This window comes from Macaca nemestrina, chromosome 5 (assembly GCF_043159975.1).
Source record: "Macaca nemestrina isolate mMacNem1 chromosome 5, mMacNem.hap1, whole genome shotgun sequence".
In the NCBI taxonomy this organism is placed as follows: Eukaryota; Metazoa; Chordata; class Mammalia; order Primates; family Cercopithecidae; genus Macaca; species Macaca nemestrina.
The window spans coordinates 4,123,604-4,265,775 of record NC_092129.1 but is presented as its reverse complement, the minus strand read 5'-3'; the positions used below and the strand labels follow the sequence as shown (position 1 = coordinate 4,265,775).

Below are 142,172 nucleotides of genomic sequence, written 5' to 3'. Positions count from 1 at the left end.
GCTGTAAGAGCTTGTGTTCTCTGGGCCACACTGCTAAGATCAATAACATGTGTGGACACAGTGCAGGGCCTGTGGGGTTTTTCACTTACTCCCCACCACTGACAGCCTGAGTTCCAAGTCTGAAGACTGTGTGTCACCCTCCCTGAGTCTGAAGAGCCTTGCGCCGGGTTCACAGGCTCCTGGAGACACTGAAGTCTTACCTGGTCTCCAAGCCACTCCCTGAAGGAGCAGAGTGAGCTCGAGCCCCATTGCCCGTTAGCAAATCGAAGTGGGAAACAAAGACAGCTGCTGGGGGACTTGGGCAAACGCCCTGTTTCTGTCCAGTGTAGTGAGGGTGATCACGCACAGTGGCGACTTTCTTTGCCTTAATCAGTCAGTGGAGCCATCGCTGACGTTCTTGCCTTTTCTTTCTTGCAGGACGTTGACAAAGGAACGCACGCTGACACTCCCACATCAACACTGGCTGCTTCCCAGCGTTCTACGGGAGAGCTACCGGCTTCTAGGCAGCGCTGCATGTGCTCTGTGGGGGAGTCCTGGCCACTTCTGGAGGTTCCAAGGTCAAAGAAAGGCATTCCGGATGCAACGGATTTGATCTTGGAAAGCTGCTTTGAAGATAGGGTAGTTATTCTCTATTGTTCACTTTAAGGCAAACAATGTATACATTTTTCTGTATCAGGCTCCTCTGTGAAGTTAGTGAAACGATAGCTTAGTTTGCTCCCATCTCCTGGTCTGCCCTGCTGGTTTGTGATTGAGCGTCACTGAATTGCCATCAGAAGTCCAGTCCCGACTGCGTGTGTGAGGCTGGGGAGGGAGGTGAGAGGTGGCCTCTCGGACACACTCTGTTGTGATCTCTGATTCAGGAGACACTCTCTTTGTTGATGCTCCCTAAGGACTAAAGAGAGACTCCAGCATCACCCTTTCTCCCGGTGCCCTGTCCATAACTAAGCATCCAGGAATGACCTCTGCAGGCATTTTCTCTTCTCATCCTCACAGCAATCCTGTGAAGGAGACGTTTTCCCCATTCTATAGGAGAGGACTGAGATTCAGAAAACTCAAGTCAGAGAACGCGTAAGCTTGGACTCCATTGCCTGACCCGCGTCGGGATGTAGGCTGCTGCTAGAGCTGTGTGGCTTTGGGTACCTGGCCTGGGTGCTATGTGTTCACCAAACACACTTCCCTTCCACCCTGGGTACAAGGTGAGCTCCAATCCCAGCATCTCCTGTAGGGCTCAGCAATGGAAATGAGCAGAGGGGCCCTTTGTTCCATGCAGGCTGGATCCAGAACCTTCTGAGGACTTGAAGCCCTTGGAGGTGGACAGGATGGGGAGACACAGAGACAGTCTGGGAATGAGCTCGTGGGAAGTGGCTTATCCACCAGGAACTGTGGTGCTGAACTTTTTCTAAGTGAAAGTTAACTTCTCTTGGATTAAACCCCTGAAGATTGGGCTTTAACACCTGTTGTGTTAGCTGTACTCACACAAACCAGGGCTCCTTACTCAGCCCTCGGGAGCCTTGGCATTCTCATCTCTAAAGCAGGAGGAGTTGTGATACTTGCCTTGAGGCATTTGAGCAAAGTTAAATGACCTGAATTATTTGGGTGCTTCTTGACCAATATCTGACTTTGGGAGGTGCTGGATGAATTTTTATTTTTCTACTTTAAGTCAGCCTTTCTACCTTGTTTGTCACTCTTCTCAGCTGCCTTTCTCTGAGTCTTCTTCATCACTCTGTTCATTTGTGTGAGATAGAGATCATTACAACTGCCCTAATATTTCAGTGCAAGAAGCGCCGAGACCTGACATTGCTCTACCCCGCCTCCTGCCATGATCATTCTTTTGTAGCAATATTCCTCTAGCTTCATTTTGTGTAGAGTCACAACACCAGGGTGGCTGAGCCTGTTGATCGAACCTCCACCTGATGACAGACATGCCTGAGTCCCACAATCACAAGGAGGATGAAGCCTTTCCCTGGCTGGACTCAGATCGCAGTCGCTCTCTAAGAGCTCATCATTCTACGCCTCTGCCAGTGCACGTTCAGTCAGAGACAAGCTGTGGCATTGGCTCCCGGAAGCACAGGAGGACTCCTCCCAGGGGTGGGTGGCTGGAGTGGCTGCACACAGCCTTTGCTTCCAAGACAAAGCATCTCCACAGGTCCAGGCCTCTCTGGTGGCCCTCAGAGCAGGACCGTCCAACAAGGTGATAGCAGAAGGGAAGAAACACAGAGGTCTGTCTCAGAGATGAGAGCAACCCCGAAGCTGGGTGCCCCGTTTCAAGGGAGAAACGCGGGGTTTCGCATCAGGAACCTGTTGAGGAAGTTCTCATCAGGCCCCGCAACACACCCAGGACCAAACCCCATCGTTGATGACTAAAAAGTGTGTGTTGGGGCTGGGCACAGTGGTTCATGCCTGTCGATCCAGCACTTTGGGAGGCCAAGGAGTGAGGCTCACTCTAGCTCAGGAATTGGAGACCAGCCTAGGCAGCATAGTCAGGACCTATTTCTACAAAATAGTAGTAGTAGTAATAATAATAATAATAATAATAATAATAATAATAAAGCTGCATGGCCCAAAGAGTCATGTCCAGCTCTGGATAAACTTGTCTAGTTAGTTCAGGTTTCATGGCGGGGCGGAGAGGACCCCGACCATCCAACACTCATTGCTGTCTCCCCAGTTGGCTGTGGCCTGAAACTGCCGGGATTCAGTCAACACTGTTGCTGTGTTGCATCAGCCATTCAGGGGGTGGTACCCATAGGAGGGCCTCAGCTGGGACAAGAGTCCACTTCTGTCTAATCAGCGTAACTTTGAAAACAACCCTGTTGTGCAGGGACAGAGAAAACAAACTTTAAATGTGAATTTGCATCAACTGAACACTTACAAGTGTGACACTTTTACCTGCTGGGACCAGGACGAGGCAGCTGCAGGGGCCCCGGTATATGACAGAGGAATGTGTTGGCGGCTGTGGCAAGGCTGAGAGGTGAGCAGGCTGAGAAAACCCAGCAAGGTGAGCGTGGCTGGAGGCCGGGGGAATAGGCAGGCTGTGCAGGGCTTACGTGGGTGAGTGAGGCGCCCGTTCTGGCCGAAACATTATGGCTCAGTGCTGAGGGAACCATGGTGAGCAACAGCCAGAGACCCAGTCTTGGATCAGGAGCTATAGTGGATACAGTTGAGGGAGTTTTTTGTAGCGCCTCACTGTTCTGATAAGAAGAAAACATGTACAAGCTACAAACTGCAAATTGAGAAATTTTGGTGATTTTGCAAATGAGAGAAATGCTCCTATGTTTGCACTTGAAATTGGCATTGCACAAAATAAGTTGACTAATAATTTTTAATTTTCCTTCTTAGAATGACAATGCGGCAAATAAAGGAACCCCATGAAAAGAGGGGAAAGAGACTGCAGAGGGAAGGAAAAAGCGTTGTATTTCAGTACCATAATGGCACTTTTTCCTGCTTTTTGTATAGGAGGCCCTGCATTTGTGTTTTGTCCTGGGCCCCTAAATTCTGCAGCTGGCCCTGGTTGAAAGCTGAGAAGTCAGAACAAAGGACACCTGCCCAGAGGCTGTACGAGGGGGTGGGCGGCGGTGGCGCTCACATGGTCTGGAGCCCCCACCCCACCGTGTTTATATCTGGCATCTCTGTTCTGGAGCAGAGCACCCATGCATCTCTGTTCATGTCTGGCTGTGGCATCTATTGACCATGGGCTCTCCAAGTCACCTAATCATTTTGCATCTCTCTTTTTTCATGTCTAAGACAGGGATAATGACAGCACATACCTGTTAGTGGCTGTTGTGAAGCTCTGTGTCAAGTTCTTAAGACAGAGCTTGTCACAAGTCAGCCAGGCGTCATAATCACCGATGCCATCTCTTAACAAACTGGCCCGAACTATGAGCAGAGGGTGCAATGCCAAGGGCTGTGGGGTGCCCAGAGGTGAACAAGAGGAGTCTGTTGTCAGGGAGCTTTCAGTGGGATAAGGGAGAAGGGCCCCATCATGAAGGACACAGGGGGTCGGGGGTAGGGGGGCCTTCCGGTGTGGGGGATGTGGACAAACCTTCTGAGGAGAAAGGGTTGTGAGTTGAGTTGCGTCCCCTAGAAAGGTATGTTGAAAAGCCCTAACCTGGTGCCTGTGAACGAGCCCTTGCTTGCAGAACTGATCGAGTTGATCTGGGGTCATTCTGGAGCAGGGTGAGCCTCGAGTTCCATGTGACCAATGTCCTCATAGGAAGAGAGGGGAGCACGGGGAGAAGGTGGCCATGTGAAGATGAAGGCAGAGGTTGGGGTGACGCATCTACAAACAAGGGTTTCCCCGAACACCAGAGCTAAGAGCAAGGCATGGGCGCCTCCCTGCCGTGGAGCCTGTGGAGGGAGCGTGGCCCTGCTGACACCATGAGTGCAGACTCCTGGCCTCCAGGACTGGGAGACAAGAAGTTCCTGTTGTGGTGACCTCAGGAAATGAACACAAAGGGTTATTTGAGCTCAGTTGTTGAGCAAGATACAGGTGTTGCAGGGATGGGCTGCCACGTCGGCAGCAGCCTGGATGGGAAGGATTGTGCCAGGCGTGGGTTCCCACAATGAGTTCCCCCGGCCGGCAGCGTCGCCACACCCGGGAATCATTAGGTGACAAATGAGGGAATTGCAATTCTGGGCAGAGCTCAGCTGTGCAGGTTTTAGGATGTTCTTCAGGTGCTTCTGCTGAGGGCCAGAGTTAAGACAGAGCTTAAGACAGAGAACTTCGTCAGGAGGACTGAAGGAAAGGAGCCAGGCTGCAGCCCTCTGCCTGCCCTTCCGTGCCATCATCGCCAGGATAAAGGAAAGGACCATTCAGGAAGCAGCACAGGTGAGACGTGGGATGGGCTCGGCTCCGTGGCTGCCTGTGTCTCCTGCCTTCTGTCTGTCAACTTCTGATTCAAGGAGGTGGCGTGGCCTCTCAGGGCAGTTGTATTTTTGGTTTACAGGCTCATCAGCCCTCCACTTATCTGTCATAAGCGGGACACTCACAGGGGAGGAAAAATTTCCTTTTCCTTCTACCCATCCTAGGTTCTCTGGCTGAGGTCCTATAAATTAGAATGGCAAAAGACAGGTTGACAAAACAGAAACAAACAAGGTTATTAACACGCTCATTATGCATACACATGGGAGCACTCAGCCATGAGTCACTCCAAGGGGTTACTGGAACTTGGGCTGATAGAGCTTCTAAACAAAATAACAACAAATTTTAGAGAAGTGACAATACAAAGGAAAAGACCTTTGAGCTTCTAGGGCAGCAAATGGCAGCCAGCTAAATACACGGGAAATGAATGGAGGATAAGGGCTTAATAGTCCTTAAGAACTATTAATAGTTCTTAATAGTCAAGTTTGCTAAGTAGATTCCTCCAGTGCTGTCCAGGCTGATAAGGCCTAGACTTATCCCAGTGATTGGCTTCTGTCTTTCCTGGTAGAGACAGGAGTGGGGACACCTTCACTAAATTATGTCCTGCTTTTAGGCAAAGAGGGGCAAGAGAGAGAGCTTCTCTTATATCTACATGTTTTAAATTGTCTTCAGCTCAAAATAATCCTTATGCCAAAGAGGTATCTTTGGGGGTGGCTGACTCTGCTGCTCTTCACTTACCTTGAACTCCCACCATCATGGCTGCCTCAGAATCCCACAGAGCATCGAGAATGTTCTATGCAAATAGAGAGGCTAGAAGCAGTGGCAGACGAGCAGGTGGCACAAATCTCTGCCCTCAGGCACGCTCCCAGTCCCAGTGACTTCACGTTTAGAACACACATTCAAAGGTAAGATGATGAATTTCCAGCTGAGCATTAGGCCCAGCAAGGGGCCTGTCGATGAAGAGTCAAACTCTAAAATATTTGAAGAGATTTATTCTGAGCCGAGTATGAGTGACCATGGCCTGTGACACAGACCTCAGGAGGTCTGAGAACATGTGCCCAAGGTGGTGGGATGCAGCTTGGTTGTATACATCTTAGGGAGACATGAGACTTCAATCAAATACATTTAAGAAATACATTGGTTTGGTCCAGTAAGGTGGGACAATGTGAAGTGGGGTGGGGAGGTTTGGGGGACCTGTTGCTATTAATAGCTTATAGATAGATTTAAAAATGTTCTGGTTGACAATCAGTTGAGTTTGTCTAAAGACTTGGAACAAATAGAAAGAAATGTCTGGGTTAGGATAAGAGGTTGTGGAGAACAAAGTTCTTGCTTGCAGAGGAAGCCTTCAGGTAGCAGGCTTCAGAGGGAAGAGATCGCAAATGTTTCTTATCAGATGTAAGGTCTATGTTGATGTTAGTGCTGTAGGATATAATGAGGTCTGTCCGGCCCCCACTTCCCGTCACGGCCTGAACCAGACTCTCAGGTTAAATGTTAAGAGTGCCCTGGCAGAGGAGGAGGTTCGTTCAGATGGTTGGGGCCCATAGAATTGTATTTTTGGTTTACAGGCTTGTCTGTCTGTGGGCCCCTTTGTGACTGCCCAGGCGAGCCCCTAACACCAACGTGCTTCTCCTACTACCTCCTTCTAACCCAGGCAACATCAATCACTTACTCTCTTTCTCCTCTTTGCTCTGGTCCCGGGGAAGCAGGTCCTTTCACTCCTTTCCTTCCCGGGCTTGTGCACGCTGGGTCAGGCCCTGTCTCACTGTGACTGCTCATCTTTTCGGGCACCAGAGCAATGAGGAAGCACGACTCAGGCCCCCGACTCCTAACTCCAGGTGAAGCCCACCCTGAGCTCAGGAGCAGAGCTGCCTCCATTGGGTGTGGAGAGACGGAGCCTCCTCCCAAGCTGGGCCTCCTCACTGGCCCACGGGAGCTGCTGTGGCTCTGACCCCTGTACCTGGCTCTGTCGACTGGAATAGTCAGTGGGCAGCCAGCACGCCTTTGGGTGCCATGTGTGGTGAGATCCTATCCTGACTTGACATTTTAAAAGGTTGTCAATAAAAAGAGCCAAACTCTGTAAAATACTGGAGGAGATTTATTCTGAGCCAAACGTGAGTGACCATGGCCCGTGACACAGTCCTCAGGAGACCCAGAGAACATGTGGCCCAGGTGGTCAGGGCACAGTTAGGCTTCCTGTATTCTATGGGGCATAAGGCATCAGTCAGTACATCTCAGGTGTACATCAGTTCAGACCAGAAAGGTGGGACAACTGGAAGCAGGGGCTTCCAGGTCACAGGCGGATTCACAGATTTTCTGACTGGCAGTTGGTTGAGAGTTCATCTAAAGACCTGGAACCAATAGAAAGGAAATGTCTGGGTAGGACAAGCGGTTGTGGAGACCAAGGTCCTTACTAAGCTGATGCAGCCTCCAGGTGGCAGGCTTAGAGAGAATCGATGGTAAATGTTTATGAGACTTAAAAGGTGCCAGAAACTTAGTGGACTCTGTCCTGGATCAGGAAAAAGGCCTGGAAAGGTAACAGGATTCTCTACAGAATGGACCCTTTTCCCACAAGAAACAGCTTTGCAGGGACATTTCAAGATATGGCCAAGAAACGTATTTAGGGTTAAAATATTTTTATTTTCTTCCTTATCTGTCATGTGAAGTTATGCCAGAGTCAGGTTGGAAAGAGCCGCATTACACAGGGTAGGGCCCCTCCGATGAGACTTTGTGGTTTGTAGGGCGACCTCCCCAGGCCCCTTAGGTAGGAATCTGGGCAGGAGAAGAAAAAGGTCAGAGTTTACTCTTCAAGGCACAGACTTATGTTCTTGAACCTCCTTCCATCTGGTGGTACATTCAGGCTAACAGAAAAATCCTGTGTATTCCACCATCCCTCTGTCCTCCCTTCTCCTGGCTAAAGGGTTCTAGGTGTGTGTGGGATACAGCGGGGATGGTTATTTCCTCAGGAAGCTTCATCCTGTTCTTCTTCTTGTTTATCTTCCTTCTCCTGCTCAAATTTCTGCTTACCACACTGGGGTCCTTTTGTGTTTCATTCATACATTAACCCAAGGCCTGGATCCAGAAGGGTGAATCCTGTTAGTGCCTGTAGAGTTGATGTTTTCTCAGTGACACTCTTAGCTGACCGGCAGCTGTCTAGATGAGGGTTCAAATCCAGACTCCATCACTCACCTGCTACGTGATATGGGTACCTTCTTTAGTCTTGCTGAGCTTTGTTTTCTCATCCTTAAAAACAATACCAACGACAACAACAAGATTACCACGCAGAGCTTCTATGCCCTGCACAGAGACTAGCAAGCAATGAAGTAATAATACAGAGACAGCCCCCATTCCCTATGCAATCGACTTCTCCACGGTCCAAGCTCGCAGTGAAATTGTCCCTGCAAAGCTACTTTGATTAGGTTCATTCCTCGACCTTCTAGACAAATATGTCTCAGACAGGGAGAAAAAATAAGTCCTTCATACATCAACTGGTGTTACCAGACGTGGCACTGAGTCCCGGAGTGTGGTTCTAAGATGGACTGAGTTCTGCTTTTCCAATGGCAGCAACACCACGTGGAAGTGTTGAGGGGGCCTCCTCCCATAGGAGCTGACCGTGGCATCTGTGTGCTCAGGTGTCCAGGCAGTTGCACGCAGGAGACGTGGGCTGGTATGTCACTCTTCTCGCTTCACTCTGAGCTGCCTCGTTGCCTGTGAAACTCTGCAGGGACGTCTGGAATGCCCGGTCTTTGGGTTCCTGTTGGACCGGTTTAGGCTGTTGTTCTGCCACCTTCTCCTCTGGCAGGATGACAACTGGCCCACAGTGCACCAGTCCCAATAGCGAGGCAGGTGGCTTCCTCAGTGGCGTTTGGCAGTGTGGCTTTCTGTCTTTTGGAATACAGGTCAGTCCTCTTCACATCTTCCCGTTTCCCTAATGATTCCCAAGGTTGTCCTGAGAATGCAAATCAGTTTCCAGGAGCTGGCACTCCCGGCATTTGGGCTTTCATGATACCTGGTGGTCAGCTCAGCCACCCCCAAGGGCAGTCAGTGGGGGGATCTTCCAGAGGGAACTCTTGGCCATGAGAGCGGTGACTTCCTGATGTGCCTGCATAAACGCAGTGCGTGTGTTCATTGGCAGCATCCTCACACCCGTGCGTCATCAGCAGGCCTGGCTCTGCGTGAGGCACATGTCCCAGCAGGCTGGCTAAACCAGCAGGTTCCGCCTAGTCGAGTTCCCCGCCACACCAAGCACAGACAGGACGCTGTGTCCGCACCCTGCTTTCATCCATGTCCAGCTCTGATGCGACCTTGAGATCCTCATGGATTGTGTGCTCTTGAGTATCCAAGAAGTGAGTCTTTTGATTGGACCTGAGCAATCTCTCTCGGATTGGTGAAAGCGCAATGAGAATGGATGCTGTGTATCACTGTAAACTCTGGTTATCCTGCAGTGGCACGGAACACTGGGACTCCTTCCTCCAGCCTACCTGTGATTTTGTGTCCTTTAACATGTCTCTCCCTATCCCTCTCCTCTCCCTACCCCTCCCCTCCCCATTTCCAGCCTCTAGTATCCTCCATTCTACTTTTTAACTCTATGAGATCATTTTTTTTCTTTCTTTTTTTTTTTTTAGTTCACACATATGAGTGAGAACGTGTGGTGTTGAACTTTCTGTTCCCAGCTTACAGCACTTAACATCATGTCCCCAGTTCCATTCGTGTGGCCACAGTGAGAGGGTTTATTCCTTTTTATGGCTGAATAGGATTCCATTGTGTATATATACTGCATTCTTCATCCAGTCATCCAGTGGTGGACACCTCTGTTTGTTCCGTATCTTGGCTATGGTGACAGTATCGGGGTGAATGTGGGGATGCAGGTGTCTCTTTGATATACCGACTTCCTTCTCTCTGGATGAACACCCAGGAGTGGGTTAGCTGGCTCATATCATGATTCTATTTGTGGGTTTTTTTTTTTTTTTTTTTTTTTTTTTTTTTTTTTTTGAGACGGAGTCTGGCTCTGTCGCCCGGGCTGGAGTGCAGTGGCCGGATCTCAGCTCACTGCAAGCTCCGCCCCCGGGGTTTACGCCATTCTCCTGCCTCAGCCTCCCGAGTAGCTGGGACTACAGGCGCCCGCCGCCTTGCCTGGCTAGTTTTTTTGTATTTTTTTAGTAGAGACGGGGTTTCACCGTGTTCGCCAGGATGGTCTCGATCTCCTGACCTCGTGATCCGCCCGTCTCGGCCTCCCAAAGTGCTGGGATTACAGGCTTGAGCCACCGCGCCCGGCCTATTTGTGGGTTTTTTTGAGGAATCTCCATACTGTTCTTCATAGTAGCTGTAGTAGTTTACATTCCCACCAATCGTTTTACGAATTTCTAAACCTCATGCAATAATATTATTCTTCCCACTTTACGGGCAAGGATGTGAGACCCAGGCAGTTTAGGTGACCTGCTCAAGGACACACGCTGTGCACAGTGGCTGAGCTTACGCCTGCCACATCCAGGAGACTTCAGAGTCCTCCTGATCCCAGCTGTGCTGTGCTCCTCCTTCCGCTGTGGGATCCAAGGCATGGTTTATTCCAGGACTCCTCCGTGTTTCAGAAATTGTCACAGGACACTGCTGCTGTTATTTCTCCTCCGTTTCTCAAGTCTAAGACCAAAAAAATGTATTTATGGGTCGCATTCTTTAGAATTTAGACTTGTCAATGATCGGGAAACCCCAGGAGGCGCAGCCGTCCCGATCATCACAGCTGGTTTCTGCTTTGACCTTTGGTGCCGATAAACATGAGCAGCTGCTGCCCCATGCCCAGTCCCCGGGGTGTACCTGCAGCCCACGCTGGCTGTCTTTGCTGTTCTGTGCCCAGGTGAGATGCGCTGCCGGCAGCAGGGAGCCACACAGACAACACCCACCCTCCTGGGACTTGGCAAGCCCAAGGCCATGCACAGGCCACTGCAGACTCCTCTGACATGGGCTCAGCAGGGGAGCCAGTGGGTCGGGGACATGTTACGGCCAGTCAGGTGCATTTGTCTCCAGGAGGATCACCCTCTGTGAAGGTTGCAGCTTGCACCTTGTTAACTGGTCACCAGTGACATGGAGTCAGGCTAAGGAGGCATCCTCACCCTGAGAACTGCACCTGTGCCCCCAGTGTCCCCGCCTGGCTCCTGCTCTGTGCCTTCAAAGCTCGGTTTTGTGCTGGCCCCTCTGCCTTCTGGCCTGTGACCTGCCTTGGTGACCTGCCCTTGGCTGGTGGAGCCTTCCAGCTGGCCTCTGACAATGGGGCTCTCCAGGCCCTGAGTCACTGCTGGCCTGACTAATTCAGGTGTCCTGATTTTGCTGCAGGGCTTCTCTCCTGGGTCTCCTGATGGTCCAGCTCTGGGCTCCCCCTCCACAAATGAGTGGCCCTTCCTGCAAAAGCTCTGGTCGGGGCAAATCCAAGGGCAGAAGAGGCAGATTGCAGGTCAGGCAGAGAGTGGACGGGCAGCTGCTGGGCCTCTGTCTCCACCACTCTCTGTCTCTCTCTGTCTCTGACTTTCTCTTTCTCTGTCTCCCTCTGTCTCTCTATCTCTCTGTCTCTGTCTCTGTGACTCTCTCTGGCTATCTGTCTCTCTGTCTCTGTCTGTCTGCCTCTTTGTATCTTTCTGTCTCTTTCGGTCTCTGTGTCTCTGTCTCCCTATTTCTATGTCTATGTTCTTATCCCTCTGTCTCTGTCTCTGTCCCTCTCTGTCTCTACCCCTCTCTGTCTCTGTCCCTCTCTGTCTCTGTCCCTCTCTGTCTCTGTCTCCCTCTGCCTCTGTCTCCCTGTCTTGGTCCCAGCTGGCAGCTGACTTTGCTGTCCTCCCAGGCCCTGGCAGAGCCACCAGGCAAACTCTTGTTCTGTACTGTCCTGGACCCCTCACCCTTGTTGCTGCTCTGGTTCAGAACGCTTTCTTCTTGAAGAATCCTCTACCCACCCCAGGGACCTGAAAACCGGATTTGAAATGCCAAATAGTTTTAAAATTAGGGCTGCAGAATGTCTTCCTTAGAGCCCAGACTTTCCGGGGGGTCCTGTTGGGCACAGACAGGGCTACCACAAAGGAAAAAAGGACACATTAGATTACATGAACCTCAGTCACTTGTTTTCATTGACATTTACCTGAGTGAGGGCAGGAAGCAAGCCCAGGGTTGGGGAAGGTTTGACAACATGGTGTCTAGAATTTACGCCAATTGCAAGTCAGTAGCTGAAGAGGGAAAGCAACAGAGAAGCAGCCAAAGGCCAGCTCGGGCGTCCCCAGGGCCGGTGTGGCCAGCGTGCATGAGACTGGTGCATCAGTTACCATCAGAGCCGCACGCTGGGTGCATGAGGCTGCAGCACCACACCCCTGTGGCCAAAACAGTGCTGCCAGGATCGCGAGGGCCCATGGCCTACCCTCACCTGCCAATCAGGAAGAATTTAGACTTTGTTAGTCTCAAAGAAGAAAATGATTATAAAATCCATACAGCGTTCCACAGCTCTCTGACAAGCAAGAACACCAGTAACTTAGTTCATTAGATGCCTTCCAGCAATAACGTGCTGCTTAGACAAGTTCCCCTGAAACTCAGAGCTGCAAGTGTCTTTAGATTGATTGTCTGCAAATGCAGCCATCTGCTTCCTGCTGTGACACTTCATTCCTCTGCCCCGGCTGCACTGCAGCCAGACACTGCGGAGACCTCGCCTTCTCAGGGTGGCACTGTGTGGAAGCCAGGACTCACCCGGCTCTGTTCCCACAGGGCAGCAGGTTTTCATTTTAACAGAGTTACAGAACCATCTACACGGATGTCACCCTGAGAGCTGTAATCTCCAGGGAAAGTCGTCATCCATGTGAGGAGCACAGCTTCCTGTGTGTTCTGTTTTGATTTGGGTTTTGATTTTTAATTAACTTTGGTGAAAATCTTTTAATAAAAATGTTTGCTTCGAATTTTGAAAAGGTAGACAGCAACTGCCTACCTTGATGATGATCAGATGATCAATTATCAATTGATCAATTAAAGGAAGTTAAAAATCATCCTTTTCCTGCAGAGTGGTGCAAATTCATTAGTTAAGATATACTGATTAGATATGTTAAAAAGAATGTGTTTCAATGGAAAGCAATAGCACATACTTTTAGGCTGTTCATTGTCTTTGAACTATTTTACAATTCTTTGCAAATTGCAGGTAACTGATGGAGATATATATATAGAGAGAGAGATAGAGAGAGAGAGAGAGACATTCTGTCCTGTTTAGTAGTGATTTTTACTGGCTTCTTCCTCCTGTAAAAAAACAGCTTTCTCTCCATTTGCAATTCATTTCAAAATTCCTTTATTCCATATAAATGTTTTCAATTTTCCTTTGAACAGGTTCTAACATCTGCCTAGTTCCCTCCTATCATATGTGTAAAATAAAATCTTTAACACTTCTGCATTTTAATATCTTAGTACAAGTCATGATCTTACCTTTTTCTGAAAATTATCTTTCAGATAGTATATAGATATAAAGTAAAGAACATGCTGTACTGTTTAGATTTTTAACCCATTGCTTGTATTTTGTTCTATGTGAGTGAGAATGGGCTTCCAGGAATCAGAAAACATATTCTTTCCTTGATTCAGTCGACTATAACCATAGATGAAGTGTGTAATAGTCATGGAATTTTCCACAGAAAAAATGTGTGTATATTTTGCATCAAACAGAGCAGTGCAACAGAAAAATCAAGGACAAAGCTTCTAGTTTGCACACAGTAGAGGATAACAAAGATGCCAGACCCTTATCCTTGGAGAATAAAAAAAGTTGGCATGTACAAAAGAGAGTAGGACTGCCTGACATATGACACTCAGTTGAATTTAGTTTGAATTTCAGTGGAGTCCTGCTGGGAAAATAAGACTGCATGAATTACCTACAAAACATTACCAGGCAATCCACAATTCACTGAGATTGTGTAATAAATGATGTTCTTAAGGAAGTCCATGAGCACAAGAAGATACTTGCTTTGGGAGAATTCCAGAGCCCTTACTTCCTCTTTAGTTCCTATCACTGGCCTCTTATTGATGCGTATTAGTTTGAGATTTCAAAACCGAATCTTATGTTTCAAGGTACAGATGTCACTGTATATTAGATAGTCAAAAGCCAAGGATGAGGTCTCAGGATCAGCAAAGCTGGCCACCTGCCTTGAAAGTGGCTCCTACCCCCTGCAGGCTCCCCCTGAGCTCAGATGGTGCCCTTAGATCCTTTGTAGAGGCTGGGGGAGGGGAGGGAGGAGCACATGTGTTAATGAGGGGGAAAATGCTGTGTGCTTTCAAGGGGAAATGCTAAATTCATTACAACAGCATCCTAATTTGGCTTGCTGTTAAGGCATAGGCACCCTTCATCTAAATAGACCCGTCTTTCAAAGCCTTCAATTTGCTATCCTTGAGGTTTCTCTTCAAAGAGGACTGAGCACATTCACCCAGGCACTAGGAGGCCCTGTGCATTTTTTGTCCTGCTGTTTCCATGGATAATTTAAAAAGAATTATGGATATCTCAGTCCTTAGAGAGTCAGACAGAGACCCCGAGTCTGCTCAGTCTTGGTCACCAGGAGAGGCTTCCTTTGTGGGTCCCTGTGCTGGCTGGAACCTGGCCAGAGCTTGCAGGGGACGGCCTCCTGCCTTATAGGTTCCTCAAATGATTATTGTAGAGACCAATGTATAACCTGCTGACACTGGAGAGGGCACTGTTTTTTTAAGATGAGCCGAAGCATGAAGTTTTACTAATTTGTCTTCATGTGGACATTATTAGCCTGCGTGTCATAATCTGTAACTGATTGTGACCTCTGTGTTGCATCCTCCAAAAAAAAGAAGACAACTCATTTAAACTTTCCTACAAAAACCTTTGGCCTTGTGACAGACTCTGGAACACTCTCAACTCCGTGGGTGTGTCTTCCCAGGTCCAACCTCACATTTGACTTTCAATGAACTTTGATAAAATTATTTTTGCCTCAACAACCTTAATTTCAGCTGACAATCTCAAGTCCACCAGTGACGGGGGAGCAAAGGACACAATTTGCACAGCATCTTATGGCTATAGGAGGAGAAGTGGCTGCCAGCAGGACCCCAGGACAAAGGGAACGTAGTTGGCTTCAGACAAGAGAAAAAACAAGGCTTCTCATGAACATCTCCACTGAGTTAGGTTTATGGGCTGTGAGCAGGTTGGATTTGATAGGAATATTGAGTATGGGCCCATGATTGAGAATCCACAATTGTTAAAAAAATTATAATGTAAATTTGCTCTGTGTCAAAGTGATATTGCTAGTAAATTGATATCACGTTTTCAGAGTTTAAAAATATAAACCAAACCGGACTCAGTCATCTCTCTCACCGGTGTGTGAATGATAAACAAAGAAAGAACTGGCGTAACAAACAGTGACTCCACAGAGATCCAACAGCACCGCTTCCCAGGACGTCTAAACCAAAAAGCGCCTGAGGCTGGTCCCAATCAGTGTAGAGGTTTATTTTGTCGAGTTTGAGGATGTGCCTGCGAAAAGGGAACACAAAACCTCAGGAACATCTGAATCTGTGCTTTTTCCTAAGAGCCTTTTGGCCCTTCAATGTTTAAAGGGGAAAAGTGAGGAGGAGAGGAAAGAGGGAAGGTAGGGTCACGTTCCTGTGGGGGCTTTGAGTACACTGACTGAATCCACATGTTTTGTGTGAAAAGGAGTGGATGGGGGAACACTCAATTATGTATTCATGTCATGCACAGTAAGTTGGCACTTTATCTAACATAAGGTGACCACAGAGCAGCTGCCTGTGCAGACACCTGGCCTTCTATCTGAGGCTATCTGCTTAGGAAAAAAAGGAAAAGCAGTTTCTTGCATGAATCAGCTTCTGGCCTTAGCTTTCCCCTTTGGCATAGTGAACGGGTTCCTGAGATTTTATATTCTTTTTACAGAAGGAAGCTGATCTCCTCTGGTCTTGCACAGAAAGGAGAATGGCTGCAGGGTCCAGGATGGCATTTTCACCAAGTCCATTTATAGAGGGTGTCCCTGCAGTGGCCCCAAGGCAATGCCCCCTTGTTCTGCACACTGTTCCTACCCCGTTCCCAAAGATGGGCCTCATGGCCACGTTGGGGGCCTCTGAACACCTCCTACCCCAGGTGAATTAGCCTGGGGGGGATATACAACTCAAACTGATCATAATCTGCCTCTTTGTTTCCTAAGAATTGTACTTTGGAACTGTCAATGAATTGAGGCAGTTTTTTCTCACACATGAAACTAGGGAAAAAATTGTATGCTTCATTGTTAAGAAAAACAGTATTGAATCAGGTAACTGGTTGGATGAAGGTTGATACTGAAAAAACCCATCAGCAGGCCCTTAACTTGAACTTACTGTGTTGGTTACAAAAAGGAGAACAAATTTATCTCTATCACAACTTAGAATCATCTTCAACAGGAAACCCAAGCCATGCTTGTTTCCCTTAGCAAAACAAACAAGCAAATCAACCTATTTTTCGGAGGTTCCTTCTGAAGTTGAAGTTATCATCATTGCCCAGAAGGATGGCCCACCAAGAGGAGCCTAAGGAGGTCATCCCACTGAGAGGAGTCCCAGGAGGTCATCCCACTGAGAGGCGCCTCAGAAGATCATCCCACTGAAAGGAGACCCGGGGGTCATCCCACCAAGAGAAGCCTAAGGAGGTCATCCCACTGAGAGGAGTCCCAGGAGGAGGATGTCCACCAAGGGGAGACTCAGGCCACATCATTAGCAATTCCTCTTACTCCCAAGCTGCCTGTTTATTCTGAGACCAGAAGGTCATACGTGCCCTCCCTGGCCAGGAGCAAGAATGGATTGGAGTTGAGGACAAGCTGAGTTGAGCTGAATACTTCTTGTAGTTAAAAGGCAGCCAGGAGGTCCAGCAACAGAGCAGGATTCTAACACTCACTTCTTGGCCTGCAGGGCCCCTCAGAAAGGTGAGTTTTAGATGCATGTGAGTAGTAGAGTGTGTGTGCAGGAGCCAGCAACTCCACAAAACTCCCATTAAATATGTATCTTTTACAACGTAGCCTGTGTGTGGTGAGGGGAGATTCAGGCTCCATGACTAAACTCTGAGTGGATCAGGGACTGTCAAAAAGGTGAGAGGGGCTTCTCGCCTCATGGAGTGGGGACTCTTCATTTGCCAGGAGCTGATGTCCACAAGTCAAGCCAAGCAGTAGGCTGTTCAGAAGCTGGCCCATCCCGGCCAGCCAGCAGCAGTGCCCACATCTGCAGGTGGAGCTTGGCCCATGTAGCTGACTCTCAGGCTCACCCCTTGACTTTCCTTTCAGAGGAGATAAGGACTCTGGTTTCTGAATTAAAGAAAGTGAATAAACAACTCCAAGTCATGGTGACATGTAGATGACTGACCTCTTCTTATTTCCTGGGAAAGTGGACTGAGACTTTATAGTCTTTCCTTAGGATTCATACGGAAATACGTGTGTGGTGTGAGAGATAAAAAGCAAACAGACTAGCAGACTGATTTTTATTGTACCAGGGAGAGCTGCCATAGTAGAATCAGTCTTGGTAGGGTGACTTATCTTAGACTTTCCTGGGATGGTAGACAAGTTTCAGACAGGGTGATGTAGAGCTGGGGAATGCCTCTGTCCATCAGCTAACCAAGAAACATTTTCAATGTGTCTGTATCATTCCAGGGGGTCTAGAGGTTCTACTCTCAGCTAGTCAACCATGAGAGAGAGTGGAGGCCTGCAGGGCGTGGGTCTGGCCTTGTCACAGGTAAACAAGAGGTCATCACGCACCTGATGGGGACAAGAAAAAGTGTGCCTAGGGGGGCCCACCCAGGTCTGTGGGGGAGGGTGATTTTTTGTGCTGATTCTTTCCTGGAACAGAAAAAGGTTGGGGGAGATTTGGGAAAATAAGTGGAGGGATTTTATGACTATCATTGTTTTCTTGGAGCTTGGGTTCAGGTTCACCTGAAAACGTTGACAATACAGCACACACAGCCCACCAGCCCCAGACCCCTGGTGGTATCACGCTGTAAGCACAGAACTCTTACTTGCCTTGTAATCCTCTATAATCTTCTCCAGTTCTCAAAACACATCATCAGCTTGATTTTCTCCTCGGCTGAGCCAGCATGAGCCAACCTGTTTCTTCCCATGCCATCTGGGCCTCGGGCCCTGCCAGGTGGTACCACTGCCAAGGGCAGGACTGAGTGGGACACGTAGGTGTGTGGTTACCTGCCCGAGGGAGGGTGGCTGACCACCTGGGACACCATGCCCAGGCGCACTCCCTGCCACGCAGGCCGGCCCTGAACCATGGCGTTTAGGCCAAGGGGAGGGGCTGTGGCTGGCATTTGTCACACGTCTCCCTGTGTCTAATGTGCAGAATTCGGGAAATACTTCTGAAGGCAGGATTGCCATGTGCTCAGCTGTCCGCCAGGGTTCATCCCAGGACCCAACCCCACCATGTGCTTCTTTACAGCTCATCATAAACCGGTCTGGACAAAAGGAGTTGCCCAGCCAGGAGAGAAAGTAAGCTGGAGCCTAAATGATTGGTGATGAGTGGGGACTCACACTGCAGTGCCCACCTATGCCTTGATGGTGGCCCGACTCGCTTGTGGGGCTGGCGGGGATGAGAGTTAGCCTCTGTCGCAAGCACAGGGCTGGGGTGGTAGAAGCGGCTTCCCTGCAGCTGCAGCTGTCTGGGGTGACGGCATCTGGTACCTGAGCTTGCGTTCACAGTTTCTTTATAACCCACTGGGGCGGGGGTTCTGGAGGGTGGCCCTGGGAAGCAGCTCGACCACAAGAATGGGCAGCCTGGAGGGTAGGTGGGGGCTTGGCTTACCTTGTACAGTTCTTTCTACAATTCCTTTATAAAAATATAGTTTTCTTTAAAAATTGTATTCTTCTTAAATTGGATGTTCTTCTTTAAAATATAGAAGTAGTATATAGGTGCATGAACTAAAAAGAGTAAACATGCCCTGTTCCTCCCACCAATTCTATACCCAGTGGAGAGTTAGATTTCTCTCTCTCTCTCTCTCTATATATATATATACCCTCACACACAATGAGCCTATAATACATTTTGTATATATGCATGTCCATATATACATATCTCTATTTATATTCACATATGTATATGTGAATATATAAATATCTACATATTCACATATGTATATATGGACATGCATATATACAAAATGTGTATATGCATTTTTAGTCAAAACTTAAGCAATAATCTTCAATGCTTGTCTTTACAAGATGTTCTCCCTTCATCATATCAGGTACCTTTCCAGTCTGTCTGTCTGTAGCTTTCCAGCAAATCCTTTCCAAAGACAGTGGAGAAGTTTCCAGCAGGAGCAGCTGCTGAGAGACCCATACTGCACACACAGGCCTCGCCGCCCGCTGAGCGGGAAGAAGCGACAGAGTGCCTTCTCAAGGGACCACTGAAAAGAGGCGGTCATTGACCCTAGCTGGAAACAAACGGAGAAAATGTCGCAGCCTCACTGGCTGACACTCGCTGAGATTTTGGAAGCCACGTGCTGTGATAGCGGCTGCAGCAAAGGGATCGCAAATGGGGCACGCCACCCAGGGTGGCATTTTCTTGCTTGGAGACAAAGTTCAAATTGTATGGATGTCTGTAGTTGTTAGAGCAAAGGCACAAAATGGTCTTTGGAGATTTTTGGACATAATTTACCATCACTGTATCTTTGTCTGTATAGACAAAAATAATTGATAGAAAAAATACATAGAAAATTCAAGCATCAGCCAGGCACTGTGGCTCACGCCTTTAATCCCAGCACTTTGGGAGGCGGAGGCGGGTGGATTGCCTGAGCTCAAGAGTTCGTGACCAGCCTGCGCAACACGGTGAAACCCCGTCTCTACTGAAACACAAAAAATTAGCCCGGAGTGGTGGTGGGTGCCTGTAGTCCCAGCTGCTCGGGAGGCTGAGGCAGAATTGCTTGAACCTGGCAGGTGGATGTTGCAGTGAGCCAAGATCATGCCACTGCACTCCAGCCTGGGCGACAGAGCAAGACTCCATCTCAAATAAATAAATATTTTTTTAAAAATTCAACATCGGCCGGGCACGGTGGCTCAAGCCTGTAATCCCAGCACTTTGGGAGGCCGAGACGGGCGGATCACGAGGTCAGGAGATCGAGACCATCCTTGCTAACCCGGTGAAACCCCGTCTCTACTAAAAAGTACAAAAAAAACTAGCCAGGCGAGGTGGCGGGCGCCTGTAGTCCCAGCTGCTTGGGAGGCTGAGGCAGGAGAATGGCGTGAACCTGGGAGGCGGAGCTTGCAGTGAGCTGAGATCCGGCCACTGCACTCCAGCCTGGGCGACAGAGCGAAACTCCGTCTCAAAAAAACAAAACAAACAAAAAAAATTCAACATCATCAGCACTTTCTCATCCAGGCATAGGAGACATACGTAGTTGGCCCTCGGCTATCCAATCACAGCCTCATTTGGCCCTCAGCAGACCAGTCACAGCCCGGTTTCCTCCACTGATCACTGCACTCAGCTAGATCTTTTCCACCCAAAGTGCCATTTGCTCCAGTTTGTGAGGCTCATAGACACGGCTGCTGAGCTGCAGACCTGGTGATGCCTGGGTCCAGCCGAGCTGCTCTCTCCAAATCCAGGCGCTGCTCTGCCACCTGTGTGGAGATGGGGTGTGGATACCGTGTGTACCTGCCCATACTCCCTATCAGCCCTAATTTTGGGATCGCACTTCTTATCTCCATGGGAATTTCAGTTCTCTATTTTGCTTAGTTGTTCACTGTCTGTTTCCTCCACTAGAACTAGGCTTCTATGAGAATGGAGACCCCCGGCCCTTTTATCAGTGTGGTACCCCGGTACCTTAGGAAGCATGCCTGGCCCAGGGTAGACGCTCAATAGTGTGATGACTTTAGAAGTGGGTGCTCTATCCCAGGCTGCAGAGGGCTCATGGGAAAGGAAAAGGACCTATGAACCTGGAAAATACAAAGGGGGTGTGTGTGTGTGTGTGTGTGCTGTGCACACAAGTGTGTTCTGAACCAGGACCGCCATGATCCCCCTGACTGTGAGAGTGGGACAGGCCAGATTCTCTGCACTCGGGCTCACCTAGCATTACCGCCCTGACAGGGAGACTGGAAGGTGATCAATCACAGCGCTTCCGCTCTCCTTCACTCTGGTGCAAAATGAGGGTGCCTTAGCCCAATCAGATGCTGTTGGTCAGGGGCCCTGCAGACCCTCGACGGTCTTGGCTGGCTAGTCAGGCCACTCAAATGTCCCAGGTGGAGACGTGGCCTGAGAGAAAGACCCAGAATCCCAGGACATCACCAGTAGCTTCAACTGTGCCATGAAGGCTGGGAGGATTCACAAATGGTGTGAGGATGGGAATATTTCCTTCAGACTTGCTTTCCAGACCCCTCAGTGGGTCTGCCCTCTCTGATGAGTAATGGAAATTAGCTAAGGGTCTTGGCTGAGGGCCTGACACAGCCAACTTGCCCCAAAGCTTTTTCTCTGATTGGCTCTCTGGGTTCGCCTTGAGGGAAGAAGAAGCCAGAGCCCCTAATGCTCTGCTCTGCTCAGCTCAGGAGGTGGCCTGTCTAGCCAGGGGAAGGCGGAGTGGTCAGCCCCTGCCAAGATTTAAATGTTTTGGAACATTTGCTAAGAGAAAACACCCTCAAGCCATGGTTGTGCTAACACAAATTGTTCTTCCTTAAACACCCACACACACACACATACACACAGCATGAGTACCTTTATTTCCAAAGTGTGAAATTCCCTAAAGTAGACAAGAACTCGTTCAACTCCCTATAGATACCTTCTTCATCTTTATGCGGATAAAAATGTGTAAGATACATTTGAATTTATTTGGTGTTGCTTTTATTAGCAAAGATTTCGGATGTAATTGTCAAGGAAATTGATATTAATTTGCTTACATAAGTACGTTCCTTAAAAAAGCAAATTATTGATTAGACTTCCCTTAAATTAATCTTCAGCTTCTTGGCAGGAAGTTTGTTGATCTAAAATGTGATTCTACAGCACGAAGAACCCAAGGAGCCTGCGGTGAACCCAGTGGTAGCAAAACAGTGCCCTCTAGTGGCTGTTGAAGTCCCGGTTCTGTAGAACAGGCGTGCTCTGAAGTCTGCATCCCCCAGGGTATCTGTCATTTTAATGTCCGATGAGTGACCTGCCGATTCGAGCAGATCTACAGAATCACCTCTTTTTTCAAGCTGATAGTTTTATTTTATCTCAAGCTGATAATTTTAAGGAGTGGAATGGTTATGGCACCTTTTGAATGCTTTACATGTACGTCTTTGGCTTTGGGAGGTCAGCCCAGGCCCAGGTCATGGCTCCAGTGCACACGCGGCTCATAACGCCAAAACCAGCTCTGGCTTTCTAGAGATTGCATTCTCTTCTCTCAGGCAACTGCATGTCTGCAGGAATGTGTAGGCTGCAGGAAGACAGGCTCAGGGGTTGGGTAACATAAGAGCGTCCCTTTGCTTATGACGAGACCACTGGGCCACCACGTCTAAGACCTGCCCTGGTCACAGGAACACTGGGCGGTGCTGGGAGCTATCTCCTCTAAGAAGCATTTTATTCTGCTACGGAGAAACGGCAGAGAGTGAAATATACTGTTGATTTTTTTTTTAATCCCTTTTAACATAGATAAAGGGGAGGAACTGGGAAGAAAGGGGAGAAAAAGCAGATGAAGCCATGGTTTCAGAAATTCAATCCCAGCAGAAGTGCTGGAGGGACAGGGAGGGTGTGGCTCAGAAGGATAGAAACAGACCAGGTTTATTTGTGCACAATGGGAAGCTCCTCAGGAGACACAGGCTGCAGAGGGGGAGGGGAAGAGCAGTCTCTGGAAACAGGCCCCAGAGCCAGAGAACGAGTCTTAGAGGATGGGGCTGGTGAGTTGAAGCAACCAAGGGAAAAAGACCAGCAGACAATGCAATAAAACATCAGGAAGGTCTTCTAATATCAAAACACAGGTCATTCGTGGGAATTACAGACAGGCCAGAATTGAAGTAAAGTCTTGCCAAAAAATAAAAATAAGGTCCAAGTTGATTCATCGATAACACGGTTAGTGTGAAGAAGTCCATGTTATCCTAATTTCTTTACATATTATTCCAATTTGTATTGTCTCTGAAAGTCAAAATATCATCTTAGTCAATTAACATTTATTGGTGATAACATTTATTGGTGAAGCCCAACTATGTATCTTGAAGTTCACATTTATGCAATGTATCAGGGGCTCTTCCAGAGGCTTTCAAAATTATCCAAATCTTGAACTTTTACATCCCTCCTTTTTAAAGAGGAAACAGGTTCAGCGGGTCATTGACCCACCTGAGATCATCTAGCCAAGAAATTAAGGATTAGGATGTGAACTCATGGAGCTCATCTGTTTCCATGCTCAGAATCCCTTTGCTAGACTGTGTGGCTCTCACGTCTATGTAAGCATTGTCAGGCCTCTGAGCCCAAGCTAAGCCATCATATCCCCCTGTGACCTGCACCTATGCATCCAGAGGGCCTGAAGCAACTGAAGATCCACAAAAGAAGTGAAAATAGCCTTAACTTATGACATTCCACCATTGTGATTTGTTTCTGCCCCACCCTGACTGATCAATGCACTTTGTAATCTCCCCCACCCTTAAGAAGGTTCTTTGTAATTCTCCCCACCCTTGAGGATGTACTTTGTGAGATCCACCCCCTGCCCATAAAACATTGCTCCTAACTCCACCGCCTATCCCCAGACCTATCAGAACTAATGGTAATCACCACCCTTGGATGACTCCTTTTTCGGACTCAGCTCACCTGCACCCAGGTGAAATAAACAGCCTTGTTGCTCACACAAAGCCTGTTGGGTGGTCTCTTCACATGCACTTGTGAGACATTTGGTGCTGAAGACCCAGGTCAGAGGACTCCTTCGGGAGACCAGTCCCCTGTCCTCACCCTCACTCTGTGAAGAGATCCACCTATGACCTCGGGTCCTCAGACCAACCAGCCAAGGAACATCTCACCAATTTCAAATCGGGTAAACGGTCTTTTCACTCTCTTCTCCAGCCTCTCTTGCTGCCCTTCAGTCTCCCTGTCCTTCCAATTCCAGTTCTTTTTCCTCTCTAGTCGAGACAAAGGAGACACATTTTATCCGTGGACCCAAAACTCCAGTGCTGGTCATGGTCTCGGGAAGGCAGCCTTCCCTTGGTGTTTAATCATTGCGGGGACGTCTGCCTGATTATTCACACACATTCCATTGGTGTCTGATCTCTGCGGGGACGCCTGCCTTGGTCATTCACCCACATTCCCTTGGTGGCAAGTCAATGGCAGGGACGCCTGCTTTGGTTGCTCACCCACATTGCAACCCAGGGTTACTCCCCACCCCCTTTTCTGTGTCTCTACCCTTCTCTTTAAACTTGCCTCCTTCACTATGGGCAACCTTCCATCCTGCATTCCTCCTCCTTCTCCCTTAACCTGTGCTCTCAAGAACTTAAAACCTCTTCAACTCTCAGCTGACTTAAAATCTAAGCGTCTTATTTTCTTTTGCAACACTGCTTGACCTCAATACAAACTTGACAGTGGTTCTCAATAGCCAGAAAACGGCTTTGATTTCTCCATCCTATGAGACATAGATAATTTTTGTCAAAAAATGGGCAAATGGTCTGAGGTGCCTGACGTCCAGGCATTCCTTTACACATTGGTCCCTCCCTAGTCTCTGCTCCCAGTGAGACTCATCCCAAATCTTTCATCTGTCCCTCCTGCCTGTTCCTTCAGTCTCCACCCCAAGCTCTGAGTCCTGCGAATCTTCCTTTTCTACTGACCCATCTGACCTCTCACCTCCTCCCCAGACTGCTCCTCCTCAGGTCGCTCCTGGCCAGGCTGAGTCAAGCTCCAACTCTTCTTAAGCCTCTGCTCCCCCACCCTATGACCTTTCTATTACCTCCCCTTCCCACACCCGGTCTGGCTTACAGTTTTCGTTCTGTGACTAGCCCTCCCCCACCTGCCCAACGATTCCCTCTTAGAGAGGTGGCTGGAGCTCTCCAAGGTTAATGCTCCTTTTTTCTTTATCCAACCTCTCCCAAATCAGTTAGCATTTAGGCTCTTTTTCATCAAATATAAAAACCCAGCCCTGTTCGTGGCCCATTTAGCAACAACCCTTAGGCTCTTTACCACCCTAGACCCAGAAGGGCCAGAAGGGCCAGAAGGCCGTCTTATTCTCAATATGCATTTTATTACCTGACCCGCTCCCTACATTAGAAAAAGCTCCAAAAATTAGATTCTGGCCCTCAAACCCCACAACAGGACTTAATGAACCTCGCCTTCAAGGTGTACAATAATAGAGAAGAGGCAGCCAAGTAGCAACATATTTCTGAGTTGCAATTACTTGCCTCCACTGTGAGAGAAACCCCAGCCACATCTCCAGCACACAAGAACTTTCAAATGCCTCAACCACAGCAGCCAGGGGTTCCTCCAGGACTACCTCCCCCAGGAGCTTGCTTCAAGTGCTGGAAATCTGGCCACTGGGCCAAGGAACACCCGCAGCCCGGGATTCCTCCTATGTCATGTCCCATCTGTGCGGGACCCACTAGAAATCGGACTGTCCGACTCGCCCGGCAGCCACTCACAGAGTCCCTGGAACTCTGGCCCAAGGCTCTCTGACTGTCTCCTTCCCAGAGCTTCTCAGCTTAGCGGCTGAAGACTGACGCTGCCCGACTGCCTCAGAAGCGCCCTAGACCATCACGGACGCCGAGCTTCAGGTAACTCTTACGGTGGAGGGTAAGTCTGTCCCCTTCTTAATTAATATGGAGGCTACTCCACATTACCTTCTTCTCAAGGGCCTGTTTCCCTTGCCTCCATAACTGTTGTGGGTATTGACAGCCAGGCTTCTAAACCTCTGAAAACTCCCCAACTCTGGTGCCAAGTTGGGCAGTATTCTTTTGTGCACTCCTTTTTAGTTATCCCCACCTGCCCAGCTCCCTTATTAGGTTGAGGCATTTTAACTAAATTATCTGCTTCCCTGACTATTCCTGGGCTACAGCCACACCTCATTGCAGCCTTTTCCTCAGTTCAAAGCCTCCTTCGCATCCTCCCCTTGTATCTCCCCACCTTAAACCACAGGTATAGGATGCCTCTACTCCCTCCTTGGTGACCGATCACACACCACTTACCATCCCATTAAAACCGAATCACACTTACCCCGCTCAATGCCAATATCCCATCCCATAGCATGCTTTAAAAGGATTAAAGCCTGTTATCTCTCTCCTGCTACAGCATGGCCTTTTAAAGCCTATTAACTCTCCTTACAATTCCCCCATTTCACCTGTCCAAAAACCAGATAAGCTTTACAGGTTAGTTCAGGATCTACACCTTATCAACCAAATTGTCTTGCCTATCCACCCCGTGGTGCCAAAGTCATATACTCTCCTATCCTCAGTACCTCCCTCCACAACCCCTCCATAACCCATTATTCTGTTCTGGATCTCAAACTTGCTTTACTATTCCTTTGCACCCTTCATCCCAGCCTCTCTTCATTTCACTTGGACTGACCCTGACACCCATCAGGCTCAGCAAATTACCTGGGCTGTACTGCCGCAAGGCTCCACAGACAGCCCCCATTACTTCAGTGAAGCCCAAATTTCTTCCTCATCTGTTACCTATCTCAGCATAATTCTTCATGAAAACACACGTGCTTTCCCTGCTGATCGTGTCCGGCTAATCTCCCAAATCCCAACCCTTTTTTCATTACACACAGCCAAAGTGCAGGGCTGTGTGGTAGGAATTCTTACACAAGAACTGGGACCATGCTCTGTGGCCTTTTAATCCAAACAACTTGACCCTACTGTTTTAGCCTAGCCCTCATGTCTGCGTGCGGTGGCTGCTGCTGCTTTAATACTGTTAGAGGCCCTCAAAATCACAAACTATGTTCAACTCACCCTCTACGGTTCTCATAACTTCCAAAATCTATTTTCTTCCTCAAAGGAGGCTTTGAACTGGGGAAAACGGCAGCAATGAGGTGTGGCTGTAGCCCAGGAATAGTCAGGGAAGCAGATAATTTAGTTAAAATGCCTTGACCTAATAAGGGAACTGGGCAGGTGGGGATAACTAAGAAGGAGTGCTTAAAAGAGTATTGTCCAAGTTGGCACCAGATTTGGGGAGTTTTCAGAAGTTTAGAAGCCTGGCTGCCAATACCCACAACAGTTATGGAGGCAAAAGCCCTTGAAAAGAAGGTAATGTGGAGTGGGTAGCCTCCATATTGATTAAGAAGGGGACAGACTTACCCTCCACTGAAAGAGTTACCCAAAGCGTCTGTGATGGTTCTTAGGCTTCCGAGGTGATTGGGCAGTGTCAGTCTTCAGCCGCTAAGCCGAGCAGATCTGGGAAGGAGACAGTCAGAGAACCTAGGGCCAGAGTTCCAGGGGCTCTGTGAGTGGCTGCCAGGCGAGTTGGACAGTCCAATTTCTAGTGGGGTCCCGCACAGATGGGACATGACTTAGGAGGAATCTCTGGCTGTGGGCATTCATTGACCCAGTGGCCAGATTTCCAGCACTTGAAGCAAGCTCCTGGGGGAGGCGGTCCTGGAGGAAACCCTGGCCACTGCGGTTGAGGTGTTTGGAAGTTCTTGTGTGCTGGAGATGTGGCTGGGGTTTCTCTCACAGTGGAGGCAAGTAATTGCAACTCAGAAATACGTTTTAACTTGGTTGTCTCTACTCTATTATTGTACATCTTGAAGGCGAGGTTCATTAAGTCCTGTTGTGGGGTTTGAGGGCCGGATTTTAATTTTTGAAGCGCTTTTTTAATGTCAGGAGCTGACTGGGTGATGAAATGCATGTTTAGAATGAGATTGCCTTTTGACCCTTCAGGGTCTAGGGTTGTAAAATGTCTCAGGGTTGCTGCTAAGCAGGCCATGAACTGGGCTGGGTTATCGTCTTTACTTTGGGTAGTTTATTTAAGCTTGTCATAATTAATAGCTTTGTAAGCTGCCTTTTTAAGCCCTTCCGCTAGGCAGGAAATCATGTGATCTCGCATAGCTATACCTGGGGAATCTGCCTGATAGTTCCATTGGGGATCCTCTTGGGGAACTTCTCTAACGCCTTCCTGGAGGTCTGGCTTGTGAAGCTGGTGGTTGTCAGTGTGATATTGGGCTACAGAAAAACACTCATTCCCGTTCATCTGGGGACAGGGCAGAGGTCAGGATGACATTAAGTCACTCCAGGTTAAATTGTAGGACAGAGTAACATATTTGAATTCCTGTATATATTTAGTGGGGTCTGATGAGAAAGAGCCTAAATGCTGACTGATCTGAGAGAGGTCTGATAGAGAAAAAGGCACATGTACCCTGACTATGCCTTCAGCTCCAGCCACCTCTCTAAGAGGAAATTGTTGGGCAGGTGGGGAAGAGCTAGTCATGGAACTAAACTGTAAGCCGGACCGGGCGTGAGGAGGGGAGGTGATAGAAGGATTATAGGGTGGAGGAGCGGAGGCTGAGGAAGAATTGAGACCTGACTCGGCCTGGCGACTAACAGCCTGGGGAGGAGGGGAGAGGTCAGATGGGTCTGTAGGAAAGGAAGATTGGAAAGACTCAGTGATGCCTGGGGTTGGGACTGAGAGGACAGGTGGGATGGAGAGAAGGAGGATTTGGGAGGAATTGCATTGGGAACAGAGACTAGGGAGGGAACGAAGTGTGAAAAATGTCTGGATGTAAGGCACCTGAGACCCTTTGCCCATTTTTCGACAAAAATTATTTAGGTCTTGTAGGATGGAGAAATCGAAAGTGCTGTTTTCTGGCCATTTGGAGCCATCGTCAAGTTTGTATTGGGGCCAAATGGTGTTGCAGAAGAAAATAAGGCATTTAGGTTTTAGGTCAGTTGTGAGTTGAAGAGGTTTTAAGTTTTTGAGAACACAGGCTAAGGGAGAAGAGGGAGGAATGGAGGGTGGAAGGTTACCCATAGTGAAGGAGGCAAACCCAGAGAAAAGAGAGGGTAGAGACACGGAGAGAAGGGGTTGGGGGTTCTTGTCCCCCAGAAAAGTGGTACTTGCTGCTAAGGGTGAAGGACCAAGGCAGGCATCCCCGCATGGTCAGACACCTCTGAAACGTGGGTGAATAATCAGGCAGGTGATTAAACACCAAGGGAAGACTGTCTTCCTGAGTCCGTGACCAGCGCCAGAGTTTTGGGTTCACAGATAAAACACATCTCCTTTGTCTCTACCAGAAAAGGAAAGGAACTGAAATTAAGAGAAGGGAGAGATTGAAGTGTGGTGCCAAGATTGAAAGGAGAAAGGTTGAGGGATAGTGAGAGAGGTTGGAGAAGAGAGTAAAGAAAGGCTGCTTTCCGGATTTAAAATTGGTGAGATGTTCCTTGGGCTGGTTGTTCTGAGGACCCGAGGTCATAGGTGGATCTTTCTCATAGAACAAAGAGCAGGAGGATGGGATTGATCTCCCAAAGGAGGTCCCCCAATCCGAGTCACGGCACCAAATTTCACTCACGTTCATGTGAAGAGACCACCAAACAGGCTTTGTGTGAGCAATAAAGCTTTTTAATCACCTGGGTGCAGGGGGGTTGAGTCTGAAAAGAGTCAGTGAAGGCAGATGGGGTGGGGCTGTTTTGTAGGATTTGGGTAGCTAAAGTAAAATTACAGTCAAAGGGGGGTTGTTCTCTGTTGGGCAGGGGTGGAGGTAACAAGGTGCTCAGTGGGGGAGCCTTTGAGCCAGGATGAGCCAGGATGAGCCAGGATGAGCCAGGAGAAGGAATTTCACAATGTAATGTCATCAGTTAAGGCAAGGACTGGCCATTTTCACTTCTTTTGTGGTGGAACGTCATCAGTTAAGGCAGAAACAGGCCATTTTCACTTCTTTTGTGATTCTTTACCTGCTTTGGGCCATCTGGACGTATATGTGCAGGTCACAGGGGATATGAGGGCTTAGCTTGGGCTCAGAGGCCTGACAACTACCATACTGGACAACACTTCCCCAGACCAAAATGCTAAATCACTTAAGTTTTCCAAGCTCAGTTTCCTGTCTTATAACAGGTCTAATATTTCTAATGATATTAGCATAGCACTGTTGTTGGTAACATGAAATAATGCATGAAATACTTTGCCTATGGTAAAGTACCAGCCTTGTAGCAGGACTGTTGTGGGAAGTCAGGGACCCCGAGTGGAGGGACCAACTGAAGCCGTGGCAGAAGAACATAAATTGTGAAGATTTCATGGACATTTATTAGTTCCCCAAATTAATACTTTTATAATTTCTTACACCTGTCTTTACTGTAATCTCTGAACATAAATTGTGAAGATTTCATGGACACGTCACTTCCCCAATGAATATCTTTGTGATTTCCTATGCCTGTCTTTACTTTAATCTCTTAATCACATCATCTTCTTTGTAAGCTGAGGAGGATGAATGTCACCTCAGGACCCTGTGATTGTATCAACTGCACAAATTGTTTGTAGAGCATGTGAGTTTGAACAATATGAAATCTGGGCATCTTTAAAAAAGAATGGGATAACAGTGATGTTCAGGGAACAATAAAGGTAACTTTGAACTGGCTGCCGGTCAGCCAGACAAAACAGAGCTATATGTCTCCTCTTTCATGACCAAATAGGAGAAATATCGCTGAATTCTTTTTCTCAGCAAGGAACATCCCTGAGAAAGAGAATGCGCCCTGAAGGTAGGCCTATAGATGGCCCCTTTTTAAGGCGTCCTGTCTTTTACGGTCGAAGCTGAAGGGATGAAATAAGCCCCGATCTCCTATAGTGCTCCCAGGCTTATCAGGTGGAGGAAATTTCCCACCTAATAAATTGTGGTCAGGTAGGTTATCTGCTCTCAAACCCTGTTTCCTGATAGGATGTTATCAATGACAATGCATGCCCGAAACTTCATTAGCAATTTTAATTTCTCCTCATCCAGTGGTCCTGTGATCTCACCCTGCCTCCATTTGCTTTGTGATATTTTATTATCTTGTGAAGTAAGTGATCTCTGTGACCCACACCCTGTTCGTGCACTCCCTCCCCTTTTGAAAATCGCTAATAAAAACTTGCTGGTTTTATGGCTCAGGGAACATCACGGATCCTGTCGACGTGACGTCTCCCCTGGACACCCAGCTTTAAATTTCTCTCTCTTGTGTCCACTGAGACACTTAGGAAATAGAAAAGAACCCATGTTAAACATTGGGAGCAGGTTCTCCCGATACAGGACAAGCCTCAGACAAAACTCCTCAGACACCGAGTTAAAGAAGGAAGGGGTTTATTCAACCAGGGACATCGGCAAGACTTCTGTCTCAAGAGCCAAGCTCCCTGAGTGGACAATTCCTGTCCCTTTTAGGGGCTCACAACTCTAAGGGGGTGCATGTGAGAGGGTCATGATTGATTGAGCAAGCAGGAGGTACGTGACTGGGGGCTGCATGCACCAGTAATTAGATCAGAAAAAAACAAGATAGGGATTTTACAGTGCATTTCTCTACAATGCCTGTAATCTATAGATAACAGAACCAATTAGGTCAGGGGTCGATCTTTAACTACCAGGCCCAGGGTGCGGTGCTGGGCTGTCTGCCTATGGATTTCAGTTCTGCCTTTTAGTTTTTACTTCTTCTTTCTTTGGAGGTAGAAATTGGGCATATGACGATACGAGGGGTGGTCTCCTCCCTTATTCCCCCCTTTTGAGACTCTCACTCATTTTATTAGTAGGAGTTCTCACTTTAATTTTCACTACCCATGTCTTCTTGCAAGGCAGATCGATAGTGATTCATATGGTACTCTTGTGCATTATGGTGAACTAAGGTGGCGCTGAAGCTTTTTATCATTCGAAGAAGTACAGGTAGCAAACAAGGGAGCAGTAAGTAGGTTCCTGTTACTATTATAACTCTTATTATAGGAATTTTAAATTCTCCTAGTGTTGGGAGCCATTTTCTAAACATGGACCTAGAATCAAATCTATGCCACACTTGCACAGGCACATGGGCCAGTTTTGTCATATCTCTAACCATGTCTTCAACTACTTGCCCTTGATTATCTATGTGTAGGCAGCAATTAGTAAGGTTAAGTTTCCTACAGATCTCTCCTTCAGCTGCTAGCAAGTAGTTGAGAGCTAATCTATTTTGATAGATAGCATTTCTCATCTGAGTTTCTTGCTGGGCCAGAATAGTCAAGACTCTGCCAGTTTTATTAGTGATTATTTTTAAGACAGCTTGTAACTTTATGATTCGGTTGATCATGTAAATGGGGGTCTGGTATCCCTGTGAGCCATCTTGTGCTTACCCTGTGAGCCATCTTGTGCCTAAGTAGCAGGCCTATAATATTGTATGATTCTTTCTGGGGGCCATTTATCATTTTTTAAATTTCTTATAGCTATGCTTCTCTTTTTGTGGGAAGCATAGACAGGGAAGCACAGGAGTTCACCTGCTTTTATGGGCAGTAGGAAGAAAGATGGTATAATAGTGCCAATAACACAACTACCTGCCCACTGGTCAGGTAATTTGGCATAAGCTTTATGCCCACATATCCAGTATAATCCACTGGGGAATGTCCAGTCCCAGTGGGACTCTGGGTGGGTCCACATGGTTTGCAACTTTGGGAATTATGACTGTTTTTGTGGTACCATTGTACAGTTTCTGTCTCAGACAACTAAGTCGTCCTACGGGGTGAGTGAGTTCTTTTCTTTCTCTAGCTATGCAATATTGTCCAATAATTGAGGCTTTTAGGACCCAGAAATTATCAGGGTGATTCTTTTGAGCTGGGAATTCATCAGGAACTGGGTCTGTAGGTACTAATTCTCAGGCTTCCTATGGCCATTGTTCTCTTATTACAGTTCTGCCACATACATAACATGAAGTGACATTGAGAGACTGGGCTACATGCTCGGCTAATTGCAAAAACAAATTTCTTGTTTATCCTGGAATTTCTGGTACTGGCACATTTAGTTCATCATAGAAAGTTTGAAACACTGGCTCAGGAGAGCATTTGTAAACTTCTCCTCGAACCAAGATATTTACTCGAGGAGCCAGTCTGGCTCCGTCAATTCCTAAGGTCACACACTGCTCTTTTTTCCAGCAAGGATCAAGGAGATTGGTTATTACTAGCTCTAAGGGGTTACATTGTCCCTTAGTAAAGGAAGGGCCATTTTTTCCTTTCTGAAGGTGGACTGGATCCTTTTCATTATTTTTTTTTCTTTTATCCAAGTGGCCTAAATGACACAAGACCAGTATTTACATTTATTTCCACACAGTCTTAATTTATGACAGATGTACTTATTTTCTGCCATATACCCTCTTTTCTAATTAAGAAAAACACACCTTATTCCTAACTTATTACTATTAATGACAGCACAGGCATCAAATTTTAAGGTGACTTGTTTGGGCACCCCTTTTTCTTCTGTTTTGGCTAACACTTTACTTGTATCGTTTATGAGCCCCCACCAGTCCTCAGTCCTTAATCTTATTTTAAAAACTGTGGTCATGGGAGGCTCAGATGGGTCATAACACACATCAGGTTGGTCCTTTCCTGGGCTACATACCTTGTATAGAATAAGATTATACAAACAAGTTATTTTTAGAGTTCCAGTACACTTATAATAACCGTAAAATAATAGGACCGTAGCAACCTTTTGTCCTATCTCAGTGACTTGATGTATACACTGAGAACAGCCCTCAGTCTGAGGAAGGTCAGCTGAAGTCCTTATTGTACAAGTCCAAATTTTAAGGAAAATGAGTCCTGTGATGAGTTTCCTCATGCTTCAGTTGTGTGTGGACCAGTCAGCTTCCGGGCGTGACTGGAGCAGGGCTTGTCGTCTTCTTCAGAGTCACTTGGCAGGGGTTGATGAAGCTGCTCCCGTCCACGTACCACTTACAGTCTACTGATGTTTAAGGATGATCTCGGAGGTTGGGCCTGCTAGAATAAACTGAGTCCAACACCTCTACACAGTTATGTTCAACTGGGCTCTCTGATACCAGGAGCAAGGTGATAAGGTTTAGGGTTTTGCAAACTTCAGTGGTTATGTGGGGATTTTCACATAGCAAGCTTTGGTACTTGGTTGATCTAACATTTGTTAACCAATGATGTCCTTTGGTGTTTATTAAAGTTACCACAGCATGGGGGGCCTTTATATTCAGGTTTTGCCTAAGGGTTAGTTTATCTGCTTCTTGTGCTAACAGGGCCATTACCGCTAGGTCCCTTAGACCTGGGGGCCGGCCTTTGGAAACACTGTCTAGTTGTTTTGAAAGATAGGCCACTGTCCTTGGCCAGGCCCCACAGTCTGGGTTAAAACTCCAACTGCCATTTTTTCTCTTTCTGACACACAGAGTGTGAAGAGTTTTGTCAGGTCAGGTAGCCTCAGGGCTGGGGCCGACATGAGTTTTTCTTTTAACTCATGAAAATCTCATTGCTGTTGGTTATAACAGATTAGTTTGTCTAATCTACATTTTTATTAACTGTCACCTACTAAAATATTGACTCAAATCCTGCAGCTATTTGATTTCAAGCTTTAAATTGATCTGGTATTCTACGTGGGGCTCCAATTGCATCTAAAGAGACATGAGAGTTGAAAGACCCATAAGGGGCTTCTCTCACTTTATGATGTCTAATTATTTTTTTCCTTCTGGTTGATGAAATGCCAGGGTGAAAGGGATAGTCAATTGGACTGAAGTACAAGTGTCACTCCAGCTATTCAGCAGAGTGCCTAGTAAAGGTCCACCATAATACCACCACACATTCGCTCAGGGATGAACAAGGGCTGACTGATTGATAAGCTCTTAAAAATTCTTTTTTTTTTTTTTTTTTTTTTTGAGACAGAGTCTCTGCCGCCCGGGCTGGAGTGCAGTGGCCGGATCTCAGCTCACTGCAAGCTCCGCCTCCCGGGTTCACGCCATTCTCCTGCCTCAGCCTCCCGAGTAGCTGGGACTACAGGCGCCCGCCACCTCGCCCGGCTAGTTTTTTGTGTTTTTTAGTAGAGACGGGGTTTCACCGTGTTAACCAGGATGGTCTCGATCTCCTGACCTCGTGATCCGCCCGTCTCGGCCTCCCAAAGTGCTGGGATTACAGGCTTGAGCCACCGCGCCCGGCCTAGCTCTTAAAAATTCTTAAGCTCATCGCATCCTTTCAGGTCTCCAAGGAACGCTAAGTTTCCTCCCTGCTGTGAGAGACATGAAGTGAACTTAGTGTTGGGAGATGGAAGCTGGATGGCCCTCGGGGGCTGACCCGCAGGGACTTTGGGATATAGCAGAGAGAGCTTGGCATGACTTATTACTCCAGGCAGTAGAATCCTGGAAAAGAGCTATCATGCAGCCTACGCCTGGTCGACTGGAGGACCACCTTAGTGGAAGGGGGACAAAATGTGCACAAGCATAACAATTGCTTTTGTTTAATGTGCAGATGGAATATTTGATCCATTTTAACCAGGCATTTGCATCTTGGTATCCTGTCTTAATGGCTAAAGTTTGTTTTAAGTCTTTAACTTCTATGATCCTCTAGTAAAATGAATGTATGGTTTTAGGGAAATTACAAAAACCAGTTGGGGTAGTCCATCCTTGCTCTGTAGTGGTCCACAGAACGTTGGACCAACTAAGGTATGAAAGCTCTACATCAGGGGGCAACACTCCTGGTTGGCATTGGGGTCTTTATCAAAATGTCCCCGGATTAAATTGTCCTAGTTTACTAATGTCTAGTCTGAGGAGAGTCAGGAAGGACAGAAGTACTTTTCTGAAGTAGAAAGCTGTCTTTGACTTGCAAGTCCTCACAGGGTATAACAAGGCAAGCATTAAATTCAATAGTTTGAGAGGAAATTGACTTGGTTATATTAATAACTAGATGGTCAGCAACAGAACAAGGAAAGAAGAAAGAGTAATAGAACAGATTAAAAGAGTTAAATTTTTCTTAGCTTAGGTTGGTAGGGTTTTCCCTTGGGACTGTGGCCCACGACTCTGGAGTGGGTGGTGCTTCTGGTTGTATTAATAACTAGATGGCCAGCAGTAGAACAAGGAAAGAAGAAAGAGTAATAGAATAGATTAAAAAAGTTAAATTTTTCTTAGCTTTAGTTTGGTAGGGTTTTCCCTTGGGACTATGACCCACGACTCTGGAGGAGGTGGCACTTTCTTGACACAGGTGTGATGAGTCCATCCCTTTTTTGCTGTGTGAACAGCAGTCTTGGTGGTTAGCAGCACAAGGTAAGGTCCTTCCCAGGCTGGCTCAAGTTTTTCTTCTTTCCACCTTTCGATGAGAACGTGATCTTCAGGCTGGTGCTGGTTTACTGGAAATTCTCGGGGTGGTACACGTGCCAAAGACTTCAGCTTTTTTTTTTTTTTTTTTTTTTTTTTTTTTTTTTTTTTTTGCGAGAAAGCAAAGTGGAAGAAAAACCAAGTATATAATTTTTAGAAATTGACCTTTTGTTTTAAATATGGAGACATTGGCAGTGAACTTTATAGTCTTTAGTACCTTTTTACTGAGAAATTTCCTTTAGCACCTGTTTTTATTAGTTTTTAAACCAAAGAAAGCCAAGTACCATTTTACATTTAACAATGCTTCTCGTATGATTTTTATACCAGATAAGCTAAATTTTATCTTTATATTAGTGTTATTAATGTTAAACCTAATTTTAATAGAACCTTGTAGACATATTTACTTAATTTTTAACGTTTGACCATAAGGTAAGATTTTATAGAGTCTTTTTAACCTTTTATAATTTTTGCTAAAAAGCAGGTTGGTGCCTTAAGAAAAACCTGTTATGTTTTAATGTCCAGTTCACAGAAAAACTGAATGATACTTCTGTAACTTTAGCCAATATGTTTACACAAAGAATGTTCTTTACCATTAACATTTTAAAACTTGCTTAAACCTTCAAAACAATAATTTTTTTTAACTTTTTAATGTAGGTAAAAAATGTACATTCTTATGCCTCCTTATAATCCTTTCACCAAAGGTATACTTATCTTTTCTTATACCTCTTGCACATAAATTGTTTTTTTTTCAATAGTTTTACATTCAGGAGGCCTAGTTACTTTTAAATTATACAATATTTTTTACATAAATTCTTTTTTTAACACACTTTTTTTTTCTCTCATGACTTTTACAGGCAATTTTTTGACATGCCATAACTTTCCGACTTATTACAAACATTTCTTTCTTTAAATAACCTGTTAATTTATTTCAGGACAAGAATTTACCATATAACACTCTTTCTATATAAATTCCTCCCCCTTTTTTCCCTTTCTTTTTCGAAGATGAGAATCATTTTTTTTTCCAAGGTGAATCTTTTTGTGTGTGTGTCTGTGGACTAGACTATCTAAAGGCCACAAGAATAGAATTACTATAATATATGTTACGCTGTTAACTTTTGCCAACTTTACTTTTGTTGAAAACCTTGTAAGTTTGGGATTTTAATTATCCTTTGCTATTCATAAGACCTTGTTTTTTCCAATTTAGAATTGGTATAATGGCTTTTAAAGGAATAGGGTACACTTTTTTTTTTCTTAACTACTTGTGTATCTCTCTCTCTCTTTCTTTCTTTCTCTTTTTGACTTTGTCTCTCTCTCTTTGACTTTCCTTTTGCCTCTGTCTCTTCCTCTCTCTCTCTGCCTCTGTCTTTCTCTCTCTCTCTCTCCTTGACTCCCTCTTTGTCTGTCTCTTCCTCTCTGTCTCTTCGTCTCTCTCTCTCTTTGCCTCTTTTCCTCTCTGTCTCTTTCCTTTCTCTCTCTCTGCTGGTCTTTCCTTGCCTCTGCTGGCCGCTTACGCTGCTGATCTCTCAACCACCGTGTGTTAGGGGCAGGGGATCTAAAACAAGCTGGTCTGGGTTCCCTGGCTTACAGGTTACCTCGTGCCATATCTTTGAAACAAGGGACCTGTCCAGGCTTCCTTCTAATGGCCAACCTACCTCTAATGCTGGCCAGTCTATCTTACACAAAGTTTTAAGTTTTCCTGGTGTCATAGTACTCCATAGTCTCCCTTAAATCCTTTTTTTGAAAATTTTCAACATAGTTCCTAGTGGGGTGGGCTTACTTGGTGCCTCACCCATGTTTCCTCTAGACAAAACACCACGCTCACACCACATGCACACCACAAAACAAAGAATGGGTAAAAAGGGTGCACACACACTTTTGTAGTTTACACCAAACCAAAATCAAAACCAAAATCAGAGTATCAAGAAATCCAAACCAGGTCAAAACCAAAACCAAAGTATCAAGCAATCCAAGTCAAGTCAAAAACAAAAACCAAAGTGCCAGTACAGGCACACCATGGGTGATCAGGCCACGCTTCCACTCAAATGGAGTGGGCAAGTTCCCAAGCCCAATCCTGTCAAGCAATTCAAACCAAGTCAAAACCAAAACCAAAGTGCCAATAAAGGCACGCTGTGGGTGATCAGGCCACGCTTCCACTCAAATGGAGTGGGCAAGTTTCAAAGACTAGTCTTACCAAGTTTTAGATGTCCAGACTCCAAATGTGTGTTCCTTCCCGGTGTTCAGCCACTGCGTTGATCCTCCATGGGGGCCTGCCACACACTGCTCTGGCGAGGCGTCCCACTGGGGCAAATGCCTACCGGGGAGCACTCTCAGGATCCGTGTCACTTGGGCTGGTCGGAGTCCCCCGCAGGGATGTTCCACAGGGCAGGCTTGAGCTGCCTCGACCATCTGCCATTCACCTCGCTTCCCAGTCAGGGAACCAAGAAATGTAGCAGGACAAGCCACAGACAAAACTCCTCGGACACCGAGTTAAAGAAGGAAGGGGTTTATTCAGCCGGGGGCATCGGCAAGACTTCTGTCTCAAGAGCCGAGCTCCTCGGATGAGCAATTCCTGTCCCTTTTAAGAGCTCACAACTCTAAGGGGGTGCGTGTGAGAGGGTTGTGATTGATTGAGCAAACAGGGGATACGTGACTGGGGGCTGCATGCACTGGTAATTAGATCGGAACAAAGCAGGATAGGGATTTTCACAGTGCCTTTCTATGCAATGCCTGTAATCTATAGATAACATAACCAATTAGGTCAGGGGTCAATCTTTAACTACCAGGCCCAGGATGTGGCGCCGGGCTGTCTGCCTGTGAATTTCATTTCTGCCTTTAGGTTTTACTTCTTTCTTTGGAGGCAGAAATTGGGCACAAGATGGTATGAGGGGTGGTCTCCTCCCTTATCCTCATGTAAGTTTTTTCTCTTTTAATAATTGCTGTATGGTGTTGTGAAACCATACAGTCTTTGCAATACGAAGACTTTGGCCCCAGGATCTTATAATCACATTAGCACTTCTTCAGAAGTTGAACTATGTATCTTGAAGTTGACATTTATGCCTTGTTCTTTAAGACTGAAGTTCACATTCTGCACCACTGACAATTTCTGACAGTTTCTTGTACTGTGAAAGGTTCTATCTATTCTATACATGTATAAAAAGTGAAATGTATCACTTTACCATCTGGACCATGTCTGTTAGAATTTAACAGGAAAAAAGCACCATTACCTAGAGGCTGGTAAGAGTCATGATCTTTTGCCCCATAGAAAGTGGATGTTGCAGATTACAGAGAAGGTGAATGAGTAGCAGCGCTCCCTTGTGCTTCATGGGGTCAGTGATAACCAAGTTCATTAACGAGTGACAGGCTTAATGACTAACACACCTCTAACTTTCTCCTCTAGCTCAGATGAAAGAGAGAATGGGACTTCTTGGTACTGACTGTTTTTCCTGTTCCTCAATTGGTTTCTTTTAGGGAGCTACACATTTACTTGCCCACTGATGATTGATGTTTTCAGCCAGCACGATGGACAGAAGTCTAAGGAACGTCCTTGTTGTTTCCTTTGGGTTCCTGCTTCTCTTTACAGCCTATGGAGGTCTGCAGAGCCTGCAGGTATGTGTCCAGTCAAGTTACCTGAACTTCTTGGCCTCCAAGAATCCCCATGGTCATAGACAATAATGAATTGGAAATTTGAAAAATCTAATTCACCTGGTGTTTCTTTTTCACTGCACACCAAATCCTCTAAAACAAACAGTGGTTCTCAGATGCAGTCCTCCAGTGAGCAGTTCCCACTCTCATCTCAATAGGATTGGACAACAATGAAGTGTGCATTGCTCTTGGAGAGCTCTGGACAGCAGGGGTCTTGGGATCGTGATTTGTTGGGACATTCTTTGCCTTTGGGTGGTTAAAAGGAGACACAGGAAAAGTCATTGTGAATATGATTGCATGCCCTTGGCTTTGTGGTTAGGGGCAGCCATGTGAATTTATCAAATATCACTAGACCTTATAGATTCCAAGCTTACTCTAAGCAAAACTGTGAACTTTGACAACATGGTCTCTCTATACTTTGAGCTCTTTACGTCATGCTCTCCGGGACAGCTGTCTCTGCTAGTCAGGACTGGCGTGAGCAACACAGAGTGTTCAGATAGAAGTGACTCAGGAATGACTGTGCCCCAGCATGCCTAGGAGCTCAACCCACCTCTCTCCAAGAACCCCAAGGCTTCCACGCGGTTGGCTTTGCTCTCAGGCCCCAACAAGGCACATGCATCCCCAGACTCCCTCCTCAGAGCTCAGCAGCCCCAGTGAGAAGACAGGGCCTCATTCCAGAGAGTTCTCATGAGTCCTCACCCTGGTCTGGACTAGGTCCCCTCATCCAAGGACCAAGGATGCTCTTTTGTGGCACCTCCCCTGCAGCTGCCACCTCCTCTCACCCTTTCTGGCTGCAGGCCTCCAAGTTCTCATTCAGCTCTCATCTTGGAGGTCACCTCCTCCCCACCCTGCCCTGGAGCCGAGGTTGGGGTGGGGCACCCAGCACCCTCATGGCAGCGTGTGCCTGCCCGTGTCATCTCCACCAGTGGCAGCAGCCTGCAGTTTCCAGGACACAAGGGCCACATCTCTGGTCCATCCTCGAACCTCAGACAGTGACAGGCACTCAGAGGTGGGCGATGGATATTTGTTGAAGGGAGAAATCATTCATGCACACTCACTTGCTTCATATCCTTGGGGCCTCCCCATGGGCTGAAGGACCCCTTCCATTCCCCGGGAGCATGCAGGCCCCTCACAGACCGATTCTGGCAGAGTCTCCAGCCCCGTCCTGCCACACTGTCCTGTTCTCAGCTGAGATTCAGGCAGGCGTCCACAGAGGTGTGAGCAGCTCTCACAGCCATCCAGCCTCAGCACAAGCACTCACAGGGGTGCCGGGCCTTCCCTCCCTGATGTTTAGACACACTAACTGCTTTATTCCAAATTCACCTGTACTTTCCTCCCACCAGCTGCAGAGGAGGCTCCCAGGGCAGCAAGCCTGTGGCTGGCGGTTCCTGGGAGCTGTGGCGGCCTCTAGCCTGGGGGACACTGAGGACCTGCTGGTGCCTCATCCCACTGTGTCCATCCTGTGCTCTGACAGGGCTGACTTTGTTCCCACAGAGCAGCCTGTACAGCGAGGAGGGCCTGGGTGTGACAGCGCTCAGCACCCTCTATGGAGGCATGCTCCTGTCTTCCATGTTCCTCCCACCGCTCCTCATTGAGAGGCTGGGCTGCAAGGGGACCATCATCCTCTCCATGTGTGGCTACGTGGCCTTCTCCGTGGGCAACTTTTTCGCCAGCTGGTACGCAGCCCCCACCCCCTGCCCACCCCACCCTGGCCGTTCCCCACGCTAGGGACGTTCACTCTGCACACGACTTGCATTTGCGCCTGATTACTGTTCACTGCTGGCAGTTTAAAATGAGCTCTGCTGCCCCCGCACCCCCACCTCGCTTTGGTAACAGACGGTGCTGGGCTTCCTTACTGTTTTCTCACCAAGGCTCCTCTGTGTCCCCCACTGCTTCCATCTCCTCCTTCCAATCCCTGATGCTGGCCTCTCCCTGGGATCTGTTCTGATCCTCAGCTCCCCTGGCTGGGCGAGGGTTCCAGTAACACAGGGGACTCTAACTCCAATGCAGAGGGTGAGTCTCGTGGGCACCTAGGCAGATGTCACCAATGGACCAAAAGCTGCACCTTGCCCACCATTAGGAAGTGGGTATGGCCAGGGCAGGTCACAGGGATGGGAGGTCACCCTGCTCCCTGGTGACTTGGACCACAGAGACCGAGCTCTGAGGGCTTTGGACTGCACCCCAGGCCCCAGGAACACAGCCATGGAGCATCTTCCAGGGACGCTGGTTGTGACCCAGGACATGCTGCTGATGACGGCTGCATGTCCTTCTTCCCGGTAGCTGCAGAGTCTCACACAGCACCCTGCCACCAAGGCCTGAGCCGGTCACTTGGTCTTTTTAACTGAGGCTGTCCCTCGGCCTTCTTTGTTCTCCTCATCTTGTTGTTTGTGGTTGCATCCAATACAAGGAGCCTCACTGGCCTTCAATTTCACTTTTGCAAATCAATCTGAGCTGGAAAATGCACTGATTTTGCTCATTTATCTGAGTCTAATGGTGAATCCATCCATCCAACCAGCAACACCCATTACCATGCTTGCAATGGACCAGGCGGCGTTTCCTTCTCCCAGAAAGACTAAAGAACCGCAGGGACATGGGTGCAATGGGCTTGTGTCTCCTGTCACAGGCGGTGCTGTGGGTCTGCCTTTTACCCACAGGTACACTTTGATCCCCACCTCCATACTGCTAGGGCTCGGGGCCGCCCCGCTGTGGTCTGCGCAGAGCACATACCTCACGATCATGGGAAACACACATGCAAAGAAGGCGGGAAAGCACGGCAAAGACATGGTGAACCAGTATTTCGGCATCTTCTTCCTCATATTCCAGTCATCTGGTGTGTGGGGCAACTTGATCTCATCACTGGTATTTGGCCAGACTCCCAGCCAAGGTAAAATTCTAATTCAAATTCTATTCTTTTAAGAGATCACAGAACTAACATTAGTTTTCAAAAACAGAAAAGTTGTGAAATCACCTGTCCAAAGTCATGGAGTTGGTAACGGATAAATCTGAAAGAGAATCCAGCATTCATGGCACCCAATCTCATGTACTTTTTTCTTTTTGACTAGTTTTGAAAACTTGAAAAATTTTAATTGTGTCAGAAAAGTAGTATAACAGGTAAGCAGCACTTTTCCAAGTTTATTCTTCCCTGAATCTTTGCGGAACACTAATAGGATTTTCCACCTCCCAAAGTGTCTTAAATGGAGTCTAGGGTCATGTGCTTAGGGGTAAATCTATTTTGACACACTGGGTCTTTCCACGTGACCTGTAGTGATGCCTCCCTGCAGGTGTCCATCCTTTCCACCGTCACTTTCATTCCTCAAGAACCTACATCTCATCATATTTGCGGTCATCTCATGCCTCCCATCTGCTCTGACTTCACAGAGGCCCTCCCAGAAGAGCAGCTCATGTCCTGTGGGGCCAGTGACTGCCTGATGGCCACCGCAACCACCAACAGCACCCAGAGGCCCTCCCAGCAGCTGGTCTACACCCTGCTGGGCATCTACACCGGTACGTGCTCCACCAGCCCAGGGCAGGGTCCCCAGCAAAGCAGAGCCACACCTCCTTCCTGGGCTGACAAAGACCATCTCCCCCAATATAGAAGGAATCTCTCTTCTTCTGAAACATCCTTGCAAAATGTATTGGTCTGGATTACATGCAGGCAGTGTTCTTATGAATCAAATGCAGTACATCCGTGCTGTCTAACAGAGGATCCTGGGGTGATGAGATTGTTATACATCTCCAGAGCCCAACACAGTAGCCGTTAACCACTGTGGTTGTTTACATCTTAACTGATTAAAGTCTCAGTTCCTAAGTCTCCCAGCCACACTGCAAGTGCCCAGCAGTACAGGGGGCTGGTGGCTACTATAACAGAGAACTTGGTGGCCGGCTAGGGCACTGGGGTTGACTGTTTGTGTTTCAGCTGTGGCCAAGGGACCCTGAACATCCATAATTGCTATAAACCACCTTTTTTTTTTCTGAGAAATGTACTGAATACCTTCTGTGGAAAGGCTAGAGGGGCAAGTGCTCCCAAGTGCTGGTTGCATCTTAGCTGGAGACGTTGCAAGCTCATGGTGAAACGGCTGCCCAGAGGAAGTTAATTGTCATGACAAGGCTCATTCTTAGAAGTTCATTTTAATAGAAAATGTTATGTTAATAGTTTCATATGTGACTTTAGTGTTATAGTGAAAGGTTTATTACAACTTTGAAGGAGACACATTTAGAGAGTTTTAAAAACTATTTTGTAAAGAATTTAAATATATTCTTTTTTTGGCCAGGCATGGTGGCTCACACCTGTAATCTCAGCACTTTTGGAGGCTGAGGCGGGCAGATCACTTGAGGTCAGGAGTTCGAGACCAGCCTGGCCAATACGGTGAAACCCCATTTGCACTAAAAACACAAAATTTAGCTGAGTGAGCATGGTGGCATGCACCTGTTATCCCAGCTACTCGGGAGGCTGAGGCAGGAGAATTGCTTGAACCCGGGAGGAGGAGGTTGCGGTGAGCTGAGATCATGCTGCTGCACTCCAGCCTAGGCAACAGAGAAGACTCTGTCTCAAAATATGTGTGTATATATATACACACACACATGTATTTATATATGTGTGTGTATATATATACGTGTGTATATATATATATAAATACATGTGTGTGTATATATATTCTTTTATATATATATTTATATATAATATATTATATATATTATAACATATATATGTGTATATATATTATAACATGTACTTATATATGTGTATGTATATATATATTCTTTGTCATTCTTGGATTTGGGGATTCATAAAGCCCTTGGAATGGGTCCTCCTTAAAGATCAAAGGTCTAGTACCTGTGAGCTCTGGGAACACCAAGTCCCGCACTCTGCCGGGGTCATAGGTGAGGAGGGTTCGTGCGCACTGTAGAGCTTTTCCTTGTGCTGAGATGATGTGCGGCACCACCCCTCAGGTCCCCTCAGGCCACTTCCACATCAGAGGCTCTGAGTGAGCACTTGCAAAGCAATGGCTGGAAGTGGACACAGCATACGGAAGCCATGCTAGGCCTTCTTGGTCCAGACATTCAGATGACTAGAAGCTCGCTTTTAGTAAGACGAGAGCCTAGTGAAGGAAACAGACACACACCCAACTAACCGAGACTCAGTCCAACGGTGTTCTGAGCACAGTTCCCAGCTGAATTGCAGCTGCATCTCCCTGGAGCACCAAGTTTCAGGAAAGCCTCCAAGGGTGGGTGGTCCCTACACTGAGTCTGGACAATGAGCAAGATTGGCCAAGCAGGGAAGTGATGCTAGAGGGCCCTGGAGGCGAGAAGTCCAGGAGGAGCCCTCAGGGCTGGGGACAAGGTGGAGGGGCAGAGATGGGGCACAGGACTAGCTGTGGCCCTCGATGTTGTGCCAAAGGGTCTGGACGAAGGCAGACTTGCCTCCTAGACAGACCCTGTGCCAGCGTGACTTAGAGATGCAGAGGGACAGCGGGCAGAGACCCACTAAGGACGGAGTGCTGAGTCCAGAGGAGGGAGCAGGGAGGGGGAGGCAGAGGTGGAGGGGCTGAGAGAGAGGCCAGCAGGGTCCGTGTGGGTTGGACATGGTGTGGGAAAGAGCAAGACAGTCCTGGGGTTGAGAGGAAGATGAGCTCAGGCCGGGAACACCTGGCTTGAGGACACACAGGGACTCTTGCGTAGTGTCCAATGGCCAGTCTGACGCTGTGCAGGGCTCAGGCCAGAGGCTGATGCAAGTGTGGACGTGGAGGCATCTTCTGAGGTGGTGACTGGAATCGTGACAGGCATGAGGTTCTTAGGGAGAAAAAGCAGAGAAAATTGTTACAAAGAAGGGAGTGCAGCCGGACCCCTGGTTCAGCAACACTGAGGGCCAGGCGGACAACTGGAGCCTTGGAAGGAGACAGAAAACCAAACCAGGGTCATGGAGCACACCCAGGGTTGCAGAATCAGCTGGGGAGGGGGTTTGAGAGTGTTGAGTGTGGCAGGGCCCTCAGGAGGCTCAGGGAGGAGGCTGGACCAGGCTCTTAGCCAGTGAGCGGCTATTGACGTCTATCATGAGAGCAACCTGGGGAGGGTGCTGGTGTGCAAGGCCCAGATTGAGGGCTTTAGAAGTAAGTGGAAGTTGTGGACAGGGAGTCAGGAGGAGCCACGGTTTTCTCTGGTCTGCAAAGCTCTGCTGACTTGGAATCGTGGTCATGTTTTCCCAGCAGGCCTCTACGTTCCCATCAACATGGTCCCGAGGGCCAGCCAGGCCTGTGCTTCCCCCACATTTCCGCTCACCACCTCTTCTACATAGCTGGGAGGCTGGGGGACTCGGGGACATTGAGCTGAGTCAAGACCCTCAGGTCTCCTTCCAGCTCCACCAGTTCCAGTCATGCAGCCACCAACAAAGACATCTCCTATCTATAAAACAATAGAATTTTGGAGTAGGGGCTGGCAGCCTTCCTCTGTGAAGGGCTGACAGCAAATATTTCTACATGTGAAGATCTTTCTGAGGATCATATGGTCCTTGTTGCAACTGCTCAACATTGTCTTTGTAGTGAGAAAAAGCCATAGACCACATGTAAGCAAATGAGCGTGCCTGCGTGCCAATAAAACTTTATTTTCAAAAGCAGGCCATGGGCAGGCTTTGGCTCACACACCATAGTTTGCTGGCCCCTGCTGTAGAGGAACAGCACAGGCTTCTCCGTGGCTTCCAGGCCCTTCATTGCCCTCTGTCCTCCGCAGGTGGCTGCTCCCTGCAGCACCTCCCCTGCAGGGGCACCCCCAGGGTGCTGTCTTGTCACAGCCCCAGCCATTTATGCATCACAGACAGTTCTCGGGTCATGGAATCCCACAGCCTAAGGGAGTCCAAGTCTAGAAGTTACGTATAGCAGAGATCACACACATATAAATGAAGAAGTGGTCTTACTATTGTGATCTTAACAGTCCTGCAGGACCCTATATGTGTCCTTTTCTATAAAGCAAGGCCATATCACCATAAAGAAAAACAAAGCAAGAAAGAAAAATGGACCTAAAAGAACAAGAACACCGTCTCCCTGGGTAACTTTCCCGGGTTTCTGAGCATTCCACTCACAGTCAAATTTCTTGCAAAGAGCCGTTCTCTTTAGAATGTAGGACACAGCTGTGCAGTATCCCCCAATTCATGCCCCACAGAAGGCTCTGAGTCACATGACATCTGGACACACATAATTCTGAACAAAGGGGTGTGGCTTCTGTGTCCACGACCTGCCTCTCCTCCTCCCAAGAGGCTTTCGGGGAGATTGGAGGTCATGTCCTACTGGGCTGCTTGACACTGAAGTCCTGGCCCACAAGATGAGATCCTGGAGAAGGCTCTGCCTTCAGTGAGTGGAGGAAAAATGTGCCTTTTCCACATGGTCTACACACAGTCAGCTCAGGAGGTCGGCTTGGAAGGGGGCCCTGACAGTTGTAAATACCCTATGGACTCCCATGCAGGCGTGACAACCCGCCAGACCACATGGTGGCCAGGACAACGCAGAGGAAAATGAAGGGTGACCCAGAAACAACCGTGGCAACAGGAGTCCCGCTTTCATACGGAATTTCACAAACTTCATGAGAATGTGGAATTATCATGAAATGGGAAGGGGAATATGTTTAGCCAAGATGGAAAGTAGGCAGATAACAGAAAGTAAAGCCTAGAAATAAATCTGTGCATTTCTGGGTGGAATCGGGTTAACAATGGTGCTTTCTGAGACAGGTGCTAGGATTCCGCTGTTTCTGCACACAGCTTGGAAGAGAGCTGGCTTTGCAAAACCTCCCAGTTTCAGGAACGCTCAGCTGCCGGGGCACAGTGCTGCAGCAAGCCCACTGCACGGGTCACACGAGGACCCTGATGCTGAGAGAGACAGAAAGCGCTGGATAAGGTTAGTCAGACACAGTAAGATGAGATCATTCCCATCGTCTTCAGAGGAGCAGGGGTCTAAGCTCTTGGAGGTAGAAATGAACCAATCTGAAAGATTCTGGCCCAGAGAGAAGGGAAGGATGGTCGCCAATCTTGAGCAATCCGTGATGCCCCAAATGCTGTGTATCATGACCACTGCCAGGCGGGAAAGAAACAGTGGAGATGTAACGATATCACAGAAGGAACTTAGAATCATTAAGGGAATGAAAAGGCTTCTATGTAAAGTGAGAAACAGCTAAATAAATATCAGTTCTCCATCGACAGAAATTAAGGTAGATCAGATAATAAAGTGGTGGACAGAAATGATGGAGATTTAGTCATCACATTTTGGAATTATGAGAAAGTACAGGATGTTTCCTCATGGATGAAACGAATAGTTAAAATATTTTTTGCATAGATAACCCATTTATATAGTTGAAAATGCAAATCCAGGAGTCTCGCTTGTCCCCATTTCATTTTGTGTGACTTCAGTGACCTGAGGCCAGCTGCAGTCCGAGAACCTTAAGTGGAAAATTCCAGAAATAAATAATTCATAAGGTTTAAGTTGCAGTTGTTCTGAGTAGCGTGATGAAATCTCTTGCTGTCCTGCCCACCATCCCAGGCTGTGACCCTTCCCTCTGTCCAGCATGTCCGCACCATAGACGCTCCCCAGGCTGTAGACTCTCAGTAGCTGCCTCTGTTGTCAGAGTGAAAATATGTGGTGCATTGTAGTCTGACACCGCCCATGGTTTCAGGCATCCACTGGGGGCTTGGAATGAACCCCTTTGGGTGGGCAACCACTGCACTGTGAAAGGGCGTGCGGTGGGGAGTCTCCCTCTCACTGCCGTCCTCAGACCCAGTTCTGCACCCATAGAAAGTCCATGTCTGCTTTATTTCCTAGACATAGTTAATGCACATTTGAACAAGCACATCTATATGTCCTTTCTTACTTAATTCAAGTGGTAGCACACTCTACACAAAGTTCTGACTCGTGGTTGTTTTTTCTCTTTTTACCATTTATGATGGGGATTTTCCCATCCATGTATAAAGAGCTTCTTTTTTATTTTCTTCAAATGCACAACATTCCATCGCAGTTGGGATACCCCTTAATATCTTTAACCAGTTCCTATTGGAGGACTTTTACACAAAATTGTTTATTTGAAATAAAAGCGTAGCACATGGTACCCTTGTGGGAATCATTATCCTAAAAATCACTAAAAAGCTGGCTGCTGTTAGAAATTGCTTTGGGGATTAGAATGAGAAGCAGAGTCAATGGTTAAGGACACTCAGATGTCTGAGGTCTCTCCGGAATTTTTTGTATTTTATGCCGGTGAGGACAATACTGACCGATTGTGGCAGGCTTCATGTGAAAGCCGGTAAGTCGTGAGCTAATCAGAGAATCAGCACAATCAAGTGCAACCAAACACCTGAGATCCTTAAGTGTGCCGTGTCTATTGTCGCCTGAAATCTAGATCTCAATTAGCCCTCTCTCTCTAGAGGAGGATGAGCGACTGAAAGAAATCCGTGCCAGGCACCCTGCCTCTGGGCCCCCGTGAAAGCTGAAGCCTTTGCTATTTCCTTTCAGGGAGTGGTGTCCTGGCTGTCCTGATGATAGCTGCATTCCTCAAACCCATACGAGATGTTCAACGGGAAAGTGAAGGAGAAAAGAAATCACCACCTTTCTGGTCCACTTTACTGTCGACTTTCAAGCTATATAGGGATAAACGTCTGTGCCTCTTAATTCTACTGCCTCTGTATAGCGGATTGCAGCAAGGATTCCTCTCCAGCGAGTACACAAGGGTATGAATGAAAGTGAGGGCCGGTGGCTCAGGCCATGCGTGGCATGACTGCTTCACCTGTGTCTGTACCTGCAGGACTGCAGTGTGCCAGGCCACCTGCCCAGGGCTGGGGCTGGGGGGAATGGGGTCCTGTGCTCCCAGTGCTACCATAGCTGAGTTTCTGATTCAAGGTCTCGACCTCCAAGTAACTTTCAACTCACTTCTTGTCTCAAGGGAGAACTTCTTGCTTGAACCGTGTCTTCCTGGGGAAGGAGCCAGAGCAAGTGGATGGGCAGCTGCCGCTGACTCACCCCGCAGACACTCATTCGTGTTATCCCTGCCTGGGCCTCACCCTGCACCCTTACTTTAGAGTTTACGTATAGGAAAAGCATTAGGTCCATGAATATCACTGAAATTCCTTATCCCTTTAGTTTTCTTTTTTTTCTTTCTTTCTTTCTTTCCTTTTTCTTTTTTTGAGATGGAGTAATGCTCTTGTTGCCCAGGCTAGAGTGCAGTAGTGCCATCTTGGCTCACTGCAACCTCTGCCTCCCAGGTTCAAGTGATTCTCCTGCCTCAGCCTCCTAAGTAGCTGGGATTACAGGCATATGCCACCACGCCCGGGTAATTTGTATTTTTAGTAGAGACAGGATTTCTCCATGTCGGTCAGGTTGGTCTCGAACTCCCAACCTCAGGTGATCCACCTGCCTCGGCCTCCCAAAGTGCTGGGATTACAGGTGTGAGCCACTGCGTCTGTCACCTCTAGTTTTCAAATCATGCTTCACAATCTAACAATCGATGTGGCTCTCCAGGCTTCTGCTCCATCCACTCAGGCCACCTTCTCCCCTCAAGGTGAGGGAGGCGGTGCCCACCTCATGGTGGGTAAAGAAAGAAGCCGCTTTTGGGAGCTGTTAAGAGCTGGTGGCCAGAGCTGAACCAGCGTGGGCCTGTGTCTGGCAGAGGCTCTCCTTCCGGCAGAGCCTCCCCTGCTCTGTCCCCACCCCAGATCCCTCCCAGGCAAGGCTGACAACTTAAGATAAAAAGCACCTCTGCAGGTAGAATTTGAATTTCAGATAAACCACAAATGTCTCTCCGGGAGTATGCCTAGGCAATAGTGGGTGTCCTCAATTTTATCTGGCAATGCTACTTTCAGGACAGCCTTGATGGAGAATCTTAGGGGCTTAAAAGAGTAGAAACAGGATAACAGAAAAGTCCACTTGGCATTTTGGGGACAGCCCCTCCTGCTCCTCCACTGGACTTGTCCTTGTCACCCCCGATGTGGCTGTGGCTGGTCTTCTCGTCTCAGCCTCTGTTCTGTGTGCCCGCCCTTGAGGCCGCCCGTGATGGGAGTGTGATGTGGTGGGTGTGAGAGCACGTGTGCAGCCAGCTGCTGGGCTGCTGAGGCCCCGGAAGAGGTGGCAGAGCGACCTCGTCAGTTTCTCTCTTTTTTTTTTTTTTTTAAACTCTCTTTAGACCTCACAGGCAATGATTGGCCCCAGCAAGGGCAGGGTGTATTGGCTTCCATATAAAATAATGCACATTTCACAGATAATAGCAAGAAATATATGAGAAAAAATTTTGTCCAGAGTTGTCCAAACTGCATCCTTTTAGTTCTTTCCCAAAGAGGATTTTCGTACCAACACCAGCTTTTCTCCTGCCTGGGAGCCACAGAGCCTAGAGGAAGGTGTCGGCCACACTGGCCTGCCGGCCGTCACAGAGCAGATGTTCAAAGCACCCGACTGCAGCTTCAGCTTGAGTGCGGGAGGCCTGGGAGCGTCCGTGACGTGGCTCTGCATCCCTCTCCCCAGTCCTACGTCACCTGCGCCCTGGGCATCCAGTTCGTTGGCTACGTGATGATCTGCTTCTCGGCCACCAACGCGCTGTGCTCCGTGTTGTACGGAAAGGTCTCGCAGTACACGGGCAGGGCTGTGCTCTACGTGCTGGGTAGGTAGCAGTGTGCGTCCCAATCCCAGCCGTCACAACGGTTTGCAGTAGCGAAAGCGTGCAGCTCACAGTCAGGACGGGGCTGGAAAAGTGCCCCTGAAACTGCTTTGAAATCAGTGACGTCCTGTAAGATGCATTCTTTCTTTCAGTCCTTCCTTCGCCCCCTCCTTCACCCCCTCAACAAGCAGGAATCAGATCTCTCTCCAAGCTGGCACTGGGCAGGCACTGTGCTCGGCATAAGACCACACAGCAAGTGCCTGCTCTGAGTGGGCACTCAGTGTGGTGACTAGGCCAGGGTGGGGCGGGGCGGGGTCTCTGCAGGTGCAAATGAGGGACACGAAGCCAGTGGTGAGGCCATGGGTGTCACAGAAGGTCACACTGGGGTTGGGGTGGCTCTGTTCCACATCTGTTCACACAGTGGATAAGGACAAGACTTCTAAGGCCACAGATTCCTCCCTAAACACACAGCGCCTTCCATTTTCCTTGGGAAGAGAAGGAAAGGGATGAGTCAGAGATCACATGAACAATGGGGAATGTGGGCACTAAGAAAAACGGCGCCTGGCATGTCAATGCCCCAGGCAGGGCTGGGTGTGGGGGCGCAGGCAGAGGAAGGGCACACAGCGAGCATCTGCCAGGGCCATGGAGCCCAAAGGCACTGCCTGGGGTTTCCTATCCATCTTCACAGCCGCCCTGTGAAGCAGACAGTGTCCCCTTACAGAGAGGAAATCATGGAGCGGAGAAGTGGAGGGACTTGCCCAAGGTGGTGCAGCCCCGGGGGCACGCGGTGCGGACCTGCCTTTCTGTTGCCAGAGACCCTGCTCTTCCTCTGTGGCATCTTGAGCGTCACTGGGCAGCCTCGTTACTGCATCCTGGAGACGCCACAGCCTGTGGAAATGGGGGTCCCAAATCTGTGACCTGCTGGGATGAGTCACAAGGAGAGGCTCACAGATACCACCTGTCTGGGAGGTCTGTGGCCTCCTCCCTTTTTTCCCCACAGCCCCCACTTGGAAGGCTCAGATGAAACCATGGGCACACTTTGTCCTATCCCCTGGCCACTCAGAAAGGGGCTGGGATCCTTCGACTTATACCTAATGAGGAGGCCCTTCTCTTTCTGACTTGAAGCCCTCTTAGCTTAGGGGCAACCTCAGGCCCAGACAGGGTGACCTTCCTTCCCAATATGATGCCAGACCACACCCAAGGCCCTCCAGGCTGAGGCTGCGGGTCACACAGCAGGTATGTGGTGCAGACCATTGACTTAGAGCTGGCAGCACGCATACACACCAGCTCACAAATTAAATGTCAAGGTTCCAACTAAAAAGATGACTTCCAGAGCATTAAGGGAACACTGAGCATGAAGCAAACATTGAGACGGTTCCAGAGGATGGTTGAGAAGGTTGAGATGGTTGAGACGATTGAGATGGTTGAGACAGTTCCAGAGGATGGTTGAGAAGGTTGAGATGGTTGAGACGATTGAGATGGTTGAGACGGTTCCAGAGGATGGTTGAGAAGGTTGAGATGGTTGAGACGATTGAGATGGTTGAGACGGTTCCAGAGGATGGTTGAGAAGGTTGAGATGGTTGAGACGATTGAGATGGTTGAGACGGTTCCAGTGGACAGTTCCAGGGGACGGTTCCAGAGGACAGTTGAGACAGTTGCTCTAGTGCTGACCCACCTACGGGCCCCTCCAGGCCATGATGATGACCCTCATTGCCTGGCGGTTTCCTCTCTGCACCCCCAGGCACGGTGACCCATCTGTCCTGTATGATCGCCCTCCTGCTGTGGAGACCTGGTGCTGACCAGCTGGCGGTGTTCTTCGTATTCTCAGGCCTGTGGGGCGTGGCAGATGCTGTCTGGCAGACACAGAACAACGGTGAGTCCCCAGCCCAGGCCCCTTCCTGGCAGCAGGGGGGCAGTCCCTGGCCAAGGCAACTGTGGGGGCTCATTAGCTGCCAATGGGCCAGAGCCAGGAGAGGTGAGTTGGGAGAGATGGGAGGGCCAAGAGGGCTGTGATGTCGCCTCTGGGTCTGATGTATTTTCTCTGAGCATTTATTCAGATTCATGATGCAAAAGTGGAAAACCACCCGGGGTTCTTTCTGGGCACCATTCCCTTGGGATGATGTGGTTTTGCTTAAGTCAGGTCGCCCATCCGAGCCTGGGTGTGAGACTGTCTACCCCTAGGACAGCAGTCTCTTCATGACTGAAAACCTTCATTCAGACGTGCTTGTGATCAGAGGCACCCTCTCCGCGTCCCTGGGCCTGGGGTGTAAACACGCAGGGCCATCCAAGGAGCCCCGGGCGATGGGAGGTGGGAGTGTGAACCAAGGAGCCCATGGAAGATGGGAGGTGGCGGTGTGAACCACAAGCCACACATGTCACAGGTCACTAGGGTCAGTGTCTGTGGAGGGGGCTTTGGGGCTTCCTGGGCAGTGGTGGGTTTTCTGTGAGCAGGTGGGGACCCTGTGTATATCGGGGAGCAGGGGAGGCCAGGGTGGGCTTTGTCCTAGAGACCACATCTGCATCATGTCTAGGCTGACCGCTGTCCAGATGGGGTGGGGTGCAGGAGGAACCAGGGCAGGAGGCGGCGGGGGGCTCCAAGGCCTTGCTGGGGCTGGGGTCCCCGAGAAGGCGGCCTAGGGGGAGTGCAGAGGGGTGGGGTGGAGTGGCCGTTCGGGTCCCCATGTGTGGGGCCAGCATGCGGGGGAGGGTCAGATGCGCCTGGGTCACTGGAAGCAGCAGAAAGCGCTGACACCCAGGAGTGACTGGGAGCTATGTGGAGTCTGTACCGTGTCACAACAATCAATTCCAAAAGGCAGGTGACAAGGTCCAAGGTGCGGTCCTAGGGGGAGCTGGGAAGCCTGGTTGTCAGATGGAAGGTGATATCCCGTGATGATGGCAGGAGCCAAATGCCAAAGTCCTCACAGAATAGGGTGGCCTGGCCAGGAGGTCAGGCAGAACAGTGAGGGCACGGGTGGGAGAGGAGCAGGAGCCAAGGAGGAGCCAGGGAGGAAGGGGCCCCAGGCTCAGGCAGCGGCACCAGAAAGGTTCCAGAGAGGCCTGAGGGCAGGCAAACTGGGAGGGGATGCCGCAGTGGCACCTGTTATTCCAGCTACTCAGGAGGCTGAGGCAGGAGAATCCCTTGAACTCCGGAGCAGAGGTCGCAGTGAGCCAAGATTGTACCACTGCACTCGCGCCAGGCTCTGCTGAGCTCCGAGGTGCTTTGTGCTGGCTGGTCGTGTTTTCCACAAGGAGACGTGTGAGAGGGTTTTGGAGGAAGGTCACTAGGAAGAGAAGGAAGCTGGGTCAGTGTGTGTGGCCACTGGTTGGAGGGTGTGCGTTCTGGGTGGTGTTGAAAATAACACAGATGAGGGCTTGGGGTAGGAACCCTGAGTTTCCCCAAAACCCCATCTAAGGTCCCGAGGGGTGTCAGAGGCCCAAAGAGGCAAGACTGCGTGTCTAAGAGATGCCGATGAGGCAAGATGAAGGGTCCTCTTGGAGGTGAGCATGGCTCACATGAGACCCTCTTCCCTCCAGGAGAGACATCAACATTCTGCCTTTATCTGGCAAACACTCGGGGCTTAGAAATTGGAAAAAGCAAACCCACGAAGGAAGTACAGGCCAATGTTTCTGAGATGACGGACCTGGCTGCTGTCCCGCACTGAGGATAAAGAGCACATGTGACCTCAGATCACGGACCGAACACTCCAGCCATGTCCTTTCTGTCTTCCTGGTGGATTGCCATCCACAGGACAGCTGAGAATCATCTTTGAACAAACCCGCACTGTTGGATTTAAGGAGCCGTGTTTCACAGTCCTTTCTGCTGCCCCAGGAATGCAGGTGGACGTAGTGAAGCTCTTCACCAAAATGAGCGTGTACTTGGCCCAGCGCCATGCTCTGGCTTGTCAGGATCAAGGCCGGGAGCCTGGAAGGGGTAGATTGGACCCGAGGCCAGGCCAGGGCATTGCTTAACAGAACTAATACTGATTTAATGGAGGGGAGTAAACAGCAACTCACTTTGGTGTTTTTGGCAGTGCAGAATTATAAGCTAGCGGCGTGTCATGTCGCCTGCAGGGCTCCTAGCTACGTTACCAATAAGCATTTGTTTAAACCGTCCCCTGGACGTATGGCAGAGCCAGTGTTTTATGGAGGTCCCCAAATGCACATCCCATTACCAGAAGTGCACAGTGACTTATCTGAACTTACTTGATTTAAAAATGTATTTACACATTAAATTAAAAGAAAAACACTGGGACAAATACCCCCACAATATTTCATAAGAGAATTCTCTAAATGCTCCCAATGAATGTGATCATTCGTATTTGGTTTTTGTTCTTCCTGAGCTATGTGAATAGTGGACTTAACTCTCCTTTTCCTTACATGGACACACGGTACTCTCAGGGAAGGTCTTGTTGAACTGTGCAAACAAAGTTACCTAAGGACAAAGAGTATGAATGTCCAAGTCCAGTGAATGACTGGAATAAAGACTCCTTTTAATAAGGGATGCTAACTTAAATTGAAATTATTTATGTCTTTCTGTACAGGAAAAAGTGATTTTTTTCAAAAATAAACCAAATTGGCTGGGTGCGGTGGCTCACCCCTGTAATCCCACCACTTTGGGAGGCTGAGCCAGGCAGATCACTTGAGTTCAGGAGTTCGAGACCAGCCTGGTCAACATGGTAAAACCTCATCTCTACTAAAAATACAAAAATTAGCCTGGCGTGGTGGCACATGCCTGTAGTCTCAGCTACTAGGGAGGCTGAAGCTGGAGAATCACTTGAACCCAGGAGGCAGAGGTTGCAGTGAACTGAGATCACGTCATTGCACTGCAGCCTAGGTGACAGAGCAAGACTCTATCTCACAAAAAAAAAATGTTGGGGAAAATATTTTCACATACTTGAGAAGCTCCTGTGGACTTTACTCTAGCAATCGTCATGCGCGAGTGGCATTTTAGTACCGTGTTTGTGCACTCCTGGCAGGCTGGCTCTCCATGCAGCACAGCACACACACAAGGTCTCTGTTCTCTATTTTTTGAAAAAAATGGAAATTTTATGTAGCTTTGGCTACATCTCAAAAACAGCTCTTTCTCATTTTTGTTTTTCTAAATAGCAAGTTAGATTTCTAATCCTATTCTCCCCAAATGTGTGCTTTCTTTTAAGAACATATGTGGGCCACATGTGTTCCTAATTAACGACACTGAATAAAACCCAATGAACTTTGTCCTCACTTTTTAGTCATCACTGCTCAGTTTAAAGACAGGTCCTTACAGTCTCCCACTTAGAAGCAGGTCAGAGGACTTCACCATTCGAGCCCCTCCTTCCTGGGCCAGAATTGAGAATCCCCGGCTCACTGTCCCACTGGGCTCCAGCGATCCCCCGGCCTCTGCAAGGGGAGATCTGTGCCAGGCACTCCTCTCTGCTTATTCCCTCTGACAGCAAATGAAAGATGGGTGTGGTTGCCAGGGCAACTCTTCCTCACCAATGCACTGCCATGAAGATATGGAATGTCTATTCTAAAAATACTCTTTTGCTCTGTTGGCTGTTTTCAGGCCGATAAACCCAGAAAATATGACTTCTTCAATGCCCTATTCACTTAACCTGTCTTCTCTGACCAAACAAGATTGCTGAACTTCTCATCCCCATCCCAGTGTTTGAGGACAGGAGCCACATCCTGGTCTCTTTAACCCTGGGCCATCTGGGAAGAGGAAGCTGACAGGCCAGGCTGAGAGCAATGCTTTGTCTTTTTAAATACATTTTTTATTTTGAAATAGTTTTAGATTTACAGAAAAGTTGCAAATGTAGAGAGTCCCCTTGAAAGGTACCAACCTAGAGACCCAACTCATTTACCCCATAGGCCTGTGCCAGCTTCCCCAAATGCTGAGCATCTCACACAGCCACGGCACATTCGTACAGCTAGGAAGTAACGCTGCCATGTGACAGTTAGTGGAGGGACAGCCTTTATTCAGGTTCCTCCAGGTTTCCCACGAGCGTTCTTTTTTCTGTGCCAGGATCCTGTCCTGGACTCCCTGTTGGACTCAGTCATCGTATCTTCTGGCTGCTCTGTGGCAGCTTTTCATTTTCCTTGTTTTTCATGACCTGGACCCTTTGGAAGAGCACTGTAGTTTGTAGGCTGTCCTTTAACTTTGGTTTGTTTGCTGTTTTCTCATGATTAGGCTGGGGCTGAGGGTTTGGGGAGGACAATCCCCTGGTGAGGTGCTTCCCTGTCCCATCATATGGGGGATACAGAAGAGGGACAGGCCTCCTCACCAGCGATGTTAACCTTGATCCTGTGGGCACCGTGGTGCCAGCCACATCTCTCCACTGCAAACTCTCCACCTTCCCTTTCCACATGCGGTTCTGCAGGAGCGAGTGCCCAGGGAGCCAGCAGTCAAGGAGAGAGCAGCTAATCTCCACCTATGTGTACGTCTATGTGTACACTGTAATTCTTCCACAAAAAATACCTGTCCCTTCTCCCCAATGTATTTGCTGACTCAATCATTGAGCTGCATCAGCATGGGCTCGTATATTTACTTTGCATTTTGGGTCACCATCCAACGCCACATTATTTCTTTATTAAGGTGGACAGTAGGCCACAGGGCTTATTCTGGCCCCCACTGCGTAGCTGTCACTCCTTTCTCTGGCAGCCAGAAGGCTGGTTCCCACTAGGTATGACCGCTTCCTTGTGTGTTCAATCTTGTACACGCGTACAGTTATTTCAGGATTGTTGAAATACCGTTTTCAGTCTACTTTCCTTTTTAAAAAATGTCTTTCCCCACTATGTCCTTAGCTGTGGGTAGTTCCATGCAATTTGAAACAATAAATGCATTGCTTTCTTTATGCTTAGATTAAAATAGGCACCAAATCTTGAGTAATTCCCTGAAAAGCCTGACTTTAATTATCTCTGGTGTTGGCCTCTCCTCCCCTAGACTGGGCTGATGTCATTCACACACGTGGCTTCCCCTTCCCCGAGTGGGGCAGACGGTTTCCCCTGATTCTTCCTCCGAGTTTCTTAAAGGCAGTTCTGGCGGCATCATCTGGGTCCTTGGCATCTCCCTCTGTAGGCGTGGACCCTGCTTCTGTGGGTAGAGATGTGTTAGGAGACAGGTGGGAGTGATGGTGTCACCTCTGTCTGGGGCCACTCCCGTCTTATTCGGCCTCCTCAGTTCTGTTTTGTGGCCAGGGGACAGCCCACTTTCCAGCCACCTTCTGGGTCCCAGATCCTCCATGCTGGGGGCTCCTCCTGTCTCCCAAACACATCTAGGCGATTTTGAACACAAGTATGTGAGCCAGCAGACAGTCTAGCTCTTTCTCTCTTTGTTGTGGATCTCCTCTCTACGTTCAGATTTTGGAACCAGAGTCAGCGAATGTCAAGTTCTTCATGTGACATGTGAGGCATTAAGGGCCCGGAAAGTTTACGTTTATGGAAAAACTCAGAGGGCTGAGGAGAACACGGCTACTTATGAAGAAGCTGAATTGGCCTTGAACCAACCAGAACTTGATGAAGGGAGACGATGGGGGAGCGGGGTGAGTCCCTTTCTTGGAGGACAGCGATTTCTAATCATGGCAGCACAATATAAATTTCATCTTGAAATGCTTGAATGACATCAACCCATATTCCCAAAAAGCTTAAAATTAGAGTTGCCTGTGTTACTAGAATATTTATAATCTGGGTCCATTGGCTTTGGTTTTGCGACCTGCCCAGGGTGCAGCTGGGAGCTTTTAGCCACAGAACATAGCATGATCTACCACTTATAGCCATGGTGTCTCAACTTGGATTTTCTTCCCTAGAACCTTGGTTTTGGATCCAGTGCTAAGAGTCACCCTCAAAAAACAGGCAAGAGGTGTTTAGAATAGTCTCAGAAGCCAACTAAATCTAAACTTGGTTATTCAATTCTCTTCGGTCATTACTTTTATTAAGGTGGACAGTGTGCAGACTGTGGGACGAGAAGGGTGCCTTGTCCTGAGGGTTCCAAAGAACTTCTTGTTTCCCGAACATTCCTAAGCTGTTTACAATGTGAATCTTAGGGCAAGGGCTGTAGACAAGGTACTCCCCTGCTGTAAGCGCATCTGCATTGGTCTTCAGCAGTAGAGGAACATTCACGATGTGAGTTGTTTTGTATAAAACCAGCTGGCAAACCCTGGGGCGAGCTGTTTTTCATCACTTTCTTTAAATCCAGAGGAAAAAAAAGCACCCCTTTGGATGGGAGTGGAAGGTCCCTGGGGTCAAGTTCACGGACATCTGTCACGTTGCTGTGGAAATGAGCAGGCCGGCCCCAGGAAGGACAGCGCCTGTGCTTCTGGGTATTTATCTGGACACTTTCCTTCTTGGAGGGAATCCCTCTCTCAGTGACATCATCTGTTGCCTGGGAGGGACAGGGCCTCGTCCCTCCCAGGCCATCCCAGGGCGGCTGCTGGGGACGGTGGCTTCAAAGACTGTATTTCACAGCCCTTGTCATTGCCCTCCCTGGAGCCACACAGCCAGGCAGGCGCCCTCCCAAACACAGCGGTGCTGGGCCTCCCTGAACATGGTATCATCTCCAGCACTAAGGAGTGGTGGGTAGAGCGAATCTTTGGAAAGACGGTTCTCTCCGCACTCAGTGTGTATCTTGCGCTGAACCAGGTGCCATGGAGTTTACGAAATTAAACACCATCCTCCCTCCCTCAAGGACCCCAGCGCTGGCAGTCTGGAATCCTCCTGGGGAACCACATGCTTCTGCCCCTGGTTTCAGGCCCTGCTGCCTGCAGTTAAGGTCACAGCACACCCTGCCCCACCGGAGCTCAGGCTGCCTCTGTCCCTGCACCTGTCCCTGCCCCTCACCTGCCCACTTGGCTTCAGCCTGTGGAGGGTTTGCCTGGGTCTCGTGGCCAGCAACCTGGGCGGAGCCCCAAAGGGGCCGCTGTGTTTAAATCACAAGCAGGAAAATCCTGGGGCTCAAAAATCACTCAGCTAAAGGGAAAAGTCAAGCTGGGATCTGCTTGGGGCCAACCTGCCTGCCATTCTCTTCGAAGTCATCCCTCTGCTCACTGATCTGAATGTCTCCTTTGGAGAGGCTCATCAGAAACTCAGAAGAATGCGACCATTTGTCTCATCTACCCATGACCGGGAAGCCCCCTCCCTGTTTCCAGTCTTCCCACCTTTGCTTGGAGTTGTCTTGCCTTTCTGGACCAAACCAATGCTCGTCTTCACCAAACCAATGCTCATCTTATCTATGTTGATTGATGTCTCATGTCTCCCTAGAATGTATAAAACCCAACTGTGCCCCAACCACCTTGGGCACATCTCGTCAGGACCTCCTGAGGCTGTGTCATGAGCACCCATCCTCAACCTGGGCAAAATAAACATTCTAAATTAACTGAGACCTGCCTCAGATTTCCGGGGTTCATGCTATCATCTGCCATGTAAAATCATTCTGTTGTGAGAAAAGAAAAATGTCCTGATTTTGTTGAGAAAATGGGGCAGTGGGAAAGCCGTTGTGCTCTTTTCATGAACAGGGTCACCGTGGGGCCCAGGGCAGAGCTCTCACTCCGCTCTCTCCTCCGCAGCTCTCTACGGCGTTCTGTTTGAGAAGAGCAAGGAAGCTGCCTTTGCCAATTACCGCCTGTGGGAGGCCCTGGGATATGTCATTGCCTTTGGGTACAGCACATTTTTGTGTGTGCGAGTCAAGCTCTACATTCTGCTGGGGGTCCTGAGCCTGACCGTGGTGGCCTATGGGCTTGTGGAGTGTGTGGAATCCAAGAACCCGATCAGACCCCACGCTGCAGGACAGGCGAACCAGGCGGAAGATGAAGAAATAGAAACAAAAATGTGAGAGCAGCGAGGTCCGAGGAGGATGAACTCAGAAAGCACCAGCCAGAAAGTTTTCTTAGAAGATGCCTCAGGACATGGAGTGACTCATCGTCACCATCTCAGTACAATTTGGCCACTGTGAAGATATCATATTATTTCACTCTTTATGTATTTTTTTCTATTCTAACAATTTTTTAGTCCACCATCTTATCAACAGAGATCAAGTGTATACGTGAAGGTATCAGTTAATTTAATTTTAGATACAAAAGAAAAAAGTACAATCAGCCAATTAGAATTTGCCTGAAATCATAGGCTCACCCTAGTTTTATTGCTGTAGTTGTTTTTCAGAATTGAAAGACGGCTTAAAACAATGTAGACTAACCCCACAATTTTACAAATGGGCAAACTTTCTTTCTTTTTTTTTTTTTTCGAGACAGAGTCTCGCTCGGTCGCCCAGGCTGCAGTGCAGTGGTGCCATCTCGGCTCACTGCAAGCTCCGCCTCCTGGGTTCACGCCGTTCTCCTGCCTCAGCCTCCCGAGGAGCTGGGACTACAGGCGCCGCCACCACGCCAGGCTAATTTTTTGTATTTTTAGTAGAGACAGGGTTTCACCGTGTTAGCCAGGATGGTCTCCATCTCCTGACCTCACGATCCACCTGCCTCGGCCTCCCAAAGTGCTGGGATTACAGGCGTGAGCCACCGCGCCTGGCCACACATGGATAAACTTTTAAGCTTCTAACTCTACTTGGATTAAAACCCCATACATTTTGCAAAGGGGCCCTGACAAGTCAACTGACTCAACCCCACAGAGTCAGGGGGTGACAAAGTCAGACTGGGGCTCAGGATTCCAGAAACGTGTGGGGTCTGTGTTTCTAAATAAAAGCAGTTGTTCAGCGGACTCACCTCCTGCCCAAGTACTGTTGTGCTAAATACTCACGCGGACACACACACACGCTTCATCGCATCAGTGCTTTAGCGTGCTGTGGCCTTCACAGACCTTTGAGAGCATTTCACACTGAGATGCTACACGTGTCTGTTAACGTGGAAAACAGCACCGGGCATGGGTTGGGTGATATTTGCCCGTCTCAGTCACCATCTGGTCCCTTGACACCTGGTCTCCTCTCTCACTTGTTCTTCCTAGCAGCGCTGTCGACTGCCCATCTCCAAGGCTGCTTTCTTGTCCACTGCACTCGGGTCCTCAGGCCTTCCCCAGCCCTCCCCTATCACTAGCACCCACCTTGCCCAGCCCCCTCCAGCCTTCCCCCTCCTCCTCCCCTACAACCCACCCTCCATGGACCTGCCCCTGCCCCCCCACCCCTCCCCAGACCCCTTCCTGGCCCCTTCCCAACCCTCCTTGGCACCCCCTGCCCTCCCACCACTCCTGGACCCTCCCTGCTCCACCCACCCTCCCTCTACTCCCGGGCCCTCCCTGCCCCCCCAACTGCCCTCTCCCCACTGCCTGCCCTCCCTGGACCTGCCTCGCCCTCCCTGGACCCTCCCCAGCCCCTCACTCCTAGGACCTCCCTGGCCTGTGTGCCTGGAGCTTAGGTTCTCTTTTGTCCTTTAACCCTAAGCTGCTTCCTTCCCCTTCCCCTTCCTCTTCCTCCCCTTCCTCTTTGGTTCACACCGCGGCTTCTTCTAGACCTTCTGGGTCCTGTGTGTGGCTCTCCCACCTGCATGTTGTTCGTTTATTGTTTCCACGAGCGTCTCCTCCTCCTGGAACTTCAGTTTTCCAGCGTCTAGTACACAGCACTAGCAGGTGCTTCATATGTGCGGAAGGAAATGGGCCTCTCTGTGAAATTCCAAATGCTTCCTTCACTCACCCTCATTCATTAGGACGCTGGTCGCCTCTGGCCGTGGGAGAGGAAGTCAATGCCTCCTGGCCCTTTCTCCTTCCAGTCAGTGTCAGCCAGGTGCCCAGATGGGCAATGATCAAAGGCAGAGAAAGTGCAGCTGCCACAAGCTAATGTTTCCTGGCCTCTTGAATGTCACCTCTCGAGCTGCCCCACATCGAGCTGTACATTTTCTCCTACCTGTTAGAATTTCCCTGGTAGCCCAGTGTCTCTGACCACCAGCAGCCACCTTCTTGTCACCCAGGCTCACGTTCCCTTCACGTGCCACTCTCTCCCCTGCCTGGCTGATCAGGGAGGAGGCCCTGCCGTTCCTCCCCCAGTCTTCAGATCCTCCGCCTCCATTCCATTCCCTCTCGGTTGCTTCCTGGTTCACTGTCCTCCCTGCAGGGCTCGTTCTCGCCTCCATCAGGGCTATTGAGAAAGGGATTTTGCTAAACACAGGACACTTCACTCTCCAGCGTCCGTCTAAAGAGCACAATCTTACCCCCTGGCTGGGACAGTCCAGGCCTCCGTGAGTTAATCCCAGCTACCTCTCTAGCCTTCTGTCCATTTCACTAGACTTTTCTATCCAATGCTTCTGTTAAACACCGAGGTCCTTCCCTTGTGGGCCCTTAGCTCATGCTGCTCCTGTGTCGCTATGAAAACCATGTTCACCCTCCCAGACCCACTGGAATGCTGTTAACTCTTTGCAGGTTTCAACCATCTTCCTAAAGCTGGGCCTCTGCGCTCTCTAATCCCTGCCCTGCTTTGCCCTCCCCTTTCCCCCCATGTGCCATGGGCTGCCTGGCACCATCCCTGTCTGTGGGATCCATGGCCTTCTTGCCTGGCGCCATCCCTGTCTGTGGGATCCCATGGCTGCCATGCCTATTTGTGGGATCCATGATGGTCTTTGCAGCTCCCACAATAGGGTCATGTCAAAAGGAATCAAGACTGGTGAGGGTATTTGTGTAGAGGGCATTCACTGAGGGCGAGGTGACATGTCATGTCTTCTCCATTTGGAGGTTTAAGATTTTGTAAATTGATTGGGCACTCCTGGTGCTCCTCAGGATAAGCCTTATTTGGAACTGGTCTTTGGTTTCTCAATCTGCTCAGAGCATTTTTAACCCTATAGACCCTAAGTCAGTAGGAGCTCCTTAGACCTGTGGGGGTAGTAAGGCCTTTGCAGAATGTCTTGGAGACAATGAACTAGGCCTGCTCATGAGGTGTGTGGGGCACTAAGGAGTGAGCTCTGGGCCAAAGGCTAGAGGGAAGGACCCGGAGCTGAGAGGAGTTGGAGAGTGCGTGTGAACGTGTCCAAACCAGTGTGCATCTGCGTAGCTCCAGCCAGCCATTCAGAAGTATAGTGGAGCAGGGCAGCCTCTCCAAGTGCTCCTGGGACAGAGAGCTTTGCTAGTTTGCAGGATCATCAGAATTCTGCTCAGAGACTGAGCCATGATCGGGTTCTGCTGCTGTCGATGCTTACAGGAAAGTGCCAGGCTCTGTGTGACAGGAGCCCGAGCCTCCTCCGAGTCACTGGAGCGGTTCAGTCGAGCTCGATGGAGGGTCCGGTTGTTGGGAGTCCATGAGGAGCGGCCGGCTGGAGCTACGCAGACGTCTTCAGCACACAGCACTTCCCCACTGCTGTGCACCTGACCAGTGACTTGTCTGGACAGCCAGGCTCTCCCTGAAGGTGGCCGGTGGCATTCGGGACTTTTCTGATTTCTTCATCCTTTGCATTTTGGAACTGAAGCATTTGTGGATGTACCCAAGTGCCCGGGTGAGAGCCTAGAGAAAGACAGCAAACCAGATTCCAATCTCTTCCTGGTCCCGGGGGGAAGGATGTATGGCTGGGTCCCTGGGTCATATCAGTATTGCCAGCCTAGGACATGTTTAGTTGGAAAGCTGCACAGTAATGGGACTTCAGAGTAAATTTTTGGGGTCTCCAGATAGCATTTATTTCAATCAGATCACCTAAACACCACAGAAAAAAAAGTTTCTCTCTCCAGTTTTCACGTGACTGCTAGTGCGTCCAGGTCACTTTGATCACAAAGCCTGTAACCAGTCTCCAGGTTAAGGGTCCAATTTGTGAAACTCTTAATAGGAGCCTCCCTTTCCATTGTGTCAAAGCAAATTAGTTAACCTCGCTCTTTTTCAGTATTCAGTGTATAAAATGGGAATATTCTTACTTCACAATAATTAAAACTGTGTGTATCATAAAATGCTATCAAGAGCTATACAATGGAGCAATAAGAACAGCCATTCCCTAGACCAAGCTTAAAATGCAGTGCTTTTTAGTCAATCCCTAAATGCAATGAGCTCTTCTAGGCTTTCATAACATGCCATTCATCAGTCTTAAGTTTCCATGGCCCAGCTCCCAGGACTCAGAGACAAATACGCACTGTTTTTACTTGATCAGAGATTTAATGAAGGCAAGATTTTAAAAAAATATAATGTATGCCACAATATATTATATAGAATTTTCTAAAATCTAAAAACTTATCTATAAGAAAGCCCTTAAATATAGAAATTGAAAAGTTAAGAGCATACAATGAAGAGACAGGGAGGGTGCCGCTGACCCAGACCTGTTTCCCGTCTGTGGTTACTATCGCATTCTAAGATTAGAGCTTGCTGAGCTTCCTGGCACCCATGGCAGAAAAATAAATGCAAATTATAAAATAGTCAGTTTTGATAAAAAGAGGCCTGCCAGCATCAGCAGAGAGATTTGTTTTCTAGGTGCCAAAATGTAAGGGGATTTTCATGTGGGTCCCCAGCCAAAAAGCATGGAGAGAGTGTAGTGGACACTCTTCTCCGATGGGTTGTTATGACTGATTGTGATTGTGATCTTTGATAACAGCAGTGCTCCCGTTGGAACGTGATTCTCTGAACGTGTGTGAGCGAGGTCTGCTAATGAGACCAGGAGTGTGCACCCTCCTGAGATGAGAGCCTTCCATGCCTGGGCTCAGGGCCTCTGTAGCACCCACCGAGCCTGGGTCTGTTTAGTCAGTGAGGCAGAGCCATTGCTACCTTACCCCAGTGAAAGCCATGACACCGAGATAGGTAACCCACAGGAGAGCTCCAGCGCACTGAGGTGTCTGGCCTTTGTAAAGGTACTTGAGTCTGTTCCAGCTTCACAGTCAAATAAGGAACAGACATTACTTTCTCTTCCCAAGTTCATTTCCAGGCCCAAGTCAAAACTGCCTGAGTCCCCAGGATCCCACTCCAGTCCCTCTGGAATGTTCTTTCTCTCAGAAGTTCCCGACCCACCTTTTCCTAGGGTCCCCAGGACAGATCACACCAGGTGAAAGAAGGTCCAAGTCTGGGGCAAGAATCAGGAAGCTTTGTCTTCCTTCCTCCTTCTTCCTTTCCTCCCATGGGGTCAGCGCCCTGGAAGGGGCAGGAAATCCAAAAGGAAGCGCGTTTGCGGTGGGAATGGTGCTTGAGAGAGCTGCAGGTGCCACGGGGCCAGCCACACTCCTTCCCCGAGACCGCCTGTCCAGGCCCCTACTCGGCCAGGCCAGCACGCAAAGGAGCAGTGGCGGGGGACGTGGTGCCCTGGTGGACAGGGGCTGTCACCGTGGCCCCAAGGAACGTGCATGCGCAGAGAACAGTCCCTATGGGGAAAGACAGACGCCGCCGTGGGATTCCCCTGGTGACTGTAAAGCCCCGATCCTACCCACGTTGCAAATGTCCCACTCCCTGCTCCCTCCGGCCTGTGCCTGACTCACCATCCTTGTCTGGAGAGCGTCCGTCTGACTCCCAACGCAAGGGTCCCTCCCTGAGTCCCTGACTCCATCCCTTTCCTTAGTCCTCTGACTCCCAACGCGACGGTCCCTCCCTGAGTCCCTGACTCCCTCCCTTTCCTTAGTCATTCTGTTTGCAAAAATAAGACAAAACAAAAATCTACAGAGGCGTTCCACCAGTCTGCTTTGGAAGGTAAAGTCTCACACCAGGAACGCAAAGCAAGTTATTTATCTCCCATGACGCCTCCGTCTGCCTGTCCTGATGCGTGTGGGCAACAGGAAGCCTCCTTCCTCAGGGAATGCTTCTTTCCCGCCCACTGCTGGCAGTGCGGGCTTTGCTTCATCTCCAGCCATGGCCCTACAAGGCCACCGATGACAGGGTGGGCCTTTGAAAATACGACCCTGCAACCCAGAGGGTTTACCTGTTCAACTTGGAAGTGTGCCCGTGGGCACCAGTGTGTTTGTGGGCACATCCGATGAGCTGCACAGTCCACACACTCCGCTCCGAGGAGAGCACAGCGGCCTTGAAGAGAAGGAGATTCGGGCACATCACACTCTGTACGGAGCCATGGATCTCACTTGGCCTCCAAGCGGGGAGGAAAGCCCCACTCAGCATCCCTGTCCCTCCTTCCCAGGCCTTCCCGCCAGGCCAGCCCCCTTGGAGGGCCCTCCCCTCACTCCTCCCTCACCTGCCCAGTCCTGCAGAAGGCAATTGTGATTTCTGTTCTTGCAGCAACCTTTCCTGAGACCTCATCTATCTGTTCAACTTCCATCCTTAACCCTGACAAATTCCAAGCAGGTCTCATTCTCATCACACGAGAAAATTATCTAATAAGCAAATTAGGATATTTATTCATTCATCCAACAAGTATGTACTTAATATCAAGCATTTGCTAAGTGCCACATATTGACTTGCATATAGTCAATGAAGCAGGCATTAAACAGCAATGTTTTGTTCTCAATAAGTTTCTATTCTACAGAAAAAATGTAAAATCAGTTTGTGGGTGGCCAGAAGCAGGACGAGCAATGGAATAGGGTGAGGGTGTGAGGACAAGCACGGCGCAGCTGTTTGCAGAGTAGATACAGCGCTTCGTCTGGCAAGGTGGTGGGAGAGGCTGGAGCGCCCAGCAGGAAAGCCAGGGAGGTAAAGGGGGCTAGGGTCCGAGAGGAGGCCCACTGAGGGGCCCAGATTGCACAGGGCCCAGCACCAAGGTAAGGCCCTTAAGCTTTATTCTGAGCCACATGGGAACCCATATTCGTTTCCTGGGCTGTAATAATAAAGCACCACACAGTTGGGTGGCAAAAACAGCAGGAATTCATTCATTTTCCCACAGTTTAGAGGCCAGAAGTCTATCAAGGTGGCACCAGGGTCAGGCCCTTCTGAAACCCTCAGGGAGCATCCTTCCTGGCTCTTCAGCTTCCGGAGCTGCGAGCCATCCCCAGTGTTCCTTGGCCTGTAGATGGACCCCTCCAATCTCTGCCGCCATCTCCACGCGGCCTCTTCCCCGTGTGTCTGTGACTTTGCTCAGCCTCCTCCTCTCTGTGTCTCTGTGCCTAGTTCCTCTAAGAACAGGAACTTCATGTCACTGGTGTCCACAGAAGGACTCCAGTCGTATTGGATTAACCACATCTGCAACAACCCCATTTCCAAAGGTCACAGCCCGAGGTTCTGGGAAGACATGAATTTTGGGGGACACTATTGAGCCCAGTACAGAACCCACTGGAAGGGGTTAATCAGAGGAGTGGCATGAAGTGACTTCTTTATAAAAAGATCATTCTGGCTACAAGGAGCATTTTAAGAAGAACACACTTGTATAACCAGCACCCAGAGCAGGTCATGAAATGCCACCAGCACCAGCTGAGACCCTGGGGACCCATCGCCACCGCTTCCCCCGAGGCAACACCTTCCAAAACTGCACGCTCAGTTCATGTACTTAATTTGATGTATCTCTGTCTTGATTCACATTTATTATGAAAGTATCATGTTCATTATAGTCCTTCAAACAGTACTGAAGTAAAGATGGTAATAAAAGTCCTTTCTCAGTTAATATTTACTGTCTCCCCCAGTGAATCAGGTACTGTGCTCCTTGTGGGGTTCTTGGGGAATGCTAACTGGAAAAAAGTCTAGGGTTTGGCCCCCGGTTGGGAAGATCATTGGGAGGAACAGAAGACCCCCCGAGTTCCCTTAAGCCACACTGTTTTTCAGTCTTTTTCCCTCAGGTTCGGTAGAGGGTAGGCGGGGTTCTCCTTCCATCAGCTACCTGGGATGCAAGTCTTGGTGCTCAGTTGAGGGATAGAATAGGGGTGTCATAAAACGGAGAAAATTCTATGTATTGGTACAGAGTTTTCTTGCACTTTGCCAAAATTATAGATGTAAACATCATAGTGAATCTAACTTCCTGTTGATCCCATCAGGAGGGCACATAAAATAAGTGTGTCCTGGTGCCAACAGTGGGAAGCTGGGGAGAGATTTGTGCCATAATAGTGGGCATTTGTGAGGTCCACACAACAGAACATAGCCCCCAAGCACGTTGACTGCAGCATGAAGCCAGGGCAGGAGGAGACGCTGGACCAACCCTGTGGTGGGATGCAGGGCTCCTCTGGGTTGGGTCTCTGACATCAAAATCCAGAATCTGTGTGGTCAGTCACCAGGAGGTGCAAAGCCCATCTCCAAGCCTTTCTATGTCTGGTAACCAGGAGTCTCATGGAGAACTGAAGCCAAGGAGGGAACTGAGCCCCATGTGAAATCAGGGAAGTAATCAAAGGGAACGACAAATGGTTTGGGGAAATGTGTTTGCTCCTAGTGCTCACTTCAGAAAAAAATACATTTTTATAAAAAATGCACACTGCATATTTTTCTTGCCGAAGTGCCCTTAGCAGTCTCCTCTCGTCTGGATAGCTTTGCCCTTCTTCTGCCAGATTGCCAAGCGGAGAGTTAGCATGAAGTCTCGGAGGTGCAGGTGCAACATCTCCAGTGGAAGGGACAGACGAAACATGGCTGAGTAAATGCAGGATTTACAAATCCACACACCAGTGATCCGAGCCCAGGTGCTCTTGCCTGTGCCAGGACTGCCTTCCCTGGGAGTGCAGGAAGCCCGGATAAAATAACCCCACCCACCCACTCTCCCTCACATGACGCTCAGGAAGACAGTCCTGGTGGAAGAACCTCATTTCACTTCATTTTTACTAAATTTACCCCCACATGTGCTGGGAGGAAAACAATGAATAATTAACAATGCATGAACGTGTCAAACGGAAAAAGAAAAATGCCTTTGAGATCACATCTTATGATTGACTTTTGTTCTTGGTGTGAGGATAAGGAAATTAACCACGTTTCCCTGTGCTTGACAGAATGTAAGCAACCTCTTCAGCGGCTTGGTGTGCCATTTTTATAGAGTTACGTGAAGCAATTGATGGTTCCTGGAAGATAGTGGTGATGCCTGTAATCGAATAGATGGCAATAAAGCATTCAACTGTCATCCACAGAGTCAGTCACTTGCCAGAGCCAACATGGGCCGAGGGTAGAGAGTTTACGGCTCTGAGACACCTGGCAAGGCCTCTCCAGTTCCAGCAATCCTGAACCTCAGGGGTGGCGGGGAGGCCGTTAGATTAGCGAGGACACAGCCTGAGCTGGAATGAGGGTTCCAACTGGGATCTCTGACACAAGCATGGCTTAAACAAAAAGATACATAGTTCATTTTGGAAACTCAACTGCTTTTGTGTAGACATAACTGTTGTTTTTTTTTTTTTTTTTGAGACGGAGTCTTGATCTGTCGCCGGGCTGGAGTGCAGTGGTGCAATCTTGGCTCACTGCAATGTCCACCTCCTGGGTTCAAGCGATTCTCCTGCCTCAGCTTCCCGAGCAGCTTGGGATAACAGGCACCCGCCACCGTGACCAGCTAATTTTTGTATTTTTTTTTTTTTAGTAGAGACGGGGTTTCAACTTGATCATGTCCATCTCCTGACCTTGTGATCCACCTGCCTCGGCCTCACAAAGTGCTGGAATTACAAGCATGAGCCACCACGCCCGGCCCACATTAAATGTTTTAAGATTCCATGCAGGTGATGCAACAGGAGAACCCAGCAAGAACAGACGCCTCCCCGCCAGGTAGCCCACCCAGCCTGCCTCCGTGCACTGGCCTCTGAGGCCTCAGGCATGGGTACTGGCAGGAGGCCCACTGGGGCGGAGAGAGAACGCTGAAGCTTGGAGAAAGGAAGGTGTGATGAAGCCTGGGTCCCTGTCCCTAAGGGGTCCTGACACTCTGGGCCCCGCCCTGAGTCCATGACTGGCCTCCCCTTTGTGAGGAGAGCAGGCCCTGCATCACCAGGCAACCAGCGCTCCCTCCAGCCTCCCGCTCATTTCAGTTGGGCGTGGCAGCTGCTACACAGAGACCCACAGAAGCCACCCTCGGAACCAACGCCCGATGAGAAGGCCTGACCTGTGTTCCTCCACACCAACCCAGGTGCTGGGGTAAGTCTAGGAGGAGACATGCAGGATGGGAGGGTGGCCCCACACACACCATTGTCTCAGGATCAGCCCCTTCCCGAGAGCAGAGGGGCCGGGGTCGCTAGGAGCGGTGAGTGTGCACTGGGACCCCCGGGGCAATTGGTAGTCAGCCCTTCATACTCCCTCAAAGGAAAAGCAGTCCAGGGTTGTATGAAGTCAGGTAATTTTCAATCCAAAAAGTTCGTATGGTGTCCAGTGCCTCCTGCGGGCTGAAGTGCCAGTTATATAAGAGGGCATGAAGTAGACCCAATTCTGAGACTGAAGTTACCAAAGGAGGGGAGTGTAAGTTAAACACATCCCATAGTGGGTACAGGAAATTCAACTGAATTCAAAGTCGATTGAATGGCTGCTGTGTTCTGGGAGCTGTGACAGATGCTGGGGTTATGAGACTGAATTGGATCATCTACGAAACACACATGGCTGTAATTTAAGGCCGAGCATAATTGTTTCCACAGGGTAAGTGTGAAGTGGTGTGGACCCCCCGGGGGAAAAGAGAACCCCCCAGTGGGGGAAAGGAAGGGCTCCGAGGAGGAGGGACATTCATGCTGGGCTTCCTGGGAGAGGCGGCCTCCATCGGCAGAAACTCAGGGGCTCTGGGGGCCTTTGAGGCTGAGGAGGGTGGGCTGAAGCACTGGGCTCCTGTTGTCACACGTGAGTGGGAAGCGGGATGTGACAGGCCGAACAGTGGCCGAGGATGGGTGTAAGGCCCTGAGTGCATGCCGGCCTGTGGCCTCCACACCACAGGCAGAGGTCACGGTGAGGGAAGAGACCACACCTGCCCATCTCCCGTCTGCAAAGGGGCAAAGTCAGCTCTCCCAACTTCGGCTAGTGATGGCGTTTGCGTTTCAAGCAGCTCAGTCTACCCCAGGTTTGTTGGAAAGGAGGCTACTCTGGGTGTCTCGGGGCTGGGCATACACATGGGACGGTTTGACCTCTGTGACCTTAGAACTTTCTTGAGAAAACAGAACTTTCCTGATAATTAACAGAAAAAATAGTGCATAGTCTCTGGTTTGATAATAAAATATTTTGTGTTTCAAGTGATACAAATTTTTATTCAAAAGAACATTTATGTAGGAAGTTTTTTTAAGTTGGTCAACTCTAAAAACAGGACTGTCTCATCTATAATTGGGGTGAGAAGCATTCTACATTCCATATAAACCGTAAGCCACAGCTGTCAACTATGCATCAGGATAGGTAACCGGCAGGATGTTGACCATTTACAGTCCAAGTGCTTGAGGGCGATTGATGTCCACAAATTTCTTCACTGACCTAGAACAATCCTGCACAAGCCTTGCAGCTACTGCTTGTTCCCACCCAATGAGGTGGAATATTTTGTATGTCTGCACCAAGCTTGTCCAACCCGAAGCCCTCAAGTCTCCTGCAACCCAGGAGAGCTTTGAATGTGACCCAACCCAAATTTGTAAACTTTCTTAAAACATCATGAGTTTTTTGTGATTATGTTTTTTGTTTTTAGCTCATCAGCTGTTGTTAGTGTGAGTGTATTTTATGTGTGGCCCAAGACAATTCTTCTTCCAATGTGGCCAGAGAAGCCAAAAGCCTGGACACCCCTGGTAGACAATGTAAATCAAAGAAATTGGCCAAGGCAAATCTAAATCATTTAAGAAGTTTATGTGCCAAGGTTAAGGACGCACCCAGGAAAAAGAACACAGAACCACAGGAAAAGGCCGTGGCTTATGCTTTTTCCTCTGAAGAGGGCCTGGGGACCTTAATAAGTAAAGGGAAAAGAGTGGGTATTGCCGGAAAGAGGAAGAAAAAAAAAAGGAGAGTCGATAAGAGGGAAGCGGTTGCAATTTTTTGAATCTTTGGTCAGCATTCACTGAATACACATTTTATAAGTGGGACGGGTAGAGGAGCAGTCGCTTAGCATTCGTCTTGCTCAGTGAAACTTCATTTGTATATAAAATGAAATAAACATAGGACAGGGGATGCCATCAGCTATGCATTTGCCTCAGGTAAGCGGAGGGATGACTTTGAGTTCTTTCCTTTGTCCCGTGCCTGTGAAGATGAGTTATCATTTTACATTGCCAGGGTGAAATTCAGCAGAGCTGTTCTTGGGTAAAGACATTGGAGCCCACCAGGAATTCCCTTGTGAGGGAGGTCTCTATGTAGCTTTTTCATCTTTGCAACCATCTTATTTAGGAGTAAAATAGGAGGCAGGTTTGCCTGATGCACTTCCCAGCTTGACTTTTCCCTTTGGGTTAGTGGGTTTGTGGTCCCGAGATTTATTTTCCTTTTACAACAACTCACTTCTAAATGTGGAACTCACTGTGCTAAGCCGTGTAGAACAACAGCTGTGTGTATGAATTTTACATTCACATCAAGATGACATATAGGTTTTTACATATTTATGGCTTGGCTACATGGGTGGCTACTAACAGTTAAAAAGTGAAGGAAACCATATTTGCACAAGAGAAATGGAAACATACAGGTTATGTATGGTGAATCTCCAGGAATTCCAAGTAAAGCAGGGAAATGCTTTTGTGATTAATCTCTGAAATCCTAAAAGTATAGGTCTTTTTATATAAAAATGTACAGTTTTCTTTCTATCTCTTGCACACAAAAGAGGCAAAGAGCAGCATCGCCTATTCATTGGCTGATGTTTTCTTTGGTTCTCTACGGTGGTGAAACTCCTTTTACAGCATCTGGTATCAAGGTCACTTAAGAAGGGCCCCTCTCCTTGACCCCAGAATATTTTCTGCTCATTTCAGTTCGATGACAACTGAAATTCCTGGTGTTGAATCACATGGTTTAACACTTCAGCTGGATCCTGGGTCAAATGGAAAGTGGCTCTGGGGCTGTCTGTTCTTTAAGTAGTGAATGTGCCAAAAAGATAAAATGTGAAGAAAAAGACTCTTAGTTATTTTTGTAGAGTCTGTCTTGGATGGAAGAAAGCACCAAAACTAGGAGCTGTTGGCTAAGGAGGCTGCCGTCCCTGGGAGCCGCTCTCTCCTACTGCATCCTGTTGTCCCTCAGTCTTCCGGGCAAACCAGTGGGCCCTCATCTAGAGATCAGGATTCCCGCAGTGATGGAATACATTATTTTTGGCTGACTTCCTTGCCTTGGGGCCCCATACACCCGGGAATATCATCAAGGTATGGAAAAGGGGGGCTCTTCCCCCTTCCTATGCCAGGAGGCTGTGGCCCCTAAGAAATTGGGTTGCTCCCGGTCATTCTGTCTGTGCCCTGATGACACTGACGGGTGTTCTAGCCCTTGAAGAGGGAAGAGCTGTGCTGGCTTCAAAGTGACTGTTGGCTGCATGGTGGAAGATGCCGTATGTGTTTCCTTGTTCTAGGTGCACATGCAGTTGGGTTAAATGGTGGCTCAGCACTGAATGGTGAGTGGTATTTTCCTTCCAGGTGAGGACTCTGACCTTAGAAGTTTTCAGCAGGTAGCATTTCACAGTAACGGAGTCTGACATACACAAACAGAACGTTCACCTATATTGCCTGCTCTTGTAGGCTGTGATGTGGCAACGAATCTCCAGGATCCCAGAGTTTACATCCTCTGAGCTTGGTACTGGGTGCTTCACCAGTGATAGTGAGATTCTGGGCAGGGCTTTCCCTACCTATGGAAACGGGCACAAGGGCCTCCACTGTCTGGGTGTGCACTCCTCCCTCCCTTCCAGGACACTGGTTGGGGGGAATAGCTCAGATGTACTCTAGTTTCCTTCTGGAAGCTTCTATGTGGAGGTCTGACTAGACTCTCCTGGGATTCCCAGGCAGGGACTCTTTACGTACTAGGCCTCATTGACAAAAGAGCACTTTCAGTGTCTGCAGTTCAAAGGACCCAACACTCCCTCTGTGGCCCCAGCCTCCTTGAGGACCTGCTCGCAGAACCCCTCCCACGGACCACACCTGAAACCCAGCCTCCCACCTCGGGAAGCTTTTGGCGGTGCAAGGTGGAGATCATGACGTTGCTGATATAATCAGAAAGTTTCTTGGTAGTTTACATATTATTAGCAAAATTACACTTTTACCACTTCAGAGACAATCATGACTCAACAGTGTGACTTCCCAGTGAGGCTGAAAACCCTCACTGAGGCCCTGAAAACCCAAATACAGTTTGTCAAAATTTTGAGATTATGTTGGATGACTTCTTTTCAGATAAAGCTTGTAGGCCCGGAGAGCTGTTTTAATTGGGCTGTTCTGTCTATGCTCAGGGTTAAGACTGGGTTGGTTAAATTGACATGTGTTCCAGCTTCTGCCCCAAATAAGTGGCAAATACTGTGAAATAATTCATAATTTTATGTTACATTTTTGTTGTAGTATATTTGTATATTTGTATAGTAATTTGTATCATATTACATGTCCCTTTGTCTTTTAAATCTGAGTACTGTGAACCTAATTTAATATTCTCTAGATAATTTTAATTATTGATTATAAGCCTTGGCTAATATAAATGGATGCCTTCAGGGCCTAGCCAGGACCCAGCCTCTGCAATCAAGTGCCCCAGACCACTGTGGTTTTATTTGTTATTTGTATCTTTCGTGAATTTTATTATGCTAGTGGTCGTTCTTGTCTGGTTCAGCACCATCTCACCAATTTCCCACCAGCACATCTGATGGATCATAGGCTAGAAGACCAAATATTCAAAGGCATATTTTATATTATATAAATGTTTCCATGTATATATATGCACATACACTCAGATGTCATATGCACACATGTGCACATGTGCACACACACACTGATTTAAGCACTGAGAGAAAAAGTGTAGAACTTACTCTATTTGGTCAAATGTCAGGTTAGCGATGTTTGTTTTCATTGGGAGTAGATATTCCACTGAATTTTGGGTTCAGAGCCAAGAGGGTTAAGTTAGCCATAAATCTCCTGGCTTCCAACCTAGAAAAAAGATGTTATAAAAATGGAGGAAGAATTTTAGGCAGAAATGAGCAATGGAATGGGAATTGTGTATCTATATGACTTATACTCAGTATAGTTTTTCAATGGTTGAAATAAAAACAATGTACTGGCCAGGTGCGGTGGCTCATTCCTGTAGTCCCTGCACTTTGGGAGGCTGAGGCAGGTGGATCACCTGATGTCAGGAGCTTGAGACCAGTCTGACTGACATGGTGAAGCCCCGTCTCTACTAAAAATACAAAACAAATTATCGAGGCATGGTGGTGCCCACCTGTAATACCAGTTACTTGAGAGGCTGAGGCAGGAGAATTGCTTGAACCAGGGAGGCAGAGGTTGCAGTGCGCCATTGTACTCCAGCCTGGGGGACAAGAGCAAAAATCCATCACACACACACACACACACACACACACACACACACACACACAGAAAGAAAGAAAAGAAAACAATATACAAAATGTTTTATTCCATTAATGTGAAGGAAAAGATGTAGGCCCTTGTTACCCTCCCTCCCTACACTCTGGTGTGTTAGTTCATTCATTTATTCCACAAACATGAGGGCACCATGTCCAGGAACACAGATTAAAGAGACGGCCCTGGCCTGGTATTTCAGCCAGCAAGGCAGCCAATGGACATTTCCCAAATCACACAGGCCTCAGGACCAAAATGGGCAGTGAGGGAGGACGTTTGGGATGGAGGCTCAGCCAGAGACCCAGGAGGGCAGCAGAGGCATTCCCATGATCGTTTCTGCAGTGTGCAACACTGCAGCACAAGCTCGACAGCACCCCACTAGGCAAGCCTGCAGCTCAACTCCTTGTCCAGCCGGACCCAGTCGCTCCCCGGGTGTGCTGGGAGAACACAGGATGAGGCTGTTGTGCACCAGTGCCCTTCCCGTTCCTGCACAAGTTCGCTTTCTAAGAGCTATTCAGTACAATTGAGTGTCGTTTTCTCTTTATTTTCATTATTTTATTTTCTTAACTGAAAAATAATTGTATATATTCATAGGGTACCTAGTGAAGTTTTGTTACATATAATGTACAGCGATCAGATCACAGTAATTAGCGTATCCATTGTCTCAAATATTTATCATTTCCTGTGGTGGGGATGTTCAATATCCTTCTTCCAGCTATTTGAAACTATTATGTATAATACTACTGTTAACCCTGGTCACCCTGCAGTGGCATAGAGCATTAGGACTCCTTCCTCCTGTGTGACTGTGATTTTGTGTGCTTTAAAACATGGCTCCCTATGCCCCCTTCTACTAGCCTTCCCAGCCTCTAGAATCTTCTGTTGTGCTTATTACTTCAATTAGATACACTGTTTTTTTAGCTTCTATATAGGAGTAAGAACATGCGGTGTTTAACTTTCTGTTCTCAGCTTATTTTACTTTACATAATGTTCTCCAGTTCCATCCATGATGACATGAATGACAGGATTTCATGCTGTTTTGTGGCTGAATAGTGATAAAGTGAAGTAAATATGGCCTGAGAAGGGCTCTGTACTTCTATATTTGAGTCCTTGTGGATGAACCGTAACCCAACTTAATAGGTAGACAAGATTGAAACCCCAACTTAGAAGTATGCACCTGTAACAATCACTGAGTCCTGGCCAATCCCAGCAGCCGTACTTCAACCACTCATACACTGCTGAGTGTTCAAACCATGTTCAAATAAGGCAAACACCAACCTGTAACCAATCCAGCTGTTTCTGTACCTCACTCCTGATTTCTATACATTGCTTTACTTTTTATATCTCTAAATTTGTTCTGACGACTAGGCACCCCTGGTGTCTGTCTGAATCTGCTGTGATTCTGAAAGCTGTGCGATTCGTGAATCATTCGTTGCTCAACTAAACTCCTTTAAATTTAATTTGGCTGAAGTTTTTCTTTTAACAATAGTATTCCATTGTTAAAAGAAAAACCTTAGATAACCTAATGTAACAGAGTTTAACTAAGCAAGAACTATTCACGAATTTGGCAGTCACCAAACCAGAATAGGTTCAAAGACCCCTTACTGTGTCCGGGTGGATGAGAATTCATGGACAGAAAAAGGAAAGTGAGGCGTGGAAAATGGAAGTGAGGTACAGGACCTCCTGGTCGTTACAGCACCAGGTTTGCCTTTTTTGAACATGGTTTGAGCAGTTGACCACCTGCGATTGGCTGATTAGTAGTGTGCTAGTCACTGCTTTTTGATTAGTACAAGAGTGGGTTACAGTCTGTTTACCCTCCCCTTAGCTGACGGCTCCCTGTGTATGAAGAATCCTTTAGACCCAACTTATAATGAGGCAGCATGAGACTAAACTGAATAGAGCAGATACCACATTTCCCGTATGCATCTGTCCCTGAATGAACCCCTGGGCAGATTCCAGATCTTGGCTGTTGTGACTGTACTGCAGTAAACATGGGGTGCGGATGCCTCTCGGATGAACTGTTTCCTTTCCTTCCGACAGAGGCCAGTGTGGGGGGAGCTGCAGGACCATGGGGGGTTCTGTCTGTAATTTTATGAGGAGGCTCCGTGCTGCTCTCTGCAGCGGCCGTACTGGTTTTCCTTCCCACCAACAGTGTATGAGTCCCCTTTTGTCCACATCCTCGCCAGCCAGCCCCCTTCACTGAAAGAAGAAATAATCATATATAATTACGATATAATATTAATATATCTCATTAACTGTTATCACTGTGTTCTATATTTATTTCGTGTGGTATATATTATTGTTGTATACTAATCTGTATTTGGTATTAATAATATACTATTTAGCATATAAATTAAGCATATAATTAAATCAATTCCCTGTCATGGGTCGTGGGTGACGTTGCTCATCCCCATCCTCCTTCCCAGCGATGGGGACTTTGTCCCCTCAGCGCAGACCAAGGAAGAAAATCTGCAGGGAGAGCTGTCCTGTTACCATAGGGACGAGAGTCCCTCTGAGACAAGACAGTGGCTTTGCTCATTGGCTCAGCTGCCCTGTTCCAGAACAGGGCCTCGGCCTCACCCTTGCAGAGCTAAAAATTGCACTGAAGAGGTTGTGGTCTTGTTTGTTCCAAACAGGCAGTCTCTACCCCACAGGCAGACTCCACCACTACAGCTAGGGTGATGGAACATCCTCAGGCAGCTTTAAAAACAGCCTTTGCTTCCTTCAGAAGTGGGAGGTGGAGCCATTTAACTGAAAAGAAGCATTTCCTCCCCTTTGTGTGGGCCTCGGGGGTCTCCTCCCCACCTCTGTCCCCCACCCTGGGATGATGGCCAAGCAGGCCACACACTGAGCCACACCCCAGCCCGCACCCCGGCCCTCTTCACAGCCACAGGACAAGGTCCTGGCTCTCCCTCTCATGCCAGGGCCTGCAGATGTGTCCTGGCGGACTTTAACAAACTGCACATGCTTCCCCCACACACAATCAAACCAACCACTGGCTGTGGTCAGCATCTTCACGTCTGAGAAAGGCAGGATACAAGACATCTGCGGTAGTTCCAAAAGGACTCTGAGAAGAAAAAGCTCTTGAGTATGCGTTGCTCTCTGGAGGACACTCCAATGGGAAGGCGGATGTGTAGTCAAAATGGGGTCCCCAACCTGGCATGGCTTATCTGGGCAGCCCCGGGAAGGGGCAAAGCCTCATGAACCGCTCCAGGGAGGGCCGGCCACTCCTCTTGCTGCCGTGCGGAGAAGGAACTGAGGTTTGCAGACCTCCTCTGTCTCGGATCAGCACTCACTGACCAGGCACCATGGAACCTGGAGGGGCCGGGCCGGGCCCCAGGAGCCAATTCCAGGGGAAGCAGGGCTCAGGCCAGGGCGCGCCAGGTCTCTAGAGCCTCTGATGCGACGTTCTCAAGGATAGGAAAAGGTGGGGGTGCCAGAGACTGCACAACATTCAGTCTGCAGCCTGGCGCGGTGTCCCCACATTGATTTGTGAAATGGCGACTGAGCTTCCACAAGATTCGAGAGGGAGCTGTGATCAGATAAGTCTGGAAAACAGCGTATTTCTTGGCGATAGAAAAAATACATTTTTAACTTTGTTTAATCCAATATCCATGGTTATTCCACTCTGGATTTCCTCCTACCCACACATGCTCACACATACACACACAGCACACACAAAACACATACACACAGATAACACACACAACATACAACACACAGACATGCAACACACCACACACACAACACATGCATAACATGCACACAGTACATACCCACAACACACACACAACACAAAATATACACACAATATAAGCAGCATACGCACAACACACACAACATACACACACAGCACATACAACACACACAACACATGAAACACAACACATGTACATACCACATATAACACAGAATACACATTCACATATACACACACAGCAGACATAGCACATACAACACACCACATGCAGTACAACACACTCATACACAACATAAAACATACAACAAATAGCACAAACATAACACACACCACATACACACACACGATGCATACAACACAATACACAATACACACACAACATAAACACACAGCACATACAACACACAAACCTATGCATACCACATGCAACACACAACACACACAACATACATACATCACAAGCAACACACACTACTCATACAACATACACACAACACAAAGCACACATACGTGCTAGATGCAACACAACACACGACACACATGCATGCCATATGCAACACACAATACACTCACAACACACAACATACAACACATACCACATGTGACACATAATACACACAACAAGCACACAAAACACACAATACACACAACATGCACAGACAATACAGAAACAACAAACACACTCAACAGGCACAACATAGTCACATACACACACACACTCTGCTTGAAACACTTATTAATAGCATGGAAAAGAGTTTGAAAGCATTACTGTAAACTGGGACGATTGAATTTTAATAACCATGATGGATTGATCAATTCTGTATGTTCCTTGTCAAAGCAACAGCAACACTGAAGAACTGTATGTTCATTGTTGATGCTGCTTTGTTCACAGATCTTTGAGAACCACCACCCCAGCCTGTACCCTTAACGTTCCATCCGAGGCAAACTACACTGAGCAGCTGCCTGCAGGCCTGGGAGCAAGGTTACAGGAAGCAGGTGTCTCCATCCCTTCCTGGCGAGGCCGCCCAACATCAACACTGGAGAAAAAGGTGGGTGGGCAAGCCAGGTAGTTCCTTCCTTCCTTCCTCCCTTCCTTCCTTCCTTCCTTTCCTCCTTTTTTCCCCTCCCCTCTTCCTTTTTCTTTCCTCCTCTCCTTCCTTCCCTCCCTCCTTCCTGCCCTCCATCCTTCCTCCTTTTCTACTCTTTCCTTCCCTCATATCCTCCTTCCTTCCTTCCCTTCCTCCCTCCTTCCTTTCTTGTGAAACCTTCACTGAAAGTACAGCATCTGTCAAAACATGCTTTTTATATCAATCAGAAATTTTCAAATACTATAGAATTTCCACCAAGTAAGTTATTTATATCATTATGTGATCAATTTTGCATGAACAGTACAAATCAAAATCACCTTAACTTGAAAATTTCGATGAGCACATTGTCTCAGGACTTTGAAATACGTACATTTTTACCAAGAGGCTTTGACATTTTTTACCTTTTCTCTAGATCTTAATGAAACATCACACTTCATCATCAGTTATGATCTTCTTAAGAATTATTCTGCTTTCCTTCTTCGAAGTTCAAAAGAATATTTCAAATCTGCGTTTTATCTTTTAAAATGTGAGGCAAAATCTCCACATTATTATTTTAACTGAATAGGTTTTAAAAACTTAAGTTGTTCTTTTTGACTCTCCTTCTCACTAATAACCACTTATTTGAGTGACGCAAGCCTCTGCGCACTGAAACCCCTCCAGTGGGCCTGACGGGTCAGGAGGGTACTTGGGGAACCACGGCAGATGCCTGGCCTTCTTAAATTTCTCAGGCTAATAGAACTCTTACTAATGTTATGATGTCATTGTTTCACACCTCTTGTAACGTACTTGAATTCATTTAACTAAATAAAAGTTGACATTCGTGTTTTGTTCTTAATCATCCTCACTTTTTAGGCCAACAGGATATGCCACAGATATGGGTCTGCAGGGACTCAGTGCTCAAAAGTCTGATGGAGTATTTGCAAACATTTTTAACATGTTACTAACACAATGCAATAGCAGGGTAAAATCTGAAGAATACAGATTTTATTGTTTGCATAGATTATAAGATATTATTGTTGGCTGGGTGCGGTGGCTCAAGCCTGTAATCCCAGCACTTTGGGAGGCCGAGAGGGGCAGATCATGAGGTCAGGAGATCAAGAACATCCTGGCTGACACAGTGAAACCCCGTCTCCACTAAAAAATACAAAAAACTAGCCGGGCGAGGTGGTGGGAGCCTGTAGTCCCAGCTACTCGGGGAGGCTGAGGCAGGAGAACGGCGTGAACCCGGGAGGCGGAGCTTGCAGTGAGCTGAGATCGGGCCACTGTACTCCAGCCTGGGCGACAGAGCGAGACTCCGTCTCAAAAAAAAAAAAAAAAGATATTATTGTTGTATACAATACTATGTATACAATATGTTGTATACAGGACAAGATGGATTTAGTCTAATAAAGGGAGCAGAGATGGGTGCATTGGTGAAGAGACGTGGGTGTCCAGTGAGACTGCACAGTGGAGGGTGGGCAGGCAGGACAGCTGGCAGCACTAGGTACATGCTTTCATCAGAAAAATCTACTGGGTTATGGTCTTGACCACTCTCCTAACTTTTCTCAATGATTCATTTTTAGAAAAGAAAACCTCAATTGATGGAGGAAGATGAATCTTCAGGGGCCCTCTTGAAGCCACTGGTTTTTCGTGTTGACGAGACCACCCCGCCTGTGGTGCAAAGCGTCCTCCTGGAGCGGGGGTGGAATAAGTTTGACGAGCAGGAGCAGAATGCGGAGGACTGGAACCTGTACTGGAGGACGTCCTCTTTCCGAATGACCGAACACATCAATGTTAAACCGTGGCAGCAGCTAAACCACCACCCTGGAACCACCAAGCTTACCAGGAAAGACTGTTTGGCCAAACACCTGAAGCATATGAGGAGGATGTACGGCACTTCCCTGTACCAGTTCATCCCCCTGACCTTCGTCATGCCCAATGACTACACCAAGTTTGTGGCTGAATACTTTCAGGAGAGGCAGATGCTGGGCACCAAGCGTAGCTATTGGATTTGCAAGCCTGCTGAGTTATCTCGTGGGAGGGGGATACTAATTTTCAGTGACTTCAAAGACTTCATCGTTGATGATATGTACATAGTGCAGAAATATATCTCCAACCCTTTACTGATTGGCAGATATAAGTGTGATCTCCGCATCTACGTTTGTGTTACCGGCTTTAAGCCTTTGACCATTTATGTTTATCAGGAAGGGTTGGTTCGGTTTGCTACGGAAAAGTTTGACCTCAGTAACCTGCAAAACAATTACGCCCATTTGACCAACAGCAGCATTAATAAATCCGGGGCCTCTTATGAGAAGATCAAAGAAGTGATTGGTCATGGTTGTAAGTGGACGCTCAGCAGATTTTTTTCCTACCTCCGTAGCTGGGATGTGGACGATCTGCTTTTGTGGAAGAAAATCCACCGCATGGTTATTCTCACCATTCTCGCCATTGCGCCCTCCGTCCCCTCTGCTGCCAATTGCTTTGAGCTCTTTGGGTTTGATATTTTGATTGACGACAGCTTGAAACCATGGCTTTTAGAGGTCAACTGCAGCCCAGCCTTGACCTTGGATTGTTCAACAGATGTGTTGAAGAGAAAACTTGTCCACGATATTATTGACCTGATTTACTTAAACGGTCTAAGAAATGAGGGGAGAGAAGCCAGTAACACCACACATAGAAATTCCAACATCGACGCTGCAAAAAGTGACAGAGGTGGGCTTGACGCTCATGACTGTCTTCCTTATGAGTCTCTTTCATTCACAAGCAGAATGTACAACAAGGATGACTCTGTGGTGGAGAAAGCTGTGAGTGTGCATCCTCAAGCTGCACCTGCCTCCCAGCTGGAAGGAGAGATGAGTGGGCAGGAGGATTTTCATCTGTCAACAAAGGAGATGGCACAAAGCAAGCCCAAGAGACGGAGCAGGCACACGCCTCACAAGACACTCATGCCCTACGCGTCCCTCTTCCAGTCGCACTCCTGCAAGACCAAGACCTCCCCGCGTGTCATCTCAGACCACGGCAAAGCTCCAGATCCCCAAGCAGGCAACTTTGTTCTTGTTTTTCCTTTCAATGAAGCGACTCTCGGAGCTTCCAGAAATGGATTAAATGTCAAAAGGATAATCCAAGAGCTCCAGAAACTAATGAATAAGCAACATTCCTAAGTGGTAAAAAATAAAATCAAGGAAAAGTGACATGGATTTTTAAAAACCAAGGATTCCTATCCTAGAGAAAGCAATAGTTCAAGTTCCTAACCTGTGCCACCAGCATGTTAACTATGTCATTGGAACTGAAGATGTGGCTGTATGTATAAATATAACAGCTCTGACAAAGCACAATATGTTCAAGTGGTGATTAAACTACACTACATCACATGTTTATTTGCTCAGGTGTCTTGAAAGAATTCTACAAATGCCACACAGCCTCCTACTGGTAATTGAATATGCTACGCTACGATTATGCTATGTATGTATTTAAACAGGAGAAAAAGATTATTCTAATATTTTTAAAGGATTATTAGGTGAAAACAGTAGAAAAGAGGCCAGGAGTTAACTTTCTGTGTTTTTTTTAATCAACCATTTATTTGTGAAAATTATTTTGTTAACTTAAAGATCAGACAATCATTCAGAGTGAGATAAATCACTGAAAGCCCTAATGACCCTGTTGTTTACAAATCCTGGGCTCTAAATCAGGCTTGGTACCAAAGAGCTCCCTGTGGGGGCATCCTTCCGCTGTATTTAAATAGTGGCCCCCTTGGCCTTGTCACCATTTGGTTACCATCACAGCATGCGAGGTCACAGCCTCCCCGATCAAAGTATGCTGTAATTCCTGCCACATACATAAAAATTCCAGTAGGTTACTTGAAAACATTATTCTAGTGAAAGTAGTCAGACACAAAGGCCACATGTTGTATGACTCCGTTGATATGGAATGTCAGAATTGGCAAATCCATCGAAAGCAGATTGGTGGTTTAGGGGAGGGGTAATGAGGAGTGCCTGCTAATGGGTAGGGGGCTTCCCTTTGGGGTGATGAAAATGTTCTGGGACTATATAGAGGTGATGGTTGTACAATATGGGGAATTCACTAAATGTCACTAATGGTACATTTTATGTTGTGTGTGTTTTACCACATTAAAAAAGTTAAAAGTTGGCCGTGGTGGCTCATACCTTTGATCCCAGCATTTTAGAAGGACAAGGTGGGAGGATCTCTTGAGCCCAGGTGTTTAAGACCAGTTTGGGCAACATAACAAGAATCTTCTTACTTAAAAAAAAAAAAAAAGAAAACAATTTTTTTTAAATAAAAAAAAAAGGTGGGGATGGGGAAGCGCAGATAGGCGTATCTCCCAGCAGGTTCCTGGGTGCGCAGGCCTGCTCGCGGGTCATAGCTGAGAAGAGCCATTTGAGGAGACCCACCGTGGACCAAGGTCAGAAGTCAGCCTGCAGGGGCACTGCTGGATGCATGCCTCCAGAGTCCCCAGGTGGACAGAACCATTCTCAGTCTGCAGGCAGGAGGGGCCAGGACCAAGGTCCAGGGTCCTTTGAGGATCTACCGTAGGACAGAGGTTGGCAAGCCTACTCCGGGGACGGAATGGTGTGTCTCCTGGCAGAACCCTGGCTGGGCAGAACTCTCCCAGACCATAGCCTGGAAGGAAGGGCTAGACCCAAGCCCCAGGGCTGTGTCAGGATCTGCAAGGGTTCAAGTTCATTAAGCTCCACCCAGGGGCACTGGTGGGTGAGACTCCAGCAGTTGCCTATGTGACTGGAACTTCTCCTGGGTGGCAGTAGAGTGGGGCTGGAGTCAGCATTCAGGGCTTGTTCAGGCTCTGCAATGGGATGGAGGCCAGCAACCCTATCCTGGGTGGCCTAGACCGGCGAGTCTCCCAGCAGGCCCCTGTGTTGGTAAGAGGGCTCCTGGGTCACAGCTGAGAGGGCCTAGAGCCAAGAGAGGGTCCCGTCAACATCTGCTGTGGAACAACACCCTCTGCAAGCCTCTGGGTGTTTCAGATGGGTGAGTCTGTCTCTGGGTCCTCATGGGAGCAGAATTAACGTGGAACCACAGCTGATGGGGACTGATGCCAAGGCATAGGGTAATTTTCAGGTCCACAGCTGGGACCATGTTGGTGGACCTGCCTGCTGAGGCACTGCTGTGCATGACTTCTCCTGGACTCCTTGGCAGATGGTTTAGGTAGACTGGAAGTGAAGGGATGGAAAAAGATATTTCAGGCAAATGGAAACAAAAGAGAGCAAAAATGGCTCTCCTTATATCTGACAAAACAGACTTTAAGTCAGTAACTGTAAAAAGAGACAAAGGTGGTCCTTACGTAATAATAAAAGGGTCTATTCATCAAGAGCATGTTACAATTTTAAAGTCTATGCACCCAACTTTGGGCCACCTAAATATGTAAAGCCAATAATAATCAATCTGAAGGGAGACATAGAATGCAATATGGTAGCAGCAGGAGGGCTTCAATACCTGGCTTTCAACAGCAGACAGATCATCCAGACAGAAAATCAATAAGGAAACATTGGGCTTGGACCTCACATTGGACCTAACAGTCATGTACAGAACATTCTCCAGGATAGATCATAGGTTAGGCCACAAAGCAAGTCCTGGCAACTTTTAGAAGACTGGATTCATATCAGGTTTCTTTTCTGACCACAGTGGAATAAAAATAGACATCAAAAACAGGATGAATTTTTTTTTAAAAATCACAAATATGTGGAAATTAAGCAATATGCTCCTGAACAACCACTGAGTCAAAGAAGAAATTAAGAAGGAAATTTAAAAATATCTTGAGACAAATGAAAATGGAAACACAATGTAACAAAATTTATGGGATGCAGCAAAAGAAGTTATAAAAGAAAAGTTTATACCATTAAATGCCCATATAAAAAAAGTCTCAAATAAACATCTGAACAATGTATTTCAGGGAACTAGAAGAATAAACTCAACCCAAAGTCAGGAGAAGAAAGGAAATAAAAACCAGAGCAGAAATAAATGAAATAGACACTAGAAAAACAATAGAAAAGAACAATGAAACTACTTGGATTTTTAAAACCATAAAAAGATTGTTAAACCTTTCACCAAATGAGGAAAAAAAAAATGACAATAAAATCAGAAATGAAAGAGGAGACATTGCAATTGACACCATAGAAATACAAATAATCATAAGAGACTATTGTGAATAATTATATTCCAAATAATTGGATAACCTAAGAGAAATGGATAAATTTCTAGACACATACAACCTACCAAGACTTAATCATGAAGAAATGGAAAGCCTGAATAGACCAATAAGTAAGGAGATTGAATCCATAATAGAAAGTCACTCATTAAAGAAAAGTCCAGGACCTGATGACTTCACTTCTAAATTCTACCAAATATTTAGAGAAGAACAATTACCAGTGCTCCTCAATTATTCCAAAAACCTGAGGAAAAGAAAATACTTCCAAACTCATTTTACAAGGCCAGATAAGGACACTACAAGAAAGAAAATTATAGCCCAATATCTCTGATGAACAGATGCAAAAATCCTCAACAAAATACTAGCAAACTGAATTCAACAGCTCTTCAAAGGATCAGAATCAAGTAGATTTTCCCCTGGGATCTGAGGATGGTTCAACATAGGCAAATTAATAAATACAATACCCCATATTAACAGAACAAAGGGCAAAAATCATTTGGTCATCTTGATAGACACACGCAAAAGGATTTGACAAATTCAAAAACCTTTCATGATAAAAATTCTCAGCAAAGTAGAATCAAAGCAGGTACCTCAACACAATAAAGACCGCATATGGCAAGACTGTGGCTCACATCATACTCAATAGTGAAATGTTGAAAGCTTTTCCTCTAAGGTCAGGAACAACATGAGGATACCTGCTTTCACCACTTCTGCTCAACATAATACTGGAAGTCCTAGCCAGTATTAAGAAAAGAAAACAAAGCATACAAATAAGAAAGAAAGAAATGAAATTGTCTCTGTTTGTTGATGACATAATCTTATACATAGAAAACACTAGCGATCCCACCCCAGACTGTTGCAAACTCAAACAAATTCAGTAAAGTTGCAGGATATAAAATCAACAAGCAAAAAGCAGTTGCATTTCTACACACTAACAACACACCATATAAAAAAGAAGCTAAGAAAACAATCCCATTAACAATAACATCAAAACAATAAAAATACTTAGCAGTAAATTTAACCAGAGGTGAAAAATATGTATACGGAAAACTATAAAATGTGATGCAAGAAATTGAATGTGACACATATTAAAAGATTATCCTGTGTTCATAAACTGTAAGAATGAACATTGTTAAAATGTCTGTACTATCCAAAGCAATCTACAGATTCAACAAAATTCCTATCGAAAAATCCCAATATCATTTTTCATATAAATAGAAAACACAATCCTAAAGTTTGTATGGAACCACAAAAGACCCCAAATAACCACAGCAATCCTGAACATAGAGAACAGAGCTAGAAGCATAGCACTATTTGTTTTCAAAACAGATTACAAAGCTAGACTAACCAAACCAGCATAGTGTTCGCATGAACACATACACATCGACCAGTGGGACAGGATAGAGAGGCCAGAAATCAAGCCACGTATTTACGGGGAATTGATCTTTGACTGAGGTGTCAAGAACACACAATAGGAAAGAGCAGTCTCTTCAGTAACTGGTGCTGGGAAAACTAAGTGCAGAAAGATGAGACTGGATCTTTTATTCACACCATATACAAAAATCAACTCAAAATGGATTAGAGGCCCAAACAAAAGACCTGAAACTGTGCAACTACTAGAACAAAACATAAGGAAGAAGCTGCACAACACTGGTCTGGCAATGATTTCTTGGATATCACCCCAAAAGCCTAGGTAAGAAAAGCAAAAATAAATGGGATTAGATCAAACTAAAAAGCGCCTACACAGCAAAGGAAACAACAGAGGGGAGACGCAACCCATAGGCTGGGAGGAAATATTTGTAAACTCTGTATGTGATAAACAGCTAGTTTCAAAAATACATTTAAAAATTCAGATACCAGCAAAGGACCTGAATAGACATTCTCAAAAGAAAACATACGTATGGGCAAGAGACACATGAAAAAATGCTCAATATCACGAAGCACCAGGGAAATGCAAATTAAAACTACAAGAGCACTTCATACCTGTTAGAATGGATATTATTAAAAAGATGATCCATTATAATATCCATTACAATATCCCTTCTAACAGGTATGAAGTGATATCACACTTGGTGTTTTGCTGGGGATATGGAGAAAAGGAAGCCTTTGTAATTATGTAATGTAAATTAATACAGCCATTGTTTTAAAAAGTGTGGATGTTCCTCAAGAAACAAAAAATGGAATTACCATATGATCCAGCAATCCCACTTCTGGGAACATTTCCAAGAGAAATGAAATCAACATGTCAAAGAGATGTCTGCACCCCCATGTTCCTGGCATCATTATTTCCCATAAGATACAGAAGCAACCGAAGTGTCCAACCACAGATGAGTGGATAAAGAAAGGCTGGTGTATATCTACAATGAAACACTATTCAGCCTTTAAAAAAGAAAGACACCCTGTCATTTGTGACAACATGGGTAAACCTGGAACACATTATGCTAAGTGAAGTAAGCCGGGGCAGAAAAATAAATATCACAGGGCTTCCCTTGTACGTGTAATCTAAAAATGTTAAATTCATTGAAGTAGAGAGTAGAATGCTGGTTACCAGAGGCTGAGGAAGGGGGTGGGCGTGACAAATGAAGAAATGCTAGTCAAAGGGTACAAAGTTTCAGCGAGGTGGAAGAGCTAAGTTCTAGGAAGCCGTGGTGGGGAGATGCTGTGGGAGGGGCTGGGGGAAGCGGCTGTGCTCTTGGTTGGCCAAGTGGAAGCCGATATATCTTGGTCTGTGGGCCTGGCCGAGGCGATGCAGCTCTCCCGGGAGCAGAGAATCACCCTGGCAGGAACGTGGAATCCTGTCCGAGTTCTTCCCATTTGGTATCCACAGCATTTTATTTCAGCACAGCACATACTCATCTGAAGCCTTCACTGGAGTGCAGAGTACAGACTCACCTTGCTTGTAACTACTGATCCTATGCTCATACAGTACCTAAACAATGTGCTCGAACAACCAAAGGATTGGCTATACAAATGTTCAGTTCATAAACGGGCCACAGTCCTTGCAAATATTGAAAGTCGTGATGTCCTTGAAGGAAGGCACTTTGATACTGAGTGTGACAAGACTGCAAAAGATGACAGTGCACCTAAAGAACAGACAGCACACCCAGAAAAAGGAGGACAGGTAACCCAGAGAAAAGATGACAGTGAACCCAGAGAAAAGACGACAGTGCACCCAGAGAAAGGAGGACAGTGAACCCAGAGAAAAGCCTCAGAAAGCTATCCAGGACAAAATTCATCCAGTGATCAGATGAAGCACAGTTAGTGACATTTCTGCAACTGTTGAATTTTCTTGTTCATTTGATCTATGATTTATGCAAAGATCTGGTTGTACCTGGAAGATGGGAAAGAGTGGGGACCACAGTTCATGACCAGTGCGAGGAAGTTTGCCTTCGTTCATTTACTGCTACATCCACACAGCTCACAGCATGGTGGCCCACAAAATCTTGTCAATGACTACGGATGACATGAGGAAGATAATGTAATTTTCAAATGTGGTTTTCCTGAAACCAAGTCAACTATAGCTGATACGTTTTATTTCACTGCTTAATGTTTACATTAGAAAAACTAGTATTTTACTTTACTGAACTATGTGTAATTGTTCCATGTTTTTTGATACCTGTTTGACTTACCATGGGGTTGACATAATGAATTTATTGCACATTGTTCAAAAGGAACCAGGAGGTTTTTGTCAGCACCGTAATGTAAATTCCATTGTAGATGGTAACTGTAGATGGAAAAACTTTTGCTATAAAATGAAATGCTTCCCTAAATCAGACATTTTGGTCCAGTAGCTTGACTCAGTATAGATAGAGAGATATTTAAGTATAAAATACAATGAAAGCAGTCTAAATATTTAGAATCTTGGTTTAGATCCTGAAAGTAACTAATAATCCATAAGCAATGCAGTATTGCTCTACTGGGTCCTTTTCAAATTTATTTCATCATCTAGCTTTCCATATTGAATAAATTTACAGATTTAATTTATATAACTTGAATCTGTGAAGGAACAGATATTTCTACTGTTTAATGTCCTGTGATGCAGAACTCTTGAAAAAATTTTACGTTTTATATAATCAAACTTTAAGCAAAAAATGAAGAAGTAAAGTTAAACACGTTATTATTATTTTTTTTTTTTTGAGGCAGAGTCTTGCTCTGTCGCCAGGCTGGAGTGCAGTGGCACCATCTCGGCTCACTGCAACTTCCATCTCACGGGTTCAAGCCATTTTCCTGCCTCAGCCTCCTGAGTGGCTGGCACTACAGGCACATGCCACCACACCCAGCTAATTTTTGCATTTTTAGTAGAGATGGGGTTTCACCACGTTGGCTAGGATGGTCTTGAACTCCTGACCTCGTGATCTGCCTGCCTCGGCCTCCCAAAGAGCTGGAATAAAAGAAGCTCTAGTGATCTATTGCATAGCATGGTGATGACAGTCAATAATAATGTAGTATATATTTCAAAATTGCTAAAATAATAGATTTTCAATGTTTTCTTCACACAAAAAAAATGATGCCTGTAAAGTAATGGATAAGTTATTTATTTTGATTCAGTCATTCCACAATGCAAACTTACATCAAAACTCCACATTGTACCTAATAAATATATACAATTACTGTTGGTTGAAATTATTTTGAAAGAGGCAAGATTAAGCTGTTGCAAATAGGGATGCAGAGTGGACGGCACAACTGCGAACAGCAAGGGTCACTGTCAGGGTCAAGAGAGCGACAGCTAACCGTGGCTGGGTGCACAGGGAGACTGCGGGTACAGCTGACAAAGCCTATGATCTCAGCCAGGCTTGGGGGTGTGCGCTTGTGATCCCAGCTACTCGAGAGGCTGATGCAGGAGAATTGCTTGAACCTGGGAGGCAGAGGTTGCAGTGAGCTGAGATCGCACCACCCTGGGCGATAGAGTGAGAGTCTGTCTTAAAAAAAAGAAGGCTGTGACTTAATGACTTAACATGCATGGAGTTCAGAGAAAAGGCAAGAGACAAAACATGGTCCAGGGAATTTAGACCTGAGACTGGAATGAACACTTTGTTCATTGCCTGTTTTCATGCATTTGTACATTTATACGCTCTCAACCCTGTTCCAGGAAAGATTTAAAGGACATAAGTAAGAATGCAAGCTGGTCAAGGCTATTCTGATTTTAAATGTCAGTTCAGCTCCTACTTTCTGGGGTTTGGCAAATCGAGTTAAGGGCCTTTTCCTCAAATGCTCAAACATTCCGATCAGACTAAAGCAAGCAACTGGAATCACTTGAAACCCAGAGACCAGATTCCATTCTCCCTCCGTTTTTTGAAATCGTCACTTCTTTATCACCAGCTGGGTTTTGATGACTCTTCAGGTGTAAAGGTCAACCTCATAGAAATGGGAAAACCTGTGTTGTTAGGAAGGATGGTTTTAAGTGAGCATTTGAAGTTTTAGGGCAAGAATAGCCTCGGGCCATCTGTCAGGAAAAGCTGCCACATCTGGGCAGTGTCTCTCCTAGGGTGAAACGTGCGCAGATTAAACTGAAGTAATAACGAGCTCACGTAGAGTCTGAGACGAGACAGGAAATTTATAGGCACGGCACGTGCCTTCGGTGCCTGGGCTATGGAGGAAAGAACACAGACGGTCTTTCTGAGGCGGGGCAGACAAAACCACTGAAAGTGAAGGAGAATTAAGGCAATATACGGTGGCCATTCAAAAAGCCTCAGATTTCCACTCCTAGGAAGATGGAACAGGCGAGCGTTTTCCTCCTTCCCGCAGGTGCAACCGGAAACCTCGGGCAGGGCCCGTCGAACAAACGCAGGAAGACCAGGGGCGGAGAGAGGAAGCCCCGGGGATTCGGGGGACCATGAGAACGACAGGATGGGGCGTTCCTGGGTTTTCTTTTTGACTCTTCCACCCCAAACTGGGTGTTCACGAGGACGCAAAGGAAGACAGCCCCCGCTGCTGTCTCCAGCCAGAGCACTGGGAGAGGCGCGGCTCCAGGAAATATTTCAAGGACCCTGGGAAATGGGTGATCTCGGAATGTGAAAAATCTTCAGGAGACTGGAAGTGTTTTGAAGTTGAAGGTTATGGTTCTTTCTCATTTTGTTTCAAAACAGGACCCCCATTTCCCTTACTGTAGGATTCGAGGAGACAACAAGAGGAGGAAAGGGGTGTCAGGGTCAGAGTCGCCTCGAAGGCGACGAGAAGCAGAAGCGCAGGCCTGCGAGGTGCTCTTCAGAGTGACTTCGCTGTGGGCTGCGGGAGGCAACAGAAGGAACTCGGCTTCCACTGGCCACGTTCCCCTCCCCGGAGCGGAGGACACAGCCCGGTTTCTTCAGGCAGCGGCTCCAGCCAGCTCCGCCCCACAGGGAAGGAGCGCGCAGCTCCCACACCCCGCAGGCGGCGCTGACAGACTCCGCCCTCCCGGAGCGCAGGCGTGTGGGGGGCGCCGCCCTCGTCGCCGTCGGGGGCCCCGCAGGCCCGCGACCGTCTGCCTGGTTCTCCCGCCTCTGCAAGCCTCGCCTTCAGGACTCCGCCTCGCCGTCCTCTTTTCTGTCGGGAGACTCACGGGACCGTCTGTCTGGACGACGTGTGCACATTTCTCACCACGATTCCTCTGCACACCAGGTCCCGGCACCGCCGCGCTGGGGTCGGCACAGCTGAATTGTGCGGGCAGCGAAGGGGCCTCACGGGGACCGCTCAGCTCCCTGAGGGCGCAGCCCGCCTGGTCCGGGGGCGAAGAATGAACTTCCGCGGTTTTCAGTGACCCAGTTTGTGGCCCGGCACATGCTGAAAAGGTAGATCTGACCGCGTTACCTCAGAGATGGGCCGTGAGCTGCTTTGTGCCGCCAAATAACCTGTTTACCCAACAGCGCCCCCTGTAGCCCCGTGCTCAGAACGGGCTTTTCCATGACGTTCCTACATTGTGTTTACAGCGCTCTGTGAGGGGTTTGCACGCACAGGCCGACCTCGTTTTATTGTGCCTTGCTCTGTTGTGCCTCGCAGATACTGCACTGGTGAAACCCCGTCTCTACTAAAAAATACAAAAAAAAAAAAAAGTCTGTGGCAGCACCGTTGGGGCACATCAATGGGTCCCATTTTCTAACAGCTTGTGCTCACTTCATCTCTCTATGTCACATTTTGGTAATTCTTGTAATAGTTCGAATTTTTTCATTATAATTATGTCTGTCATGGTGATCTGCACCTAGTGATCTTCGATTTTACTTTGTAATTGTTTTGTAACCAACAACCATACCCAGGTAAGATGGAAAACATAATAAATGTCACCTGTGTTCCACGTGCTCCACTGACCAGCTGCCTCCATCTCTCTGCCTCCCCTCAGACCTCCCTAGTCCCTGAGACACAATTGTGGAATTACACCATTAATAACCTACAACAGCCTCTAAGTGTTCAAGTAAAAGGAAGAGACACATATCCCTCATTTTAAGTCGAAAGCTAGAGATGATTAAGCTTAGTGCGAAAGGCCTGTTCAAAGTTGAGATAGGCTGAAAGCAAGGCCTTTTGCACCCAGGAGTTAGCCCAGTTGTGAATGCAAAGAAAAACAAAGGAAATTAAAAGTGCTGCTTTAGTGAACACATGAATGACAAGAAAGTGAAACAGCTTTATTGCTGATTCAAAAAAGGCTGAGAGGAGTGAGAAAACTATGGCAGAAAAGTTTGAAAGTGGCAGAGGTTGGTTCATGAGTTTTAAGGAAATAAACATGTCCATAACTTAAAAGTGCAAGATGAAGTAACAAGTGCTGATGGAGAAGCTGCAGCAAGTTATCCAGAGACCTAGCTAAGGTAAGTGATGGAGGTGGCTACACCAAACCACAGGTCGTCAGTGTAGATGAAACAGCCTTTTGTTGGAAGAAGATGCCATCTAGGACTTTCATAGCTAGAGAGGAGAAGTCAATGCCTGTCTTCAAAGCTTCAAAGGACAGGATATCTGTTGTTAATAGCTAATGCATCTGGTGACTTAAAATTGCAGCCAATCTCACTTACCATTCCAAAAATCCTAGGGCCCTTAAGAATTATGCTTAATAGGGAGGCTGAGGTGGGTGGATCTCCAGAAGTCAGGAGTTTGAGACCAGCCTGACCCATATGGAGAAACCCTGTCTCTACTAAAAAAATTAGCCAGGCATGGTGGTGGGTGCCTGTAATCTCAGCTACTTGGGAGGCTGAGGCAGGAAAATCACTTGAACCCAGGAGGTGGAGGTTGTGATGAGCCAAGATCTTGCCATTGCACTCCAGCCTGGGCAACAAGAGTGGAACTCTGTCTCAAAAAAAAAAAAAAAAAAAAAAAAAAAAAGAATTATGCTAAATCTACTCTGTCTTTGCTCTATAAGTAGAATAAAAAAGCCAGGATGGCAGCACATCTGTTTACAGAGTGGTTTACTGAATATTTTGAGCCCATTACCAAGACCTACTGCTCAGAAAAAAAGACTATTTTCAAAATATTACTGTTCATTGGCAATGCACCCAAGGGCTCTGTTGGAGATGTGCAAGGAGAGTAATGTTGCTTTCATGCCTGCTAACACCACATCCATTCTGCAGCCCATGCATCAAGGAGAAATTTCAACTTTCAAGTCTTGTTACTTAAGAAATACATCTCATAAGGCTATAACTGCCATAGATAGTGATTCCTCTGATGGATCTGGGCAAAGTTAATTATAAACCATCTAGAAAGGATTTACCATTCTAGATGCCATTAAAAACATTCATGATTCATGGGAGGAGAAACAATATCAACATTAACAGGAGTTTAGAAGAAGTTGATTTCATTCCTCATGGATGATTTTAAGGGGTTCAAGCCTTCAGTGCAGGAAGTAACTGCAGATGAGGTGGGAATAACAAGAGGACTAGAATTAGAAGTGGGGCCTAAAAATGTGGCTGAATTGCTGCAATCTCAGGATAAAATTTGAACAGATTAGGAGTGGCTTCTTATGGTTGAGCAAAGAAAGTGGTTTCTTGAGATAGAATTGACTCCTGGTGAAGATGCTGTGAACATTATTGATACGACAACAAAGGATTTCGAATAGTCCGTAAACTTAGTTGATGAGGCAGTGGGTAAGGTTTGAGGGGATTGACTCCAATTTTGAAAGAAGTCATACTGTGGGTAAAATGCTATCAAACAGCATCGCATGCTACAGAGAAACCTTTCATGAGAGGAAGATTCAATCAATGCAGTCAACTTCATTGTGGTCTTGTTTCAGATATTGCCACAGTCACCCCAACCTTCAGCAACTTCCACCCCGATCAGTCAGCAGCCATCAACATCCAGGCAAAGCCCTCCACCAGCAAAATAATTGTAACTCACTGAGGGCTCAGATGATCATTAGCATTTTTTAAAACAATACAGTATTTTAAAATTGAGATCTGTTCATGTTTTAGACATAATGCTATTGCACTCTTAATAGACTACAGTATAACATAAACCAAACTTTTATAGGCACTGGGAAAATGAAATATTTGTGTGACTTGTTCTGTTGCAATATGAGCTTTATTGTGGTGGCCTGGAACCAAATCCACAGTATCCCCAAGGTCTGCCTGTAAGGTGAGGCAGCAGCCCCAGAAACTAATGCAGCCTGCCAGGTGCTCTGTGTTCCCAGCAAGCAAGGACACTTCCCTAGATATCAGGGGAAGTGATACAAAGACAGAAAGTTGTGGTCATTTGAGAATCAACTCATAATAAAAAATAATGAAATATGGTTAATTGAAGTAAGTTGATTACAAATTGAAAATGATATTAGAAGAAAGAAGTTTTATACAAAGATGGTTGTGATACAAAAGAATATAATGACACATTTAATTTTATTGCCTTGAATAAATGAGGAATGTGGTTTTATTCCTTCCATTGTCTGCTTCTAAAGTATAGATATAAACTTTGTCTATCTGCAGTTGCAGATAAGAAACCTGGGAAGCCACAAGAAAGCCAAGTAGCCTAGGAAAAAGTGAGCATTGAGCCACAAGCAAAAAATAACAGTCGATCCTGTTGGTGCCACCTGACAGCAGAGACAGCTGAGGACCCCCAAGCGTGAGTCCAGAGAGCTGCCCGGCAGCCCCACCCTGCCTTTCCAGGATGAGTCTTCTCTGGGAAGCCACTGCTCATTCGGAAGGTGAAGAATGCCACAGTTTCCAACACCATCCCCCGCTCTGCTGACCTCTCAGAACGGCAGGACCACGCGTGACGGAACACCAGGCAGGGGAGAGTCAAATATACAAGGTGGGACGCCAGGCAGGGCCAGCATCTCCATCAGGCACATGAGGGCCCACGATACTTTTAGGAGCCCATGAAAATGTTTTAATTTCTCTTAAAAATCAGAAGGAAACAAATGAACTCTTAGGTGTAAGAAAATGTTTTAATATACACGATTGATATATCCACCTTCATACAAATGCAGTAACAAAACTTACATGTTTAAATTTTTTAATGGAAAAAAGCTCCCACAAAGGCAATGACAGTCATGATGTGGCCTGATCCCAGGTTGCAAAAAACTAAAACTTCTGTGAATGGCGTTCATTAGAAACACAAGAATGCTAATGTAGCATGTCAGGTTTAACCATAAAGGTTGAGTATGATGTCCAGTGCCTTGAGTTTAAAATGCCAGAGGAGGAATAACCAGTGAGTAACACAGTTCCCGCTGTCACACTCACACCCATAGCAAGATGAACCACAGGATTTCTGTTTTTCTTTTTAAAGCAGGGAAACAAGTAAAATACAATATAGTAATAATTATAGTAATAATTGTACAATTATAGTAATAATTGTAGGAAAATGTAAAAAATATAGAATAATGAGAAAATGGTTAATACTGTAGAGTAGGTTCAAATTGGAGGTCTGTAAGAAGTCGGTGATAATCTGAATTGTTTGGTTCTGTCTCTTGTATAAAGTATTTGTTCAAAAATATCAACCATTCTAAACCTATAATTGCAGTATTAAGAAAACTTAATTAAAATCAATCTTTAAGTGCTCAAGAAAAGGTAGTTTCAAAGGTGAATTTGATAAACTGAGCATCAGACAGAGTCGTCAGTTTTGGGAGTCAGCCTCTATGTTGAAATCCCTTTCACTTTAGCACCAATAATCAGAGTTCACGAGGCCACTCTCCACATTCTCACCTCTTCGTTTACTCCAGAGCCTCCGAGGCTCCACTCTCCACTCTAGCTGCTGGGGAGCGAAGGTGAAGGTGACTGAGCTCCATCCTCAATGTGTTGTCTAGGTGGGGACAGGCAGGTCTGCAGGTCATCGGGATACAGTGTGAGGAGGACATGAGGAGTGCAAGGTTCAGTGAGCACTTGGGGGCCTTAGCCTGGGGGTGGGGGAGGGTGAGCCAAGGAATGTTTGCGGAAGGAACGATGAGTCGGAAGAAGTCGGGTTAACCTAAGGGAGGGCCTTCTGCATGATGTGGGCTGTGGGGAGCAGGAGAGAAGAGGCGGGAGGGGCTGCACCTGATGGCGATGAAACTTGGGGCCCATGCTCTGAGAGGACCTGTGCTCCTTAGGAAAACATGGAGCCCTGCAGGACTCCACGTGCAGAGAGAGGAGGGCTCCATCCAAGACTCCCTTCAGGAGCAGCACCTGGGTGGAATGGACGGGACGCCTCTGTCCTGCCCCCTTCTCATCCATCCCCACAACATCCCTGAGCCGTGCAGGGGATGAAATGTCACCCACTTAGGGAAAAGGAAGTGGGGGACAGCTGAAGATTTTTTCCAAGGTGGCAGTAGACAGTGGCCCAGATGGGTGTGACTCACCCCATCTCCCAGCCCTTTATACTCTGTCATTGTTTTGTGATGGTCTTAATGCTACCTTTTTGAACAAGTAAATGTGCTTGTTTACAATTTGTGCATAAATGTGCCTGCAAATAGGTTAATAGAGACCCCTCCTCAAAATTAATGTAATAAATATAATCAGATTGTACATCTAATAAGAAGCCTTCGGGAGATTGTTAAGAACTAAAAGTAAATTCTGACTTTTTGCAAACCAGTATGAAATGTTGTTTTAATAAGCTTGTACTGATTTCCAGTATTGCAGAATGTATATTCCATGAAGGGCTTCCCGCACATGGAATGTATTAATTCCATGTGCACACTGAATTAATCTTATTTGGATGACAGATTTTGCACCCGTCACTACTGGAGAGTGTACTGCAGATGATATTTAATGAAAACTTCCAGTCAGGCAGGTGATCTGATGCCTGCGCACGGCTTCCTGATAAAATTGCATGTTTGATTCTTCCCTGATCTCCCACAGATAAAGAGAAGTGCATTTTTTCAGTACAGCCGTGTATCATTTTGTTTGCTTCAGTGACAATTTTTAGTATAAGCTGATTTAAAACAATCAAAGCAACAGGCAAGTCCATTCTTTCAGCCAAACCCAAAATAGCTTTTTAATAATGGATTTGTTTTGCCGGTTATGCCTGACAAATGCCTCGCATTGCTGTAGCATTCATCTGAAAACAAAAGGCCTCCATCCACTGCAATCGTAGTAGACTTCCTTTTTTTCCTTCAAAGCCAGATAGCACATGGTTCTTGAGTTACTATAAATAGCATTACCAAATATTGAGGACTACGATGATGCGTGCACAGTATTAAGGTTAAAATAATCCCTGGCACTAAAATATGGTGGTGTAGTCCATAAAAACATGAGTACATACTGGAAAAAATTAAAAAACTATGCATCTTCTGATAAGATTTTCAAGAAATTATCTCTTTCCAAAATCATGTTTGGGGCATCCACATTTCAGTATAAAAATTAGATGAATGCCAGTCTGCTTTTGTATTTCTAGGTGGCCTGCAAAACAACAAAAGAAGTAAGTAACTGGTTATCATTTTATATCGGGATTTAAAAAATCTCAAGTTTCAGGAGGCAACATGCTCCCCGGGCAGCGACAGGCCATGATAACTGCACTATTGGAGCCCTGACCTGACTTGGACGCCACTTGAGTATCCTTGTAGTGACTAGAATTGTCTCCCTCTTGTCCCAGTGTGGACAGGGGTGTCGGTGAGCAGAGGTGAACTGTCCAGGCTGAGCTTCTGTAATGCTGGAGATATGAGCCGTGCTTGGGGTGGGCCATAAAGGGGAGAGGGGCTCAGCACTTTGTGAATCAGCTGGTCCAAGGGCACTTGCTCTGCAGAGACCTCCTGGGTCCATCACAAGGCAGAAATGGCCCCTGTGATGATCAAAGAGGGTGCAGTGTTGCTGGGGGCATGGAAATCTTTCTTTTGTGAGCCTTCTGTTATCTGATGGGTGCTGCTCTAACCGTATTTCCTAAGTAGAGAAGAGAATGTCCTTTTCTTTGCAATTTCTAGATAGAGGCTTGGGTAGTCCTAAAGGTTTAGTGGCTCTCCAAGATCATCTGGGACAGCTAATACATTATTAGTTTTCGTCTGTTTTAGCAAAAAACTGCAATTGGCATTTCCCATGTGACGCTGCGTGTTGAGGGCTCATCTGCTTCTCATCCAGGATGATGTTTCCAGCTTCATCTTTGATCTTAACCCTCCCGGAGGCGTGCTTGGTTTCCTGACAGCCGCTGCAATACACAGTCTTGATGGTGCCATCTGGGCACTCCCTTCTCTTGAACTGGGCCGTGTGGATTTCTTTCTGCCCGTTGCTGAGCACAATGGTTTTGTCGCCATTCCTGAGAAGAGAAACACGTGGAAGGGCAGTGTGCGCCAGGGCCAATGCTGCTAGTGTGGAGGCCAGTAGGGGGTGGGGGAGTACCGAATAATGGCCCCACCTGGGGCCCTTCTTCCAAAGCTCGTTAGATGAGGGTGCAGAAGGCCACGGGCAGTGGCGGGAAAGGTGCACGGTGGGCTCAGGGCATCAGCAGAAACTTGGTGTGGGTGAGAGAGGGCAAGTGTGGAGGACCAGGAGGCAGGGCGGGAGGTCAGCCATGTCTGCTCACCTGCAGGCTGAAGCCTGTGCGGACAGCTGGCTCTGACGGTGAGAGGGACGGTAGGGTTAACACAGGGAGTGACAGGGACACACATAGAATCATTTCAGAAAAGTGGCCCCGGAGGTGACAGGGAAGATTCTGACTGCTGTGAGGAAGCTGGGGGAGTCTGTTGTAATTGCCCAGGAGAGAAATGGTGAGAGCGGGAGACTGCAGAACTCAGAGAAAGGTTGGAGGTGGGGCAGCAAGGAGACACAGCCCACAGTGCTCACTCAGTGGTCACTTGAATATCAGGAAAGAAAGGGAAGGTCTAAAACAACATCCCATGCCCTCCCTTGGGCAGCTGGGTGGATCTTTACTTTCTGCACAAACTAGCATTGAAATAGCAGCTCTGATGAGCTCTTCCTTGTTGTGCCTTAAACATTTGCTTGCACGTGTTCTGCAATGGACTTGGGCTTCTAGACCACGTGGTCTGAGGTGAGCACTGAAGACTGGAGTGTATTTTTACGGTTATAATTCAAACACAGCTAATGTCAGTAAAGTAAATACCTGAAAGTCCATTTGAAACTCACAGTCTCTATAAAGGGATTCAAATCAAGGCCATAAGACAAAACTTCTGGAGTCAATGACATTATTATTATTTTTTTTAATACAAGCACTTAAATGTTTGCAAAAATCTAAATTAATATAAGGAAATTATTAAATACACAAACAAAAACTGGGGATGTTTCGGGTTCGCATTGTGTGACATTACTGACCTTTCCACCCTTACGATTGTCCCATCAGGAAATAAGGTCTCTTCCTGTCCATCCTTGAGATGTTTCACTGTCCCGTCGGGAAACACAATTTCTTTGGAGCCATCGGGGTAGAATTTTTCTGCAGAATGCAGTTTTTAAGTGTATGTTACATTGAATCTGTTTAGAAACATGTTCTATCCAAATAATCTATAAAATATTCATGAGATTTGTAGAGTATTTTCTAATCATCTGGCTTTATAACTAGGGTTGCCAAGTATAATTGAATTTTAGATAAACGATGAACCATAAATAATTTATTTTTATTGTTATTTTTTTGAGACAGAGTCTCACTCTGTTGCCCAGGCTGGAGTGCAATGGCACAATCTTGGCTCACTGCAACCTCCATCTCCCCAGTTCAAGCGATTCTCCTGCCTCAGCCTCCTGAGTAGCTGGGATTACAGGCATGCGTCACCACGCCCGACTGATTTTTGTATTTTTAGGAGAGACAGGGTTTCGCCATGTTGGCCAGATACTCTCAAACTCCTGACCTCAGATGATCTGCCTGCCTCAGCCTCCCAGGGTGCTGGGATTACAGGCATGAGCCACTACACCTGGCCAAATGATGAATAATTTTTAACGTAAGTATATTTCAAATATTGCATGGAACATACTTTTATATCAAAAATTACTTGCTGTGTATCTGATATTTCAAATTCAGTGAGGGACTTGAATCAATATATTTGTTAAATCTGGCAACCCTACTTATAATAAAAGTTTAAGGACTTCAATACTATATGAAGATACTCAAGAAGAAAAACTGTGTGAACATCTGAGAGCGCATTTACTGTGTTCCGCTGTTTCAACCAGGATGTAAACAACATACACACCTATCTTTGCAAATTCAGTAGATTTGTATTTGTAAACCAGGACACTTGTGTGTCACTTAGCTGCTTAAATATATTTGGTGCCGATCTGCCTACTACGGGCTGAATGCTGTGCCCTCCCCAAATTCCTGTGTTGAAACCTAATCCCCAAAGCAATGGTGTTGGGAGATGAGGCCTTTGGGTGATGATGCGGTCATGAGGATGGAGCCCCATGAATGGGATTAGCGCCTTTACTAAAGGGACCCCAGAGAGCTGTCTCGTCCCTTCCACCATGTGAGGCTGCAATGAGAAGATGCCACCTGTGAACCAGGCAGCACCCCTCACCAGACATTGCAGCTGCCGGCACCTTCATTATGGACTTCCAGCCCCCAACACCGTTGTTGGCAAGCCAGCCAGTCTGTGGCATTTTGCTATGGCAGCCTGAACAGGATAAGGCACACGCCATAAAGAACCGATATTCAACATGCAGTTTTGTACCTGCTCTATCATTTTTTATTTACACTTGAACGTCTTGCTCGAGGCAGAATGATCTTGGTCTCATTAAAACACAAAATTTAGATTCTCCCAACTTTGCTAAGTGATCTCTGGCTGAAATTTTCCTTTCCCTCCCATATGCTGTCTGACTCCCCGAGTCCCTGTGTTTGAGGTCAAAGGTCCATTATTAACCGCACAGTCAGTGCCCTCTGCTTCTGAATGCTTTTGACTCACTATGGTAAACATTCAACTTTACATTTTCATATTGATTTGCAGTTTTCAGCTGGATAATAAATCGTAAGAAAGGGCCATAATTCACCCTCTACGGCATCCTCCAGGGATGATTAGCAGTGACTTTCACCTTGCACTGGAGACAGAACCCTTGACGCAGAGGAACTCGCTGTGGAGCCTGCTGAAATACTGCTGCACTGTGCCTATTTCATTATAGGAACAGGAACGTGATTACAGTGCCTGCATGTGGGGTACACACACAGCTGCTTGATGTGTTTGTGAAAAAAGGAAAGCTGCCAAATTAAACTTAATTGATGAGTTTCCATTTGTTCTGTTTTTCATTGAGATGGAGTCTCCCTCTGTCGCCCAGGCTGGAGTGCAGTGGTGCGATCTCAGCTCACTGCAGCCTCCACCTCTGAGGTTCAAGCAATTCTCCTGCCTTGGCCTCCCGAGTAGCTTGGGTTACAGGCATGTGCCACCACACCCGGCTGATTTTTGTATTTTTAGTAGAGACAGGGTTTCACCATATGGGCAAGCTGGTCTGGAACTCCTGACTTCAAGTTATTTGCCCGCCTCTGCTTCCCAAAGTTCTGGGATTACAAGCGTGAGCCACCACACACGGCCTCCATTTGTTCTTTTACTATCCATTGCTTCTTTTTTATTTGTATTGTCAACTGTTAGCAGTTTCTGACAGATAAGGGGCAGCACACACACACACACACGTGTGTGTGTCTGTCTCTGCGTGTGTGTATTTAGAGTCAAGGCCTCACTCTGTCACTTAGCCTGGCATGCAGTGGTGTGATCATGGCTCACTGCAGCCTCAGACGCAGAGCTCAAGTGATCCTCCTGCCTCAGCCTCCTGAGTAGCTGGGACTACAAGAGCATGCCACGATGCCCAGCTAATTTTTTATTTTTTTGCAGGACCAGGGTCTTGTTTATGTTTCCCAGGTGGTCTCTAACTCCTGGCCTCAAGGGACCCTCCCACTGTGGCCTCCCAAAGCACCAGGATAACTAGTGTGAGCACCATGCCCAGCCCACAAAATATATTTAAGAAAAATAAATACAGTGAAGAACCTGACAACTGAGGAAATATTCTACCCCTTAAAATGATTTTTAGCACAAAATTGTAAAAGATTGTTTTCCTGTTGTGTATTAATGGAACACCCTGGAGAAACGGGGGGCTCTTCTTTGGGTCAACAGCTGAGAGCAAATGAATTCACTCACTGTCTGGTACATATCAATGCACGATTCTTGGCTGATTTGTATTAATGTATAAGAACCATGCACGTCACACACAATTGCACCTATAAAATGGAAGGAGTGGAAACAATGGCACGTCTGCTTCACTCTGTTCTGGAAATGTCAGCCATAGGCAAAACTGTTGAATGTATGACAAATATATCCAAGAATAGTAACAGAACTTAGAATTCCTGCTGGAAAATGAACTGAGACCTTCTACATGGACCAGCTGAGAGTCAAAGTTTTAGGCCTTTTAAACAAAAATAAAATACAGACCTGTAAATACTTTTCTTTTTCAAAAGACTGGCGTTAATATTAATCGCTCAGCATGACCTTCACAAACTAGCAAGTGTAATTTTTCTTTTGTCAAATGTTTGCTGGAGGTCACTCAAGAGAACAATTGCTCTAGTGCCCAATTTGCTGCTACATGCCCAGTGAGAGCCTAAATGACAACCTGTGAAGGTGAACGTTCTAACAAGACACACAGCTGCGCCGGCTGAAATATTAGGACAAAAAGAAAAAGGGTTGGGAACCAGGAACTCGTAGGACAGCCTGAGTCTCAGCAGCTTCAAGGGCCCATCTGGAGGTCCGTTGTGTCACAGAGGAGCAGATGACCCACAGAGGCCTTGATTCTGCCATGGCAGTGGGCAGATCAGACATCCCACCCACACATCCACTACAAATCCTGAGGAATGCTCAAGTAAATCACAAAAACCCTGGGAAATGAACATGCAAGTTCGTGGAAGGAGCCACAAATCCCAGAGGGTGCTGGAATGCAGACCCGAACCTGACCTGCGACTGCCCTGTTGTCCTCTGCAGTCTCCAGGAGGTTTGGCCCTTAGTCGCTCTGCTGGGATAGGATGAAGGGCTTTGTCTGGGAATTGAAACTGCATCCATGCTTAAAGAGGACACTCTCTGAAGGTTAGAGCCCCAAGGAAAGAGGGAACTAGAAAATATCTCCTTGCTGGCAGATGGAGAGCACCAAGGAGTGTGGCTGTCTATCTCTGAGCTATTTCCAAAGAATGTGTCACTACCGGGTGACCCTCATTTACCCTTAGCAATTGCAATTCTGCTACCTGTACCTGGGACACCTTAAACTAAGAAACTAACATGAAGTGATCCCAGGCTGGTCGTGCCCTGGAACACCTGGCAGAAACAAAGTTTTCTGGATAGTATCTCCCAGACTGGGCCCCATATGATTGCCACCAACACAAGCCACTAGCACAAATATAAAATAGGTGAGGGAACGCAACACGATGAGGAAGTACCAGCAGAGACAAGCCAGCTGCAGCCAGCGCCACGCAGAGCTCTGAGATGGCAAGCATCCTGCTACCAGAAACAGATGACAAGGCAAATGTTTGTAGAATATTTTAAAAATTAAAGTAGGGAATTGAAAATGAAAACGAGAAAAAATTCTAGGTGGATTTGAAAAAGAACAAACGAAATGAATATAATCTTCAAAATTAAAGCCAAAATGATGTATTCAATAGCACATAATATTCAGCTGAAGAGAATACTGAGGAAATAGATAAATAATTTACCCAGATGATCACAAGAAAATATAATATGTGAAGATGGAAAGAGGCTAGAATGAGGTGGTGTCATGCAGCTATAATTGGAGGTGGAGGAAAGGTAAGATTGATAAAGATAATAGCTGTGAATTTCCCTGAACTTGATAGTGTTCCCAGATAAAATATAGGACACCCAGTTAAATCTGAATTTTCACATAAACTACAAATGACTTTTTGGTGTAAATATGTCCCACATACTCAATGAAACCTACTCATAACAAAAACAAATTCATTTATTGTTTACCTGAAATTCAAATTCAACTGGGCATCCTGCATTTTTATTTGCTAAATCTGGCAACCCTAGCTTATGAAAGACACGGTGATTATATTTAAGATGCACAACAGGCTGGCTGCAGTGGCTCACACCTGTAATCCCAGCACTTTGGGAGGCTGAGGCGGGCAGATCACAAGATCAGGAGATCGAGACCATCCTGGCTAACATGGTGAAACTCCATCTCTACTAAAAATACAAAAAATTAGTCAGGCATGGTGGCATGCACCTGTCGTCTCAGCTACTTGGGAGGCTGAGGCAGTAGAATCACTTGAACTGGGGAGGCAGAAATTGCAGTGAGCTGAGATCACGCCACTACACTCCAGCCTGGGTAACAGAGAGAGACTGCGTCTCAAAAAAAAAAAAAAAAAAAAAAAGGCACAACAAATCCCTAATACAATGAACAAAGTTAAATCCATAACTAGACAGATCATAATGTAGCTGGAGATAGAACAGCTCTTAAATGCAGCAAGGGAAAAAAATCACAGTTGAAGGGAGAAATTAGACCACCATCAGATCCTCCAGCAGACACCGTGTGGGCCTGGAATAAAGTCCTCAACATGCTGAGAAAAATCACTGTCATTCCCTTGCTCAAGATTCTCCAACAGCTTCTCTACAATGGTCTACACAGCCTGGTCCTGGCACTTTGACCTCATCTCCTCTACCCCTGCCACACCGGCCTCCTTGCTCTTCCTCAGACACACCACACTTTTCACGGCTCTTTCTCACTCTAGAATGTTCTTCCTGACATGCACACTGCTCCCTCTCTCACATCACTCATGGCTCCCTGAAATGTCACCTCTCAGTGAGGCCCTCCTCAACGGCCCCTAAGACAGCAGCCCAGCACGCTCCCTGTCCGCTTTCTACCCTCTTGTTTGTCTTGGTAGCTTTTCATGCAGACTGATATTTTATATTGATTTTTATTTTTACCTGATTATTTTATGCTTCCCTCCAATAAAATGTCATGAAATAAGAACTTTTCACAGATTTGCTCACTGCTGAATCCCTAGCCCTAAAACAATGCCTGCTGCACAGTGGCCATGGAATAGCTACGGGATGAGGAGTCAGAAGGTGCATCAGGACGAACGACCATTCGTGAACAAGGCAAAACAAAGGACATTTTCAGGTGAGCCAAAATTGATAGGGTTGATTGCCCCCATCTCTTCATGCTCGTCAAGTAGAAGGAAGTGGTGCAGAGAAGAAAAGCCCAAGATACAAGAAAGAAAAGCCCCAAATTCTGCATACATTTAAAAAGTTTAAAGTAAACACTGGCCACATAAACACCACAGTGATAATCATAACTACTACTGGAGGTGAAAACAACTTAGAGTAAAAATCCTGGCAGAAGCCAACACAATGGCATGAAAGACTGGGGAGGAGAATTAGAACTAAAAGACTCTTGATTTGGTTGTAGAGGACAGTTAGGATACTGATACATTTTCAGTTCATGCAATAAAACCTCAGGTTAAAAGGAAAGTTATTTTCAGATTATATATTTTTCTAAATGTCTGTTTCTTATAAGATCATATTTAAAGGTAAAGATTTAGAAGTAGCAAAAGAAAGAATAGATATAGATATACCAGGCATATGTTAACTAACTGAAGGAAAGCTGCTGTACCTATTAGACTTAATAGACTTAAAGCAGAAAGCATTAAAGGTATAAAAATATGTGTCACTGGTTAAGGATTTTTAAAAAGACACAAATTCCTAATAAAGAGAAAAATTACAAATAAATATTAGTAAGTTCATCACCAAACTAGAATTTTTTATTTTTATTTTTTGAGATGGAGTCTCACTCTGCATCCAGGAGAGAGTGTAGTGGCATGATATAGGATCACTGCAGCCTCCACCTTCGGTGTTCAAGAGATTGTCCAACCTCAGTCTCCTGAGTAGCTGGGATGACAGGTGCACGACACCGCATCCGGCTAATTTTTGTATTTTTAGTAGAGATGGGGTTTCACCATGTTGGCCAGGCTGATCTCGAACTCCTGACATCAGGTGATCCCCCCACCTCAGCCCTCCGAAGTACTGGGATTACAGGCGTGAGCCACTGCGCCTGGCCAAAACAGTTCTCTCATCTAATGCAGTGGTCCCCAACCTTTTTGGCACTAGGGACCAGTTTCGTGGAAGACAATTTTTCCATGGACTGGCATGGGTGTGGGTTGTGCGAATGTTGGATGATTCAAGTGCACTAAATTTACTGTGCACTTTATTTCTATTATTATTACATTATAATGAAATAATCATACAACTCACCGCAATGTAGAACAAGTAGCAGTCCTGAGCTTTTTTTTTTTTTTTTTTTTTTTTTTTTTTTTTTTTTTTTTAGACGAAGTCTCACACTGTAACCCAGGCTGGAGTGCAAAGGCATGATATCAGCTCACTGCAACCTCTGCCTCCCAGATTCAGGCAATTCTCCTGCCTCAGCCTCCCGAGTAGCTAAGATTACAGGCGCCTGCTACCATGCCTGGCTAATTTTTGTATTTTTTTTTTTTTTTTTAAGAAGAGATAGGGTTTCACTATGTTGGCCAGGCTGGTCTCAAACTCCTGACCTTGTGATCTGCCTGCCTCAGCCGTCCAAAGTGCTGGGATTACAGGCGTGAGCCACTGTGCCCGGCTGCCCTGAGCTTCTTTTCCTGCAACTAGAGGGTCTCATCTGGGGGGGTGAAGGGAGACAGTGATGGATCATCAGGCATTAGATTCTCACAAGGAGCACGCAACCTAGATCCCTCACGTGCACAGTTCACAGTAGGATTCGCGCTCCTGTGAGGATGGAATGCTGCCACTGATCTGAAGGAGGCGGAGCTCAGGCCTAACAGAGTATGGGGAGTGGCTGTAAATACAGATAAAGCTTCCCTGGCTTGCTCACCTCCTGCTGTGCAGCCCAGTTCCCAAGAGACCCAGGGATTACCCAGAGGATGGCATTTTAGAGTCCAGGCGAGACTTCGGGAAAGAACGTGGTGGCTTTTAGGACAATAAGCTGGCTGCACTGTGCAAATAAGTAACATTTATCTCGGTTGTTGCTCGAGCCATGTAGCCAGGCCCACCCAGAAAAGCTGAAACACAAGCCCCCAACTGAGGTCTGAGGGCGTTTACAGAGGCGTCCAGACCTGGGTGCACTTACACACCCGCACGGAAGCCGCAGGCTCACAGCTCTTGGATAAGAACCAGGAAAACATGCATGAAGCAAGGTAAGCCCCAAATTATCTGGACAGCTGCTGCTGTGGGGAACTTGCCTACAGGGCTCAAGTGTCTGCTAACCTGCAAGTCTCCACACCTCTACACACTCACATGCAAAGGCACCTACCCATGCGGGTTCCTGGTGATGTCACTCACCTGTCTGCTTGTTAGGAAACTGCACAACTTCCAAACCATCAGGGTAGGTCGTGCGCGTCATCTGAGCATTTGCATGATAGTAAATCTGTAAGCACCAGAAACACCTATGCTGGGAGGCAGTCTGTGTTATCATTTTGAACCTGGATTTAATCTAGTAAAGTCATTCCTGCAGGTGGGTAAAAGCACTGTCCCAGCAGGTGGGAGTGGGCTGACCTTGTCCATGGGCACCCTCCACGGCAAGGGGACATGGGGAGAGGGCTTGTCACCCAAGCCCAGAAGTCAAGACACTGTGGCTCTAGGCTAGTGGGAGAGAGGACTGGACCGAGGTGGAGTTCCCAGTCCTTCACCTGGTGGGTTCTGAGCTAGAGTTTGCTGGACCTGGCAACCTTGGGGGCCCACAGGAGATCCAGGTCCAGCATAGTGAATATGAGTGGGGAGCCCCAAGACCCAAACCTCACAGCTCGCAGACCAAGGGTCTCCCAGCAGCTCCAAACAGCAGAAATGCTCCAGTCATCAACTGTCCCTGGGTTATGCCTCTTGAATTGTCATGTTACTGTGAAGTTTCCCATCATTGTGACACCCTCTGGTTTCCAATAAAGTGGGGGAAAAGAAGAAGGGAAGAGCTGCTTTGGAAGAGGACAGTCATCTGTGTCAAGCGAGCCTTGACCATAAGTAGGGAAGGGGGAATTATTAAAAAATTAAGGATCCAGGCCTGGCGTGGTGGCTCATGCCTGTAATCCCAGCACTTTGGAAGGCCAAGGCGGGCGGATCACCAGGTCAGGAGATTGAGACCATCCTGGCTAACATGATGAAACCCCGTCTCTACTAAAAATACAAAAAATTAGCCGAGCATGGTGGCAGGCGCCTGTAGTCCCAGCTACTCTGGAGGCTGAGGCAGGAGAATGGCGTGAACCCGGGAGGCGGAGCTTGCAGTGAGCCAAGATCGCGCCACTGCACTCCAGCCCGGGCGACAGAGTGAGACTCCGTCTCAAAAAAAAAAAAAAAAAAAAAATTAAGGATCCAGAAGTAGACATCAGTGAGATGTACATGTTCATTTTGCAGTGGGACCATGGACAGGCATCCACTCTCTCCCGAGCTCTGGGACCTGGCGGGTCACTGCGTGTCTGCATCTATCATGGCAAGAGCATCGCTGCCCGTCAAAGAAAGGCTGAGAGAGGGCAGGAGAGAATAGGAGTGGTGACTTATTTAGAAAAACCACCACACTGAAGTCGAAGGGACTATTTCTGTGCCATTATTTTAAAGGCATTTTTCTCACATGGGAAATTTGTCCAAATGTCAGAAGAAAGCCACAAATGCTCAATTCTGCATCATTCCAATAATGATCAAGTCCAAGCTCTGGCTCCTCGCTGGGGTCGGGGTTCCCTTTGGAGACCAGAGAGGTTCGAAGGGAACGGAGGTGCCCTCAGGAGACCTGGGGAGGTGCACACTCGCTGGCCTGCAGTGGCCATTACCTCTGACCACGCAAAAGGTCAGAACAGGAGGATATCCTTCCAAGGCCTGTGCCAGGCCCTTTTCTCTCCCACTGACTCATCCTCACCTCATCAATTCTTATATTGTCACACTCTGCCTCTCTACACCTGCATGTCTGGCTAAGAAACAGCTATTTCCTACTCCAAAGTGACGGAAACCCAGACCTCACAATGAAAGGCTGGGGCAGGCTATGAGATCAGTATCACAGATTCCCCCACTGGCAGTGACGTAACACAGGCCGCCGTCTAAAGGGGGTCATCCAAGCTCTCCTTGTTTGCATTTCCCCGTGAGAAAAAAAGGGAGCATGCGAGTTAGTTCAGGTAGGTGGAAGAGCACATGATGGGCACACCACGCCTGTGTCCACACTCAGGGATTCTAACATCCACCCTCAGGAAGGGTCAAGAGGCTTAGGTGGGATAAAATCACAGAGCCACAAGTAGGCGCCTCTCATTAAAGCAAGTAACACAAAAACCAGAGATGAGCTCTGCAGTCTCTCGGAACTCCTGGACCCTGTGCCTCTAAATTTGTACCCAAAGCTTGGCTAACAACAGGGAAATTGATCATTCTAAAGAAGGAAATGTTTAGAATACAATTTGGTAGTGTGTGGGTATGAAGAGACTATTCACAATGCACTACAAGCCCTGCCCTAACCTCCCTTATCTCATCTTATTTACAATCTGTTTTGTAAATTACCCAGGTTTTCTTCAGTGAGAATCAAGTTATACCCTGGATTATCTGGACAAAAGTATTGCCACCCTGGAGACATTGCCTGGAAACCCTCCAGACTCCTCAGCATCTGTGTTTTCTGTCTGTGATCCCTGGACACACAGAGACATGTAGTGTGAACCAGGGGGTCACAGCCCTGAATCTCACCTCCCTGAATCTCACCTCCAGCTTGTACCAGGGATTAGCTCCTGACTCTAACTTTGTTGCAATACTAATGCTAGTTCTACAATCAATGCACATTTACTAAGTGTTTACCATTGTGTTTCTAGAGAGTTCTGCAGAAGAGACATTATTTAATGGACTGTTACTTAACTTTCATAACCGTCTGTTGAGTTAGGTTGTAATTATCAACCACATTTTGCAGAGGTTTAGAAAAGCTGAAGATACTGACTGAACTCAGAGCCAGGAGGGGTGCTGGTGCACTCTTGTGTCACCATGCAGATAGGAGGGTCTTGATGACAGAGTCTCACTTGCCTGAGTGCACCGAGGAAGCAGAACAGCCAGGCTAACACACAGGTTCACCCGACTGCACAGCCTGTGCTCTGCCCATTCCCCCCCCACCCCATCCTGAACACACAGAGGAGATGGGGTATGGATGTGCAGAGTCATTCCTAATAACTGAGTTAGTTTTGATTTCTTTTAAAAAAAGACAGATCTTTAAAAAACAAGATCCATTGTACACACCACTCTCTGATCGGGTTTGACCTTCTTCACGTCGCCGTTAGAAAACTGGATGACGGTCATCTTCTTATCTGCGCTCGGCTCCTTCTGGCTGGTGTCGGGGAAGGTGGTGATGGCACAACTTTCGCTCGGTGCCCGTCCTACCTTTATGGAAACACAAAAACTCCAAGATGAAAAATGATGTAAAGTCTGATTATTGTGGTTTCATTATTTTTCTTCTATTCAGAATTGTTATATGATTATCGCCTACATGGTATTCTAGACACCAGCTGTGATATTTCCCCCCAGATTGTACTAACGGAATAGATCAGGTCCAAATTCCCATCCCTGAGTGTGGTTATCAGTAATGAATAAGTGCTACGATCTGTCCCACAAATATCCGTCTTTCATGAGCTCGTGCACACAGTGGCCATCAGTCTCGATCATCCATGGCTGGTGACTTGGTGAGTTTAGAATCCTGGGCCATAGGAATTGTGGTAATTACTATGTAAAAATTACTCTTGGCACCTTTTTCTTTCCTTTTCATCCCATTCTTCTGATCTATACGCTCCTACGGCCCATCCCAAAGATGTATTGATTTTCATTAACTATCAGCAAATATTATATAACCTCATATGCATAATGCTGGACAAGGAATGTAGAAAGAATATCTTTGTCTTCGCATTGAAAATATTACTCATGTGAAAATTAGCAAAAGAAAATATATGAGAGAAATAGTCTCAAGATCTGGGGAGTTAAGATAAGTGCATTTGAAAATTCCAAATGACAAAATGTGTTTTCGTTATTTATATCGCACTGTCACTCTTAACCATAGCTCAGAAATATAGGCGTCAATTCAGCTGAGAAAATACAAAGGGAGTAAAAGCGAATGCTTGGCTGCTTTAACTGTCTTCAACCATCCACCAAACAAAACCTTGGCGGTGTGCGCCACCTGCTGGCCGGGACAGCAGCCTCCTATTTGATGGGGTTTGAACCAAGACGACTCCTTCACCTACTCCCAAACCAACTCGGTGAATGAAGCAAGAATATGTTCAGTTCTGTATCCAAAGATGAATTTTTAACCAACACTAAAAACCCCAGCAACGTTTAAAGAATCAATTACTCTCAGAAGTAATAAAGCACAAATAATTTTTAAAATGTTCCACATGAAAAGAATCATACAATCTATTTTGGAGTTTATATTATTAAAAGAAACAAAATACAAAAAGGGAAAGAATTTTGGCATATCCAATGCAAGATACACAAGAAGTAGATGCAAGATGAGTCACGAGAAGAGGAATGTGATGAAGACCTGGGAGGGAGGGTGGGGCAGCCATGGACGTGGGGGCAGGCAGAGGTGGGAGACCATTGGTTGTGGGGAGAAAGGAAGGATGGCACTAGTAGAGGGCACAGCGCGTTACCTAGGTCTTGTGTCCTCACCTTTACAGTTTCATGAGCTTGAGTGATTGATTCCTCCATGCACTTAGCCAAGGAGGAACATCACTTATGTCTCATGGACCTACCTATGGAGACGGCAAGATCAGGTACTCAAATGATGTGGGTTTCCTTTTCCCCTGACAAACTGCTACAACCACTGCACTAAAGACAAAAGCATTTCAGGGAATTCAAACTGTTACTGCAAGTAGCATTCCCTGTTGCTCACTTGTCCAAATGCTTTATGCACTTGCAGGACATAAACTCGCCTTTACCGAGGCAGAGTTCACTCGGCAAAGCAAGCATGAGGCCGACTTCCAGTTTCTAACAGGCCAACAAGAGGCGTTAGATGAACCACCTGTTGAGCTGAAGAAGAAGCGATGATGTGCTGCCCCAAGCAGGACTGGGTCTCCTCGAAACTCACAAAACACCGTGGCTGCAGCTGCAGCCGGTGCCTCTTCTGACCCCTTCCTGAGTCAATGCCGACCACCGCCACCTTGACGTGTCCTTCCGGAACTGAGCTCTCCTCAAGGGCTAAAATGTGGTGGCTGGAAGATACTTGAGGCCATAGTTTTGGGGAATTTTTAAGTATTTAAAACAAACAAATTTTCCTCCTGCAAAGTGTATTGCTTTATTTACTGGAAATAAACTGGCAGTCAACAATGCTGGAAACGTCTGGCCTCCAGGTCAGCGCCCCGTGGCCTGTCTGGAGGGAGCAGCATGCAGAGCTCCTGGAAATTGACTCAGGGAAACTGGACCCTTGCCATTTGGATGTCGTTTTTCTTCCTGTACTTCCTCCTTTTTCATCTTAGTGTCCATGGGCTGTGCTGTTTCTAGGGAAGGGGGTGGGTTTACAGGAAGATTCTGCAGAAAGAGCATAATCCTAGTCTCCCGTGGTCTCTATGAACACTGCAGTATGAGGTGGGAGAAATGCACCTCGCCCTGGCATTTTGCAGCCTCTGCCTCTAAGTCGGTGGGCGTGGCTGAGCCCCAGACAGTCAGCACCAGGACTTTCGACCATGTTTTGTGTTTTATTAAAGTGCTTGTCTCCTACTTGTATGTTTGCCCTGGGGTCAGGGTGGCCACAGTCACAACTGCCCCATTCAACACCTGATACAAACAGCACACAGACACCACCTGCTGTGGCTGCCGCGCTTTCTAAATGCAGATCATTGGCCCTGAGGCTTCCAGGTGAACTCATTAGCTGGATCCCCAAACAAAACAAAAAGATGTTCATACTCGTCCCCCAACTGAAGATGTCGGAAAGGGCAGAACAGAATGTGGGCTTTTCACAGGAGAACAGAAAACAAGCGGGACCTGTGTTCTGAGACTTCCCCGCCAGGTGCCTACTTTTACATCACATGTAAGTTCACAGCCCAATTTCCTGCCGTAGAGAAAATAATTTTATTTTGTTGACTTTTTTTTTGGTAAAATATAGCATGTTACAAGTAGACCACTAGCTAGGGCTTAGAAGTATGCTTGCTATTCTTGCCTTCGGGTCTATTAATGTCAACTGAGAACTGTAAATCAAAATGATAAAAAATGAAATTTTGACATGGGGAACTCATAAGTCATGAAAAATATTCATCTTGTTTGATTATGTGCTAAATGCAACCAACTTAAAGCTTTAAAAAATAGTCTGTCTTTGAAAGGCTGAACCTCAGGAAATAGACATTTGGAATCAACTTAATTTTCTGTTCTTGTCGAGAAGATGGGAAGATGCAACCTTCTCTTGACACCCGCTCCGAATCTCACTTCCCCAGGACGAAAAGGTCACCTTCTCAGGTCTCCCTGAGGGGAGCTGGGCCGGCCACCCTCGCAGAAGCCACTCAGCTCACCTACCTGCAGCTCTTCAATGTTTGGGGAAGAACCGGTCAACTCGTCAGCTTCAACGTGGCTGAGAAATCTGCCTTCGGAACTCTCTAAGACTGATGAGCTTCTGTCTAAAAAGCAAATAAGTTAAATTTAGAAGGCCAGTGCATATACATTGTGGAAATATCATTATCCTAATGCGATTGCTAAATCCAATTTAAGTGAATGGGTGAACAGGCTCTCTCTTGTTCATGAGATCACCATACACATGTCAGATCAGTTCAACAACAGGTGCTCCTGTAAGGAACATTACTTCTTTAATGAATACACTCAGTCAGTATTTCTTGGGCTTCGCTCTCTTTCGAGTATTCTGATGGATCAGGTGATTCATGGATGGAAAGGCGCTGCCTCGGCCCTGAAGCTTCTCCCGGTACTGCGGGAGGCAGACACAGGAGAGAAAAGCCGGATCCCTGTGCCATTGGCTTACGGGACCTATGAAGGGACAGGGCCGTGGTGAAGGAGCATCACAGGCTTCCAGGAGAGCCAGGGATCAGCGGGGGCTTCCCCAGGGTGGCCTCACTGGCAGCTGAGATGATGCCTGGAGGTTGCGGAGGTGCCAGCAGGTGTGTGGGAGACAAGGCCTCCCGTTCTGCCTGGCACCTGCAAGTAAACTGACATCTTGTCCGGGGGCCTGAAGGGAAAGGGGCAGCAGGAACAAGGTGGCCAGGCTGGTGCAGACCCAATGGGAAGGGCTTCCCTGCCCCGCAGAGGAGCGCAGAGGGCACTGTGAGGGCACACAGAGCCTGGGGTGGTCTGAAGTGGACAGATGGCACCAGCCTCACCTCTGCGAAGCTCCCTGCAGAGGCCATGAAGCAGCCTGGGGGACAGGAGGCCTAGGGAGCAGACCCAGAAGGAAAACAGGGTTGGGCTCTGCCCTGCAGGGCCACCCAGGCCTGGGCCAAGGATGGGAAGGAGTCCAGGTGCCAGGCAGCCCAGGGGGAGTGGTGCCCACGGGGTTGGGCTGTGTTGTGCATAAGGACCACACCTGAGGCTTGCCCACTACGAGGCCTCTGTTTCTTTACCAAGATAGGTTCCTGCGGGATTCGTGAAGCTGCTATGGCCATTTTCTGGCAGCAACGTGAGGAAGGAATTCTTTCCCGACTCTCCCAGGGGCACTCTTGGCTCCTCCTGCTGGGAACCCTGATGCAGAAAGCACCCACAGCTGCATGGACAGAGCTGGGGCGTGGGAAGAGGCCAGGCAGGTGCCAGATGAGAGGGCACTCCATCAGGGTGGCAGCAATGCCATGCGCAGGCAATCGGAGAAAAGGGAACAAAGCCCCTGAGGCCTCCCAGGCCCAGCCTTCTGCTAGGAGTGTGCTCAGGGGGAAGCGGCCAGTAGGATTCGGAATCTCCAGCCACAGGCCCTGGAGACCAGCACGTGGGCTGTGTGTGGGGTGAAGTTGGGGGTGTCGGCAAGACTCCCAGGTGAGGACCCAATGAGGGAATCAGACAAAAGGTGGCCAGAAATTAGGCAGCTCCAAGAAGGACATGTCCTTGCTGTGGTAGGATGTTCTACTCACGTGGATCGACAAGAAAGCCCTGCGTTTTACAGGAAGCATGGAAACAGTTAGGAGTCCCCGACCCTGCTCACCAGCTCCTCCAGCTGCTGCCGTCTGCTCCTGCAGTGTGGCGGCCTGGGAAGCCTGCACTGGTGATTTTCTGCCACTGGAGTTCTGTGGACTTCGGGAAGATGGGTGCATTACCTGGGCAATGACAGTCAGAGGCCCCCCTTGTTACAAGGTCCCTGCCCAGCAATGCCTCCAACCCAAAGGCTGGGAGCATGAAGCCATCTTCAGCCATCCACAATTTCCAGCAAGAACCCCAGGGCTCACCCAACAGCCCTGCACTCCACACTACAAGGTAGGTCAATTATTATTATTATTATTTTTTGAGATGGAGTCTTGCTCTGTTGCCCAGGCTGGAGTGCAGTGGCCGGATCTCGGCTCACTGCAAGCTCCACCTCCTGGGCTTACGCCATTCTCCTGCCTCCGCCTCCCGAGTAGCTGGGACTACAGGCGCCCGCCACCTCGCCCGGCTAGTTTTTTGTATTTTTTAGTAGAGACGGGGTTTCACTGTGTTAGCCAGGGTGGTCTCAATCTCCTGACCTCATGATCCACCCGTCTCGGCCTCCCAAAGTGCTGGGATTACAGACTTGAGCCACCGCGCCCAGCCAATTATTTTAAAGACTCTGCAGAAATATACCTACTCCAGAGCTCGGGAAAGCAATTGATTTTTCAAACCCAATGCAAGTTGTTCAGTTTTTTAGCATTAAAGACATGTCTGAAGAAATTCAAGGTTTTATCTACAGAAACATATTTAGGTTAATAAATAATGTTATTTATTTATTTATTAATAAATTTATATTAATACGTAAATAAAAACATAATTAGGTTAATACTAAGTCTATTTTGAATAACAAATTGAGTACTCTTAATAGACCTAAGTGGAAGTTTATCTGATCTGAATTTTCCATGCGGCCAGTGTAGAGGGACCCAGGTTTCCGAGGTCACCTTTCCATCTTCAGACACCCCCCATCTTTCTGCACCGGAAGTCGGCCTTCCAGTGGGTGTCGGACTTCCGTCTTGATGTCTCCCGGGAGGACCTTTCTCTCTATCTTCCTGTGGTGGTGTTTTCCCCAAGTTAATTCTTTCTGTCTTTAAACTCATTGGCTGAAAATAAATGTGGGAATATTTTTGCATTAGTAACCATCATATTATTTTAAAATGTTAAGCAACACATCACACCAGCTACCACAGAATCTAGATGATTCTATCCCCGTTTCCTACAGGACACACGAGGCATCCACACTTGGTGTCTCTCATTCCCCATTTTACATTTTACACTTTACATTCCACGCTCTTGAGGAATTCAGGAACTGTATGGCTGATATTGTAGAATAAAGTCAACAGTGAAATAAAGTGTTTGAAACTCAATTCAAAAATGCATAATGAAAATAATGTTCTACCTTTTCTGCTGTTTAAAAATTCATGGTTTCGAGGCATGGATAAGCCACCCATTCAGTTATCTATTTACTCGTACATTGCCCGGCACACGTGTGATTAACTCAGGTCAATGAGAGAGTGTGAGAGGAGTCCGTGTCTCACAGGAGGCTGGACCTATGGAGTCTATCCTGGGACTTTTGACGTTTTGTACTCTTAGGATCTGAAAAGGCTATTTTCCTACTTGTGACAAATGCTTGGAGTAGATTTCTGATCTTCCTTCAGGGAATAAAGTATTATCTGCTCAGCAGTTGCTTTGGGAAAGAATGCGAGGGGATAAATCATCTTCAGGAGTTGGGGGGCCGTCTTCTCCATCCACATCAACCCAGTTTCAGCTGCTGGCTGAGGACTCACGAGTTTGCCTCCTGAGTGTGAGGGTGACACAAAGCTGGGACAAGAAGAGACACAATGGCCACCAGCAGAATGTTCTAAAGAGGAGCTAATTTTAACAAGGAAAAATGTGATAGAGACAAAATAGCATCCTGCACTGTGGCCCCCAAGCAAGCAGCACAGCTCCCGTTCCGAGGGGTCCATGCTGACAAGCAGCAGGTGCAAGACCGCAGTGCAGAAGCAGGGAGTGTGGGGTGCTGTGAGCCCCAAGACACATGGGCCATGGCATGTGGAGAGAGCACCATGCATGTCACCTCCATGGGTGGCATCCACGGAAACAAAGCTCCGAGTCCACTTGGCCCCAGCCAGACACTTGCTGCTGTGAGTGTGCTCAGAGGGAAGCCGCTGGGAGGACTTGGAATGTGCTCTACAGCGGAAGTGCTGTGGGTTAGGATCTTGTTTGAAAGGCACGCACCCGGGTCCTTGGAAGAACGCGGGACTCCAGGGAGCACCATGCTCGCCCAGGGAGGTGAGATTGTGTGGTGAGGAGCTGACGGGGTGTGTGTGTTTGCGTCCAGAACCTCTGCTGCTCTTTATAGATGATAAGCACCAAGGGTCACCTTTGGAGGAGTTAAGTTGTTAGATGACGACCTTTGTCCCAGGACAGTGGCACTCTGACTCTTGTGGCAAATGTATTTGGGCATCGTCTCCTCATCAACTGGCAGAGGTGAAATTTTTCCAAAAGCGAGTTCCCATGCCTAAAAGACAAAATGCAGGGAAAATGTTCACATTTTCAAAGGGAAAATAAATTCAAATTTTAATACAATCAAAAATAATTGGAATGTCCTAGAAAATATTAGGGTACAAGGTGGGGGGACTTGGACTGGGTTTTCCCCCTAACATGTTGATAAGAACACAAACCCTCACCCAGCGTTTGTGAAGGAACCTTTGCGGAGCCCATGTTTGCCTTGTGTTTCTTATTGTGGTTCCCTGTTTCAAAATGATCACAGGCTCCCAAAGGCCACAGAATACACAATACCCAACGTATCATCCTTTAGGCTCCTGTGTCTTCAACGGGGAATGTGGTAACGGAGGAGGAAAGTGTGATGCTCATTCTAGTGTTGTCTTTACAACTTGTCTAAGATTCGAAATGCAAATTCCCAACTTTCCCTGTTACCAGCAGACTGACCTGAACAGCATGATCCTTCAGGTGGGAGGAGGTGTGTTCGGTCTGGAATGGCTAATTATCCCCCGCTGTCCCCTCTGAGGAGGAGGAGGGAGTGAGAAGGGGAGAGGGTTGCTATGAATGAACCCTTAATACCAGATCCGGAGTGGCTCACCCACACAGCCGTGCCCGCGTTCCATGGGTTCTCGTGCCTCAGCCTTTTAGATACTCAGTCCCTAAAACTGCGACTACACACAGATACACCTACGCATATTTGAAGTGTGGGATTCACATGTCCCGTCCTCTTTCTTCACATCAGGTCTGCTCTTGTGAGCATAGATCCTCTTCTCATAAACAGCCCCATGGTGGCCAGTACGATGCACAGAATCAAAAACATTTGGAAATTCACCAAACTCTAATCTCGAAATAAGAGAATGATCAAAACTGCAGGGAGTGTGAAGACAGAATGAGACTTCATTGACTCTTGGGGTTATTGTTATGGTAACATTTCGGCCAACATACAATGATGCAAATGGGGCAGTCGATGCTATTTTTTAGGAACTGGCATACAGTATACGCAGGGAAAAGTACCCCTGTGGGTCTTTTCGGGGTCTCCCCACAGAAGGCAAACAATCCCGGCCAGTATTTGTGGCAATTTCCCCCTCTCTACCTCTGACGGAGGAACAGCCTGACTGGCTTCCACTCTTCCTTCTACCAAAGGACTGGGTGCTTTGCTGTGCTGAGAGGCTAAACCCGCTTTCTTTCTGAGGCAACAGAAGCCATCTCCATGGAGAAAAAGCTCTCGCAGAGCTCCCGAAGAGTGGGAGTAACTTCCAAGATTTCCCGTAATTTCTTGTAGAGGAATTTGTGGCTGTTCTTGCCATGCTGGGAGAACCGACCACAGAGCAAGCTCCTCTGGAATGTATTCCGTGGGTGCCTCTGTGTGTGTGTGTGCGTGTGTGTGTGTGTATGTATGTGTGTATGTGTGTGTATGTGTGTGTGTGTGTATGTGTGTGTGTATGTGTGTGTGCGTGTGTGTGTGAGTGTGTGTGTGTGTGTTGTAATCACTGTGCCGTATAGGAACTATTCTAAGTCCTGGAAGTACCGATTTAAAAGTTCACACCATAAGTGCAGATAGGAAATGTCAGTACTTTTCTTAACCCACTGAGAAACATCTCCACTTACATTTGGAGGCTGTTCACATGGTTCCATGTGTCCTTACCTGTGCGTATAATTTTAATGATTCAAGCTGTTTAGACCCATGTGTGGGAAACAGAGCCCAGACAAGGCAGTGGTAACACTGGCCACATTCACACTCTCTTAGGCTCGGTCTTTGAGCCACATGTGATCAAACTCGAAAGCTCAGTGTTCTATAAAGGCAGCGGGTGCTGGGAGGCACTGACTACTTCAGCATGAGAATGCTGGTTCTTCCTTTGGGAGAGAGCAGGGCAGTGACACAGGACGGGGGCAGGAAAGTCCTGGGTAGAGAAGGGCAGGTCCCTGGCTAGGGCTCCGCCCCCGGGCGTGTGCCCACGGACCTAGGCATTTCTGCTTTCGTGCCCAAATGTTGCATTTCCCAAGACCACCCTGGCCTGCCACACTCCCATTTTGTGCCTATAAAATCCCCAAGACCCTAGCGGGCAGAGACACAAGTGGCTGGCATCCAGAGGAACACATTGGCAGATGCCAGCAAGCCATTGACTGGCTGAAAGACACCGAGATTGGTCAGCGCAGTCAGAGGAGAGCATGGCCACTGGATAGCCCAACTCCATGGGAAAACCACCTTCCCACTCCATCTCCATTCTGGCTCCCCCGTCTGCTGAGAGCTACCATCACCCAATACAAAACCTTGCACCCATCCTCCAAGCCCACGTGTGATCTGTTTTTTTCAGGTACACCAAGGCAAGAACCCAGGATACAGAAAGCCCTCTGTCCTAGTGATAGGGCAGAGGGTCTAACTGAGCTGATAAACACAAGCCGCCTACAGACAGCTAAACTGAAAGAGCGCCCTGTAACACATGCCCACTGGGGCTTCAGCTGTAAACATTCACCCCGAGACACTGCCGTGGGGTTGGAGCTGCACAGTCTGCCGGTCTCTACGCTCCCCTGGAGGTTTGAGCAGTGGGACACTGAGGAAGCGAGCCACACCCCCATCGCACACCCTGTGAGGAGTACAAGGGAACTTTTCTCATTTCAACAGGTCTCTATTGCATTCTACACAGCTGTCCTAGTGGATGAACAGAAGGACACCAGGCCCCTGAGCTGGCTCTGGAGTCAGTCTGGGTTCGAATCCCAGCTCTGCATTCTCCAGCCCATGACTGTGATGGAGTTAGTAATAATATCTACTTCATAGGGTCGTTGTAGAGAGTAAGACGGTAAAGCTCCCTACCTAGCCCATGTAAAGTCCACAGTAAGGGTCTGCTGCTGTTGTCCTGAGGCATCATGAGATGTCTTAGAATTCTAGACATGAGAGACGCAGCCTGGAGGCAGCTGTGCTTCTGTCTGCTGGAGCGCCAGCTGAGAGGCCTGATGTATCCAGTTCTTTAATCATTACTTATGGGAAACGGAGATGATGGAAAGATAGGGAAGCCCCCACCACCTGGAGCGTGAGTGATACCACGTCACCCAGCGATAAAGCCCACATCCTTACGGGGACGCTATTTTTACATAATGCAAACAACACAAAAACACAAATGCACTTTTGGTACCAGAGTGTGTGATTCTCGCCCTGCGTGTGGGCGTGCTACAGGTTTCTTCCTGGCTTCCCATTGCTGCCTCTTCAGATCTCTCAGCTCTTCTCGGAGCTCCAGGTTCTGCTTCCTCAAAGCATCTATATGATTCTGGAGTTTTCTGTGAACATCAGCCCACAGAGACTCCTGTCTCCCGAGCTCTTGGTGGAGTCTGGTGATCTGCTGTTGTAATGGCTGTTATTGGGAAGACAACAACAGAAAACCTCTCAGACATCACAATGGGTACATTTATCTGCAAAATACTCAAGCCCTCTCTGGTGTAAGACCAACATCTTTCCGGACAGAAAGACACCCGATGAGATAAACAGGACTACCGCAGCCTTTTCCTTTCTTTTCCTTTCTTTCTTTCTTTTATTTTTATTTTTATTTTTTTTGAGGCAAGGTCTCACTCAGTCACCCAGGCTGGAGTGCAGTGGCATGATCTCAGCTCACTGAAGCTTCAAATTCATGAGCTCAAGTGATTCTGTTGCCTCAGCCTCCCTAATAGATGGGACTACAGGCATGCACCACCACACTTGGCTAATTTTTGTATTTTAGTAGACATGGGGTTTCAACATCTTTTTTTTTTTTTTTTTTTTTAAAGACATGGTCCTGCTCTGTCAACCATGCTGGAGTGCAGTGGCGTGATTTCAGCTTACTGCAAACTCCACTTCCCAGGTTCAAGCAATTCTTGTGCCTCAGCATCCTCAGTAGCTGGGATTACAGGTGTGCAGCACCACACCTGTCTAATTTTTGTATTATTCGTAGAGATGAGGTTTTGCCATGTTGGCCAGGCTGGTCTTGATCGGACCATAGAACCTCTAGCCTGGTTCTGAGAATAAATGGAATCGTGAGCCCTGCACTGTGTGGCCCTGACCACAAGGACCCGTGGCACTTTCATCAGAGCAAGCACTGTCCAACAGGGTCCGGTGAGGAAGGTGCTTGCTGGGATGGTGTGAGGCATGTCAACCTTCTGATTTTCGTTAATGAAGTTTTTAAAGCCTGGTGCCTTCTCCTGGATTAGAGGAGAAAAGCTGGAATGTTAATATTTTCTTTAACTCCCCATCCTGTCTCCCATCCACTAAGAGAGAAGGTTGCAGAGAGGAAGAGAGCCACGTGCCCCTCGGAGAGGAAGTTCAGCATCAGCGTCCCAGGGTGGCTCATTCCTACAGGGGTCCGGTGAGGGGAAAGTCCAATGACAGCCCTCAGGGACAGGAATCAGGGTCCCGCCTGGTGGGACTAACTCTGTCCCCACAGAGGTCAGCTCACCGGCATCTCCCCGGCGTTGCCATCCTCCCTGGGGACCTCGGCGGCCGCAGCTGTCTTCTCCATGGCAGCCCCAGCTCCCAGGCATGGGTCTTCTGGGTGGGTGCCCTCCTCGGGCTCCCCGACCTCGAGCTGACCCTCCAGCATCCTGGCTGGGAAGGGAAGAGCTATGGCGACATCTGAATGCAACCCCCCTTACCCACTCAGTGTGGGCTGAAGGCCCCAGCCTCAACCTAAGGGCAAGCAGGAACCACAGCTGCTCTTCTCCCCTGGGGTCCTGTGCACATTCCCAAGCCCGAAGCTGACCAGGTGAAAGGACACCACGGATGGAGGGACTGAGCCGTCCACACCTGGCTCTCCACCATCCTCCACGGAAAACACTTCAGTTCCTAGAAGATCAGCCTGACACCTAACACACTCTCACCATCCACAGACGGAGGGACTGAGCCGTCCACACCTGGCTCTCCACCATCCTCCGTGGAAAATGCTTTAGATCTTAGATCAGCCTGACACTTAATGCACTCTGGTCATCCAGAGAAGGGTGTGAGCAGGGTGTGAGCTGGTGTGAGTGGGATGTGAGTGGGATGCGAATGGGGTGTGAGTGGGTGTGAGTGGGTGTGAGTGGGATGTGAGTAGGATGTGAGTGGGGTGTGAGCAAGTGTGAGGGGAATGTGAATGGGTGTGACCAGATGTGAGCAGGAAGGTCTCGGGGTATGAGTGGGATGTGAGTGGAATGGTCATGGGTGTGAGTGGGATGTGAGTGGGGTGTGAGCGGGTGTGAGTGGAATGTGAATGGGTGTGAGCAAGATGTGAGTGGAATGGTCGCGAGTGTGAGTGCGATGTGAGTAGGATGGAGTGGGGTGTGAGCGGGTGTGAGTGGGATGTGAGTGGAATGGTCACAGGTGTGAGTGGGATGTAAGTGGGGTGTGAGCGGGTGTGAGTGGAATGTGAATAGGTGTGAGCAGATGTGACTGGAATGGTCGCGAGTGTGAGCGGGATGTGAGTGGATGGTCACGTGCGACCCTGAGGGAATTCTCAGTCCTTTAACCGGCACCACTGGATCAGCACCCATTGGAGGAGCACAGGCAGACCCACCACTGTGTTTAGTCTGAGTCTTGAACCATCAGATGTCTTTTGTGAATTCGTGGTGAAGACGCGGAAAGGAAACCCCTTTTTATAGGTACAGCATTTATGCCAGTTCTAGGAAGCTCACAGCAATCAGAAAACTAAAACAAAAGAGAAAACGCAAAGCTTCCTGCAAGCCCGCAGGGTCCTCTCTGAAAGCCGCTCCCACCCCTGCCTCACTCTCTCAGTTTTAGGAAGCGAGTGGCCCCCAACGAAACCCCAACTGTTCATTTATAAACTTCTCACTGTATACAAACCTGAGAATGAACAGTTTAACCACAGTGATCGCAGAAATGCTGTTTAAAAGAGTCTCCTGATGGAAGCGAATCGAAGGTCAAGAGCAAGACCTACCAGTAAGCGGATCCCTGGCCGTTCCCTCCCCGCGGGGACTGGGACGGTTTCTGTGGAAGTGGGCGGGGGTCCACGGTCCTCACAGCCCTGAGAAAGCATCTTCTTTTCTGCTCCTCCGAGGGGATACCCCAGTGTCCTCGACCCCAAACTCGTGACCCCCTCAGTCCGGGAAAGACCCCTTCCCTCAGCCCCAACACCAGACCTCATCACCTCACCTGATCTCCGCCAGTCACTTCTGCCGGGACCGGATCATCTGGGCCGTGTCCCCACAGCTGTCCCCAAGTCCTCCCGCCTCATCTCCGGAGACCAGGGAGCAGCAGACGGTTCCAACGGACTTTCTGTCTTAAAGGGGCATGAGCGTCTCACTCAGCATCACCACTGGACCAGCTCAGACAATAATTAAACATCCCAAACCTGCAATTCGAACAAAGAAGCTCGTCAGTGGAGTCCATCCATCCACAAAGGACATTGGAAAGAGTCAAACTGCTCCTTCTCATTGACAAAAGCCATGTGTTTAATGTCAGGTCTTCAATATGCAACGTGTAGTAAGAGCTCATTTCTCTGAGCATACATTCTTCAGAAATATAAACTTTGTTTGGATGTCAAATTATTTACTAGAAAAAACATTTTTATGAAGGGAAAATAATATACGTGAGTCTAAATAGGAGACAGGATTCAAATTTTCATCATTTCACAAAATGCATCTCCATCTGAATTGTCGTGTGATTTTTGTGATAGAGAAGATAGTGAGGAGCAAGCGACAGTCCACGTTCCTGTTAAGCCCTGGCCGTCCTTCTCATCCACGTGCTGCCTGTGGAAAACACGCCTGGGGCTCCCCTGAGGCTGCTCGTGCTGCGTGTCACCCGGATAGTTCTGCAAGCCACTGGCGTGCAATAGGCAGTAAACACCGACATCGTGAATGAATGAAGAAACTACCACAAAGAGGAAACAGAGGCACTTTTGTCCCTGCGCGTCATTCTAATTGTGGGAGTGTGGGTCCTCAGGTGTGTGAGAGGTTGTGTGTGTGTCCCGATGTGTGTGAGGGGTTGTGTGTCCTGAGGTGTGTGAGGATTGTGTGTGTGTCCTGAGGTGTGTGAGGGGTTGTGTGTCCTGACGTGTGTGAGGATTGTGTGTGTGTCCTGATGTGTGTGAGGGTTGTGTGTGTCCTGATGTGTGTGAGGGGTTGTGTGTTCTGAGGTGTGTGAAGATTGTGTGTGTGTCCTGATGTGTGTGAGGGGTTGTGTGTCCTGAGGTGTATGAGGATTGTGTGTGTGTCCTGATGTGTGTGAGGGGTTGTGTGTCCTGACGTGTGTGAGGATTGTGTGTGTGTCCTGATGTGTGTAAGGGTTGTGTGTGTCCTGATGTGTGTGAGGGGTTGTGTGTGTCCTGATGTGTGTGAGGGGTTGTGTGTTCTGAGGTGTGTGAGGGGTTGTGTGTTCTGAGGTGTGTGAGGATTGTGTGTGTGTCCTGATGTGTGTGAGGGGTTGTGTGTCCTGAGGTGTATGAGGATTGTGTGTGTGTCCTGATGTGTGTGAGGGGTTGTGTGTCCTGAGGTGTGTGAGGATTGTGTGTGTGTCCTGAGGTGTGTGAGGGTTGTGTGTGTCCTGAGGTGTGTGAGTTGCGTGTGTGTCCTGAGGTGTGTGAAGTGTGAGTTTGTCCCAAGATGAGGGTTGTGTGTATCCTGAGGTGTGTGAGGGGTTGTGTGTGTGTCCTGAGGTGTGTGAGGGTTCTGTGAGTCCCTGAGGTGTGTGAGGGTTGTGTTTGTGTCCTGAGGTGTGTGAAGGTTGTGTATCCTGAGGTGTATGAGGATTGTGTGTGTCTCCTGAAGTGTGTGAGGATTGTGTGTGTGTCCTGAGGTGTGTGAGGTTTGTGTGTGTGTCTTGAGGTGTGTGAGGGTTGTGTGTGTCCTGAAGTGTGTGAGGGATTGTGTGTCCTGAGGTGTATGAGGGGTTGTGTGTCCTGAGATGTGTGAGGGTTGTGTGTGTGTGTGTGTGAGACTTGAGGTGTGTGAGGGTTTGTGTGTGTGTGTCCTGAGGTGCGTGAGGGTTGTGTGTGTGTGTCCTCAGGTGTGTGAGGGTTGTGTGTGTCCTGAGGTGAGGGTTGTGTGTGTGTGTGTGACCTGAGGTGTGTGAGGGTTGTGTGTGTCCTGAGGTGTGTGAGGGTTGTGTGTGTGCGTGTCCTGAGGTGTGTGAGGATTGTGTGTGTCCTGAGGTGTGTGAGTTGTGTGTGTGTCCTGAGGTGTGTGAGGGTTGTGTGTGTCCTGAGATGTGTGAGGGTTGTGTGTGTCCTGAAGTGTGTGAGGGGTTGTGTGTCTTGTGGTGTGTGAGGGTTGTGTGTGTGTGTCCTGAGGTATGTGAGAGTTGTGTGTGACCTGAGGTGTGTGAGGGTTGTGTGTGTGTGTCCTGAGGTGTGTGAGGGTTGTGTGTGTGTGTGACCTGAGGTGTGTGAGGGTTGTGTGTGTGTGTGTCCTGAGGTGTGTGAGGGTTGTGTGTGTGACCTGAGGTGTGTGAAGGGTTGTGTGTGTCCCGAGGTGTGTGAGGGTTCTGTGTATGTGACCTGAGGTGTGTGAGGGTTGTGTGTGTGTGTCTTGAGGTGTGTGAGGGTTGTGTGTGTGTGACCTGAGGTGTGTGAGGGTTGTGTGTGTGTGTCCTGAGGTGTGTGAGGGTTGTGTGTGTGTTTCCTGAGGTGTGTGAGGGTTGTGTGTGTGTGTGTCCTGAGGTGTGTGAGGGTTGTGTGTGTGTGTCCTGAGGTGTGTGAGGGTTGTGTGTGTGTGTGACCTGAGGTGTGTGAGGGTTGTGTGTGTGTTTCCTGAGGTGTGTGAGGGTTGCGTGTGTGTATCCTGAGGTGTGTGAGGGTTGTGTGTGTGTGTGTGTGTCCTGAGGTGTGTGAGGGTTGCGTGTGTGTGTCCTGAGCTGTGTGAGGGTTGTGTGTGTGTGTCCTGAGGTGTGTGAGGGTTGTGTGTGTGTGTCTTGAGGTCTGTGAGGGTTGCGTGTGTGTGTCCTGAGGTGTGTGAGGGTTGTGTGTGTGTATCCTGAGGTTGTGAGGGTTGTGTGTGTGTGTGTCCTGAAGTGTGTGAGGGTTGTGTGTGTGTCTTGAGGTGTGTGAGGGTTGCGTGTGTGTATCCTGAGGTGTGTGAGGGCTGTGTGTGTGTGTCTTGAGGTGTGTGAGGGTTGTGTGTGTGTGTCCTGTGGTGTGTGAGGGTTGTGTGTGTGTGTGTGTATCCTGAGGTGTGTGAGGGTTGTGTGTGTGTGTCTTGAGGTGTGTGAGGGTTGCGTGTGTGTATCCTGAGGTGTGTGAGGGTTGTGTGTGTGTGTCCTGAGGTGTGTGAGGGTTGCGTGTGTGTATCCTGAGGTGTGTGAGGGTTGTGTGTGTGTGTGTCCTGAGGTGTGTGAGGGTTGTGTGTGTGTGTGTATCCTGAGGTGTGTGAGGGTTGCGTGTGTGTATCCTGAAGTGTGTGAGGGTTGTGTGTGTGTGTGTCCTGAGGTGTGTGAGGGTTGTGTGTGTGTATCCTGAGGTGTGTGAGGGTTGTGTGTGTGTGTGTCCTGAGGTGTGTGAGGGCTGTGTTCTTTTCTGTGCTCCTCTCAGGTACCTCATGGTTTTTGTTCGTGGGGAGAGACGTGGCCGGCCCCGCTCCCCTCTCCGTGGGGCGGGCAGCTTCCATCCCCATCTTCACGGTGTCTCCATGCTCCAGAGACTCCGTCATCCCTGGGACACACAGGGCGTGTCTCTACCCTGGCCTCACAGCACCCTGAGAAGTTTGACCCAGCTGGAAGTTGTAACGTCCTCGAGTTTCTGGAAGCCTTTCTCAGTCATCTCTACAGGTTGGGGAATGAGGCCCAGTATCTCATGTTCATTTCCACAGGGTTTTATTTGTTATCCCGAGGATGTGTGAGTTCAGACCTGTCCATCTCGCTATCAAAGCAGGTCCACCCGCATGTTTTCATCACCAGCCATCATCGATGTGTTTCAGGCTTCGCAGCTCCCCTCCTGAGCCTCAGCCGGGGTGGTTCCCGGGGCAGGGTCCCCCTATTCCTCTCTCTGCTGCGGGTCTCTGGGTACTGCTCTTCCTGGCCTGCCCAGGCCATTTTCTTCACTGAGTCTTCCCCAGATTCTCGTCCTGCAGCAAACACGTGCCGCCACGGGTCAGGGCGGCGCCTCCTGGGCGTTTGGACTGTGGGGCCCTTCCCTTCTCTCTGATAAGGCCCCGTTTTCTGTTCAGCTTCGTGGTGCCTTAGCCGCGTTTCACGCACGGTCTTCCAGGGACCTTCTGATCTGAACATTCTGCAGAGGAAACCATGGCACATCTTTCACTTATCTTTTAAAATCAGAAGCCAGTTCCACAGTTGGCTGCTTGGAGTAGCAGCAGACACACTTTTTAAAGTAGCTTAGCTGTTGAAATTTCTGGTTCGAAAGACTAATTTTATAGTGGTGCAGACCCTGACAAAAGAAATCACCTTTTATAAATACCATCACTGCAAATGGGCAATGTGACCGGGTAGCTAGTGAGATGCCATTGAGATTGGAGCCCACTCCACTGGAGGTAGCTGAGCGAATTTCAGGATGACTAAGTGTGGGAATACTAACCTAGGCGAGGGGTGCATGTCATCCAAGGAATGACATGAGCTCATACTGTGCCTCAAGTGACACAGATCATAGTAGATTCCAGCGAAATACTTGCAGCTATGTTGAGTTCCTCAAACTACCACAAAACTCTTATGGTAAAACTTGTGAGAGGAGAAGATAAGAGAGTATGAGCCCTGTGATCAAATCCAAATATGAATTGTAAAATACGCCTTAATACTATCACCAGTAGCTATAGTGTACAATGATAGAACAAAAAGAGAAAGATTTTCCACATTTTCTAGTTGTTCCCTCAGTGGTGCATTTTAGCACTCTCAAAACTCCACTTTCTTTTGGATTTTATGAGCTGAGTCTGAATGTTATAAGTGACACACTCCTTTTTCTTTCTTGCAAGACAGGGTGTTGCTCCATTGCTCAGTCTGGAGTGTGGTGGTGCTATCTCAGCTCACTGCAACCTTGCTCTCTTAGGCTCAAGCAATCCTCCCATCTCAGCCTCCCTAGTAGCTAGAACTACAGGTTCACACCACCACACCCAGCTAATTTTTAAATTTTTTGTTGAGACAGGTCTCGCTGTGTTGCACTGGCTGGTCTCAAACTTCTGGGCTCAAGCAGTGCACCTGCCTCAGCCTCTTAAGCACTGGGATTATACACTCTTTAAGCATGTTTTCTGTACAATATTTTGTAAAGGTTGAGAATAAGGAAAGACATTGCCCCTTTAAGCAAACTGGTAAGGCAACATATAAAAACTACTCAATCCACAGTAGTGAGAACTTCCATTAATTACATTCTAAAGGTTTTTTGTTTAAAATGAATTGGGGGAGTACATTATGCTCTTCAAGGTAATGAACAGAGAAAAATGTCCGATGATTGTTAGCCATCCCGATAATGTATTTACCCTATGTTGTGTTGTTTTGTTTTTGTAGTGGGACCCAAGTGATTAGAAATGATATCACATAGTCAGTGACCAGCTGAGAATGAGTGCGGACAGGGGAAGAAGCTAACTTACACCAAAAGGGACCGGGGTCAGGAGACATTTCTAGATAAGCCACTCAGCCATATAACATCAACCCATGGCTTCCAATACCAGTGCTGAAGAGGCCACAGAGGAGAGAGAATCCCGAGAAGGCTTTTAATATCTGAAAGTTCTTGTATTACAAGAAGTGGAAAGTTTCTTGATATGTGTATGAAGGCCAAGATTGAGACAGTGGTGCTGAGGGTGGGATGATACCACATTGAGGCTGGGAGTTTTACTTCTTTTAAATCTTTCTGTAGGTATACCTCTGTGGATCCCCACCACTTCTAAACCATAGTTACAAGGCCAATAAATACATAGAACAATGTTCCTATTGCTCGTGGGCCTCATGCTCTTCCTAATAGTTCTATCCGAACCCTTGATTGCTCATGACCTTGTGTCCATATCATGCTGTCTGATTATTCATCATTTTTCCTGGGTCCCCTTGATATGAAACGTGGATAAAACCATATTTGAAGAAACATGTTATAGGAAAGAAACTCCAATCCCCGACCTTGGAATCTGAGGATTTGTATAATTTGGTCTTTACACAAAAGAATTATGTAATCCGGGGCAAGTCCCTTACAACTGTATTTGAACCCAATTTTATTGCCCCCTTAGGTCTAAATTCTCAGCTGTGAGTACTAATTTGTGGCATGAGGGTGAGGTGAAACAACAGAAGCCCATGGCAGGTCATTGCAGAATATCCATTAGACTTTCGCAAGTCACGATCATGGATTTCAGGATCTGACTCTTGTCATCATGGGAGACCTCAGAATTTGACTGTTCGTCATCATGGGAGACATCAGGATCTGACTGCTCGTCATTACGGGAGACGTCAGGTACAGCTTAACAATTAGCTAAGGGGTTCATCTTACAGATACCTCTAATTACTGCTTTAGCTAAAAAAAAAAAAAAACAAAAAAAAAAAACAACCATGAAAGACACAGGTTTCCTGCATCATATGAACCCATAGTAAATATTTTGTGACCTGATACTTATGCAGTCAGAGCTCTGTTAGCCAAAACTAAATAATCGCCAGAAAAATGAACACTAACATTCATAATACTGTTCTGTAAATACTATAAAATCATGGGACTTTTGAGTCATCAGTGAAGGTAAATACTTAACGCAACATGTTTCTATTCTGTTCCTTGTTATTTTGTATTTCACTAACTGTAAACTAATCTACAACCTCCAGCGCCTAGCACTGTGCAGGCCGTTGCAAGACTTAAAGACGAGTATGGCACGTGGTCCTGGGTGCCTGAGAAGTCAGGGCATAGTGAGAGAGATGAAGAGACTGCACTAGGACAATTAGCATCTAGATATTAGTAGCATAGTGCTGAGCAGAGTATTTCACACAAGAGGGGACACCTTTCCAGGTCTTGAGCTGAGGCAGCTTTCTGTAGGATCAGAGAGAGAGAAGGGATATTTCCAAAGGAAGGTGGTCAACCAAAGCCCAGGAGGAAGCAGTGGGTGCCTCCTCACCTGTGTTTCTGCACCTGTGCTTCCTCACCCGTGCCTCCTCACCTGCGTCTCCTCACCTGTGCCTCCTCACCTGTTCCTGCTCACCTGTGCCTTCTCACCTGTGCCTCCTCACCTGCGCCTCCTCACCTGCACTTCCTCACCTGTGCCTCCTCACCTGTGCCTCCTCACCTGTGCCTCCTCACCTGTTCCTGCTCACCTGTGCCTCCTCACCTGTGCCTCCTCACCTGCGCTTCCTCACCTGTGCCTCCTCACCTGCGCCTCCTCACCTGCACTTCCTCACCTGTGTCTCCTCACCTGTGCCTCCTCACCTGTGCTTCCTCACCTGAACTTCCTCACCTGCGCTTCCTTACCTGTGCTTCCTCACCTGTGAGGAGCTGTGCAAAGACTATTTGGATGGGAGAGGAGCTTTTCTTTAGGATATAAACCTAGAGGTATAGCATGGGTTGGATGATGGTCCTTTCAAAATTCAGACACTCAACCTTGGACTTGACATGATCATCAGTAGGAATGTTTTTAAGTTTAGCATGATGAAATTTGTAGATTATATAAGATGATTCTGGCAGAAGCATATAAATAAATTGGAAGAGGAAGAGAGAGAAGCTGAGCCCAGTTGGGAAGCCATTTAGTAACCCAGTCATGAGGGAAGAAGATTTAAGCTACCAAGTTTACATATTTAGTCCATAAAATGTGTGACAGGCAGAATAATGGCCCCCACATTCTAATCCCTGGAACTTGGAAATATGTCAGCTTACAAAGGGGACTGTGAGGTGATGAAGTCAAGGATCTCGAGATGGAGAGGTTATCCTGGATGATCTGGGCAGGCTCAATGTCGTCACTAGGGATCTTTACATGAGGGAGGCCAGAGGGTCAGAGTCAGAGAGACGATGTGACAATGAAGGCAGGGAGGCCAGGCACAGTGGCTCATGCTTGTCATCCCAGCACTCTGGAAGGCCGAGGCAGGGGGATCACTTGAGGCCAGGAGTTTGAGACCAGCCTGGCCAACATGGCAAAACCCTATCTTTACTAAAAATGCAAAAATTAGCCTGGTGTGGTGGTGCACTCCTATAGTCCCAGCTACTTAGGAGGCGGGAGTGGGAGGATCACTTGAGCCCAGGAGTCAGGGGTTGCAGTGAGCTGAGATTGTGGCACTGGACTCTAGCCTAGGTGAGTGAGTGAGACCCTGTCTCAACAAAGAAATAAGGAAGGAAGGAAGGAAGGAAGGAAGGAAGGAAGGAAGGAAGGAAGGAAGGAAGGAAAAGAGATAAAAAGAAGAAATAAAAAGAAAGAAAGAAGGAAAAAAGGAAGGAAGGAAGAATGGGAAAGAAAGAAGGAAAGAGAAAGAGAAAGAAAGAAGAGAGAAAGAAAGGAAAACAGAAGGACAGAAAGAAAGAAAAAGAGAAAGAGAGAGAGAAAGAAAGAGAGGGTGCAGAGAGGTTTGAAGAGGCTCCACTCCTGCCTGAAGAGAGGAAGGGACCAGGAGCCGAGGAGCTCTCAGCCCCAGAAAGGGCAAGAAAGCAGAGCCCACTTCCAGCCTCTGGAACGAACAAGCCTGCCAAGGCCTGATCTGTAGCTCCACGAGACTCAGCCAGGATTCTGACATACAGAACTGTAAGAGAACATGTGATCGTTGTTTTAAGCCACTAAGTTTTGGTAATTTGTTACAGAAGAAACTCTTTTTGAATGTACATTTCTAGGCCTTACCCACATAAATTCTGATTCAATAGTTCTGGGCTGAGAATGTGAATTTTTAACAAGTACTTAAGTGGCTCTGACGAGGTGCCAAGAGTGACACTTCAGGAAAATGTGACAGACAGTAAGCAACAGAAATATGAAGAAAGAGCCACCACTACCAACTCTAGGCGGACACAAATGGAGGTTCCGGAGATCGATGAGGCTCTGATGATGGAGGAGCACCTGGGCCAGGATGGGTCTCACATTTCCAGCCAGAGAGGAAGGAGGAGGCTGAGTGGCTGCACAGAGGAGAGGTCCACAGAGGGGAGAGTCCCCTCTTGGTTGCACTGGGTCTGCAGCATGGCTGACCAGGTGCCCTAATGCAGGAGGCATCGGAAACTGTGGGCTCAAAGCTAAGCTACGAGCGGGATACTGAAGATCCGGAGTCAGAGCTTGCTGCACAAGTTTGATAGTCGAGGGGAAGAAGTTAGATCGGGTTATTGGAGTTACAAGGAGAGAGGGACAGGGCAAGGATTCCAGTACCGGAGAATGTCTAGTTTACTGTAGCCAAGATGCTGTATTTTAGGGCATAATTTAAAATGCTCCCTTGACTCCCCCACCCCATGGAAGATCTTAGGTGGAGGGGCCCTGCTGGCCCCGCATGGGGTCCTCTGTGAGCACCAGCTCCTCTTCTCCGCTCTTTCCCTCTGTCATACTGAAGCTCTCTATTGTGGGAGTTGGCCGTATTAGGGGCAGACCCTCCTCCCCTCGATGTTACCTCTCTGCTATCTGAGTATCAAGTCAGAGTCTCCTTCTCCCTGAGCCTCCCAAACTGTGGGGACTTACGTACCAGTGTCGTTTCAGTTTTTGTATGACTGTAGATATGTGAAAATGAATATTTGATTGATAAAATCTGATTGCTTTTAAAAATTGTCCTGACCTCCAAGCCCTGGGGCTCCTCCTGACCCCTGTGGGAACCCACCACTTAACTATGCAAGGGCCTGACTCATCGAGTGTCACAGCTTGGGGAAGAAACGCCAGCCATGAGCCAGAGAAACAAAAATGAGGGCCTGTCCCTAAAATGCAGGATCCAAGGGCCTCCAGCTGGATGGAAATCAGGCAACACCTCTCGGAATCCAGGCTCACAGAAAGTCAGTTTCAATTAGAATTTTTTTTTTTTTGAGATGGAGTCTCGCTCTGTCGCCCAGGCTGGAATGCAGTGGTGTGAACTCGGCTCACTGCAAGCTCCGCCTCCCGGGTTCACGCCGTTCTCCTGCCTCAGCCTCCCAAGTAGCTGGGACTACAGGCGCCCGCCACCTCGCCCGGCTAGTTTTTTGTATTTTTAGTAGAGACGGGGTTTCACCGTGTTAGCCAGGATGGTCTCGATCTCCTGACCTTGTGATCCGCCCACCTCGGCCTCCCAAAGTGCTGGGATTACAGGCGTGAGCCACCGTGCCAGGCCTAGAATTTAAAACATCCCTCTTCATGCCACAACTCTTCAGGCCACTGACAAGGTGACAGGGCCACACTTTGTACAGGATACAAACATATTCCCCATGGGTGGACAAAGTCACCCCATAGCCCGTCTACACCAAGGAGCTGCACCTGTGCCCTGAGTAGCTGGATGCAATTTTGTATTGTCGGAGAATCTACTTTAAGTTGTTCTTCAGCAAATTCTTCCAAAGTACTGTTTTCTTTCCTCAATTCCTGGCCTAGCAAGTGTAGAAAGAAAACAAAAGGAATGTAAAATGTTCTTGATTGACTTTACTCTTAATTATTTAAAAGCAAGCAGAGAAAATTAAAATCAAACACGTACAAAAAATTCTTTTAGAGCCTTGCACACAATTCCAGTTCTCGAAATCGTTCATAAAGCAAAGCGAATGAAATAAACAAAGGCGTGGCTGAACGGATATGCATCGTATTGTGCTTATGGTACTAAATTGCTCGCTGCATCTCTCGCTCCATGGCCTCCGGGCTCATCTGCCGGAAGCCTGCTCCTGAGCTGACTGGGGTTCTGGGCCAGGGGTCTCGAGGAGTGAGGCCCAAGCTCAGGAGGACAAAAAGCAACCGCCTGGAAAGTGGCAAAATCTGTAAAAAATAAAATCTGAGTGGTCTCAGGAGCAAACGCTGTGTCCAGGGCCTCATGTCCGGAGGCCCGACCCAGCCTCCTGGCTGAGACTTCCCACCAGGACACCCTGAGACCGTCCCAGCCCGCCTGGGGTCAGTTTGCGCTGTTATTGCCTGGCATCTGCTCAACAAGCTTTTGAAATGAAGCTCCTGTTTTAGATGACGGAAAAGTCACAGGAGTAACCCAGTTCCTGCATTCCCTACGCTCTCAGCTTCCCTGCTAACAGCTTATTTGTGTAAAACACTTGTGGCTGTTGAGCTCATATTTACACACTGACATTAACTGAAGTCCACACTGGATTCGGATTTCCTCGATTTTTGCCCAATGTCCTTTTTCTATCCCAGGGTCCTGTCCAGGCTCCCACACAACGCCTGGTGACACGTCTTCTTGGGCTCCTCTTGGCCATGACCATTTCTCAGACCTTCCCGGTTTCTGATGACCTTGGCTGTTTGGAGGAGGGTTTTGTCTGATGTTTTTTCTCAAGATCAGACCAGGGCTGTGGGTTTCGGGGAAAAGAACCCCAGAGATGAGCTCTATTCTCGTCACATGCAGTCAAAGACAGTGCTGTCTATGTGATTGTCACTGGCCGTGCTGACCTTGTCCACCAGATGGAGGTCATGCCTGCCAAGCTTCCCCTCCACACTCTGCTCTCTTTAAAAGGAAGTCACATGCACCATGCACACAGGAGCATGACTGAGCAGGGCTAATTCTCCACCTCCCGGGGGCATGCCCCATAATCTTCGATGGACACCGGTTCCAGGGCCTGCACCAGGGAAGAGCTCAGTCCCCGGGGGCCCTGTGACCTGCCCCTCAGTAGATGCTTCATGGTAACCCCGGTCTTCACTGCACCTGTGTCTGGGGCAAAGCTCTATCCACCCGTCCTCACTGTCCGAGCAGCTACGCCCTGTCTGAGCCCGGGCAGCTGCCCAACAGACCTGAGGCTGGCTGGACAGTCTCCTGTGAGCACTCAGGGCCTTGGTCTTATGCTGCTGAGGCCTGGGTGCAAGGGGCTGTGTAGGGCTGGCTGAAGGCAAACAACCCTCCCAGCACGACTGTCTTCCACATTGGCGTGCAGTCTACTTCATTTATGTCTCAGAAAAACGACACAGATATTATTATTATTACACTCACTTTAGAGATGAAAGCTATGACTGAAGAGGGCAAGCCATGTCACGGGGCTGTGCAGCTTGGGAGTGGAGTAGGAGGGATTGAAATCCAAGCACTTCCGATCCCAAAGTCTGCACCCTTCACCCTTGAGCTCAGGGTATGCCTTGACCACAGCACCACACGAGGCCTGGGGACCGGGACTCCCTTCCCTTGGCCTGATGGGCTTCTCAGGATTCTAAAGTCCCTGGTGAGGCTGCTGTCTCTGTCCGCTTGGCACCTGGTGGACTGCCTGTTCCCACTGGCACCTGGTTCAGTTCTCTGGGTGTGAAGGATCAGCCCTGCCCTGCACAGGTGTGTAGTGGTCTCCCATTGTGGGAACTGCTAGATTCACAACAGATACTGAAAATGCCAATACGGTCGTTTATATTTTACTTTCTTAGTAGTCTCCTCTACTACAAAAGAGTGGTTTGTACTTCTTTGTTTTAGAACCGTGCCCATATGGACCCAGGCTGTGTTAAGAGGTAGCCAGCAAGTTTGACTGTGCCAGCCTTTATCTAGCCTGGGGAAACAACGCCACGGCTGACACAGGTCTCTGGATTGTAAGAGTATTCAGCAATGCTCATGGAAAACCTCAAGGCATCCTACGTTGCACCCTTCCTACATATGCATTGGGAGTATCTATGGCCCCATTGTTCACTGGCCTCAAGAACTGTGTTATTCGGGGAAGCTGATTACACTTCCAAGTGTGCCCTCCTCATTTGCACAAGGATGTGCATAGTAAAGCGTTGACTCAGCAGGCTCGGGGTGTCCAAACCCTGCACATTCAGAGAAAGGCCTGGCCCTGTCCTTCTTCCCAGAGGATACCCTTTGAGCCCTTGGATTATCTTGGCTTGATAAGAGTGTCTTTGTTTACAAGCAGCCTCCAGCCATGGCCAAGAGTTCCTGGAGTTCATGTTAACAGTGATTTATGCGGAGCCTAGAGCCACACTACATGAGTTTGACCTCTGGTATAGCTGGACTAGGTGACTAGGATTAGTCAGTGGGATGATTCAGGCCTATGTGACTCCCTCCCAGGAGAAGCCCTGGATCCCAAGGCTCGGAGGCTCCCTGGCAGGTGGTGCTGTGTGTACACTGGCACAGTCATTGCTGTGAGAATTAAGTGCATCGGTGGCTCCCTCAGGACAGGACGGCGGGCAACTCACAGCTGGTCTCTCTTAGACTTTGTCCCAAGCACGTTTTCCCTTGCAGATTTTAATCTGTGTCCTTTTGCTGTAATAAATGGTAAGGTTCTGTGAATCTTTCTAGTGAATCATTGACCCTGAGGGTTGTTGGAGGAGTCAGTTACAAAGGGGATAAGAACACCTGCCCTAACTGCCTCAGATGGGATGGGGGATAAGGGCACCTGCCCTGACTGCCTCAGAGGGGCCGGGGGTAAAGGACACCTGACCCTCAGAAGGGCCGTGGGGAGCTGAGATCCAGCCATCACAGTGGGGCCATACAAGTCTGGGGGTTCTTATGACGCAGAATTCTAGTGAGGCAAACAGAACTTTCAGACTAAATAAAGGAGGGGTGTCTTTCACTTCCAGCGTCTTGTGGTCTGCCGAAAGCTACGTACCCTCTCCACGGAAGATACAGGGGCCGGGTCTCCCATCCACAGCAGGCACACAGACGCCCAAAGGGCCTGGGTGCAGAGCTCTGAGTTAGGAACAGGTTCCCCACTGGGAAAGCCCCATACTGCCTTGGTCTTCTCAGGGTCCTTGACACCATTTAGGGTGGGGACATGGGAAGCTGGCTTCATGGTCAGACCTGAAGACAAGTAGCTGACCTGGGAGTTGATCCAGGACTCAGACCTAGGCCCTTCTCCAGGGGACTTTACCAAAACCAGTCCCATATCCTGTAGACATGACTTTTGTGAACACACACACATATCCTCTTCATATGCACACGTGTTTATGCAAAAGAAATGTATGTTTATATGCCAAGGTGACTTAAAAATTATAAAGTGCTGTACAAATATGTTATTTAAGGTGTGATGAGGATAAGGTTTGGATTCCATGCTGTTTGTAACGATGTCAGTTGGAGTTCTTCCTGGGATAAAGGAGGGCAGGCGGTCAGCACTGTTTCTGTTTTGTGAATCATGGACCTTTGTTCAAGCAGTCCTTACTGGACACCCATGTCCCCATCCTTGCTAATACACCGACCAGCCACACACACCACACTACGGAGTCCCTGTGTCACACCAGCCCTGCAGGCACCTGTTTCTTGGTGCCAAGTGTCTTTCACGAGTGTGAACCCATCTGATGTTAGTGCCCAGTAGGGAAAATGCCCAAAGGAAGCGGGGTGTCGGGGGGACCCGAGCCTGTGGCCTAGACGGTCTGTGCAGTGGGTTGCTGCCAGTCTGTGATATGCTGATGCAATTGATAGCTGCTCAGCACAACTCTGTCCAGATTTTGTTCATTATCCTACTAAATAATTATGTTCATGGTCTTCATCTTTTCATGGCAATGCTGATGTCTTTCTATTAAAATCTGAAGAACGCTTTCTCCACGGGGCAGACTTTACAGGTTAACTGGTGAGAAATCGAAGAGGAATAGGCGATCACGTAAGTGCCTTTGGAAGACCACAATCCCGGTGCACAATCACTCAATTATAACTCAGTGGGAAGGGAAGCAGGGAGGTTTGAGGAGGTGAGAGGCGGTACTCTGGTTCAGAAACCTGTGCTCAGGCCTGGGTCCCTCTCATTGGCCGGGAGTCTTGCAGAAGGCACGGCCTCTCTCTGAGTTCAGTTCCTGTATCTGCAGGGACCACGATCCATTAGCCAGTTGATAGGAGGAGTGGATGGGGGACCCATGCGACAGCGTGCAGGACCCTCTAGAACGCTGCATGTTTCTCTGCATTTCATGTGTATGACAAGCTATGTGGGGTTGTTATTTCCATCAAGCACTAGATGAAATCCATTCCTCCCGATTCTATCTGGTTGCTGCCCTCTGAGAAACACAAGAACAACCTGCAGCACCATCCCCTTCCGGTCTGTGGCATTGACACCATTAAGGAATCTACTTTTGTGCTTTTACACATCGAACTGAGGGGTAAGGTCAGGCATCAATGGTCACCGGGGCCAGTGGAGAGGTGGGAGGGACGCCCACATCCGATGAATCCTGTATCACTGTGTTGGATTTCTTGTTTTTGACACTAAACTTGTTCACATTCAATAACTTGAGCACGAATAAAGGCAGCTCACAGCAATAACGCCTGATGGGCACGGGCCCTGCGCTCTGCTCCAAACACTGCTCCTGTCACCCCTCCAAGACGTAGGTCCCGCATTTTACAAACATGAATTCCGAAGACCACGAATAACTGATCTTGCCCAGCTCAACTGGGCCTTAACCCTGTGCCTGGGGTAGGGATGCGGGTCGTGTTTGGAGCCTGTTGCAGATGCGGATTTGTCTGCTCCACACGGGGTGCTCTGATGCACTCTGTGTAGCCTGGAGCTCAGAAACCTGTGCTGGACCCAGCGCCTGCAGACGCTGCACCTGGGGAGCTGTTTTCCAGGGATCAGGAGACATGCTCCGGAGGCTCCAGAGGCACAGACGGCCCTGCTCCATACGCAGCACCGCCTGGGAGCTGATCGGAGATGGGCTCAGGCAGACTCCAGCCTGGGGGAACATTGAAGTCCAGCAGCGCCAGGCTGTGGCTGTTTTTCAGGCAGTTACCTGATTCCTATGATCTAGGAAGTTGGGAAGAAAAGAAAATTTGCCTACTGCATCATGTTTCCCACAGCATGCAAAAATCTGACTTGAGAGACAGGATTTCCTGCCGTCAGCAAGCAGAAAGTTATAGGATTGACGCCTTTTCCTTTGCTAATGAGTCAGGGTGGGACTGCTCTAAAATCAGGTACAAAAACACACATGAGTTTTCAAAAGAAGAGTCTGGAAAAAAGCAACCCTCATGCCTTCCTCCAAATTGCTGCTGTAAAGTGTTTAGTGAGCATCACTTCCCGACCTTTAGCTGATGAAATTCGTGTTGGGGGTGATTGGCAGGAGGTGGCAGGAAGCTGTGTTTACCCAGTGTGACCAGGCGGGGCTGTGCTTTGTGAAAAGTGG

At 47.6% G+C, this 142,172-nt stretch overlaps 3 protein-coding genes and 2 long non-coding RNA genes across 21 annotated transcripts; 4 read left to right on the top strand and 1 right to left on the bottom strand.

The window, feature by feature from the left end:
- The first annotated feature begins 39,419 nt into the window (after positions 1-39,419).
- LOC105487569 (unc-93 homolog A) lies at positions 39,420-70,658 on the top strand. 5 transcript variants are annotated; one of them, XM_011751039.3, is made up of 9 exons: positions 39,420-39,588; positions 41,119-41,300; positions 42,279-42,508; positions 43,003-43,128; positions 49,107-49,321; positions 51,105-51,240; positions 52,979-53,110; positions 58,576-58,757; positions 60,777-61,019. In XM_011751039.3, the coding sequence occupies exons 1-9, from the start codon at positions 39,484-39,486 to the stop codon at positions 60,921-60,923; spliced, it is 1,455 nt and encodes a 484-aa protein (XP_011749341.2). In that variant the 5' UTR covers positions 39,420-39,483; the 3' UTR covers positions 60,924-61,019. The 5 variants fall into 5 exon arrangements, with proteins under 5 accessions (XP_011749341.2, XP_070952305.1, XP_011749345.2 ...); XM_071096204.1 differs by lacking the exon at positions 41,119-41,300 and having other exon boundaries at positions 39,421-39,588; XM_011751043.3 differs by lacking the exons at positions 58,576-58,757; positions 60,777-61,019 and adding an exon at positions 54,772-58,565 and having other exon boundaries at positions 39,422-39,588.
- A 198-nt stretch (positions 70,659-70,856) lies between these two features.
- On the top strand, positions 70,857-84,521 carry LOC105487571 (tubulin tyrosine ligase like 2). The gene is made up of 3 exons (XM_071096203.1): positions 70,857-71,062; positions 80,976-81,132; positions 82,734-84,521. The coding sequence occupies exons 1-3, from the start codon at positions 71,016-71,018 to the stop codon at positions 84,309-84,311; spliced, it is 1,782 nt and encodes a 593-aa protein (XP_070952304.1). The 5' UTR covers positions 70,857-71,015; the 3' UTR covers positions 84,312-84,521.
- Positions 84,522-93,608: 9,087 nt separating this feature from the next.
- LOC105487573 (uncharacterized) lies at positions 93,609-106,770 on the top strand. Of its 2 annotated transcripts, XR_011623234.1 has the most exons (4): positions 93,612-94,098; positions 97,201-102,089; positions 102,429-102,566; positions 103,563-106,770. It is a non-coding gene; the product is annotated as an uncharacterized lncRNA (long non-coding RNA). The 2 variants fall into 2 exon arrangements; XR_011623233.1 differs by having other exon boundaries at positions 93,609-94,098; positions 97,201-102,566.
- Positions 100,675-126,440, bottom strand: LOC105487574 (putative T-complex protein 10A homolog). Of its 12 annotated transcripts, none has more exons than XM_071096193.1 (11): positions 126,298-126,440; positions 124,610-124,758; positions 123,320-123,535; positions 120,067-120,204; positions 118,628-118,786; positions 117,709-117,820; positions 116,088-116,188; positions 112,836-112,976; positions 109,935-110,019; positions 101,950-102,067; positions 100,675-100,936 (listed from the first exon to the last, which is right to left on the bottom strand). In XM_071096193.1, the coding sequence occupies exons 2-11, from the start codon at positions 124,751-124,753 to the stop codon at positions 100,675-100,677; spliced, it is 1,476 nt and encodes a 491-aa protein (XP_070952294.1). In that variant the 5' UTR covers positions 124,754-124,758; positions 126,298-126,440. The 12 variants fall into 12 exon arrangements, 10 of the variants coding, with proteins under 10 accessions (XP_070952294.1, XP_070952295.1, XP_070952296.1 ...); XM_071096194.1 differs by having other exon boundaries at positions 124,610-124,754; positions 126,298-126,427; XM_071096195.1 differs by having other exon boundaries at positions 126,293-126,409.
- Positions 126,441-126,953: 513 nt separating this feature from the next.
- Positions 126,954-132,130, top strand: LOC139363262 (uncharacterized). The gene is made up of 3 exons (XR_011623235.1): positions 126,954-127,086; positions 129,668-129,903; positions 131,587-132,130. It is a non-coding gene; the product is annotated as an uncharacterized lncRNA (long non-coding RNA).
- Positions 132,131-142,172: the final 10,042 nt, after the last annotated feature.

Excerpts from the sequence above, each read along its gene's own strand:
- LOC105487574 (XM_071096193.1), bottom strand. The coding sequence starts at position 124,753 with ATGCTGGAGGGTCAGCTCGAGGTCGGGGAGCCCGAGGAGGGCACCCAC. Across the intron at positions 118,787-120,066 it reads ACAACTTAACTCCTCCAAAG|CCAATGAGTTTAAAGACAGA; the intron begins GTGACCCTTGGT and ends ATTTATTTTCAG. Across the intron at positions 117,821-118,627 it reads GGGTGTCTGAAGATGGAAAG|GTAATGCACCCATCTTCCCG; the intron begins GTGACCTCGGAA and ends GTCATTGCCCAG.
- LOC105487571 (XM_071096203.1), top strand. The coding sequence starts at position 71,016 with ATGAGAAGGCCTGACCTGTGTTCCTCCACACCAACCCAGGTGCTGGG. Across the intron at positions 71,063-80,975 it reads ACACCAACCCAGGTGCTGGG|ATCTTTGAGAACCACCACCC; the intron begins GTAAGTCTAGGA and ends CTTTGTTCACAG. Across the intron at positions 81,133-82,733 it reads CATCAACACTGGAGAAAAAG|AAAAGAAAACCTCAATTGAT; the intron begins GTGGGTGGGCAA and ends ATTCATTTTTAG.
- LOC105487569 (XM_011751039.3), top strand. The coding sequence starts at position 39,484 with ATGTTTTCAGCCAGCACGATGGACAGAAGTCTAAGGAACGTCCTTGTT. Across the intron at positions 39,589-41,118 it reads GAGGTCTGCAGAGCCTGCAG|AGCAGCCTGTACAGCGAGGA; the intron begins GTATGTGTCCAG and ends TTGTTCCCACAG. Across the intron at positions 49,322-51,104 it reads TCTCCAGCGAGTACACAAGG|TCCTACGTCACCTGCGCCCT; the intron begins GTATGAATGAAA and ends CCCTCTCCCCAG.